This window comes from Erpetoichthys calabaricus, chromosome 3 (assembly GCF_900747795.2).
Source record: "Erpetoichthys calabaricus chromosome 3, fErpCal1.3, whole genome shotgun sequence".
In the NCBI taxonomy this organism is placed as follows: domain Eukaryota; kingdom Metazoa; phylum Chordata; class Cladistia; order Polypteriformes; family Polypteridae; genus Erpetoichthys; species Erpetoichthys calabaricus.
Window position 1 is genome coordinate 268,320,782 of NC_041396.2, and position 132,205 is coordinate 268,452,986.

General features: G+C 37.5%; 1 protein-coding gene across 1 annotated transcript; it reads left to right on the top strand.

The window, feature by feature from the left end:
• The first annotated feature begins 8,436 nt into the window (after positions 1-8,436).
• On the top strand, positions 8,437-88,731 carry LOC114648909 (polyunsaturated fatty acid lipoxygenase ALOX8-like). The gene is made up of 14 exons (XM_028798238.2): positions 8,437-8,658; positions 31,119-31,320; positions 39,022-39,103; positions 43,232-43,354; positions 43,546-43,649; positions 53,938-54,110; positions 60,122-60,265; positions 66,453-66,656; positions 67,373-67,459; positions 72,322-72,491; positions 78,690-78,811; positions 81,146-81,246; positions 85,454-85,624; positions 88,015-88,731. Exons 1-14 carry the CDS (start codon positions 8,512-8,514, stop codon positions 88,192-88,194), a joined length of 2,010 nt encoding a protein of 669 aa, XP_028654071.1. The 5' UTR covers positions 8,437-8,511; the 3' UTR covers positions 88,195-88,731.
• The last annotated feature ends 43,474 nt before the right edge of the window (positions 88,732-132,205 follow it).

Consider the following 132,205-nt stretch of genomic DNA (forward strand, 5'->3'; position numbering starts at 1 on the left):
GCTCCTGACCTTCAGAAGTGAAACAAATTGAGTCTGTCCATCAGGGCACTGGCTATAAACTTAGGAAATGGTATACGCGGCGTGTGCGCGTACAAAACGTTCTGCGGGCTAGAAACAGCTTGGGTGTGCCTGAAACCAATTAGTACACGGTAAATTAAATAGTACAATTTCAACCGACGAACCCGCTATTAAAAGAGACACGCCCGCCCGCACACACACAGTGGCAAGCGCTGCCCAGTGCTTCTTTAAACAAAAGTCAGTTGGCAATTCTGACTGTAAGGCGCTGTGAGGGCCTTAGTATCATATTGCGTGTTTATTTATAAAAACGGTTCATAAACAGCACTTAGTTGGTCAAAGCACTCCATCAAAGGATAAGAGAGAACGTTAAGTGCTATCTCTCGCCAAGAAAATAAAAAATCTTAGATCTTTTGAAAAGTCTATTCACTACTAAACGATACAGTATAACAGCTACTTCCGTATCATTTACATTGTATCTGGTATTTTAAATGATCTAGAGGTGATTTAAAGTATACGTGAGGAAGTGGGTAAGTAATCTACAAATACAATGCCATTTTAAAAATGTACTCTATACAGTCCAAAGACATGCAGGTGAGATGCATTGGCGATCCTAAATTGTGCCTAGTGTGTGTGTGTGCCTGCCCTGCCGTGTTCTGGAACCAATCACCCGCAAATATGGAGGTCTGACTGTATTAATTTTTGTTTTTGTTTTCATTTTTGTTGATGATTATTACTGTATCAGGTGCCCTCTTCTGGTTGTAGTGTGTATTTTCCTCAATATTCCACTTAACTTAGATTCTCAGAAGAAAAACACCAACAACAAAAAGCTGATATACTAAAATATTTGTTTTCTTTATAAAACACCATACTTATTTACATTTTATCTCATGCTCATGTCTATAAATTTTACACCTCTGTGGAACTAGTGTAAAAGGTTCATATCACGGTTTATTCACTCCTTTCCTTAACTGTTATGTACTTACCATGCATTATTAATACCCGAATGTTAGACGAGAATAAGGCCAAGTGTCTTTTAATCTTTTCTTTTTACATAAGACATAGAAAGTATTCAGTTCCCTTTCTGCACTCTTTATTATGTTGTAGATTTATTTTTAACATTTTTTAATACATTTATAAAACTTTCTGAAAACGTTTCAATTTTGTCATTATGGGTTTTAGAGTGTATGTTGATAGGCAAAAATGGAAAAAAAATTCTCCATTTAACATTAAATTTACAACACAATAAAGTGTTCAGAATGTAATGGGATCTGAATACTTTCTAAATCCACTGTACAAAAAAACAGACCTTGTTGTAATTAAGTTAATCAGTTAATCAGAGTTTTCCATAGTTTTGAATTTTCCATTTGATGAAATGTGACAACAACAACAAGATGACCAGGACAAACCCTACCAACTTTAGATGGCTGTGGTGCTTGCAGTTTTCATTGTAATTTATTTCTTAAGATGCTTTTGAAATTAATTTAACCCTGATTTCTCAGTCTTCCATTGACCTAATACTTTGCAGTTTCTTGTCAAAGGGCATTTAATCAACTCAAATGTAATCTCAAGAATATTAGCTCATAGAGCCGCATTATTACGCCTTTTTGATTTGCTGGTTAATGGCAGCGGTCTTTAAATGGAGTTGTACCATTCAAGCTCACAGGTATCTGTGCAGAGCCTAGTCAGTAGCCTTACTTAGGCCTGTTGAATGAAAACTGCATGTAGTTTAAAACATTACCAATAAAACACCTAACAAAGAAACAAGAGTGAATGAGCATTTGTGCACCAATGAGTCTAAAATAAAAATAAAACACTTGGCTTAATTCACATGAATAAAATGTATGATCAACTACATGAAGCAGGAAAATCATCTTAAAATGAGTTAATCCAAAGAAATTAGTTGCAATGAAAAACTGCTGCTTTTTTCATTAAAACAGAACAGTGATAAATAAAAATATTTTTAAAAAAAGCATTTTTCATCTCAACCCATGCTAATTTTCTTAAATTAAATAGTCATGAAAAAGATTCTTCTGGTAGGAACAAAATCTGTTTTGGACCAATGTGATAATATCTCATTGACTATTGATAATTCTCTAATCTCTTCTTCCCCCCAGGTTAAGAGCTTAGGTCTCATTTTTGATAGCACCATAAAATTTGAGGTGCATATTAATAATATTACTCAGACTTTTCCTTCTGCGTAATATCAGCCATTTACTCCCATCTCTTTCAGCTACCAGCACTGCTATTCTTGTTCATGCTCTGGTTACATCTCTTATCGATTATTGTAATTCTACCCTTTCTGGTCTTCCTCACAAACATCTTTACAAACTTCAGTTGGTTCAGAATATTGCTGCTCATATTATTACCAGAACCCCTTCCACTGAACACATTACTCCTGTCCTTCAGCAGCTTAACTGGCTCCCTGTTAAATATTACATTCATTTTAAGATTCTGCTTATTACTTACAGGACCCTTTGTAATATTGCACCTCCTTATCTTTCTGATCTTCTTCATATGTCCATTCCTTCCATTCTTAGATCTTTTTAAATACCTCAGCAATATCAGCTCAAGTGATAGGTGTGTCCTTCTCTGAATCTCCTGTCTCTGTTTCCTCAAAGAAAGGCATTTTGGTGGTATTTAGGATATCCTTAGAGTGCTCCATCCACCGCCCAAATATATCCCCAGGTGAGGTCATCAGCACTCTGTCGCATCTATAAACCACACAGGCGAAGCACTGCTTCTCCCTCCTGAGTCACCTGACAGTTTTCCAGAATTGATCCGAAGCCAACAAAAAATCATTTTCCATGGCCACACAAAACTCCTCTTATACCCATGTTTTTTCTTCTGTCACTGCTATTTCTGTGCTCTTCTTGACCTGTTAGTACCTGTCAACTTCCTCACAGGCTAACCAACCTTAAAAGACCTCCTTCTTTAGTCTGACAGTTCCCTTTACCACTGGTATCCACCATCAGATTTGGGGATTAATACCACAATATGCACTATTGATCTTACATCCACAGTTTTGTGCAGTTGCCACAGCAATGGAGTCAGATAACATAACTTATTCAGGTTCAATGTCCTGAGCCTAACTGGAAATGCAAGAGAAATTCATCTAGAGGTACAAGTTGAAGATCTCCCGGATGGAGATGTCTGCCCAATGTTCCCAGAACACCATCCTTATATGTTTATGGTTGACTGGTCTGTTTGACATCTTCCCCCAACATTTGATCCAGCTCACAACTAGACAGTGATCAGTTGATGACTCAACCCCTCTCTTCACCCAGGTATAAAAGACATACAAGTATGATCATAGATCTGATGACATGACTATGAAGTTGATTATTGACCTATGGCCTAAGACACTCTGGTTCCAAATGTACTTATGAACACCCTTTGGTTTAAACACGGAGTTCGTTATGGATGAACTGACAAGTACAGAAGTTCATCACATTAGGCAGGCTGGTCATCCCATTCAGACTTTTCAGGTTTCACTGTTGTTACCCATGTGAACATTAAAGTCCTCCAATAGAAATATAGAGTTCCTAGGGGAAACACCTTTCAGCACTACCCACAAGGTATCCAAGAAAGCCAAATACTCTGACCCAGTTGTCAGTGCATAAGCTCAGACAAGAGTCAGAGCCCTCCCCCCATCTCAAATTCACAGGGAGATGACCTTGTCACCCACTGGAGTAAACTCCAATTTACATGTACTGAGCTGATGCCTCTCACCCTGGGCAACATCAGAGTGGAATAGATTCCAGCCCCTCTCCAAGAGTTTGGTTCCAGAGTCCATGCTGTGCGTTGAGGAGAGCCCAACTTTAAAAAGTAGAAAACAGCCTTGGACAGAGTTTTAGCCCATCACAGTGCCCACCAATGCACACACAATCACATTGGTCTAAATTGGATTTATGGATTAAACCAACTAGCAGAGCTCTTGATTGTGGGCAGAAAACTGGAGTACCTGGAGAAGAGCTGATATTGACATGAGAAGAATGGGCTTAGCCACACAGACAATATCCAGGAAAGAAGATCTGAAAGGTGATACTGCCGCTCACTTTGTATAGTATCAGTTAAGTGAATTTATGCTTAAGAATGCAGCAATAGTCACTGTGCCAAGTGTTGCTTTTCACATTACAAGGAGGATAACACAAGAGAAAGAATTACATGATGTGGATGAAAGGAGAAATATTGTAGGAGTTTAATTTCTTGCAAACTGATTTTTTACAGTTATGAAAAAGAAAGCAGGGTAGACTCAAGGCAACACCTAAAAGGTTAATTCAAGAATACAAGTGGTATACAACTCATTAACTTTCACAGAAATGTTTATACATGTTTCTTCATAGAGAATTACAGATATTGTACATTGAATTCTATGCTGTTTGTGACAAAGACACATTTTTTCCTTAATTTAACTCTCTGCTCCACTGTCTAAATTTACAGATCAAACAATTCAGAGGACATTAATGTGCACATTGCATTCTTTCATTCAAGGGTATTTGCATACATTTCAGTCTCATCATGTAGGGCACAGTACATGGGACAAATTACCAAACAGCATAGAAGAAAACCACACATTATGGACCTTCAAATTTAGTCACCAAACATTTCCAGTATCTGAAATTGAGAGGTTGCATGCTGTTTGAGCTACGTAAATAGATTGCTCTCCTCAAAGAATTTGTGTCAGCTACTTTTTCTCCTGAGAGGTGAAGGCTAAACAGCAGAAAACATGTGGCTGTAGTATTTTTCCAGTGTAGAAATAAACATTACCTACTGTATCTTCTCTGGTATTAAACTATTACAATGCAAACAAAATACTTTCAGTTGTTAAGGAAGATGTCTTTTTTACTTGATGTGATATGATGTGACAGGAGACATTTATGTGGGGTGTGTCTAGTGCACTTTCACCCTTTAAAGGATGACAAGCTCCTATAAGGATCCCAAGGTAATCATGCCACTTTCTTGGCTGAGGTTTGCCTTTGCCAACTGACGTTTATGCAGAGGTCTTTGGACTTAAATCACTAGATTTGAAAAGTTTACATTCTTCAAGCTTGCAAGGCTGTGATTAGTGACGAGGGAAAAGATTTGCATGAAACTGAATTTGCAGTGAAACTCAGTGTTTTGCTTCAGCAAGTAAAAAATTGTAAAACAAATGTCATTTCACTTTCAAGAAAATGTGTGGCATTGACACAATAAGAAAACTGTCTACTTCCTCTCTGGAAGCATTTCATACAGTACATTAAATTCTTCATGCATCTGCCTGTCATTTAGTATTTAAATAAAGATATATAGTGAAAGAAAAGAAAAGAAAACTTACTCCTTTCCTTTTTGTGTAGGCAGTTTGTTGAGCCATCAGATGTGGGGTGTACTCAATGATGTAAGAACATTCCCATTTTTCCAGTTTTGATGATCGTGATCCTAAATATGCACCAAAGACAGAAACAAAACTTGAAACTACATAGTGCATAGATTGTGAGAACCTTCATCCGCAGGAATAAATAAAGAGAAAGAGCAATTGCTAGGCAATAGATGAGTACATGGAGAGGTATATACTATATCTTTCCATATAGTGAAATTTCCTGTAGAGAAAATACTGTAATGTGCACAATGGTACATTTTGGTGCGTCTTTGCATGAAAATGATATCACATTTTTAAAAAATGCACTGCTCTCTGCCACAACAATCTGAATGAGAGGCATAAATAAAATTTGATTTTACTGGTGTGTGGTAGATTACCTCATTCTTCTAGTCATATATGCTTAGCAACACTGTACCAATACCAAGAAAATAGTGGTGTCCATAACGGAACAGAATGGTGTTGAGAAAGATGCAAAAAGACTTCATCTAGGTGAATTTCAACATAAAAAATAGAATCTGTATATTTCAAACCTCCAAAGAATAAAGAAATACCAAAAATGATACAGTATAATGACAGAAAAAATTAAAAATGAAAGCAGTTCATAACACATAAACTCCCATCAACCTGCATGAACATGCAGCCAGCTCTGCTCCACACTACTGATCTGTGATCAGTGGCAATACCTTCTGCCAGACTCCTCCATTGTTGCGAGCTAATCCAACATCAGGATCCAACCCGATACTCACTCATACACTTGTGATGCTCAATCTTTTCCTTAATAATTACTTGCATTAACTTAGCTGTAATCCATATTAAGCTTACTACCCTGTAGTTACGTGAATCAGCCCTATCACTTTTTTATATAATGGGATAACATTTGCTATAGCTTGCAGTTCTTAAGGAATTTTCCCTGTAGCTGCTGGGAGACTATCACCTTTGTCACATGTGAAAGCTTCAGAAAGATGTGAATTTAGAGCTTTAGCTATTTCACTGTCAGCATATTTTAAATTGACCTTACTTCTTCCTAATACATTTCACTGCCTTCTTGAATGTCCTTTTAACAGTAAAATGCCAGTATCAATAAATGCTAACAATGATGCCTGTAGATTTTCTAATTTCCTATTGGTTGGTTGTCCTCTTTAAGCAGAACTTTCAGGCAATGATTGGTCTGCATTTACATTTTCATTGGTTGGCACGAGTATTGAACTGCCCCTATCTCATCCTCCACTCTTAAAAATATTTTTTTGTTAACAGCACTATAAGCTTTTTACAGGGTTTTGTGGTTCCTCATAGAACCATTTAATTCTAGGAAGGATTCTTTGCCTATGAAATTGGTTCTTTCTGCTTTGAAAAATCTTCTTAATTTGCAGGAAAAGGGTTCCATTGTCAAACAATGGTTCTATGGGGACCTGCACAACCCAATAAACTGTCCTTAAAGGGATTTACCAAACCATATCATTTTCTAAGTCTGTTCGGTCCAGAGCAGGGTCATGGGGAGCTGGAGTATATCTCAGCAAGCATAGAGGACGACCATTATTTTTAAAAGTGTAATTATCCAATGTGCTGTAACATGCAGTAAATAATACAATTAAATAATACAATGAATAACATCCAATTACTAGGAAAAGGCACCTAAGTGTATCCCCATATGGACTGCATATAAAAAATATTATAATAGAAATACTTTAAAAAGGGTGTGTGTGTGTCGGGCATCTACTTTTACATGTTAAGGGAATGTAAAAAACATGGACATTTATTTAATAGGATATCTTTAATATGAGGTTCAAGGACGGCAGAAATATCTTTTTTTGAAACGGTTTGTGTTTGCTATATTCTTCGTTATTCCTCTGCATTATTTCGTTCCCATGAACTGTATGGCTGCATTTATTTATGTGTTTGTTTGTTTGTTTGTGCTGTATAATAGGTTTGTCATTACCCAAACATTTTCCAATTAATTTCTGACAAAACATTGACCTGCATGCTATCTTTGACGATTTGCTTGTGCCTGCAGGAGAAGTCAGATTTTCCGCAAGCTTCTTCCTCCATCATTTAAGAAATGTTGCTTTATACATTTTATTGATTTATATATATTTGGTATTTCTAGATAGATAGATAGATAGATAGATAGATAGATAGATAGATAGATAGATAGATAGATAGATAGATAGATAGATAGATAGATAGATAGATAGATAGATAGATACTTTATTAATCCCTAGGGGAAATTCACATACTCCAGCAGCAGCATACTGATACAAAAACAATATTAAATTAAAGAGTTATAAAAATGCAGGTAGAAACAGACAATAACTTTGAATAATGTTAACGTCGCCAAACCCCCCATCCACCCCTGTCCCCAATCCCCCGAGTGGAATTGAAGAGTCGCATAGTTTGGGGGAGGAACGATCTCCTCAGTCTGTCAGTGGAGCAGGACATTGACAGCAGTCTGTCGCTGAAGCAGCTCTTCTGTCTGGAGATGTCACTGTTTAGTGGATGCAGTGGATTCTCCATAATTGATAGGAGCCTGCTGAGCGCCCGTTGCTCTGCCACGGATGTCAAACTATCCAGCTCCATGCCTACAATAGAGCCTGCCTTCCTCACCAGTTTGTCCAGACGTGAGGTGTCCTTCTTCTTAATGCTGCCTCCCCAGCACACCACCGCGTAGAAGAGGGCACTCGCCACAACCATCTGATAGAACATCTGCAGGATCTGAGAACCTACATTTTATTTATTTGTTTTATTTATTTATTTATTATTGGTTCTGCACAAGTCTCACCAGACCCATGCTTTTGTGCTGATAATGTACCGCTACGATCTTATGCACACAGCAACTTCATTATATTGCATGATTTTACAGTAAAGCAAATGAAAAAAAAAATTAATTGCGATTATACAATATATGCAGTTTTTATAATTCTCAAAACTCTTTCATTTTCGAACTCTAAAAATATCTTCGCCATCTTAAGAAGCCTAATACTGTAGACGTATAGGAAACCGAGAAGTGCATAACCACCCACATCCCGCCCCTTGCCCCTTTATGTAGCCCGACTAACATGAACCCTATAGTCACCGATCAACTGTTGTGTATCACGCTTGTTGATTTTGGTTGTCGCTTGTGTGGTACATTAACTAACGGAATGGGCACCTACCAAGTCTACTTCTCGACTGAACAGTCTACTGGAATCAGCTTTTTCGACACGATAACAATAAGCTTGATCGGCACTAATGGTACCAGCGCCAAATTCCTTATCAGTAAATGTGGGCAAGCCTTCGTCACTGGAAGTGTAAGTGCATCATGACACACTGACCAGTAACTGCAACAAAGTGTTTTTCATGCAATTTATTATTGGTGTTTATTTGCTTTTATGACGCGTTGCTTAAAATATATTCTGACAGAAAATGTTATATTGGTTTCATGACTAACTGTATCATAACTGAAATATGGACAGTTGTAGCATTCTTATTTGTAAATTTAATAATGCTCATGCAGAGGGACCCACGGTGTGTAGCGTTAAAGCGGGGAAAGTGTTCACCGTGTGTCTAAAAAAATCCTGTGGGTTTAACTTTAAATCTGAAATTAACTTTACATTTGTCAGTCTGAAATGCGCGTTAAACAAGTTAATAAGGAGAAAATAATCATAAGAAGAGTGTGCAGGGCTTTAGGTGACTAAAACCTGTAGTTTAGCTGAGGTGCAGCCTATAGCGAAGAGCCTACTGAACGGAATTATCTCTTATTTGTCATCCTATGTTTTATGTCCTTGCAAATCTAAAAGCATGAATCTGTGAAACAGCACAGCAAAACACTGCAATAGCAATTTTACAACAGCTGATTATTTTCATCAGTTAAATACTTAAATTAATATGCAACACAACAGCTTGGAGGTTGCACCTTTATCACCTTTATTTTTTCATGTTCATTCGTTATGATTTTCTTTGAATTTCGTCCTTCCTTCACTCTAAAACTTTGAAATGCAACATGCTGACTGGCGACATACACCGGCGCTGAATGAGAGCAGGTTGGTGGCTGAGATGGTCCAAACGGGTTCCATCCAGGAATTTTTCCAGCCTTGCGACGACTACAAGATTGGTTCCGGCGATCCTGTACACTCTTAAAAATAAATGTATCAATGCTGTACTTCAGAGTCATGCCATAGGAGAACCATTTTTTGGTTCCCAAAAGAACCATCTGCATGAGGGTTCCGGAAAGAACTGTTTATGTTGATACATAACGGCTCCAGAAATCATAATGATAACAGATCTATATCAAATACCAATAAGCTCATAATTTTAAAAGCTCTTGCTGCATACAGCAACTTGGACTTAGTTCAAGTTTAATAGATGTAGATGGCAGTATCCTGCTATAGGTAGCCGACTGTATATTAAAGATTTCTGTTTTTTCCACATATTAGGATTCTTTCCCTTTTCACAGCCGAAAGAATCAATGTCATATACAGAGTACAGAATGAAATCGTTCTTCTCCAAACAATTGTTCAGCCAGGCAACCAGTGTCATTACAAATCGGCATTTTTAATGTACCGGATTAAAAGACGGGTGAATGAAGCACATTTATTACCTAATTGTCTTTCCGAAGTCACTTTGAAATCATCTAAGAAAAAAAGTAAATGTTAATTATCAGCTATATATCCGTAGGCTATAGCCTTGAATGAAATTCTATTTTAAGTCTGAATATATTCTTTCCTCAACGGCCGCTAAGCCACTTATTTATGCTTTCAATCGAACTTTTTAAATCAAATGTACTTTTCCTGCTCATATTATTATTATTATTATTATTATTATTAATATTCACACAGATTTCTGTTTATCAGATATTTGAGGTTTAAAAATGTTTTGCCGTACGTTTTACTACTTGAGACATTCGATGACTGGATAAATTCTTGTCCAACGTGAACATTTATCTAATGCAGCATTTAAACATAGCTTTACAAGTTACTAGAAAAGGAACAACAAACAAGATTGGTGAGAATATTAATGAATCAGTAACAAAGAAAAATAAATCTATACTATCTTGTAATACAGAAGGGGTGTTGTGTTTTTGTGCGCTTAGGATTCTTTACTTTTTATTTTCTTGTTAAAGTTGCGGGATCACTCAGTCTTTTATATTCATTTTACAATCGTAAGACGTGCATTAAGCAGGCCAAGTGTTGGTTCGGGTTCAGGTCTGTTCCTTGGTGTCACACGCTTGTCAGCTTATCACAATCAAGTACTTTTTCCTGCGAAACATCAAACATAAATGTCGAAACTGCAGAAATGCAGTGTGGACCATTATTCTATTCCTGCAGTGCTGTAGTTTTTGTGTTATTTAAATATTCTTGTTACTGGTTATAATTTAACGGTATCAATATAAAAACAGCTATAATACACAATCCATTTAGCTGTATGAGATAACGTAATAATACCAAAATATAAAATAGGCAGCCGACAAATATTTTAGTCATTGGGTATGGTCTTTTTTTATTTTATTTATTTTATTGTAAGCATTCCATATAAATAGACCAATTTTTACAAAAATAGGATTGAAAACAAATCAACCCCCACCCCTGAGAAAGAGAGCATGGCTAACAGAGTAAAACTTAAAGCTAGTAAAAATAAGTAAATTGATTAGTAGCAGATAAAGATAAATGGAGAAGAAAAAGAAATGGAGAGAGAATCTGCTTCCTCAGTGCTTTAAGAGCTTATTCTAAAATGTTATTGATTAGATCCTGCCAGGTTTTGAAAAAGTTCTGCACAGAATTTGATTTTTTTCCAATTTCAAATAATATAAAACATCAGTTACCCACTGACTTAAAAGAAGAGAGTTAGGATTCTTCCAGATGAGCAAGATAAGTCTACGAGTCAATAGTGTAGGAAAGGCAATCGCAGTTTGTTTGACCTCCTCCATTTTAAGCCCATCTGAAAGAACACCAAACACAGCTGTTAATGGGTTAGGAGAGATTGTGACACCAAGGCTGTCTGAAAGGCATTTAAAGATTTTGGCCCAGTCCAGTGAGGCTGAAACTTGATTGCAGTGGGATCTTGCCGTGGAAACATTTCTAACAATTTTAAACGAGACAGATGTGCTCGATAGATGATTTTAAGTTGAATAATTGTATGCTTTGCACATATGGAGCTCGAGTGAATTCTCTGCATTGCCACCTTCCACTCCTTTTCTGATATGTTGAGTAAGAGATCTTTTTCCCATTGTCCTCTTGGATCTTTGAAAGGGAGGGATTGTAAAATGGTTTTATATATTGCAGAAATGCTATCTGAGTCTTCGAAACTAAGTCATTGCGTATGATCTAATGTTTAAATAGCACAATTCATGTTGTTCAATGGAGAAAGAAGTGTTGGTTTTCTAATTTGTGCTACAATTTGGCAAGTATATCGAGATAACTCAGTATAAATAAGATTCTATAATAAAACGAAATCAGAACACACTGAAAATGTATTTTGCTAACCATGAAAGCATTTTTGCTTCTCACAGTGCAAAATTATGGGTGTTAAAAGGAGGCGTTCCCGTATGCAAATATACATACCTTATGCAAATTTAGAATTCTGTGCCGTTATGAGTTTATGGCAAAGCAACAGTTATAAAAATCGTAAAAATGTGTTACATATTGGGATAAACAATTAAATGATACTTAGAGCTAGACACTGCTTAAATTTAAATGTACATGTTTTTAACTATTTAATCAGGTTTTTTACTACGAAAATTAACGGTTAATGTAATGCATTTTTACTGGATTTTTTTATAGTATGTGCTCAACTGTTTGAGCTCCTTACACTGTTCCAAAGAGATGCTTCTAGTGTTTGACCGACATGAGAGTACAGAGTCATGCTTTTTTATTGCCTGGACATGAGCCTGCATTGTGCAAATTAGAAAAATGCATGTATGGATGGAAGGATATTCCAGTTAGTGTATAGCTGTATGGATGGTTGGGTGAACGGATTTGGAACTTGGCCTGCAATTAATACCTACCCTCTGTCCAAGGTTAATTCTTACTACGCACAGAGTGCTGTCAGTGTATACATTCTGTCATTTCATTATCTTCTTACTGAAACTGGCTTAAAAAAGAATGAATGTTTTTACTTTGTGTGTGAATTTGGACAGTGCTGGATTGATTTCTGTAAGGAAAGTCTTCAGCTGACTGCAGCACTGACTGGGACAAAGCAGGTTTAGAAAATGGATGAGTAAAATATTAACACCCCATACAGTTAATACTGAAGATGCCCTACATTGCTCCATTATCTTTGGTGATACCATCACACTCAAAATAATCTTTGGATTTTTAGTTATTTTTTTATGTCAAGTTTTTACATTTAAATAAATTAAACTTAAACATAATTTGCTGTGTTTACTCAGTAAATTTACTTTGTTTTAATGTAATGAAATTAATTATACAACATACAGAAAATTTTGTTCAGATTACATTTAAGCCACATACATCATTACTTCATATTTAGACTATATTAGTATTGTGTGTAGTGGTTCATTTATAACCGCATAAGGTAAAAAGAAGTTTATAGAGCAGCCAAAAGAAGAAGAAGATTAAAATAAATTTTGTATACATATTACATTATACAATCCACCTTTTACCTGTTATAATCTCCTTCCAGTTACAGCATCACTCTCAAAAGAAATGGTTGCTTGCATTTTTCATGTAATCTTAACATTAATTACACTGTTGTATTGGAAACAAAGAAAACAATACTTTTCTGCTGTAAGATGGGCGACTTGTATCAAAAAAAAGTATCATAAACCCACAACTCCATAAAACCCATGGCATTTGGAAAAAAATGTTTTACTAAAAGCTCTTAACTTGCATTCCAAGTATACAGAAGTGTGCATATCCCTCAGAAGTGTTGACAACAAAAAGGGCATCTTTATGCAAAATATCATACTTTATGCAAACATGGGATAATCATGTACATAAATCTTGATTATTTTAAGTCAAATTTACTTAATTTAACTGTGTATAGGGAAAATGACAATAGCATGTTTTGAGGTTTAAAAAGGTGTTAATTTTAAGATATTCATAAAATAACTGAGTAATAACAACAGTTCCCCAAATGGATAACGCTTCTGTTGAAAGAAAATAATTGAACTGCTTTGTTAAAACATAAATTAATTGTGCTAATTTGACAACTGACAAACTGAAGTCAATTTAAATAGAAAAGCTAAGTAATGTGAGCAAACAGAATTAAGTTAAAGTAACCTAAATTACATACATAAAGTGAACAGCCCCAATAGTTCATTTTCTGAGTGAAGTTTATACATTCATTCATTTTAATGAGTCTCTTTTCCATTGCAAGGTTGCTTGTAAGGGATTTCTGTTCTTACAGCAAAATAAGTAGCAAGTAGCAAATCACATCTCAGACACTGATTCACACATAGGTCACATGGGATCACCAATCAACCTACAACAAATGCTTCAGGATGGCATGGAAACTCACACAGACAAGACAAGAACACACACCTACTTAACTCATGTTTCCTGAGCTGTGAGGAGGCTAGGTAAACCATTCAGGCACTAAGCCAGTGTTCTGACATCCATATCTTACTTAACTAGGTTGTCCTAACATTAGAAAATGTTAGATTTATTCTGAGAAACATGAGAAAAGCTAAGCAAAATGACACCTTTTATTGGCTAACTAGAAAGATTACAATATGCAAGCTTTCGAGGCAACTCAGGCCCCTTCTTCAGGCATTACATCTTGCCTGAAGAAGGGGCCTGAGTTGCCTCGAAAGCTTGCATATTGTAATCTTTCTAGTTAGCCAATAAAAGGTGTCATTTTGCTTGGCTTTTCTTTACATTCATAATGGCTAACACGGTACAACACCCTAGTACTTCTGAGAAACATGTTATTTATGTTAAAAATTAAGTTTTTGATTTGATATTTATATATAAAAAGCATGAAAAAGTATACTTTTATTGTGATATAAAGTTTTTCACCTTCAAGGTTTGCATATCAGTAGTTTTGTGCATGTGCAGAATTTGAGGTTGCACATTCGATGACAGCAGGTTGTTTCAAAGTAATTTGTGATGTTAGTACACCAAAAAAGCTACACCCCACTGGAATTTTAAATTCACTGAAGATAAAAGAATACAAGACGACTAAACTAAAAATATAATTTGTTCAATAAAAAGCAGTAAAAAAGATACAATGAACGTTGAAATGCATACGGTATTCTTTACATGATATTCACGCAGCTCAGAACACTAGAATTAATGCATAAATGTCTCTTAAATTTTAAATATTCAAACACCTTCGATTAAGATGATGTTGGAGAACTGAAAAAATTTCTGGTACCTTGTAGGTCAGATTTAATTTCTCATGTCCTACAACACATAGAAGCAGCTGAGCATCAGAAATAATATTTGTTTCAGTATACGCTGACCTTGTGTGTTATAATGTAGATGAGTTATCTTACAGTTCTCAGTTATTGTGTTTGGGAGAGTGTCCCTTAGCACAATGTCTTGCAAGGCCCAGGTGATTTGGGATCCATCTCTATATGACAGTGATGCTAGGAAAATAGGAAAAGAGTGCCATAAGACTAGGACAAGAAAGGGAAGTCTAACTGAAACAACCTATATTGTGATTCACTAAATGTAGGGCTAATGGCAGGAGGCATCAAGTCATATATTTACTGGAAGTGTCCCAGGTGCACAGAAGTGGCCAACTAGCAATGGGGAACTAATTGGAATTGAATTGGATTCTATCCAGACTGACAGGTGAAAACACAAGTAGTAGACAGATTATCTCAGGATTGTCTGCCATGTTGAATGTGTGCACAGGCTCAGGACTGCAGGGACACTTGGAGTTGGTATGAAGAATTCTAGGAGTTCAGTCCCAGGAAATTCAGAGGGTGTTCCTGACAATGGAAATCTCCTTAGCAAGTATCTAAAAGCTCTTTTTTGGTTACGCCTAAAGTTAGGAATGAGCTGGAAGGATTGTGCACAAGCTCTTGACTAGCAAAAGAAGGAAGAATTCTAAGGGTCTGTGAAAAAGGCATGCAAGGTAAGAGAGGTAATTTTCTATAAACACTGCCTAATTTCAGTGCCAGTGTAGTGGAACATGGGGATGCTCTGTTCAATCCGTAACAACAAAACCACACTTTTATAAATAATGTTTCTTTAACGACACTTTATGGTTCTTACCGGGTTGTGTGGTTCCTCATAGAACTATTGCTTGACAAAGACCTTTTTCATTCTGGAAGGGTTCTTTACATGTGAAGTCGGTTATTTGTGCTTTGAAAAACTCCCTAAAATGTAGGAAAAAGTGATTTTTTAATATGATAGGCTCCCTATAAACATTTAGAAAATCTGAATTTAGCCTATGTTATTGTAAGCAACAAGAGTCCTTTTAAAATCCTGACCCATTTGTATTTCACAAATCTGTTCATGGTTATTTACTGTATGAAGCCTATTGTGAATCAAAATAAATAAAAGTTGTTTCTGGAACCTTTATGTGGATGGGTCTTTCGGGAAATAAAAATTGTTTCCCTGTGACATCTCTTTGAAGAACCGATTGGGTAAATTTAATTTTAAGAGTGCAGCTGTGAAAAATATTGTGGCATAACCCTTCTATCTATAAAGTATAAGATTTTTTTCAAGATACTGACCAAAAGACTGACAGCACATGTACACTATATCTTAGGGGACTACCAGTGTGGCTTTGGTGCTAACTGATCCACCATATATCAGATTTTTACTGTGAGACACATCTTAGAAAACTGTTATGAATACAATGAAAATGTTCAGCAATTGTTTTATCAACTTCAAACTAGCATAATAGTGTGATAAAGGGACAAATGTAATAGGTCATGAAGGAGCTAGATTATCAGGGAAGGTCAAAAGACTGGCTCAATTAACCCTCAGGAAGACAATGTGAAAAATCAAAATTGATGTGCCAAGGGGTTTTAAAGTAAGTCACAAATTAATAAAAGACAATGGTCGGAAGACTAATTAATTCAAAACACAATACATATACTCCTCTAGAAGGCAATAGAATAAAAATAGCCAGTTTATGCATCTGAATTAAACCAGTTAAAAACAATGCCAAATGTTTAAGTTTTTTTGGATAAGTGATTACAGAAGATAATGAGAAAGGAGATCAAAGCTAGAACTGAAACAGGTAACAGAACCTACCCAGATCTGCATAAACATTTCAAAGCTGACCACATACTGAACAATTGTGAGATGAGTAGTGACCCATGGCACAGAAATATGAGCAATAAACCACTATCAATGAGGAACTCTTAAGCAGATGGAAGAGGAAGATATTTAAGATAGTTATTGGCCCCAAAAATGATGGAGGAAAATGGAGAACCAGCAAGAACAGTAAGTTTAGGACCTAGACAATCAACTAGATATGGTGGCTGGAAGAAGAAGTAACAGATTCAGATGGCTGAAGCAAAATATTAGAATTACTGAAGGCATGAGTGCATAATAAAATTTTTGCTGAGAATCCAGGAGTATTCTGCCAGAGGGGCAGATCAAGGAAAATATAAATAAATGATGTGGAGGGTTATGTAAGGAATTGTGGAATTAAAAGATAGAGAACCAGAGCAGCTGACAAGGAAGACTGGCCTGAAAATGTTCAGAAGGCTAGGCCCCTTCATTACCTATAGCATCAAGGAGTGTGTAAGTCAATAGCGAGGTAAGAGAAAGGAGTATGTTAGTGATAGTGAGATGGGAAGTGGACCAGGCACTCCATCCGAAATACAAAATGACTATCCTAGTCACCCCACCAGACAGAAAGAGACAAAATAAGGGTTAGATTATTCGGGCAGGACTCGAGGGTTTTGTTCTACACACTACCTTTTAAGATTAAGTTGTGTCCTCCATAAAGTAATCTTTCTGTTGTGCTAAAGCCAATGTCACATTATGTAACTTCTAGTCAATGTGTATGTCAGACTTAGTGACTACAAATGCTGATCTAGTTGCTGGACCATATCATTTTAAATAACTGAAAATTGATGGGCATGTGACACTTGGAAATCTCATGCTGATTTTTCAGCATAGTTGTGATCTTCCCTTTTTGTGACAGCTAACTACGTGCTGCCTGACAGAGCCAAAGGGTTAGCAGTTTTAATAGGTACAAAGAGCTCATCCTGAAATCTTGGCTTTTTTCTTTTTCTTTTTTCTATTCTGTTCTAGTACAAAAACAGGAGACATCAGACAGACGAGCTTGTCTTCTGTTTGTGAGATCAGAAATACTTGCGTTCATCATACCTCGTTGCTGCATTACTGCACAGTATATGCATTGCAGTTCCAGATGAGCATTCATTTGTTGATAGCTCTCATACATACAGAGCTCTCCCCTACAACTAAAGACAAAATAAAACCTGTTTGATTTTAAGACAGTAAGTCAAGGTCTAGTTGGACTGAATCTCTGGGCATGTCAAATTTTGCAAAATGCTTCATATGGGCACATTGCCAGCTGTCTCAGACTCTCTAAGATAATGTAAATGAAGTTTACAACTGAAAACTGCGGGAGAAGTTGTCTAATGCAACATGGCCTTAGGAAAGTAAACCCTTTATTTTAATATTTAATAAACCTTTTATATTTTATTCCATCTTAGAGTGACCCCTGATACATAATCATCCCATACAAGACAACACTTCTATTTTTTAAGTTAAAAAAGATCTGCTCATAAAAGAAGGATGAAATTGTAGATTAACAACACCAAGTTCTAATTTTTACAAAGGTAGATGAAAGGCTTTGTTGCCGACTCATTCACATTAAAAACCTTTTCAGTAAAGGCATAAAGTAATATCCATCAGAAGAACATGCAAACTTCCTGCAACAATTTTCTGAGTGCTTAGTTTTGAACACAAGACTTTGGAAATGGGAGACAGCAACTTGTACTACTGCACCACAATGACACCCCATATGACATTAAAGCTATGGTTCATTAAATGGCTTCAGTAAATGGAGTTGAAAACTTAAATTCTCCAGTGAGTACTCCTTTGATGAACTGGGAGACTACCACTCAAACCTTTGACTGGGGTCCCCACTGACTACTGATCTCTTTAACCAGACGTTCATTTCAGCCTTTCCATCAAACTATTCATATTGGGGGCCTCTGTATCTATAGTCAGCTCCTTTCTTCAACAAGTTTTGTAATCTGATGTTACTTCTTGCCTTCACGTAAATTCATTGCCCAACTACTTCTCTTTTTTGATTTATCATACTCCCCACATCTATAAACAAGCTCTGGTGTGTGTGTTACCCTTTTAATGAAATATATCAAATATGATTAGTTTTATTACTGTTTTTTGTTTTTATTTTATCATTTTACTTCCTAGAACCATATTCTGCCTTTTGGATATCACTTCCTGACTACCTGAGAAGAGCTTTTCTGTGATAGTGAGCAGGCACGCACAAATGTGCAGCTAGCACACAAAGAGGAGGGTGAAGGCCCAACTTCTCATACCTTAAACTGCGCACACTTTTTGCAATGAACACCTTCACCTCCCTTCAATTACTAGCAACAGATATGAGGCATGTCTCTTCTGGCTTGCTGGTGAAGTCCACCAATCTTTGCATCCTTCTGCTCAATCATTGGGAAGCTACATAGACATACACACTCGCATATTGTTAACAGATGCTACATATGATAAAGCAATGTGTTAAGTTGTGGCAAATAAGTGCTCCAGTCTTCCTCTCTGACATGGAGTTCACTTGGCACAAGGTTTGGTCCTGCCATATAACATCAGGTTGCTGTACCTAGCTGGACATGTTAGCATCTGGCTCCCCACTGATGTTGAAGTCTTTCTGCATTTTAGGGTGTTCACAAGCTGTCTTATATTAGGTATTTCATCAGTCAGATAGACAGCTACTTACCTGCATGGTCTCAGAACGCTGCCTGTAAATGGGAAAGGTTTACAATTGATGTGGCCTCAAAACTTTCATAGCACTACTCTTTTATGTCCTGTTAACCTAATAACTAAACTCATCAAAGTCATCTACATCTGTTCTATCTGGGTATAGCAGTCTGAGTATTAAATGTTGAGTCGTTCTGCAGTATGCATAACACTTTTGATGCCATGTGTCTTAACTCCCATTATAACTGTGGTTGATTGAGTAGCAGCTCTTCAAGAGCTCATGAGGCATGGAGGATTTAGGCTTTTAGGCCAATCACCACTCACTATTGCTGTTTGACTATTTTTGCCTTGTAGGTACCATCTTCTCACAGAGTTCTTCCTGGGTCAGGGTACCATCTGTTTCATTCTGTGAAAATTAGCTTAGACCCAGCTATCTCTAGCACTGCAGGCTGATCTGTACTAAAGCAAAGCAGGCTATTAATTTCTTTTTCTGTGAATGGCACCATCTGTTCCAGAAAGGATGGCAATTTGCTTATAGTTTCATGGCAGAACTGTCTTTCCTTTTTCAGAGCCTGGCTGCCTACAAAGATTAACATCTCAGTGAGCTTAACAGGTACCATATTCTTTCAGAGTATTACAGGTTCAGATGGTTACTCTTCACTGTTTCAGGAGTTCACTTCTGAGGTGCAGGAAATTACAAGAGGGTCCCAAACAATAGGTACTTCATGCTATAGGGACATGAACTGCAAAGTGTGCTAAAAGAAATAAGAGGAACATTTATGAAACACATGAACATTGCTTTAACGGTAGAAAATAACAAAAATATATCAATACAGACTTACGTAAAATACATATACAGTATAACAAATAGAAAGGTAGAGTCCTTATATATGGTATTGTATTCTAAGTCTTCAAGGATGAGTACGAGGCTAACGTCAGATGACCAAGAGGACAGAAAGAAATAAAGAAAAAGAAAACATTTCAGCTAACAAAGATAAGAAAGAGAGAGATTGGGAACATGCACTGATACAGTGCATTGCTGCACCCACCACACAATGAACCACCTCAGGATCCCAAATTAGGACCTGTGTAATGGGTGACACCTCAACACCACATTAGTTTGAATGGAACAGTGTGAGGTTTTTACAGTGGCTGGAGTGCCAATCATGCCACCAACTCCCACGTTTTCCCTGCAAGTTGGAGGACCTGTTTCTAGGGCTGGATGCAGGTTAACATCATTTCCAGGATGAAGTAATTGCAGGTTAAGGGCCTTGCTCAAGGGCCCAACAAAGCTAAGCTGGAGAAAAAAAAATCTTCAGGGGATCCATGATCATAAAACCATCCAGGCTCAACGGCATATTCTACCCAACATAAATATGCTTAAGTCATTCCTCATTGTTTCCAGGCTCTTGCCCCAGATGATTACAATACAATACAATACAGTTTATTTTTGTATAGCCCAAAATCACACAGGAAGTGCCGCAATGGGCTTTAACAGGCCCTGCCTCTTGACAGCCCCCCAGCCTTGACTCTCTAAGAAGACAAGGAAAAACTCCCAAAAAAACCTTGTAGGGAAAAAATGGAAGAAACCTTGGGAAAGGCAGTTCAAAGAGAGACCCCTTTCCAGGTAGGTTGGGCGTGCAGTGGGTGTCAAAAGAAGGGGGTCAATACAATGCAGTTCACAGAACAGAACAATTCCTCAATATACTAAAAAATAAAAAATATAAATTTTAGAATTACATAGCAGAATTTAACAGTAGATGATATATCCCATAATAAGATATGGATTTGTGTAGAGTCCTGGAGACCTCATCCTTCAAGCTGCCTCCCCCATTTGGCCATTCCACGGCTGAAACAGTGCTGGGCCAGCCAATCCGATGAAAGGACCCCTCTTTCCCACGATTCCTGCGATCCTCCATCTGGGATGACTTTTCCTTAGGCAGGCAAAACAACTTGGCAGGTGGGCCGTGGCACCAAGTGCCACATTTGAGTACCGAGAAGAAAAACAGAATAAGTGAGAGTTAGTATACAATTATAACTGTCATGTTACTTATGTTTAAGTGCTAATGACTAACAACAGAGATGCAGTATGTACCGTTAATCAGCAGCTCTAGTCAGGATATGCTAAACTGAAGTAGTGAGTCTCCAGCCGGGATTTAAAAGCTGAGACCGAAGGGGCATCTCTTATAGTAGCAGGCAGACCATTCCACAGTTTAGGGGCCCTGTAACTAAAAGCTCGACCTCCCACTGTTATTTTATTAATCCTTGGAATCATAAGCAGACCGGCATCTTGAGATCTTAATGTGCGCTCAGGTTTGTAAGTCATGATAAGTTCAGACAAGTAAGCCGGACCTCGACCATTTAATGCTTTATATGTTAAAAGAAGGATTTTGAAATCTGCCCTAAACTTAACTGGGAGCCAGTGTAAGGATTTAAGAACTGGAGTTATGTGTTCGTATTTTCTTGTTCTTGTAATAATTCTCGCAGCCGCATTTTGGATTAACTGGAGGCTGTATAAAGAACAGTTTGAACATCCAGTGAACACCGCATTGCAGCAGTCAATCCTACTAGAGATAAATGCATGAATTAGTTTCTCAGAATCCTGTTTATTTAAAAAGCGCCTTAATTTCCTAACATTTTTAAGATGGAAGAAACATGTTTTGGACAACTTTGTAATATGCGCTTTAAATGACATGCTAGAGTCAAAGATAACTCCTAGATTGCGGGCTGATTCAGTAAAATTGACTGGAATTCCCACTGAGTTAAATGACAAAATATTGTTGTGATCAGCATCATTCCCTCCAACAATTAACATCTCTGTTTTATCTGTATTTAAAGACAAGTAATTCTTATTCATCCACTCCTTTAATTCACTAACACAATTAATTAAAGACAGCATTGGAGAAACTTCATCTGATTTAAATGAAAGGTATAACTGGGTGTCATCTGCATACGAGTGAAAATTAACATTATGTTTCCTAATGAGAGATTCCAGTGGAAGCATGTACAGTGAAAACAGTAAAGGTCCCAGTACTGAGCCCTGCGGGACACCATATTGAACTTCTGTGTATAATGATGGAGTACTGTCAGCACATTTCTGTACATATTGGAATCGATTTGATAAGTAAGAACTAAACCAAGCGAGCATGGTGCCTGTAAGCCCAACATCATTTTCTAGCCTGTGCAGTAAAATAGAATGGTCGATGGTGTCAAATGCTGCACTTAAGTCCAACAACATAATTACAGTGGAGTTTCCTTCATCAGAGGATATCAGAATGTCATTTACAACCCGTGTTAGTGCCGTTTCTGTACTATGACCAGTGCAAAAACCAGACTGGAATTTCTCAAATAAATTGTAATGCGTAAGGTGTGTCTGAAGCTGACTGGCGACTACTTTTTCTAGTATTTTAGAGAGAAACGGTAAATTTGAAATAGGCCTATAATTATTTAGTATATGTGGGTCAAGGTCTGACTTTTTAAGTAATGGTTTAATGACTGACACTTTTAGTGTATCAGGTACTGTGTCATGCAATAATGAACTATTGATAATGTTTAAGATAGGTGCTGCAAGAACATCCATTGCACTTTTTACTAGTTTTGTTGGCACTGGATCTAGGGAACAAGTAGTGGGCTTCATTTTAGAAATTAAACTTAATACTTCCTGCTCAGTTACAGGATTAAAATTACTAAAGTGCTGAATGCAATGTGAGACAGGGTCTGCTAAGCTAGTATTTGGTTTGTACTGTGATGCAGAGATCTGGGATCTTATATTTTTAATTTTCTCATTGAAGAAGTTCATAAAGTCTGTACTGCTAATGTCTGTTGGTATTTTGCACTGTTGATCTGAATTTCCATTTGTTAATTTAGCCACTGTTCTAAACAGTGCCCGAGGATTTTTATTATTTCTATCTATTAATGTAGAATAATATTCTGACCGAGCTTTAAAGAGGGCTTTTTTATATTTATTAACACTCTCTGTCCATGCAATTTGAAAGACATGTAGCTTTGTTGTTCTCCATCTGTGCTCCAGTTTTCGACACTCTAATTTAAGAGCTCGAGTGTTTTCATTAAACCAGAGAGAGTTTCTATGTGCTTTGATCACTTTTGTTTTGATTATATATTATATATGATTAGATGCCGTGGGTCTTGTGGACAGCTGGGGCACCCAACTTCTATCAATTATCACAGTATATTGATCAGGTGGAGTTAGAACAAAACACCAATACAGAAAAAACAGAGAAGAAATCAGAAAAAGTAGAGATTAGTAATGATTGCAAATCCATGTAATATACAGTAATGAATAAAACTATCAATCATAATGGCAGACTCCACCCAAACATCAGCTCTATTGGAAAATTTGCCATCAAGTATATAATTTTAAAACATATTAACCTAAAAACTCAAAAAATCCATTCGCAAACAATGACTGCTGGGCCAATACAGAATTGGCAGTTAAGTGTATGATTCAAATACAAAAGCCTTCAGCTGCATGATTTTTGCAAACATGCTGCTAAGTCATTAGCTAGTAACAGCCAACTAACTTATTTAAGATAACATTTGCAGTTGTACAATTTAAAATCATCAGAAAGATCAAATGAGTCCAGTTTGTCTAACATAAGCCAACTTCCTCTTTACATGTATGACTGACCATGCAACACTGAGCATTGCATAGTGTAGATTGTTAACTTATGATAAAGGTCTGTAAACAGTCCCTTTAAATCAGCTATCTAATGGAAAGGATGTGTAACTCATATATGTGGCCAGAGGCCAGTTCTCTATTCATTCACTGTAATTCACTGTAATTTCTTTTTTTTTCTTTGGTGGAGTTTTTATGAGCTATTTTCAGGCATGGCCCGAGTTAAGACTTGATGTAGTAATAGCACTTATACTTACAAAAGTTGCAGAATTTTTCTCTTTTTTTCTCAGTGAGACTGATGCTTGTCAAGGTTAGAGAACTGTATCTGTTCAACATATTTAAAGCATGGGAAATATTTGGGCAAAAATATATAATAATGTAATGGCAATGTGTCATTGTTTTCTATAACATGTTTTTTTCTCTTCTCTCTCACACCACGGACACATTTTAACTGAAGCTGGAAGCTCAGTGCCTATGAGGCAGAGAGGAAAAGAAATAACATTCACTTAGTTCTCCAAGATATTTGCAAATTTGTTCCAGCACATCCAACATCATTATTGGCACATATTATCACACATTATATCATCTAGAGTTAAGTCGGTTATTGTATGTCATATTGACTGAAAAAAAAAACAAGTCACAGATGGTCCTCATTTATGACAAATACTGTAAATGAAATATGACTCAGCATGTGAAGTATTTCTTTTAGCTTTATCTATCTATCTATCTTCTCAACCCACTTATCCAGGGAAGGGTCACGGTGAAGGTGGAGCCTCCCAGCAAGCAATGGGCACAAGGCATGAACAAGTTAATTACAATGTGAATCCCCATAAACACTACGGTCAGCATAGCAATACCAATGGGAGGGAAATGGAACATCCCCACATAAATATGGAGAGAACATGCAAACTCCAGACAGGGAGCACCCAGGATGTGAACCCTAGTCTCCTTACTGCAAAGCAGCAACACTGCCACTGCCAGGTGCTTTAAGCTTTTTTTTAATTGTAATTAACTTTCATACATTTTCACTTTATGTTTACAGTACAAGCACGTCTGATTTTCAGTTAACAGGATGTCTGATGACCATGGAAAAGTCAGATCTATCCAAGACAACATAGAATTGTACACTCCTTGGTTTAGCATCTGGATTGATATAAAAAGAGGAGAGTAATACCATGTAGAAATGAAATGACTTGTTTCTAAATAAAGTTTGGTAGTGTGTGTGTGTGTGTGTAAAATATAAACATGCAGGGTATATTTAAATATGTTGAGGATTTTAAAACATAAAGAAATAGTGAAGAACAGGGGAAGGACCAAAGGTGGACATTTTGAGCAAATTGCTTACCTTGATGCAAGAGATCTAACAATCTGGAAAATTCTCAGGAGTTGATGAATAGGGCAATCATACAACAAGGCATACATTAGGTGAAAAACTCAAATGCTCAACTTCTAACAGTTCACCAACATGTTAATGTTATGTAAAAGAACAAATACTTTTTAGTTACAGTTGAAGCACGGTGAACATTGATGAGTTCATGACACCAGGTCATGAGTACTGAAAAAGCAATACGTTATAAGGTATCGAGTGTCATAAGGTGCTTAGTTCAACAAAATCTAAAGAAGGGGTCCATTTAGACATTGATGACCCAGTCCTGCAACAAGAATAACTGTAAAGTGAATAATAACTACCAGATAATAATGTAAATGTTATGATCACATTTTTTATTGTATTTGCTTCAGTTCCTAAAGCATTATTTTGGGGTTGTTTCTGGTCTATGTCTGCTTTTATGGTTAAGGAGAATATACTTTACATATTGCCATAAAGAGATTTGTTATACATGAATTAAAATCATCACTGAATATCATGCATGTCTTACAAGATAAATCATTTTTTCATTTTAGTTTTAAAAGGTCAGTGTCTTGAACATACTGGTATCCTAGTCTGTGATATTCAAACAAAGATCTATATGCATTGCTGCGTTTATTTTCATAAAATGACTTTTGTGTTTTGATCTCTGGCTTGTTTTCTTGACTTAGATTTAGAATTAGCACTTCAAACTCAGAAAAAAGTAGGACTGATTCTCTGGAAACAAACCATACCTTGTATCAACATTTATCTCCTGGTCACTATTATTCTTTACAATTATCCATCTCCCTGGTGGTATCATATCAGAAAATAGTAAAATGACATTTCAGAAAGACATATTATTAGAAAATAGTACATATGTTTCTAGTTCAAAGTAACAGTTATGGTGTTGTATTAGTTGTCAGGCAGGTGCTTGTAGGGAACCTCGTAAAGGCTCTGATCCTGTGCATAATACCACACACAATGACAGAAGGCACTGTTGCTAACTTCTTTTCACTTACCATCTGTAATTAAGATTCTCACAAGCTGGAGGACATATGACTCAGCTTCTGCTTCCTCCATGAAACCTGCCCCTCCCAGTACAATCAAATTAAAAGGCACGACCAACTAGAAGTCAGAGTTCAGATTCAAACCTGCACTAGAAGTGCAAGGATTTATTCCTTGCACTAGTTTTGTTTTTGGCAAAGCACCATAATTTATTCACCCTCAAATAATCTTTATTTTTCTCCTTTTTTCAACCTCAGTTAAATGGGATTCGCCTTCTGGTATCCCATTCTTTTGTATGACTAATTCACTTTTCTTACACAGTATGTATGATTAATTCACATAAAGATTTTAGGTTTATCTTTATTAAAATATTATTAGGGTAATGTATACATTTTTGAATTATATGAATCATGGAACTGTATAAATTGGCTCCATTTCTGTTCTCACACATAGACAGATGACCATTACATTTTTATAGCACTTGTCAACCTACATTAAGACTGATGTGGAATTACACTAACTTCACAATATTTCCCTTAAATAAACTGCTTAGAAAAATGTTACAATATTTTTAAATTAAGTGCAGATTTACAAATTGCTATTCTAGTACTTGGTCACTTATACTCATTCTTAACAATAGAGGAGTTAGGATTGGGTCATGGTTTCTAAATTAATGGGAAAGTTTAGATTTTGAAATTAATCAACACTTTTTTGCAGTCTGTGGCTTGCATGCTGTCTGATTGTTGCAGATACAGGTCAAAAGTGGTACTTAAAAATGAAACTCATGCAGGATTTCAGTTAAGGCTGTTTGATCTTAGGTTGCTGGGGGGTCCAGTTCTTGAACCACAGATTTTGGGATAGTAGGAGCAAGAGAGTCAGTTTTTGATTATCCACTGCAAACCATTTCAAATCAGTTTGTATAAACTTGTTTTTCCTGCCCTTTTCTTCCTTAACTATTTTTCTTCATCTTCACTAAAATGATATTCAGACTCTCAATCAAGTCCCACTTGATGATTCATGTAGTGTCATAGAGAAAATCCTTAGCTAGCGTCACTAATGATGTGGACTTGACTTTTCATAAAGTAGTTCATAAAGGTGTCTTTGATTCAGTTCTGTATGATATCTTATGTTGTATGACCTCAGCTGAAGTAGAGGATAGTGAGGTGTTCTGGTACAGTGAACCGCCTGGCAGAGTTGGTTCTGCAGAATCATGACTTCAGTGTTGGTCATCTTGGCAGTGATGCAGATGCTGTAATTGGTGTAGCAATCCCCCAATTTGATAAGAGGAATCTTCCAGAGACAAAGGTAATAGAATCTCTCAATAGCTTTTATGTGGCAACAGTGTATAAGTCAAGTTTCCTAGCAGGCACAAAAGTAGCCTTTTAGATCATTCTTGATAATGGATCTCAAAGGCCCAATAGTGCAGGTCCCTGAAGGAAATGCAGAATCAGTTAATATGGTGTTGGATTTCCTTCTTCATGGTTGCTTTTGGGACAATTGACACAGAGGTATGGAAATTGGTCAAGAACTTCCAGAGTTTCTTTCATAAATGGTGACTGCAAGAAACACAGTTATCTGACCAGAGAAATGACTTTCTGGTGTTGATGGATCATCCTAGGCTTTTCTGAATATGGCTACACCATTAGGTGTTAGCAGAACTGTAAACTAAGTCAAAAAACACCTTTTCACAGTTTTAAATCATCAGACAACTCTGTCAAGTTTGTCAAAAAAAGTAATGGCCTAACTGCAAAAGATCTAGTAGGTAAAGGGAAGCTGCTTTCTGTTCAAATACAGTACAACATGTCCAACATGTTTTCAATATTGGATCATGTGATATCAATGTGTGTAAAGGAATAGGACATTCAGGATGTAATTACAATCTGTTATGGCTATTATAATGGTCATATTTTTTGTGTGTAACACCTTCCCTTTGACGAATTGTCCAGACCACTAGACACTCAGTTTAACAATTAAAGAGTTTTTCACTAAACTATGACAAAATTTGAGAAGATCTTGTAATTTAAAGAAAGAATCTTACATCGGTGGTACTGACAAATTTGTGTGACATATTCTTTAATGTAGCAGCTGTACTGTACATTTTAGAATGTCATATCAACTCATGTTCTTTGGCTAATTGAATTTTTCTTACACATTTTAGTGCAGCATCCTTTAAGACATTTTAGAAAAGCAATCAGGCTGAATTTTAGTCCAGGTTACTGTCTGTCTGGAGCTTGCTCATTATCCACATATCTGTTTAGATTTTTTTTTATTTTATTTTATCTTTTTTTTTTCCTTCCACATCCAAAGCATAAGCAGGTTTAGATGAGTGGTGACCTGATCTGAATGAAATGGCATTGTTAATTTCTGCTTTGACCCCAGTACTGCAGCAGTAGGCTGAAGCTCATCATGGTCCAGAAACTGGATTTAGCAGATTAAGCGGAGAAGTGAAATTTTATTGATAATGATATTTGCCGATCACATGTATTTTGAAAACATACATATATTGTCTGATGTTTTATTTAAGATTATACTGATTGTCAGAATTGTTTTCATTGTCTGTTTTTTGCATTGTACTTTTATCGCTAGTCTGAAGGAGCAATGAAAGTAAGAATTTCATTGCACTATGTACACATGCTAATAAATATAAACTTTATTTCTTTATAATGACAGTACCAAATGGTGGTGCTCTAACACCTTAAAGTAAACAGACAAAACAGAATTTCTTAGACAAATAAATTGCCTGATGAAATGGAATTAAAATGTTTCTGTTAAATTGGTCATCTTTTGTTGGAAGATAATAAAAGAAATTAGTCGAAGTGCCCGTGTTCTAAATAACCATCTGCTGCAATTGTTTATGAGAGCTGAAGTCTTCCTTTTATCAAAGATTGCTCTGCTTATTTGGAATTCAATACATCCACGCATCCAAAGGGCGACCCTACAACAACCTAAAGCAGAAGGTGGTATGGCACTACCTAACTTTCAATTTTATTACTGGGCAGCAAATATACAATCTGGACATTGACACAAATTGATGAACACACACAAACTTGGTCGGCAATAGAAATAAAATCCTGCAGTACTTCTTTATAGTCCTTGCTTTGTTCCCCAGTAAATACAAGTCATCATCAAAATACTAACAACTCATTTGTCCTTCATTCCTGGAACCAATGTAGTGTGGGGAACAGCCCGGACACAGACAGGTAGACATGTTGGTTTCACCACACGCACGTTTATTATACATTACTATTTACAATAGTGAGCAGTAACCCAGTGCCGCAGCACCAATCACCCCTTAAGTCCTTGGCCACACAACACAATGCCTTCAGTCTCTGGTCCGCTTCCACTCCTCTCCTCTGAGCTCCGTTCTTCTTCCACCCGACTCTTGCCATTGACTGGAGGGATGCGGCCACTTTTATACACCCCGGATGGACTTCAGGTGCATCCTGAGGAGCTTCTGTAACCACACCCCTGTGTGGCAGAAGCTCTGGCGGTGTATCCGGAAGTCCTCCGGGTGTCCCCAATCCTCTTCCCCCCAGCATTTCCGGGTGTGGTGGAAGTGCTGAGGTCCAGGGCTCCCAAGGCATCGGGGCGCCCCCTGGTGGTGACCATGGGCCCCTACAGGGTTGAGCTTCCAAGCTCTGTACTCGTGGCCCCCAAAGCAACCAGGGCGGGCGCCCCCTAGTGTTCTGGAGGAGGCACAAGCCCTCCTCCGGTCCTCCTGGGCATCCCAGCCGGGCATGAACCCCAGCCGGGTACCACAGTAGGAAGCATTTCAAGTTAGAGAAGGTTACACCTCTACACAATAACCACCTTTTTCCACCCTTTCAAACTTGAACAGTTGTTAATGTTTAGAAAATGTACAGGATTAGATCATTTAGAAATGTGTATATAGATAATGTCTTTGCATCCTACAAACAATTATACTTCAAATTTAACTTCCCATCAACACAATTTTTCCACTACTTTCAAATTAGAAACTTTGCCAAATGGAATCTGCCCAATTTTCCTCACCTCCCACCTATTTCTATTCCAGAAGAAATACTGATCAGTTTTGAAGATTCAGACAGCATTTTTATAATATATAAAAACAGCTTAAACTGCATTTCTTTCAAAGATCCCAAAGTACAGTGGCAAAAGAATCTCTTACTCAATATTTCAGAAAAGGAGTTGAAGGCAGCCATGCATAGAATTCACTATAGCTACTTACTGTATGTGCAAAGTATACCATTTTTAAACTTAAACTCTTTTATTGAGCACATCTATTTCATTTAAAATTGTCCAAAATGTTTCGAGGGTGAGATCCAACCTGAGAATGTTGTAATCAAGTCCCAGCCTCAATGGGCCACATGTTTTGCGCATGCACCAATTTAACATCACTCTGGACCAAAATCTTTAAATGCCTATCAGACAGCCTTGGTGTCACAATCCCTCCTAATCCATTAATAGCTGTGTTTGGTGTACTTCCAGATGGGCTTAAAGTGGAGGACAAGCAAACTGTAATTGCTTTTACTTCACTATTGGCACATAGACATAGACTTATCTTGCTCAACTGAAAGAATCCTAACTCTCCTATTTTAAGTTAGTAGGTAACTGACTTTAAGTCAGTGGGATGTTATATACTATTTGAAATTGGAAAAATCAAATTCTCACCTAGAGGATCTATTCAAAACTTTTTAAAAACCTGGCAGGATCTAATCAATAACATTTAAGAATAAACATTTATATTGGGAAAAATGATTCTCAACCCTCTTCTCTACTTTTAAAGTTTCACTCTGGTTGTTGGCCTTCCTCTCTTTCTTTTGGCTGCGGGTTGAATTTAGTTTTGTTAAGCTTGACTTGACTGTATGGAATGTTACTTTCTTTTAATAAAATTAAAAACGAATGCTGTACTTGCTAATTGCACTTAATTTTTTTCCTTGTTTGCAGAAAGTAAGATATGAAATTAATTGTGAAACGGACCTAGGAGACATTTTACTGGTGCGGCTGGAAAAGCACCCCTGCCTCCTTTTTTCTAGTGGGTGGTTCTGCAAAGAAGTAGTTGTCGAAGCCCCTAGTGGCAGACAACACCATTTCCCATATCACAGATGGATGGTGAAACAAGATACTTATGAGCTGAGAATGGGATCAGGTTAGTATTTACAATGTTGGCTGTAGTTCTCTGAGCTCACTCTGAAAGTACCACATTTAGATGATTTTATGAATAAGACCACACATACTGTGTCAATATGGTATCATTCATGGTTTGTGTAAGATACACAGACATCCAGTATTGTTCCATATCATATCGTCTGACTAGCTAGACAGGTGACAAGTCAAACGAGTTCTTTTTAAGAAACATTCTGACTGAGCCCATTGTAAGGTTTTCAAAGAGACTAATAAGTGAGCTTTACAAAAGTTAAAAATCCTTGCCTTGAAATGCACGTCTATAGAATTTAACAAGTGTTGAGGTGGCATACCACAGCTACCACTTGAAATGAGCAACAGCTCCCACTTGTGTTTATCAATTATCTTCAGTTTTAAGTTAAACCTCCTACAATATTTAATAACATTCTTACTTTTCCTTTATGGGACTGTTGGCATTCATAACTGAGGGGAGTAAAACATTCTTATCTAGTGGAGAGGTACACTACGTAGCGGAGAGGTACATTACATTGAGTAGCATTGTTCCAGTTTGGGAAGGAGAGTCTGAGGATAGAAGGGTTGAGTGTTTGTCAGCAACATGTATAGTTAGTTTTCGGGTAGGAAATATTTATTTATTGTAAATATACATCCATTAAATTAATTTTCAGAATTAGCATTGTTTTCTCTTCAGTATATCACAGTTACAAACTGATTACTTTTTTATTTATAACAACTTCTTTTCCTCCATCAGACACTGCAGTGATGATGCCATTGTTAATTCTGATCATGCCTTAAATATTCTGAAACATGGAATATATAGCACTAAGGAATTAATTCACAGTTGCCAGTTTAGTTCTTTATTACTAGCAGATGAAAAATATATTCAGTTTAGTTCCTTGCAAATTGATATTTTATGTTTCCTCAGAGACATCAGATGGAACTGGAAAAAAACATAAATCATATTCAAGGGCAGAAATAATGTCCAGCTGCCTTGTCAGTCTTCAAATGGTTTTGCACTTCCTCTCTGTTTAATCTGTGTCTATCCTCTCCATTTCCCCACCTCCTGTTCTTCTTCTTGTACTTTGCATCTAACCCCAACCCTCCTGCTAGCATGTCTTTTTCACCTTCTTGTCCATGTGTTAAATCTATATTTTTGACAGTGGTAATTCAATTTGTTGCATTTCTGGAATTTGTTTATGCTTATATCAACTTGATTATTAATTTCGGAATTAATACAGCAGCACCATTTTGTGTTTTGGTTACCACCATTTTGTGACTCTCTCCTCATGGTCATACAGTCATATGAAAAATTTTGGGAACCCCTCTCAGCCTGCATAATAATTTACTCTACTTTCAACAAAAAAGATAACAGTGGTATGTCTTTCATTTCCTAGGAACATCTGAGTACTAGGGTGTTTTTTCCGAACAAAGATTTTTAGTGAAGCAGTATTTACAGTAGTTGTATGAAACTAAATCAAATGTGAAAAACTGGCTGTGCAAACATTTGGGTCCCCTTGTAATATTGCTGATTTGAATGCATGGAACTGCTCAATACTGATTACATGCAACACCAAATTGGGTGGATTAGCTTGTTTAGCCTTGAAGTTCATAGACAGGTGTGTCCAATCATGAGAAAGGGTATTTAAGGTGGTCAATTGCAAGTTGTGCTTCCCGTTGACTCTCCTCTGAAGAGTGACCGCATGGGATCCTCAAAACAACTCTCAAAAGATCTGAAAGCAAAGATTGTTCAGTATTATAGTTTAGGGGAAGGCTACAAAAAGCTATCTCAGAGGTTTAAACTGTCAGTTTTAACTGTAAGGAATGTAATCAGGAAATGGAAGGCCACAGGCACAGTTGCTGTTAAACCCAGGTCTGGCAGACCAAGAAAAAAACAAGAGCGGCATATGCACATGTGAGAATGGTTACAGACAACCCACAGATCACCTCCAAAGACCTGCAAGAACATCTTGCTGCAGATGGTGTATCTGTACATCATTCTACAATTCAGCACAATTTGCACAAAGAAAATATGTATGGCAGAGTGATGAGAAAGAAGCCCTTTCTGCACTCACGCCACAAACAGAGTCACTTTTTCTATGCAAATGCTCATTAGGACAAGCCAGATTCATTTTGGAACAAAGTGCTTTGGGCTGATGAGACAAAAATTGAGTTATTTGGTCACAACAAAAAGTGCTTTGCATGGCAGAAGAAGAACACCACATTCCAAGAAAAACACCTGCTACCTACTGTCAAATTTGGTGGAGGTTCCATCATGCTGTGGGGCTGTGTGGCTAGTTCAGGGACTGGGGCCCTTGTTAAAGTCGAGGGTCAGATGAATTCAAACCAATATCAACAAATTCTTCAGGATAATGTTCAAGCATCAGTCACAAAGTTGAAGTTACGCAGGGGTTGGATATTCCAACAAGACAATGACCCAAAACACAGTTTGAAATCTACAAAGGCATACATGCAGAGGGAGAAGTATAATGTTCTGGAATGGCCGTCACAGTCCCCTGACTTGAATATCATCGAAAATCTATGAGATGATTTGAAGCTTGCTGTCCATGCTCGGCAGCCATCAAATATAACTGAACTGGAGAGATTTTGTAATGAAGAATGGTCAACAATATTTCCATCCAGAATCCAGACACTCATCAAAGGCTATAGGAGGCATCTAGAGGCTTTTATATTTGCAAAAGGAGGCTCAACTAAGTATTGATGTAATATCTCTGTTGGGGTGTCCAAATTTATGCACCTGTCTAAATTTATGATGCATATTGCATATTTTCTGTTAATCCAATAAACTTGATGTCACTGCTGAACTACTACTGTTTCCATAAGGCATGCCATATATTAAAAGGAAGTTGCTACTTTGAAAGCTCAGCCAATGATAAACAAAAATCCAAAGAATTAAGAGGGGTTCCCAAAATTTTTCATATGACTGTAACTATGTTGTTTACAGCCTAGCTCTTCTTAGGCACCTGACAAAGGAATCATGTGACCTGTGACATCACCTGTGGCAGGCAGTGTGGTGTAGTGGTTAAGGCCAGAGGTTGTGGATTCAAATCCTGCTACTGATACTGTGTGACCATGAGCAAGTCACATGACCTGCCTGTGCTCCAATTGGAAAACCAAAATAAATGTAACCAATTGTATCATAAATGTTGTAAGTCACCTTGGATAAAGGCATCAGCCAAATAAGATAAGGTAAAGACATCATGGTGGCCATGATATAGAAGATGATGGCACACAGTGTGTTGTTATCTGCATAATGGTTCAATTAGATAAAAGCATTCAAGAATCTTTAGAGATTGTGATGGACTGAAGAATTTCCAATTGGTGTGAGGACTGACTGCAATGCTTATACTGATCATGGTTTTTAGATTAGCACTTTGATTTTGATGTACTGTCCTGACAGTTTCTTGGTTACTGTGATTCTTACTTAATATCTAGCCATGTTTTATTTATCTCCCTTTAACATACTTTCATCTCCTAGCCACTATTTCCATGGCCATCCAACAACTTGCATTCTTCTATAACAATCCATTCTTAAACTCTCTCTGCCTTTCTGCACTTTATTTTCCTGCTTTACTAGTCTGTATTAATCTTTATTAATCTTCACTTGCCTGCCAAACTTTCCTTTCAATTTCTTAACTACATTTCAAAACATCCTATAATTTGTGCCATATATGTTCTGTACATCTCTATTTAATTCCTTCTACATTGCCTGCCTTGTGAGTTTTTGTTTTCTAGAATGTATAGATTGGACTGTATCTTTGTCTCTTCTGCCAATGATGCACACCCTTCCACATTTGTTTTTTCTTTTTAACTGTTTCCTTCACCTCCTTAGTCCACCAACTTTCTCTGTTAACTTGGTGTTAATTATCTTGGTTAGCCACAAAGAGAAAAACCTGCCCTAACTCATAGATGTTTTCTTTGTTTAGAACACCAGTCACCATCAACTGAAGTCAACTAAGGAGAAATGTAATGGTTCATTGCTCACTTAGAACTTGGTATAAAGGCTGAGATACTACTATTAATTGCACTTCTTATACAGGATTCATGCATTTCCACCATCCAAAAAATCTAATATTTTTAAAACAATGAAGGTACTTGGTATTGGAACCTTTAGAGATATTTTTGCTGACAGTATGTTTGCATCCCTTGAACATGTATGCCTCAAATATAACCTTTCATCTATGTAATTTTATCACATTTAAGTTGTAGACTTTAGAAACCAGTTTGATGTCTGAACATTCCCCCAATATCCATTGTGGTGAGCATATTATTTAGCACTAGCAAAATACCCGCGCTTCGCAGCGGAGAAGTAGTGTGTTAAAGAGGTTATGAAAAAGTAAAGGAAACATTTTAAAAATAACGTAACATGATTGTCAATGTAATTGTGTTGTCATTGTTATGAGTGTTGCTGTCATATATATATACATATACACATATACACACAGATATACACACATATACAGATATATTATATATACATATACACATATATTTTTTATATATATATTTTTTATATATATATATATATATATACACATACATACATACATATACACACATAGATGCACTTACAATAACATAGAAATCAATATAAACAACATTAACATCATTATCATATGAGAATATGAAGTAATATATAAGAAGCACATTTCATATAAATATAAATTATTAAACAGTAAAATCTTCTTGTATAATTTGCTACCGTGGGTTTTCGTTGGTCTGTCCAGGATTTTAAATCACATGTAGGTTGCAAACCGTTTCACGTATTGACTTGAAATGTGGTACACATATAATACGTCACGTCTGCTATCCGCTTTATGGGTGATGAATGTATTAGTCTTTTTATGTTTATTTTATTTTAGAATCAACTCCTATCTGCGCACACCAGGGCGGCCGTGGGCAGATGCGTATGGTGTATTCACTCCATGTTATCGTGCATTGCGCTGTCACTGGTATTTTGATAAAAGAATTTGAACAATATATAAGAAGCGTATAAATTATTAAACAGTAAAACATTAACATTTAAGAAGTAAAGTTACATTGAGTACTACTGCAGTGCCTTCGGGTATACCTCATTTTTTCTTTGCCCATTACATGCTTAAATGTATACATTTTTTGGTGTACCTACCCGAGAACACGCGACATATAACCGACCGTAGGAGAAGCATGGATTTTAAACACGCGTTCAGTTCATCTGCTGGTCTCCCTCGTGGAATAACTGGTAATGTTTGACTAAAATCTACAGCGAGTAAAACGACATTACCTCCTTTTTTTTTTTTACGATCTCTGAGATCTTGCTTTTTTCGGTTCAAGGCTTCATAAGCTCTTTTATGTTCAATGTTGTACTTAATAAGTAGTAATTATCCCAAACCATCATCTTTGAATGTTGCAAGACTTTCGCCTTGTATGTAGATCGGGGTAATTACATTCATTGCATTCCTAGTCTGAATCACAATCTGATTGTATGGGTGGTTACCTGGCACTGTAGGGTTGCCACCCGTCCTTTAAAATCCGGAATTGTGCCGCGTTTGAGAATGAAATTGCGCGTCCCGTTTTGAATCAATACTGGACGGGATTTATCCCGTATTTTTTTTATCATTTTTTTTTTAAAGCAGCGTCTCATGCAAATCATCCCACACGCATTTTATGAAGATGCCTCCTTTCCTACTTTTGATTGGGTAATACTTGATGTCATCGTTAGTTTGATTGGTGTTTTTAACTGTCCAGTGAGGAGGGCGTGTCTTTTAAGTACAGTCTGCAAAGTGTTGGCACTGAGATGTTGCGTCAGCGCCATAGTTGAAGCCCCTAACGTTGCGGTCAGCAAGTCGGCTAACATCCGCCATGTGCCGTCTTTCAGTTGCGAGAAGCAGATCATAGAATGGTTGAAACTGTTGCCCCTAACGTTGCGCCACGGCGTGTGCTTCGTTTATACCTCGTGTCTTCTCATTAAACTTTTATCTCACGAATATGTTATTGCAATCCGCAGCGGGAGCGTTTCTATAAAGTTAATTTAAACTTACGTTTTACACCGTGCTTTGTTTCCCTTATGAACATGCTTGTATGCTTAACTCGCTCCGTTCTCAATTGTTTAATTAATTTTTTGCTCTTCGCTGTTTGCGGCTGTTCCTCCATTTCCCCCTACTTCGTTCTTTTATCTCGCGAATATGTTATTGCAATCCTTAACGGGAGCATTTCAATAAACTGATTGAAAATAGTTTTGCATTTACCTTTTTAGTAAAAGGCGAGCTTTTAAGCCTGAGAAATCACCCCGTAAATGCACACGTTTAATTGGACATGTGTTAATATGTATGGTTACACAGTATTAAAAGACAGTGAACAACGTCAGTTACCTTTCTTCCCGCGTTTGATAAAAGGTGAGCTTTTAAGCCTCAGAAATCACCCCGTAAATGTACACATTTAATTGCACATGTGTTAATATGTATGCTCACACAGTATTAAAAGACAGTCAAAAATTAACGTCATTTACCTTCGTTCCCGCGTGTGACTCGTGCTGTAAATGTCTTCCTTGTTTTTACTTCACGTGATTACGTAGGAGGCGTGATGACGCGATACGTGACTCCGCCTCCTCCATTACAGTGTATGGACAAAAAATATGTTCCAGTTATGACCATTACGCTTTGAATTTCGAAATGAAACCTGCCTACCTTTTGTAAGTAAGCTGTAAGGAATGAGCCTGCCAAATTTCAGCCTTCCACCTACACGGGAAGTTGGAGAATTAGTGATGAGTGAGTCAGTCAGTCAGTGAGTCAGTCAGTCAGTCAGTGAGGGCTTTGCCTTTTATTATTATAGATCAATGAAGTTACAGTAGTGTCATAAAACCAGTTTCTTAAAAACACTGTCCTTCAAATAGTATGTAAATGTGTTGGGAAATGAGAGTTTTCAATCACAACTTCAGGTAGGAAATAAAAGTCTGATACTGATAAAATACACTCATTGGTTTCTTTATTTAACATGGTCTAATTTAAGTTAAAATTATACATTGTTCATATTGTTGAATCAAGACTGTAATTGTGAATATTGTTGCCTGGAAAATTCTTCACTTGTCCAAAAGTTTTGGGAATTTCCCATGGTTAGATGTTGTTAGAATTCAATTTTCTGTTATTTCTCTAGCAGTTTTTACTACATAATAATCCTAACTTTTTAATAGCTCTGCTTTGGGTAACACTCAATGGAACATCACTGTTTAATGTACAATCCGTTGTGGTATCTTAAACATTACTAACATATCAATTTATCTTACTCAGCTGAAAGGATCCTAAACTGCATACCATAACACGATGAGGAACTGATGTCCTATTTTACTTAGAATTAAAAAAAGCAAACTCACGTACTGAGAAACCACCCATAAACTTTTTAGAATTTGATAGATATTTATTAAGGTTTTACTCAGTTAATTAAGCATGATGAATCTCTGCTTTCCTTTGCTATTTCTCTATATCTTTCAGGGATTATTTTTATTCAATCTTCTAATTGCTTGGTTTCTTGATTTGTATGAGTGAGGATTTCAGGCGTGATTTGAATAAGATATACTGTAGCATTTCATGTCCTATTTACAATTAATTAATTGTAATGTATAAAACCAATAAAACCCAAGCCTTTCACTTCCCTTCATTGGTGAAGCTATGAAAAGACACTCATGCATGAAAACTAACTTATTTTTCTCCTATAGCTAAGAAAATTTCAGAGGACTCTAATCCAGTCCTTGTCGAACACAGGAAACAGGAGCTGATTTACCTCCAGAGTCAACTGAAGTGAGTCAGAGACCAAAACAATGTCTTTTGTGTATGGCATCATAATATCTAAGTATAGTTTACACTAAAACCTTGGTGTGGAGATGTGCATGAACTTAACTGCAGGAGAATATTACAAATGGCAAAAATACAGTCATGAAAAAGTTTGGGAACTCCTCTCAGACTGCATAATAATTTACTCTACTTTCAACAAAAAAGATGACAGTGGTATGTCTTTAATTTCCTAGGAACATCTGAGTACTGGGGTGTTTTCCGAACAAAGATTTTTAGTGAAGCAGTATTTAGTGGTATGAAATTAAATCAAATGTGAAAAACTGGTTGTGCAAAAATTTGGGTACCCTTGTAATTTTGCTGATTTGAATGCATGTAACTGCTCAATACTGATTACTTGCACCACCATATTGGTTGGATTAGCTTGTTAAGCCTTGAAGTTCATAGACAGGTGAGTCCAGTCATGAGAAAAGGTATTTAAGGTGGTCAGTTACAAGTTGTGCTTCCCTTTGACTCTCCTCTGAAGAGTGACAGCATGGGATCCTCAAAGCAACTCTCAAAAGATCTGAAAACAAAGATTGTTCAGTATCATGGTTTAGGGGAAGGCTACAAAAAGCTATCTCAGAGGTTTAAACTGTCAGTTTCAACTGTAAGGAATGTAATCAGGAAATGGAAGGCCACAGGCACAGTTGCTGTTAAACCCAGGTCTGGCAGGCCAAGAAAAATACAGAGCGGCATATGCACAGGATTGTGAGAATGGTTACAGACAACCCACACATCACCTCCACAGACCTGCAAGAACATCTTGCTGCAGATGGTGTATCTGTACATCGTTCTACAGTTCAGCGCAATTTGCACAAAGATCATCTGTATGGCAGGGTGATAAGAAAGAAGCCCTTTCTGCACTCACGCCACAAATAAAGTCACTTGTTGTGTGCAAATGCTCATTTAGACAAGCCAGATTCATTTTGGAACAAAGTGTTTTGGACTGATGAGACAAAAATTGAGTTATCTGGTCATAACAAAAAGCACTTTGCATGGTAGAAGAAGAACACTGCATTCCAAGAAAAACACCTGCTACCTACTGTCAAGGGGCGGCACGGTGGCGCAGTGGGTAGCGCTGCTGCCTCGCAGTTTGGAGACCCAGGTTCGCTTCCCTGGTGCTCCCTGCGTGGAGCTTGCATGTTCTCCCCGTGTTTGCGTGGGTTTCCTCCGGGTACTCCGGTTTCCTCCCACAACCCAAAAGACATGCAGGTTAGGTGCATTGGCAATTCTAAATTGTCCCTAGTGTATGTGCTTGGTGTGTGTGTGTGTGTGTGTGTGTGCGCGCCCTGCGGTGGGCTGGCGCCCTGCCCGGGGTTTGTTTCCTGCCCTGCGCCCTGTGTTGGCTGGGATTGGCTCCAGCAGACCCCCGTGACCCTGTATTAGGCTATAGCGGGTTGGATAATGGATGGATGGATGGACCTACTGTCAAATGTGGTGGAGGTTCCATCATGCTGTGGGGCTGTGTGGCTAGTTCAGGGACTGGGGCCCTTGTTAAATTCGAGGGTCAGATGAATTCAACCCAATATCAACAAATTCTTCAGGATAATGTTCAAGCATCAGTCACAAAGTTGAAGTTACTGCTGCCTTATAAATCCAAAGCTCTGGACTCATAGCCTATCCTAGTTATACTGGTATTCTGTCATTCCCTAAAACATGTGGATTTATGTGTACCGGCAACTCTTAACTCATCCTTTGTTATTGGGAGTAGATTGTGTGCTATAGTGTATTCTGCCTTGGATCAATGCCTCATCTGGAGTTTGGTTCTTGCCATGCATCCAGTGTTCTTGTTACAGGCTCTGCTTCCCCAAAATTTTGTATGGTAAAATATGTTTTTCTATTAATTTAAAAAATACTTTGAATGAGAAATAACCAGAGTTAAAAATGCATAGTGATATGCTGTATACTAATGATGAGCAAAATGATTTGAGTAAAATTCAATTTGCATCTTAACCCAATGTTTCACTTAGCAAAAAGAAAATCTCAAAACAAATTGCATTTGCTTTCCATTAAATTTGTGCCATTGACACAAGAAGAAAGGTCTTTAGTTATTTATGGAAGTGTTTACATGCTTTAATACAACATTAGTCTGCCTGTCATTACGTATTTAGATAGAGATCTTTAGTGAAAAAAATCTCCAGACTCAATTCCCTTCATGTGAATACATATACAGTAGGTGAGCTGCCAGACATTCTGGTAGTACGATCCTCATTTTGCCAATTATGATGCCAATGTGTACTTGATAGTTCCCTGTTGTTCACTTGACCTTTATTTGGTTTCCCTGATATGCTTGAATAAGTTTCTGACATTTATTAACCCTTTTATACTACAGTACTTCTAAGATTGATGCTATATTTTAATGTGGAAAGCTTACCAAAACACTTCATACACAATAACTATATTACCTCTAAATGACTATGTGACCCCTAAGTCTAATTTTTCTTCCACATTACTCTCATAGTTTATTTCCTACTTTGGCATTTTTTCCTATTTACTACAATAGGACTATATTAGCTTACAGTAAACTGCTGAACAATGTTACATCAAATTAAAATTAAACTTGTCCCCTTGCCCATGTATGATAGAAAATAAATGAAACAGTTTACATTTTTGGCCTACTCATTACTTGAATTGTTTTGATTATCCTTCAGAAATAAATACCCCATGTCTACAAAAGATGTGTTGATGGGTAAATTGTCATATAGAAAGTCATACACTGGGCCCTCTGTGAAGATAGAAACCTTTTGATGTAACATCCACTATCTATTCTCCATTACTGTTGACGTTTACACCCTGGTTTATGTTTAAATTCCCTTTTTGTGTTCTTTTTTAATATTTGGTCCTTTGGTTATTATAATTTACTTTAACATTGTCTTTATGTCAGTTTTGTTTATTGTTTGGTTTCATTGTGTGGATGCTTGTTCTGCCATGACCTTTGTGTTTTGTGGGTTCTTCCACAAGAGGCTAGGCCACCAGTCAATGGCCATTGACGGTCAGCTCCCAGCCCCTTAAAGACTCATGGGAACTGCAGGGCTTCTACAATACATTGTGTGCACATAGTGGTGGGTGAGTTTTTGTTTTATCTTTTGGCTATTGTTGATTCTTTATACTTACTTGCTTTTCAACTGTTTTGCTTCTGTTTTTCGGATTCTGAATTCTGAATAGTGTTTTGGCATGTATTTGCTTAGGAATGCCTTGTTGGCAAATTATTTTTGTCTCTTGTTATGCTTTTTAAAATTTTTGTTTATGAATTCTTCTTTTTTAAGATTTATTGTTGTCTTGGTCTCTGCTAGCACTATTGAAACATTATGAACATATTTTGGGACAATTCAAAGTGAATTTTTGAATTTTGAGAGTTATGCACATTTTATCCCAGTTGGCCAAAGCCAACAGCTCATGTGCAAGGTAGGCTGCCATTTGGTGCATTTTATCTGGGCTGGCTGATTGAAGTCAGGCTGATGTCTGATGGCTTCACACCCACTTTGGATATTTTGGGCGAGTGAATTATTACTCACATTATGAAGATTCATGCATCTAAATTTAACACATGGTCGCATACCTAGGGTTTAAGAATCTCTCACTGTTCAAAGTAATACATGAAAAAATTTTCCAGCAGCCCTATGACGTGCGGTTTAGAAAAGGTCATCCACCTGATGCTAAGCATGTTCGTGCCTGGCCAAAACTTGGATGGGAGACCATCTAGGAAAAGCTTGGTTTGCTGCTGGAAGATGCTTTGATGAGGCTATCAGGTTGCACTTACTCTGGTGTTTGTTTGTGGACCCTAGTGTGAAGGGGGCACTGTGCTATAAAAATGGAGTCATCGTTTGGATGAGATGTAAAACTGAGGTCCTGACTCTCAATGATCATAAAAGATCTCTGGGCATCCTTCTTAAAGAGCAAGGTGTATCTCAATGTCCAGGCTAAATTGCCCTCCATGGCCTAGTCATTCTGGCCCATTAATTATCCCATGTCTCTAATTGGCTATATCTTTCACCTCTTTGGCACCTTATTATTATTATTATTATTATTATTATTATTATTATTATTATTATTTACTGTTGTGATAATTTAGTTTTCTGTTTATTTGCTTAAAAGGTGGAGCCATTCTACACCTGGCATACCTGGACATGTCGAAAGTGAAAACCCAATGGATCTTCCGTCAGAGTTGAGATTTTCTTTTAACAAATCAATGGCTTTTTTCTTCAATTCAAAGTCTGCGTAAGGCTAATTTTATCTTCTGGAGGCTTCATGCCAGCATATGCTGTAATTTTGTTTTAGACTTGGTTTAAACCTATATCTTTCCATTATTCACAATTCTAAATAACCATCCTTCAGTTTATTTTGTCCTGTAATGAATTTAGCTTCATATTCTTTTACTTCTTTGTTTATTTCTTGTACACACCCTCTAGTTTAGCAGAACTAAACCTGACACGTGTGAGTAAACGCAGTGCAGCCTGGAAAAACCTGGAGGATATTGGCCAAATATTCTCACATAGCAAGACCTCAGTGTCAGGTATGGGCTTGAATACTAGAAATCTGACATTTTATTTCAGAATTCAGAAACTGGGTTCTATATCAAGTAACAAAGCTTCTCTCAACAGTTGAATTATTTGCAAAACCAGTCAAAATGTATCAAAAGTGAAATTTACAGTGTTGTAAATCAAGTATACGCAATGAAGATGTCAGATGAGGGAGAACACAATGCATGAAATGAACACCCACAAAGAAACCCCATCTACCCTTCTTGGCCAGCCTTCACAGGTGAATTCCCAGTTTGACATCTAGAGTGACTTCCCCACTTTTCCACCGCTCTACACCAAAACATCTGAGTCATTCTCTTCCTCGTCTTCACCTTTAAACTCTTTTGAATCCCTTCCCTTTCCTTTTTCCACCAGTGATTTATTGTCCCAACTTTCCTTGTGACTATTGACTCAAAGTAGCTCTGATTTTCACATTATGGGGTCAAGGACCATCTAATAGGTATAGGAATGCCAGGGTGGGTTTCTCTCTCTCTCTCTCTCTCTCTCTCTCTCTCTCTCTCTCTCTCTCTCTCTCTCTCTCTCTCTCTCTCTCTCTCTCTCTCTCTCTCTCTCTCTCTCTCTCTCTCTCTCTCTCTCTCTCTCTCTCTCTCTCTCTCTCTCTCTCTCTCTCTCTCTCTCTCTCTCTCTCTCTAGTGGCCAAAGCATGCTCTATCATCCCTGAGCCCTTCAACCTGCATACCATATAAGGATCTCATCTATTGTCATCAAAATCAGTGTGCTACAACCTAATGGCGTGAAAGATTTTCATTAGAATCCTGTTTGCTGTCACACATAAAGGGGAAATATCTTATTTCACAAGGGGTGTTGGACTGGATTTGGTTAAAAATATCAGCCCTTTCAAAATTTTATAGGACTTTTGCAGTACAAAGGGACCACCATAACCTGGGAACCGATGAATAAATTAATGGGAGATTAACTTGTTGTTGATTCATTAAAGCTCAATGTATTTAAACTAAAACTGGCAAAAATTAATGACCAAGGGTAATACTCATTTAATAATACAGGGTGAGTCAAAATTATGTTAACACTAATGGTACTGCTATGTATATACTTATATACAATTTTTGTGGACAATTTATGAGCCACATATGGTACATGTGTTGAACATGATGGCGAATGGGTTGAGACATTCCTATACATCATCTTGCACATATGAAGTATGTTTTGTGAATAAATTGTTTCTGCCATTCAAATGTTAACTTAATTTTGACTCACCCTGTATTGCAGTATATGAAGCCTTTGAAAACTGCTTACATTTATAAAGCAATCAGCAAAATTACACCTCCAATTTTAACTAAAAAATGTTTTCCATGGCAATGGAAAAAAGAAATTAAAAAAGCATTATTTATTATTTTTTATTACTATTTTAATGTGGAGATCTGTGTCTGGTCATAATAAAATAGTACTAAAATATACATTAACAAAATTATTCTCAATTCCTTAGTTATACTACTGTGATACAGCTTTGCCTGTAAATTCAATTTACAAATAAACTGGTGAAAGTGCACACAAATTAACTTTCCTTTTCTGTTTTAGTAGGTTTGATATGTTTACTGTAATAAACAAAATAAACAGTTTATTCGTAAGGATAGCCAAAAATGAATAGAAACTTATCTATTAAATTTTCCAATCTTAATCTCACCTGAATGTTTCCCCAAAGTAACATTATTTATTTGGTGCTGGCTTTTAAATGCTTTTATATAATTTCTGGTCCTTAGTCCTGGGTATGACGGTAAAATGCATCCGGCGTGATGTAGCTCTGCTGCAGCCATTCACAGGAAGGCTTCTTGAATTATGAAGGGGATAAGGGAAAGCCCTTTGGAGCCTCATCCCTGGAAGGGTCGAAACTGCTGGAGAGTCAATAGGGTCAGGCCTGTTGGAGATCAAAACTGATGTGGTGCTGAGATATCGCTCACTGCACAGCAGCACATGGGTCCTAATTATCCATCCATGTAGGCGTGTGGAACATCTTGTCTCTCCGGCATGATGACCATCTTCCTCTGCTGTCAGAGGAGCTTCATAAACTCTGCATTTCAGTGACAGCACTCTCTGAGGTATGCAGACCTGGGACTGGAAAGAATCCTGTAGGCGGGTACACCTTTAATTGTTCTGGTTGCTCTGATGGCTGTCATACTTAGGGAGTAGCTGTTGCTGTGGTGAATCAGCTCCTTCTGATGGCATCCTATGTCACTTCTTTCAATAAGCGTATTATGAGACACAGGTTACGGCACTCTCTGGGTGCCTTGCGTGTTGTTCCAGTGTATGCTCTGACCGCGGTGAGTGAAGACTCGGTGAGGAAGACATTCCATTCATAACTTCACTTGCTGGTTGATGGGTGCTTGCGAGGTCACACTGCTCTGGTCATCGGTGTCTTTAATGTGACCAATGGCACTGAAAGGGCTGGCTATGAGGACTGTGTCATTTCCCATGGTTCTGCACACTGTCGTGAAAGTATCTCCTTGTTCCTTGACTTTGCAAAAGGTCAGAGGTTTCAGATCGCCGGATACTGGTTCCAGTGCCCTGTGCTGTATCATTGGACTAGTGGTGTGGTGAAGGAGATTGATCACATGCATGTAGGCAGATGCTAGAGGCTCCTACAGAACTGCAGGGTCTACAGAAGTGCAGTGTTTGTGAATTCTGACCACAGACTTGTTACCACTCTGAAGATCCAGCTTAGGTCCAGTAGGCTTCCACCTAGTAGGAGAATGAGGGAGGACTTGGCCAGACTCCTAGATCAGGTTGTTTCTAATGAATTTGAATGCAGTTTGTGTGTATAATTTGCAGACTTGGTTGTGATTGCCGATCCTAATATGATATTGGAGACCTTCTGTGGCAAGACCCTGAAGGGCTGTGTTGTGTTAGTGTTGCAGGTGTTCCTAGAAGGAGGTGTTTCATCTCCTGTATTTTATTCAGAGGAGTCTCAGTGCATGGCTTGATGGCAACTTCGATCTGTACCGGGAACTGAGAAGGACAGCTGTGAGGACTCAGAGGGTAGATAAGAAGGCATTTGTTAGAGGAATCTTTGAGCAAGTGCTACACCATCTATAGCATCTATAGTCTAGTAATCCACATCCTGCTTACAGAGGAATCAAAACATTAAGCACATCCGAATCTGTTCCTCAGAGAGTCAATGAGATTGCACAGGCTGCAGGGATCTGTGGTATCCGGGGTGAACTTCTCCAGACTGTTGGTAAGGCTGTCCTCCTGGCATTGCAAGCAATCTTTGCTTCCATTTCGGAGATGAGTGTCATCCCAACAAACTGCAAAATGGGACTTATCATCCCTATCTGGAAAGGGAAGGGTGATCATCTAGATTGTGGCAACTTGCTAGGGTCATCCTCAATAGAGTCTGTGATCACTTGCTCACCTAATAGTGACCAGAGCAGTCTGATTTTAAGCCCAAGAAGTCTACCATCGACCACATCCTGGAACTAAGGGTTCTCATTGAGCACAAATGCAAATATCAGCAGATTTTCTTTGCAGACTTTATTAATTTTCGTAAAGCATTCAACTCAGTTGATTGTATTGCCCTGTGGGACAGCCTGAGATTTTGCTGCATCCCTCCAAAGTTCCTGGATGTAATGGCCAACCTGTACACTGGTACTGTAAGTGCTGTGCAGATTGGCGGCAGAACCTTTGCGTTTTTCCCTTGATTCTGGGGTTCATCCAAGTGTGTTCTTGCTCCTACCCTGTTCAGTGCTTGCATGGAATGAGTGTTGGACAGGGTCGTGAAGTCTACCAGCTGTGGGGCATCTGTTGATGAAGAAAGATTCACTGATTTTGACTTTGCCAACAATGCTGGGATCTTTGCAGAGTCGATGGAGGCTCTGAGCGGGGCTTTCAAGAGACTGAGTGAGGAGTCTGAGTGTCTGGGCTTGTGAATGCCCCGGATAAAAACTCCAAGCCTTTAATTACCTGTTAGACATAGTCTTCAGCAGTGTGTCTCTTTGCAGATAGAGTGTCAACCATATCTAGAGGTTTACTTACCTGGGCAGTGAAATTCATGTCTCTGGTAACTCTTCCTATGACGTCAGAAGATGGTTTGGGAGAGCAAGGGGGGATCATGAGGCCACTGGAAAGGGGTGTATGGCACTCCCGTTATCTTTGCAAAAGAACAAGTGGTTGCTCATGGAATCCTGAATGAGGCACATTACCTGCATTATGAGGTAGCATTAGTGAGGTCACTATGGTCATGTAGCGCAATTCCCCGAGGGTGATCCAACTCGCAGGGTCTTCATTGTTGAGGACCCGAGCAACTAGACCTGGCCAAGGGGACACCCCACATAACACCTGGCTGCAGCAGATAGATGGTAATTTCCAGAGGGTGGGACTGGACCGTATGTCTGATTGAGGGGTTGCCAACTGGGATCCTGAGCTATTTTATTGTATGGTGGGTGCATCAATCTGACCTGACCAGACCTCCCTGGTTGAATTTATACATTTTTCTAGGTTGAAGTCTCCCTGTGTCAAGTATATTTTGATAAAATATTGATTTTCATCACAGCTCACTTGCATTCGCTTTTTCTCATCCTTCACCCCCCTCAAAGAGGGTGTGTGTATTCGTGTGTATCACACATGACGTCTGAAGCTTCTTCTTGACTGTTTCAGTAGCTGCTGTGAATCAAGCAGTGTTGTGCAGTAGGTAAAGCTTATAACTTTAAATTTCTGCCACATCCCACTATGGACACTGTATGGCGATAAGCAAATCAATTCACCTGCCTGTGCACCAATTGGAAAAACAAATGAAATGTAACAAATCGTATCTTAAATGTTTTTAGCCACCTTGGATAAAGGCATCAGCTAAATAAGTACATAGAAATTAATTAAAACAAAGTCAATAGCAGGTTTAGAATTTGTATAAAATTTTACAAAAGCTAAAGATTTACTAATTTTTCAAGTCTTCAAGGGCAAAGCTAAACATAGCAGCTGACTAAAAATGGGCATACAATGAAAAAAATAGCAAAGATCAAAAAATAATCATGGTAAAAAAGTAAGCTTGACTCAGGAAACCAAATGTCAAAGCCAAAAAACAAACCGGAGAGAACTTTGTATCCGGGGGAAATTTGGCTTTAAATAAGTAAATACATACATCTATGCATACATGCACACATCTATAGTCTGAACGCACATCATAATAATTGAAAATGAAGAAAATGTAAAAGGAAATCTTCTTATTTGGCAGTCTAAGTCCTATTGAAGCATTATGTAGGTATATTGCTGTTGGTTTAAAGCAGCACCAGTAACATTTCTTGACACACTTCTGCTGAATAATTCATTGGCTGAAAGTCCTCAGTGTTAGTGCGTCAGACAGGGGATATGCAGCATTTTTCATAATGGCACTCAGTTTTGTTTTAATTCTTTACTTTGCAACTACCTCCTATGGGTCCAGAGTGTATCTTATAACTGAGCTTGCCCTTTTAATTAACTTGTTGATTCAGTGGGCCTCTCTTGAAGTGATGTTACCAGCCCGGCACCCCACAGTGCAGAAAATTGCACTGGCCATCACAGAGTTATAGAAGATAACATTTTCTATAAAGTTCCCACATTAAAGGAACACATTATACTAAGAAAAATAGCTTTATCTGCCCTTTCTTATGTAGTTCCTCTGTGCTTCGAGACCATCCCAACCCGTCATTGATGTGGACCCCCAAGTACTTGCAGGAGTCCACCACCTCCACAACCATTCCCTAAATAGTGACTGGACATAGAGGATTGTTGGTGCAGTGAAAGTCAATAACCAGTTCCTCGGTTTTGCAAGTTGAAGACAGTTCTTGATGCACCAAGAAACAAAGTTCTCCACCTCACTCCTATAATCCTATACCTCCTACAGTATATCTCATCCCACTTATTGGTACACCCCATAAGTGTTGAATAATTTGAGAATTTCTGCAAGTGACATGATCTGATGTTATAGTATTTACAGGATTCTGACAAAATTGTGTCGCTTGACAAGCAACAACACTGTCAACAGTAAACAAGGCAGCTGTTCCCTTAATAACACCACAAAAACTGGCTTACCTGTAACTTGCAAACAAAATAGAAACTCAGAATGGTGAAATGGGGGCATGATTTTCACAATGATAAAAGTAACAATAAGAAAACCAAGTGTAATGTGTGTTAACCTGAATGGAAAAATTTTAAAGCTACAAAATTAAACTAAACATAAACTCAGAATCATAACACCCATCACACTGGGAATGTTTAAACTGATAATGTTCAACTCCTTTAACATTTCCTCATAGCTCATATCTCTCAGTCTCAAAATGAGTCTAGTAGCTTTTCTTTGGACTTTTTCTAGCACTGCTGTGTCTTTTTTGAAGTTTGGAGACCAAAACTGTACATAGTAGTAGTTTGAAGGCTCACCAATGTGTTATAAAATTTCACCATAATCTTCGTTATCTTGTTCTCTGCACATCATGCTATATAACTTTACATTCTGTTAGCCATCTTGATGGCTTCTGAACACTACCTAGAGGTTGATAGTAACAAGTCCACAATGACTCCTAGGCCTTCTCATGAGAGAAACATTCATGTTTCTGACCTACCATTGTGTATTGTAATCTAACATTTCTACTTCGTAGGTGTAAAACTTTACATTTATTTATCTTAAATTTCATCTACCACAAATCTCCCCAATTCAGTGTTCAATCCAAGTCCATCTGTAATGATTCAACAGATTCTTGATTATCTGCCATTCCATCAGTGTTGATATTATCTGCAAATTTAAGCAGTTTGCTGTTTATATTTCTATCCTGATCATTTATATACTGTATAAGACATCAGCAACAGATACACAAACCAGTGTGTTTCTTTGTGTTGGTCCCAAGCCCAGATAAATGGGGAGGGTTACGTCAGAAAGGGCATCCAGTGTAAAATTTTGCCAGATCTCTATGCGGACAACAATGCAGATTTCCATACCAGATTGGTCAAGGCCCAGGATAACAATGGTGCTGGTGGAAACTGAGTTGCTGTTGGTCGAAAAAGGAGAAGAAGTGGAGGAAAGGCATGTCCAGAAGCAGGAGGAGAGGAGGAAGATAAAGAGAGTGGAAGTGAGAGCAGGAATTTTAAATGTTGGCAGTGTAACTCGTAAGGGGAGAGAGTTAACTGATGGGAAGGAGAGGAAGAAGGTTGATATATTGTGTGTGCAAGAAACTAAATGGAAGGGGAGTAAGTTCAGGTGGATTGGAGATGGGTGCAAATTGTTCTCTCATGGTGTGGATGGGAGGAGAAATGATGTAGGGGTTATTCTAAAGGAACAGTATGTCAAGAGCATTCTGGAGGTGAAAAGAGTGTCAGACAGAGTGATGATTATTAAGATGGAAATTGAAGGTGTGAAGATGAATGTTGTTAGTGCATATGCCCTGCAATTTGGGTGTGCTATGGATGAGAAAGAAGATTACTGGACTGAGTTGGATGAAGTGATGGACAGTGTACCCAAACAACAGACAGTGGTGATCATGATTGGAGTAGATTTCAATGGACATGTTGGTAAAGGGAACAGAGAAGATGAGGAGGTGATGGGTAGGTATGGTGTCAAGGAGAGGAATGAAGGTCAGATGATTGTGGATTTTGCAAAAAGGATGGACATGGCTGTGGTGAATATGTATTTCAAGAAGAGGGAGGGACATAGGGGTGATGTACAAGAGTTGAGAAAGATGCATACAGGTAGATTATATCCTATGCAGGAGGGTCAATCTGAAGGAGTTTGAAGACTGCAAAGTGGTGGCAGGGGAAAGTGCAGTTAGGCAGCACAAGATAGTGGTCTGTAGGATGACGCTGGAGATCAAGAAGCAGAAGAGAATGAGGCCAGAGCCAAGGATCAAATGGTGGAAGTTGAAAAAGGAAGACTGCAAGGTTGAGTTCATGGAGGATGTAAGACAGGCACTGGGTGGCAATGAAGATTTACCAGACAGCAGGGAAACAGCAGAAGTAGTAAAAGTGACAGCAAGAAGGGTGCTTGGGGTGACATCTGGTGCCGATATTTAAGAATAAAGGGGATGTGCAGAGCTGTAGTACCTACATGGGGATAAAATTGATGAGACACAGCATGAAGTTCTCGGACAGAGTAGTGGAAGGAAGGTGATGATTAGTGAGCAGCAGTATGGTTTTATGCCAGGAAAGAGCACCACAGATGTGATGTTTGCTCTGAGGATGTTGATGGAGAAGTTTAGAAAAGGCCAGGAGGAGTTGTATTGCATCTTTGTGGTCCTGGAGAAGGCATATGACAGGATGCCTCGAGAGGAGCTGTGGTATTAAATGAAGAAGTCGGCAGTTGCAGAGAAGTATGTAAGAGTTGTACAGGATATGTACAAGGGAAATGTGACATTGGTAAGGTCTGTGGTAGGAGTGACGGTTGCATTCAATGTGGAGGTGGGATTATATCAGGGATCAGCTCTGAGCCCTTTCTTATTTGCAATGGTGATGGACAGGTTGACAGACAAGATTAGACAGGAGTTCCTGTTGACTATGATGTTTGATGATGACATTGTGATCCGCAGCGAGAGTAGGGAGCAGATTGAGGAGACCCTGGAGAGATGGAGATATGTTCTAGAGAGGAGAGGAATGAAGGTCAGTAGGAACAAGACAGAATACTTGTGTGTAAATGAGAGGGAGGTCAGTGGAATGGTGAGGATACAGGGAGTAGAGTTGGCATATTAGTAAAACACGACCTCCCCATCTTAATCTATGTTGACATTTCACTCCTGTTCTCACCATGTGATGCTCAACCTTTTCCTTAATAATTCCTTCCATTAATGTATCTGTGATGCACACTAAGCTTTCTGATTTATAGTTATTTGGTTCTGCCTGATGACACTTTTTATGTAACAGAAAAATATTTGCTGTTTTCCAGTCCTTGAAAATTTCCCCAGTGTACAGTGACTTTCTAAAAATATGTGTCAAGAGTTTATATATGCACTCTTTAACCTCCTTAAGCACTCAAGGTTAAATGTTATCTGGTCTTGATGATTTTGTTGGATTTCAAGCTATTTAATCTAAGCAGTATTTCTCCATTTACGATTTCCAAATCACTCGGTATCTCCTCAGTAGTTCCTGTTACAGCTTCCACTTCTCATGTGAAAATTTCAGAAAAATACAAGTTTAGAGTACTTCTGATACACTTCACCTCCTCGTTATACATTTTTTACTACTAAAATACTGAAAGAATCTTTTTGTTTCATCTTTTGCTTTTTCTTCTATTTTCATCTAACTGCCTTTTAGCTTCTCTAATATCATTTTTAAAGATTGCCCTTATGCCCTTATACACCCTATGGTTAGTGCTGGAGTTTTAAGTTGCTGCAATTTGTCTAAAAAATCCTGTTCTTGTACTCCACAATTCGTAAGATTAGGCATATTAACATTGGGTAATTAAAGTCCCCCATGGTTTTTACAGGTTCATTCTCATCTATACTTTCCTATTTAATATTACTGAATAGATGCAAAAACATGCGAACTTTTCACATATTTACATAGTTACACATACAGTATGTCCAGCTTTTGGATATAAATCAGGTCACCTAGATACAGGTTAAGAGTCAGGACTTGAGCAAAATCTTAAGCAGTAGTTCTGTTGTCCCAGAAACTCTTGTTTGATGATGTTGATGTGGGTTCATGTGCTGATTTCACAAATGTTTTTTCATTTCTTTTCAAAAACATATGTCAGTATTAAAATTCAATCTAAATGTTTTGTCTACCACCATTAAAGTGTTTATTCCTCTGCCTCCTGTTTTAAGGGAGTATTTTTGGATTAGCATTAGATTTAATGTAAAATAACCTATTTTAGGAAGTTCATGCCCCCTGCAAAATACAGAGGCAATGTGCTAGCTGATCAGTTAGTTGCAGTGGAATGATTAATGTGATGTGGTCTTCTCAACATAATTCTTTACATTTACTGTATATAGTGCTTTCTCACTACTCAAAGCACTCTCCTCACAGGGAGGACCCAGGAAGCGAACCCACAATCTCCTTATGCAAAGCAGCAGCACTACCACTGCGCCACCTGTGACGAGGAACATAGGAAGAACAGCAGTTCACTCATTTCCTGCATTACAGTTCATTCTGATACTGTTGTTTTTCCAGATCCAAAAGATGTACATCAATCCATTTGTATTCCAAATCCACTTTATTCTGAGCAGGGTCGGCAAGATGGTGTTGGCCTAGTGTTGGCCTAGTTTAGTTGTTACTGCTGTCACCTCATTTCGATTCAAGTTTTATTTTATACAAAGAGATTTTTTTCAACTGTTTTTTTCTCTTACCTCTCAGACTATGTACAAACTCACTGGAATGAGGATGACTTCTTCGGTGGCCAGTATCTCTTTGGATGTAACCCCACTATTATCAAGAAGTGTAATGCTTTGCCACCAAATTTTAGTGTCAGACATGAAATGGTGGAACCTTTCCTGGAGGAAGGCACATCACTGCATGATGAGATAAAGGTAAGTTGTATAAAATGAAATCCTGCTACTGACAAATAATTTCACTTGAAAAAAGTGTTTTGTGGTACAAAATGAAATTGGAGACATTATCCAGACTTGAAATAAATGCATTGGTTGATAACATTTACATATATATTGTAATTTAAATGTGAATGCTTGCATACTCCATATCCTTTAACTTTATAATAAGGCTGTCATTAAATAGTCTCAAAACCTTTGGGCAAGATATTCAAGAACATTGCAGAAATCATTAGATAGAACTAAAAGTGCATTTATTTTTGAAGTTATCCATTTTAAAAAGCTCTCAGCTTCAAATATTCAAAGACTTTCTCTTTGTCTAAGCTTTTCATGTAAAGAAATCGTGAGTGGTCTCCCCTAGACTTTCTCATATACTCAGATATGGGGAGGGATATTTGAGGAGTAAACCACAAGACAATGATTATATTTTTATATTATGTACATTAAATAACCATCTACAACAAAGCAAATTAATAATATAATGAACAATTATTATACAATGGTATTTTCAGACTCAGGGAGGTGTAAAATGTTGAGATTCATCAAAATCTCGAAATAAAATTTTCGGAGGATTCCAATACTGCCTTACCTTAACCTTTCTTATTTCTGTTTGTCTGTTTTATTTCATTCTGTCTGTTACCTGTTATTAGATGCAACTGAGAAGGCAAATTTCATGTTTTCTTGTGTAAACATGACTAAATAAAGAAACCTAAACCTAAACCTACTTTCCCTATACTTCATGTATGAGAAAGTCAGGAAGGTCTAAACCGTTGAGATTCATCAAAATCTCAACATCAAGTCTTTGGATGAATACAATACTTTCCCTATACTTTGTATACGAGAAAATAAAAATCTATATATATAATCAAAGGAGGAGCTGTAAATTCTATATCCAAAGAACACAAGATTAATACGTTAATGTATTGCGGACTTTTTATTATGATAGTGAAAAGTGAAAAGCTGCTGCCTATACCTGCAACATCAAGCACAAAATTAAACAAACCCTGAAAGGAACTCAAACCACTGCATTTCATGTTTACTTATGCAGGATTAATGCAGACTCTACAGTTGACTTGATATGATCATTTTAAGAATGTATAGGAAACTACAACAATATGCAAATTTAGGAAGAATGTGTAAACACAGCACAGGCAATGGTCCAAAAACACTGAATGGTGAAGATTTTGCTTCCTGAACACTTTTGGGTGTATCTTATGGATTTTGGTCTGCTTATCAAACAAATTTTAATTAAAGTATCATATCACATACTATTTTATTACAAACTCCTATTTATGTGATTTTCTTTCATATTTTAAGTATACATATACAGTACAACAAATACAATGCAAACATTTGTGGTTACTAAACAAGTAGTGGAATTGCTACTGGGAATGCAGCTTGTATACACTGTGGGACATGTCCCGGACACAGACAGGCAGACACGTTGAAATCACCCCACACACGTTTATTTACAAAGTGCATATTTACAGTTCAGTGCTCCTCAGTCCCCAAGTCCCCAAAGTCCTGGCCAACACACAATGCCTTCTCTCTCTCTTTCTTCAGGTCGCCTCCTTGCCTCCTCCCAGACCTCGTTCTTCTTCCACCTGACTCAAGTCCTGAATGAAGGGAGGCAGCCCCTTTTATAATCACCCGGATGTGCTCCAGGTGCTTCCCGGCAATCTTCCACCAGCACTCCCCAGTGTGGCGGAAGTGCTGGCTGCGTACCCGGAAGCACTCTGGGTGTCCCCGATCCTCTTCCCCCCAGCACTTCCGGGTGTAGAGGAAGTGCTGAGGTCCAGGGCTCCCAAGGCATTCGGGTGCCCCCTGGCGGTGACCACGGGCCCCTACAGGGATGAGCTTCCAAGTTCTGTACCTGTGGTCCCCATAGCCGCCAGGGCGGTCGCCCCCATGTGGTCTGGGGAAGGCGTAAGCCATCTTCCGGTCCTCTGGGGCGTCCCAGCCGGGTCACCCACCCAGCCACCTGCGACAACACCAAGTACTTGTTTCATTTGGGCTAGAGTCTAATTACAACAAATAGCAGTGGCCAATCCATTAGTATTTGGTTCCATGGCAGAAAAGCATAGCCTATAATCCATATTTTAAAAAGTAACAGAAACTTCCTGTATTCTTCAAAGACATATTAATATCTTGTGAGATGGTAAGACGAACACAGGCATGGTTCCCAAACCTCTCCTTAAATCACCCCAGCCATTCCATATTTGCTAAATTCCATCAACAGTACACCTGATTATTATTATTTTGGTACTGATTAACTAAACCAGGTGTGCCTGTGGTGCAAATTAGAAAACAATGGATTTCAAAAATGACTAAGATAATATCCTTTCACAGAAATGAAATCATAGCACACTAGTTCTGATTTTGGGTTTCGATAGAAAAAGGAGAAATCATGTGCTCCAAAAATGAATTGATTTTAATTTATAGAAATTCAAAAATCCAATATATCAAAAAGCCTAGACAGAAATGCAAAGGACTGCAAAATGCCAAAATACAAAGGACAAGGGTTGCAAAATGTCTCAATACAAAAATGCCAAATTGTGAAAAACATCTATATATATAAAATCCCTATGTGCGTCCAGGTGTCCATGTGTGGGTGTCTTCTGATGAAGTGCGCATGCGCAGGGCACGGCGCGATGCGCGATGTTACTGTCAGAGAAAGTTAGAGGCGTTTTACGGAAATACAAACCAGTATTACTGCGAGAGGAAATTAAAGGTACACAATACAGTGACGCATATTACAGCCACATACAAGCCAGTATTACTGTCAGAGGAGATTAAAGGCATATTACCGACGCGCACGCCTGTATTACCGCCAGAGAAAATTAAAGGTATATTACGGACGTACAAGCCGGTGGACGTACAAGACAGTATCCTTCAATAAGGGCGCGCACAAAAAGGCGAGCCTCAAAAGGGCGACCTCAATTGGGTGCAGCGAATAAAGGCGCGCTCAATTGAGGTCGCCTTTTTGAAGCTCGCCTTTTTGTGCGCGCCCTTATTGAATAGAGCCGTACAAGACAGCATTACTGTCACAGAAAATTAAAGGCACACAATACACGGCGGCAGCCCACGAAGAACGGTCAGCTCAGCAAGTAAACATCAACAACAGAAAGGCTGAAAGAAAGAAAAATACAACCAACAAAAAGAATGAGGTCAAAGTCCCTTGCCATTTAATATAGACTGTTCCTACTAATGTTTATACACTACTGTTCTAGCGCCCGTTATTGTAACAGGCTAAATGACTAGTAAGATTATAAAGTGTCTATATTCAAAATGCAAAACTAATCCCAGTAATGAACTCGGCTGAAGTCTAGGGGAGACAGAGCTTTTTCAGTTGTTGCTTCTAGGCTTTGGAATGGCTTGCCTCTGCACATCAGGTCTTCATCCTCTATCGAGGTTTTTAAAAGTCGACTTAAGACCTACTTGTTTTCTTCTGTCTTTCCTTGCATATGATGGGATTGTGTTGGATGTTATAATTGGTTGTTTTATTAATCTGCTTTTGTATGATTGTTTGTATTGTGTTTATTGTAATGCTTCTTTGTACAGCACTTTGGCACCACCTCTGTTGTTTTAAATGTGCTTTTATAAATAAATAGTCTAATCTGGTCTAATCTAATGAATGCAGAGAAATGGGAGCCAGTGGCACAGCCAATGACATCTCGCTTCTCACGGCTTCAAGAACCATACTTAAAGTTCCAGTAGATAGATTGTGGCTTGCACCTCACTTAAATAGGGGCTCAAATGACACTCCCTTTACCTGTGCACCTGCAGCATTGGGCGGCCCTGTAGCCTTTTGGCTTAATATCACAAGGTGAGATGTGAAATAACAGAACAATTTCAAACCAAACTAAAAAAATAAAAATGATTAAAGAAAGGTGCTAACAAAAACCATGTCATTGACAAAATTAAATAAAACAAACTTTAAAAGGCAATAAAATACGCAAGCTATAGTAACATAGAACTACCATCTGGAATTAAGCCCCTGCACATCTTTTATACCAAACCAGATTTCCAAAATATGGTGTTCTAGCTCTCGTTAAAAATCTTGTGCGAACGGGACAAGATAAAGACTCAAAGAACTGTCTGTATCTGTTGAGCAGTACTTCAGGGTAATTTTCATAAGGAACAGAGAGAAATTCAGTGAAGTGCTTTCTTAGCATCTAGCAGAGTCATCTGGCACCAAAGTATATGCTTCAACCATGTGAAGAAGTCAGTCTTATTGATGGTGTTGTAGCTCAAAAATATTTTTTTATGGTACAGCAACAACCAGAAGAGATTGCCCCAAATAATAGACCTTAATGGATGGGGCAACAATCAGTGGTTGAATGGTGTATAGAGCTTTGAGTCCAAAGTGAAATATTTTGTTTCCTATGTAGCCTGCTTCCCGTCAAAAGTGTAGGAAATCTTTTCAAAGTCATTGGAACGATAACCACTAAGAAATATAAGCAGATTTGAATTCATCATGTTTTACTTGCAAGAAAATGATTATGTCCTGCCACAGTTGTAACTGGCATGCCACAAAGGCAAATGAAAGAAATGGATGAGAAGATGAGATCTTTAATAAAAGGCCTAACAGGGATCAAAACCATGAATCAAATGATTGTGTAACAAAGACCAATATGCAAACCAAAGTCAATATCTAGAGAAAAATTGTGTTATAATCAGAGGCAACTAAGGGAAAGCAGTTGTGGACAAACAGAGTTACGCAGTACCAGCTTAAACAATAGTGGGCAGATGACATCACATGACTCGATCTTCAAGAACACGCCCCTTAAACATGAGTTATTATGTCATGGCAATTAATAGCCAGAATGACAGTGTCCCTAAATTATAATGGAATCGTTAGACTATCAGTAAAGGGCAAGGCAACTGATGGGCATGTTCAGTAGATCAGATCCTCATCTCCTATTAGCCCATAAAGCTAAAAGTAGGCTTTTCTGTTTTTTTGTGACCTGCAGCTCATAGCAAGTAAAAAAAGCTCAGAAGTGTTATATATTGTGATTGCCCAGTGTAGAAAAGCTGTACTGCCTCATTCTACATGAGCTGATTGCATAGTTTGGGAGTTCCTTTATAAGGCAAGAGAACACCAATTATATAGCAATTGTTTGAACTAGGTGATGCACACAGTATTTGTTCTGGTAGATACTCTGTATGTTTCAAAATAGGACTCTGCAAGAGTAGGTCATTGAGGGAGGCAATGTGTTTGGTCAAAATCTGTCATTAAAAATAACAGCTATTGTTCTCAGATCTCATCATTTCAGCTGTGCCCATGAAAACTGATACACCAACAAATAAGGATTTTTGTCTGGAATGTAAATATTATAAATGAAAGGTGATTAACCTTAGTGTTGACCATGGCTTCCTCCCCACATATGATCATATTCTGCTCTTTGAGTTCTGAGGATGGACATTAGCCCATGATTTCAAAATACAAATGCTAGCTAAATTATAAAATTGATTAAGTACATGTCACTAAGCCATGCAGTATGACCCCTCATTGTATTAGTTATGTTAATGACAGTGTATGGTTGAAGACAAACATGATATAACTACAAGTACTTTCAAGCTCCACTTGACATACTGTAATAATTTCTAATGTTTTCTTCATAAATGTAAAACATAAAAATGGTTAACATTAAATTGCATTTGAAACATACAGTATTTGTCCAGTACTGAATTCTACCAAGTTTCTCTTGAATTCATTTACGTTCCAGGTGTCTGGCAACCCAGCTGACATATGCAAATCTAACTTTCCTGTTGTATTTACAGTAAATAAATTAAGAATACAGCACACTCACCAACTTTAAACAGATATTAACAAATAAAATTAAAAAACTGTTAATGTTCCACAACTTCTATCAATGTGTATACTGTAATACTTTTCTTATGTTTTACTTGAATGTTATATGCTAATGTTGTATTCAATGCAGTTATCATGCATTTGTCAGAAAAGTCATTAGCTCTCATTTGTTTCACAGAAAGGTAATATTTTCTTGGTGGATTATAAACTGCTCGATGGCATAAAAGCAAACGTGATTAATAGAGTTCAGCAGTACTTACCAGCTCCAATCTGTTTGCTATATAAGAACACAAATAACCAGATGCTGCCCATTGCCATTCAGGTATGTGCTTCATTTCTACTTCTCAGTCTGACAAACTGCCGTTTGGAGGCATGCATTTGGAGACAGTGCCTCACTGTGTTTGTCTTCATAACAACACTAAGCTGCCTGCATTAAATATGTAAAGATGTTCATCTGAACTTGTTGTGAAGTTATCTTACTGCATCAAATTAATGACAATCAGAATAACAGGCTTTGAATGGTGGTTTGGAGTAATCTCTCACAGTCATATAGTAAGAGTAGGCAATGAAAAGAGAGAGAAAGGTGACAGCTTATGTCTTAAATGCTGGAGGCTTAAATAATAACACAAGAGAACAAATCTTATATTACTTTCCATTGTTTCTCTTATAAATATTTTATGTGAAGCTAATAACTACCTTATGCAAATAAGTACAGTAATTCTTAAGGTGATGCCAAGATTGAGCAATGTAAAAGCAATAATTTGACACATTTTTACTCCAGGATTTCTTTTACTGGCATTGAGCCAGTCAGTCACTACATAGTGCATTGTACAGATGAGTGGCTAAGGTACTGAACTATATTAACTTACAGTGAGACGATACATGTGTCCTTAAACATGCCAGTTCTCCATGTGTTACAAATATATAAGTGAACAAATATCCCATACCTGTAAACCATAAGGGGATGTTGTTTATTACAGAAAAGATCTACAGTATGTTAAACCAAATGTTTGCTTAATTTATATATACTACGTTCATTTTGTTTCTGTTATTATTACTTCCATTTGTTACTGGATCACATATGCTGCTGCTGGAGTATGTGAATCATCTTGCCTGAAGAAGGGGCCTGAGTTGCCTCGAAAGCTTGCATATTGTAATCTTTCTAGTTAGCCAATAAAAGGTGTCATTTTGCTTGGCTTTTCCCTTGGGATTAATAAAGTATCTATCTATCTATCTATCTATCTATCTATCTATCTATCTATCTATCTATCTATCTATCTATCTATCTATCTATCTATCTATCTATCTATCTATCTATCTATCTATTTATTTAAATATTAAGAATTGTTAATAATCCACCTGTATTGTTATGATTCTTGTTATCAAATAAAGGCTGTTATCATAGCAGAGCCTAGCACAAACGTTTATACTGTAGAGTTCCCAGAAAGAGGTAGAGGTCTCCAGGACTGTGGCTGTGTCTGATTTTCCCTATTATAACTGACTATGGATGCCACACACATTTGATTTTTCAAGGGATGCTGTTGATGAGAGTTTTGTTTTTGTCTTCTCCACTGTCAACTGGCTGTATTTCAGTGGTGAAGTGTGTGTGTACTGTATAGACAGACAGACAGACAGACTTCATAGTGAAAGTAGAAAAAAAAGAAGAAAAGAAAAAAAAACACCAGAAAGTTAAAAAAAAAAGGGCAGCAGGAACAAAAAGAGACCAAACCTAGAAAGAGCTCCATCTTTCAGGTTAGCTTGACTCGACGAGAAATACGCAGTTTTATAGGAATTGTCTCGAAAGGGGCAGAGTGAATTGGCCCCAGTGGGCATTTTCTGTGAGCTGAGGAAGCAGAAACCAGTGACAAGGTTAGCATCAGTATCCCCTGTCAGGTGGTACTACATATATCACAGAGCCTGCAAGGTGACCCACTGATGCGCATTTGTGACTATATATTTATATGCATTTTTTAGATATATTGTTTGGATTAATTTATGTTAAATCAGTTTTAAACTGTTTTGGTTTACTGTGTGTTTAAACTAATCTGTGCCATTATGTGTGTGCATTGTATAATTGATAATTTGTAAAGTTTGAAATTTTATTATGTTTGTGAATATATTCAATTCAGTGCAGATTGTTTTTTGTATAGCACTCTTCATTGAGTGTAGGCTCAGACTGTTATACAAAAACAATCTGAACTGAATTAAATTGAATAATCATTTCAGATTATTCGTGCATGCAACTAAGAATTTCACTGTACCCAGCATATGTGACAATAATGACCTGTAAAACTATCAATCTGTACTATCTTTAAATGCACTGGCTTATAATAGCAGTTACAATAAGTACCATCTATAAATTAAGCCAATACATGAGGACTGGCTGTTTTTGTCCTTGTAAAGCATAATTATTATCTAATTTTAAAAAATTACTGACACACTGGAGTGTGTTATGCATATTATTTACAAACCAAAGAGGTATTTTTCACTTTTGGGTGAAATGTTACCTTTTAAAAAGGCTTCCTCCTAAAACTGCTTTTGCCCTTTTGGCTTTCTTATACTTATGTTAAGTGATAACTTTTGATTTTTTATGGCAAAAAAATTAAAGATCAGTAAAATATAGGATCTGCAATCACAACATTCACCATCTATGCACTATATCTTTTTCAATAATCAAATTATAAAATAAACAGATCAATATTTGTGGTACTGCTGTATATCTGTCCATATGCCTATATTTGTGTGGTGGTTTTAGAGATTTCCAGGTATTTTATTCTACTTGTAATGTCATAGGAAGTCGCATTGCAAAGTCTGCTCACTAATTGCTTAAAGGTGTGATAACATATTGGGAACAGACATTAAGATTTCATGCTCTGTTCTTATAAAAAGTGCAAGGTAGACATGACTCCTTGGACAAACACAAACTCCTAACTGCGGGGCAGCAGCGCTACCCACTGCGCCACCATGCCGCCCCGTTAGAGATAATGAAAACAGTGGAATTCAAAAGACTCAAAACAAATGTAGGCGCGAAACACATGCAGAGCAAGATACAGAATATGAAAGCAGAAAAAAATGAAAGTACCAAAACAAAGAATGTAAACATTGCATTAGTGAAAACAAAGAGAAATTATTACTCTGAGAAATAACAAAAATGCGAATGGAGATCGACTATATGGACATAGGTGATATGTCAGAAGTATGTAAATATTGTAAGGCTTTGAAGTTTAAGTCAGAGAATTTCAAACACGTGGTTTACCTCACATGCATTTATTGGTTACTTTGCAAAAAAAATTATTAACTGCTGATGGTGTAGATCATTTTGTCAGTGCTGAAATTCTAAACAGAGAAACCTATCCTGAATTATGGTACAAAGCCATTAAACACATATCTCATGGACCTCATTTAAAAGATTCAGCATGTTGGGACTCCAAAGATTCCAAATATTGTTTTTAATGAAGTTCTGAAATAAAAGTGAAACTAATGAAATAGGAACAATTCAAAGAAAAAAAAAATCTTAAAAGTGTGTATCCGGAAAACCAAACATGGGGGTTGGCAAGCAAAGCGAGCAGGGGGCAAAGCCCCCCTAGTCTTCTTTAAAATTGTCCCCTTTAGTTAATCAACAAGTTTGCTACAGTCATATCCCCTACATAGGTTCATAAACTCAGCTCCCAACTTTAACATCTACTTTAAACTTAAATAGTAATTTTGGTTTTATATTATAGGTTTATTGCTATTTGTGTTTACTGCACATAATGAAGTGGTAAAAGTTGTTTATACTGTGCCATGTTCTCGTGTTGCTATTGCATTATGAAAGTTACAAAAAGACATATTCCTAAAAAAAGCTACAGAAAATATCAGTAGACTTTTGAGTTTAATTTTTATCCCACCTTTACTATATTGTTCACTCTAGTCATTCTAGTTCATTCTATATCCCTGATTGCTTAAGCACCTGTATAGGCCAGCCAAACGGGATTGAACTACTTCCTCTTGCTAATGCATATTAATATTCCATTGGCACATATGCCTAGAACATTAAAACTTCCCATTTCCCACTGTGTACCGCTGCTGAATAGTCCCCAGACTGGCCTCCGGCTACACAAAATGGCTGTATTTCACCCCACAATGTAGACCACTGTTTACTGGCCTGTGAAGCACCAAATCATGTATCCTCTGGCTGCGCTCATTGGTTCAGATCAATTACTGAGGAACTAGGTCTTTCTATCTATCTCTATCAACATATCAAAAACAGTGAAGCACTATATTATGTGGTTGAGGAAGCACTCTAGACCTTCTTGCATTATAAAGACATGCAATAGAAATCCTAAAAGAGCAGTCTGTCATCCTAGACTGGGATAGTTCCTTAAGATACCTTGATGAGGACAGAGATAATAATAGTCCTGCAGTTATTATCCATTGCATTTCCCTAAAGGGTTTAACTAGGAGTTAAATTTAATAATTGTCGCTCCTGACATGTTGTGTGGATACAGGTTACATTCATAAACTGAAATTTTATGAGGAAGTAATAAAATCAGTAGTGACATTCATCATCATCATCATCATCCTCAAGTCATGTGTGTTACCACACTGACTGCCATCACAATGAAACACCACCATTGTTCTCAGTTTTTGGCAGCTTGTTTTGCAGCTTCAAGTGATGATCTGAGGAATGCCAAATCTGCTTATATGACATCACTTTGTGATCTGCCTGGTTTCTTCCTCTTCTGTGTCAGCTTCCACTACATTAGTTGCATTGGTATTTTCTTGTTAACCATTCATAGTAAGTGGCCCAGCCACTTTAACCACTTGTCTGATTATGCCACTTGCTGCTGGTTGATCTGTTCTTGCTTGCACCTTGGTATTCATAATTTTCATTGAACAGTTAATACTGAGGATGCGCTGCAGACATTGCTAGTCAAATGCATCTATTTGGCATTCCATAACTTTGTGGGTGTTCATGATTCGCAATCATAGGTCAGTATTGAGATTACCAGTGCATTAGTGCAAAACAGGGACATTAGTGTGCATGATATGCTCTGTTTTTAATTCCAAAAGTACCACAAAGAAGATTAATAATTAAATCACTCACAAATGGGTGCAGTATTGTCTTAAACACAAAATAACATATTCTGGTGCAAGGTTCTTTTCAAAATTAGTTCATGTCAAGTCTAGAAAAACGGACTTATTAGAAGATGTCATATAAACTGAGTACAGTGAAATTCCTTCTTTGAAGTCGAAACAAAAAGCAACATGTCACCTCTCATGCAGAATGGAGCAACAAAGTTTATGCTTAAGTGAAAGCGGGTGGTGACCAATACTGGACGACATCAAACATAGTCAAAACATCCATGAAAAAAAATCTCAAGTTACTCATGCCACAAAATCCACCTCAGACCATCCAGTTGTATACTCAAAATGTGCAAAATGCATGAATTATTTAATAAAATATTTTAAAATCAATTCCTCTGGTAAAATGAAAGGAGCCCACAACCTTGTAATTCCTTTCACAATGGGTCGCACTTTTGAATTGTAGACCAACTGGCCAATATAACAAGAGTCACATTTTCAATTTAAGAACATGACTTTTATTTAAACAAAAATAAAGCTTTCTGCAGCTGTATTCCATTCCCACTTTACTGGTTAGTGGCTCTTAAAGAATAAGATACATTAATGGTCTGTTCTAATCTGTCCATCCTTAAGTTAGAGGAACTTCTTTAATATAATAATTTATACGTGATGAACCACATAGCTATACATTTGGATAAAATTAGCACATTGGAGATGCTGAAATGCACACTTAGTATAATTTAAAATCATTGAGTGAATTGGAATTGATTGCAAAACACATGACCAGAAACAAGGATTGTTATCAAAAATGTCATGGTTATGATCATGAAACAAAGATTAAAATGGCACCGGAATGATGGTACCAATTCAATAATAACAAATAATAACACTATAAAAATGTTTTTAAATAAACCATAATAAGGAAGAAATTATTCCTAATCCAAACGTAAAATTCATGACAACAGTGAGCTAAATTATGGGTCTGTTTTGTTAATAGACTAATTCTGCTTAGCCCAATTTTAAAAAGAGTTCTAAAATGCTGTGAGATTTTACAGATTCTTCACTTTAGAACATTCAAATCAGGTTGTTAAAGTTCACGCACCTTATGGTTCCACTCCATACAACATAGACATGTTTTTTTACAACTAGAAGCACATTTACTAGTAGCAGTAGTCATACTGTCATGTGTAAAGAGAACAACGACAGTTATTCAATATGTGGAGTTTACATCTACAACCTGATGATTTAAGTCCAGTTCCTTAGCAACCAAGCCAATTTGTCAGTTAGTAATACCTAATTCATTTTTTCTTTGACATGACCTGATTCGAAAGTGTGTTTGAAAATGCGTGACTTCATTTGGTTGCCATTCCGTACCCAGAAATCTAATGTTTTACACTGTTACTAGAACTGAAAATATTTTCTATTTTTTTTTCAACTCAACCCAGCTAATGCAGGTACCTGGTCCAGAGAACCCTGTGTTTCTGCCATCTGACCCAGAGCAAGACTGGATGCTTGCAAAATTGTACACTCGCTCTGCTGATTTCAGCTACCACCAGCTGGTCTCTCATCTGCTACAGACTCACCTACTGGCAGAGGTCTTCTGTATGGCAACGTATCGTCAGCTTCCCTCCGTTCACCCACTCTTCAAGGTATGCATTCAAGCAGAACATTCACATTTGTTATGGCATGTACAGAACTTGTCAGGTAAGCTCTAAGTCTCATATCAGCACAGCCTAGCACTTTTATAAATAAGTTAATCTTTCCTTAGGATCTTCCAAAGTAGCCCATACAATATAATGTTTAAGCCATGGATGAAAGCTTACTCTTTTCTATATACACTTTACATGTAACCTCTTAATATAATTATATTATAACAGTTCTAGTCTTTCACACCAGTGCCAACCCTGCTGCACTCTTTATGAATTTTAACTGTAAATTCAGCCCTTATGAACATTCAGTTCACTGATATATTTTTAGACTGAACACCATTGTGTTTGTAGTCTCTTCAGTTTTATCTGGGCGTATCTTGTTTTTCTTTTAAAATTATACTTTTCTGACATGTTACCCTGTATCTCTGTAGTTATTTCTCCAGATAATCTGATTTTCCTCACACAACCGAAAGATGTTATGTTATTTGTAGCTTTAGATGATCCCGGTATGAGTGGGTAAGTGTGAGCATGAGTTTTCCCTGTGATTTATTGGCATTCAGTCCTGGGTTGATTCTTGCCCTTTTCCTAGTGCTGCTAGGCAGGGTTCTGACCTCATAGCACAAAACTGCATTATGTTGGTTTCACTAATTGACAACTGTATATAATTGTGTTTAAAGAAAACAACACTTGTGTGTATTTTTCTTTATTTTTTCCAGCTCCTGATGCCGCATTTGAGGTACACTCTGCAGATTAACATCTTAGCAAGGAAACGTTTGTTGGGCAAGGGTGGAGTTTTTGATCAGGTCAGAATCCAAGACACAAGCACATTGCTATATTATTGTGCTGCAGCTATACCACCTAAATGAATGCATATATCTCTAACTACAATCTGATTAGTTTGGGGCAAATAAGAAATTAAGTGTAGGGTGATGGGTCACGATCCTTTAAAGTGCTGCTTGGTCAGACATTTTGTTGTTTAGACAGTTGTGAGATTCATCCTGGAAATGAATACATTGCTTGCTGCACTACTGCATTAGCTAGGCTTACATTGACTCAGTGAGCACTGCATTTAGCCAAAAGGTTTTAGGTTCAAAACCCATGGTTGCTTGGATTTCTCTTCTCTTACTTTGTCCTCAATCCAGTGAAGGTTGCTCTGCCTGAGTACCATCTCTACTAAACTCATTTTAGCTACTCGCTTGAAGTAGAAAAGTAACAAACTGCTGTGCACTTGGTTCAGAACTGGTTGGCGAGGGGTCCGTGTCATGCCACTAATCTTAATTCCTAATTTTCAGTTTATTTTATTCCCTTTCTCCCCAGAGTCGTATTGTATCTGTCTGGCCTCTCTTGCCAATCTGTATGGGCATCAATAGTTTTTAAACTGAAATGAAACCCTTTCAACATTGGGTGGACAGACAGTCAGGTGCCTTGGGCTGGGCTGATGTTGATAATCTGTCTTTGTCCCTCTTTTAATTCTTAGATGTGTTTTTTTGTGATTACTGAACTTGAAATCAAAACTTCTGAGCACAAAAAAATATTAAGCTGCTTCCCAATGTAAATATGAGCTCATTTTTTAATGTGTCATTAGCAAATATAAAAACAAAGAGTGAAGGCCTATTGTGTGAGGAAAGCTTTCTTAAGTTTTCCCTGTGTAATGTTTTATTTTTTTTTCTTTTATCTTTTTATTATTTCTATTGAATTTATTAAAAGTAAGTAACATTCCATACAAACAGTTAAACTTAACAAAACTAAATTAGTTTATTTATTTATTTATAAAGCACTTTAAAAACAACATAAGGGCTGACCAAAGTGCTGTACAATAAAACCCAACATAAAAGACACACAATAACCAAAATGGTAAAAGAAACAAAAACATTGAAGAGTTGAAGAAATTCATAATAAAAAAGTACACAGATAGTCAGCTACGGTCCCAGTCAACATCTCACACTGTGTCAAAGACCAGAGAGTATAACTGTGTTTTTAAAAACGATTTAAAGACAGCAAGTGAAGGAGCTGTCAAACGTGCAATGGCAAATCGTTTCAGAGTTTTGGAGCTGCAACTGAAAAAGCTCGATCACCTCTGAGTTTGCATCGTGTCTTAGGAACAAGTCAAAGTATCTGGTCTGCTGACCTAAGAGAGCAAGACGGTACATATGGGTGCAGCAGTTCTGACAGATAAAACGGGGCACAACCATTAAAGGATTTAAAAGCAAATACAAGAATCTTAAAATGGATTCGAAAACGAACGGGAAACCAGTGAAGGGAAGCCAAAACTGGGGTAATGTGCCCTAGCATACTTGTACCAGTTAAAAATCCCCACCCAAGAGAAAGAGAGGAAGACCAACAGCCAGAGGAAAACCTTTAAGAGTAGAAAAGAGGAAGGAGAATCCTATTCCCTGAATAATGTTTTAATAGATGCATCATTTGGGTTAGAAATAAATCACAAGTCCAGCTAGTGTCCAGATTGTTTGTCTCTCAGATTGTCTCATCAGAAGGTTCCAGAGGTTCACAAAAATCAAAATTTAGCATAATAAAGAGACATCTATTGAAAATCATTTTTTTCAATGATTTGACCAATCCTCAGGTTTCAAAGATATCACACTTTTCCTAAAAGCATACATTGTATCCAAACCAAAATCCATGAGGAGAGAACATCTTTGGTGTATTTCCTCTTGATACTGTCATACCCAAGGTCTTTCACTGCATAGCTTATTTTTCAGAAACACTTGTTCATTTAATCCAGGTTAGAAAATAATTAAAAACCAGACTGTCTATGACCAACAGCCACTTGTTAGTGCAATTTTGCATTATAGTTATGAAATTATTCAAACTAAAAGCATTTATTTGAAAAATGGGAAAATTCTGATGTTGCTGCATTTTCATTTCAAAACCCTGGATTTCAGTCAGTGATCCATAAAAACCCCTCAGACATGAAGATATTGTAACAGCTGGCAGTCTGACATCTCCGGCCACTTGGATTTAAAAGAGTGGGCCAGAGGTGGGCTCTCAAAGCTTAATCAATATAAATTTAAAAGAGAGCGACACCTGCACAGTGACTGATATCAGTAAAACTGATAACTATCATCTTGTGGACCTCTTGACTTGCACTTATAAGAGTTTCCAACCTGTTTTGGTAATGAAACATTTACGATAACATTAGCCAGCCTGTTAACATCCATGTTTCTTCAACTTCAAGTTGAAGAAACTTCAAGCACTTTATTGTCATTGTGTAACACAACGAAATTACTTTTTGTGACAGCCCCAAGGTGCATTTAAAGAAAAGTCAAAAAATTCCAAATATGTCGTATACAGTGTTAAGTGATCAAGTAACCAGAGCAAATTATTATTGCTCAAAGTACAGCAGCATAAATTGTTATTGCACCTGTTAATGAATAGTACATTACATATTATATATTGTATTACATTAGTATATTGCACATTACCAATATAGCTTACTGCACATGTTCAATTAAAATTATCTCAGACTGAGGAGATTTAGAGTTCAAAAAGTTTATGGCAGATGGGAAAAAGCTATTTTTTAGTCTGTTTGTGCGTACACGGATTGCCCTAAAGCGTCTTCCTGACGGGAGGAGTTCAAACAAAGAATTTCCGAGATGAGTTTTGTCCTTGAGAATGTTTTTGGCCCTTCTCACACAGCGAGTCTTATACAAGAGTTTGAGCGATGGCAGTTCAGTCCCAGTAATGGCCTCTGCTGTTTTTACGACCTGCTGCAGGGCTTCTTTAGCAGCCTTGGTGCAGCTGTTGTACCAGGCCATCATGCAGTTAGTGAAGATGCTCTCTAAAGTGCATCTATAGAAATTAACCAGCAGCTTCTGGGGGAGGTCAGTTCTCCTTAGCTTCCTGAGAAAACAGAAGCGTTGTTGTGCTTTGCCTATTATAGCCAAGTTGTTGTCAGCCCAGGACAGGTCCTCTGAGATGGTGACTCCTAGAAAGTTAAAGCTGGAAACTCTCTCCACAGCATCTGCATTGATTGTTATCGGACTGTGATTGGTCTTTTTAGTGGTCCTAAAGTCCAGAATAACTTCTTTGGTCTTTTTGGTATTTAAGACCAGGTTGTTGGTGTTGCACCATGCTGTCAGATTCTGAACCTCTTCTCTATATGCAGCTTCATTGTTGTCTGTTACAAGCCCAGTGACAGTCGTATCATCCACAAATTTAACAATTATGTTTAACAATAATGTTTGATTGGTGGATGGGTTGACAGTCATGGGTGAAGAGTGCATAGAGAAGGGGACTTAGTACACATCCTTACGGCACACCAGTGCTCAGGGTAAGGGTGGAGGATGTGTGTTTGCCCATCCTGATAGACTGGGGACAGTTGGTGAGAAAATCCAGTAACCAGTTTCATATGGAAGGAGCAATTCCTAATGCATAGAGTTTTTGGATCAGCTGGTTAGGTATGATGGTATTAAATGCAGAGCTGTAGTCAATGAAGAGCATCCTAACATAGGTGTTGGGCTTTTCCAGGTGCGAGAGGGCAGCATGTAGAGCCACACAGATCAGCTGGGATGCAGGCTTTAATGTGGGTGATTACCAGTCGTTCAAAGCACTTTGCGATAACAGGAATGAGAGCAACTGGTCGATAGTCATTAAGACAGGTTATCCTCGGTTTTTTGGGAACAGGTACAATGGTTGTGGATTTCAGCCACAAGGGGATTACACCTGAGGAGAGAGAGAGGTTGAATATGTGTGTAAATACCTCCGCTAATTGGTCAGCACAGGCCTGGAGCACACGTCCTTGCACATTATCAGGACCTGCTGCTTTCCTAATATTGATGTTTTCGAGTGCCCACCACACATCATGTATGTGTAGGACCACAGGCTGTGAGTCTCCGGTCAGCTCGAAGCTGACTGGAGGCTGGTTATTGTCCTTGTCAAACCGTGCAAAGAAACTGTTAAGTTCCTCTGCTAGGTTAGTATTGTTATTGGCCAGTGTGTATTGTACATCATGTTTCTTTTTGTAAACCGTGATTAATCGGATGCCTTGCCACATCCGCTGTGCGTTTGAGTTACTGTCAAAGTCCTCCTCAATCCGTTGTTTGTACATTAGTTTAGCAGACTTGATGCCCTTCTTGAGGTTAGCTCTGGCAGCTCTATAGGCTAAAGTGTCTCCTAATTTAAAGGCTTTGTCCCTTTCCCTGAGCAATAGCTGGTAGACTGCTTAATAGTTATGGACTGCTGTGTTGGTGGTAGTGGTAGCGTTTCAGTTTGCAGCTGGTTTAACAGCAGTTGGTGAGAACACAAAGTCATCCATTTCAGTGGTAAAAAAACCTAACATTAGCCAGAATCAGAATGACAAAGCAGAGTTCTACTATGATAGTGACATTATCCATCACTTTGGGGGAATTTTTGCCTCTGCCCTTTTGTGTTAAGGGGTACTATTTTTTTCTTTTACCCCTTAAAAATATAAATTATTCTGTAACATGTGCTCTTATATGTCTACTGATGCAATGAGAAAGGTTTTAGAAATCTGAATTGGCTGGTACTGTGAACAGTGATCACCGAACATTACTGGCATTTAATTGCTTGTATTTGTGGTGTGAAAGCAGCCTTAATGAAGTCAAACACATGATTATCATTCTATTGCAATTTGTTGGAATGGAAACCCCAAGATTGTGTCTTAGTTTTTCCATTTGTTTATATTTAGGCCATCAGCACCGGTGGTGGCGGAGCTTTCATTTTGCTACAGAAAGCCTTTACGTCCTTGACCTACACTGCCCTCTGTCTGCCAGATGACATAATGGATCGTGATATGGAAACTGTCCCCAACTATTACTACAGAGACGATGGACTTAGGCTGTGGGGAATCATTAACCGGTATAGTGTTTCATCTTTTAGTTTTATTTCTTAGCAAGATTATGTTTTTCAAAAAATATTTTCGCAATTTAAATTTTTATTCCAAAGCATATTTTGGAAATATAATGCCGTTGAATGTAAATAGTTCTGTGTGAAAGAAAGGATTGCAGGGTCACAAATCGAAAGACCTTTATGTAGTACTCTTTTCCATGAGGCATTCATTAGGTTGTTCACTAAATCCAATTTTAAATAAAGTTCTGCTAACAGAACAAAATGGCTTCTATGTCTTACCATTAACAACAAAGCTTAATGGCACTGAAGAAATATAAAAAATAGGCCAGTATTATCCCAGTTGTGTTTCATTATTAGCTAAAGGCCACATTTGTATAAATTTAGATTGGACCAAATTTTTGAAATTTAAGAATTTACATAGCATTGTGTATGTTTGTGGCCCCATACTATATACTTAATTAGTTTGTATACTGTATTCTTTTGTCAAAGAGAATATGAAATACAAAACAGTGTCACATATTATACAGTATATATTTTTTGTATACAAAACCTTCCATAAAATATGTAATTACAAATTGAAAAACATAGTTTTATCACAATTTGAAACAGTGTGTGGAGTCAGGATAATAGTTTTGAATAAAGCCTGGCTATAATAATAATATTTCAAAATACAACAAAAGGCAACTTTTACACATAACATACTGTACATAACATAATATTCTCAGACCTTATTAATTCAATTCAGAAACTTATCCTGACAGCGCTGCACTCTAAGCAAGGAACGGCCAGTCGATCACAGGACCTACTTACATACATCCTCAGTCTCCTAATCAGGCCACTTTGGATTTGCCATTTTTTCTTGCTAGAAAACCTTTATTAAAACTACACAACCACAGGAAGAACATGCAAGCCCTACAAGGACAATAACCCAGCATGGTATTTCAACCCAGCACACTGGATCCATAAGGTGGCAGTTTTAACCCGTGCTCCACCATGCTGCTTTGTGTCACATCTAATTTAAAAAAGGTGTTAAATATTGTAGTTTTGTATAAATTCAAATCAAATTCGATTGCCAAAAGAACCACTTAAGTATAGAGGAGGCCAAGTTTTATTATTTTTACAACCCCATAAAAAATTGCTAGTTGTAGACATCTGACCTTACCTTGTTTGGTTGTTATTTATCTCTTTTACATTATTGCTTAATCTTGATTGTTTTTACTTCTTGTAACTTTCTTTTAGTCATTTTGTAAAGCACTTTGAGCTTCATTGTTGTATGGAAACATCCTATATAAATAAATGTTGTTGTTACTAGCCATATTTTGCTGTTCTTCATAAACCTCAATGATATTCTTCTCCTGTTCCCTTCCCTTCTCCTGTTCCTGTTTTTGATTTCTCATTCCCTATTTCCACATTCAAAACCTGTCTTTTTTCCATATGCTGACTTGCAAAAAGCAGCGCACAGGCCATTGCCACAATATGAAAGAATGACCTAACTTACTCTTTCCCTTTATCTGGCATAAATACTTTTAAAAACATTTCTCTCTCCTCCAAAAATCAGAAACACCTACATATTCAATGTAAGTCTGTACATCATCTGTATCTTACACCCCCACAAGCATTATGCTAAGGGTCTGGCTACAGACCTCTACTACCATTTTTGCTGCTTCAATGTCTCTGAAATTTTTCTGTATATGTTTTGGCACTGCCCTCCTGTCTCCTTCTACTGGTCCTGCTAGGGAGAAGGGTTTCTTTGCCCAGAGGGGACTGGGCGGTCTCGTGGCCTGGAACCCCTACAGATTTTATTTTTTTCTCCAGCCTTCTGGAGTTTTTTTTTGTTTTTTCTGTCCACCCTGGCCATCGGACCTTACTCCTTTCTATGTTAACTAATGTTGTCTTATTTTAATTTCTTATTTTGTCTTTTATTTTTCTTCTCTTCATTATGTAAAGCACTTTGAGCTACTTTTTGTATGAAAATGTGCTATATAAATAAATGTTGTTGTTGTTTACCTTTAAATCCATGAATACTGAGGAATGGGCAAAATAGTCGGAAGGAAACAAAACAGACAGGAAAAGAAATTGGAAGGATTGCTCTCAGCCCTGTCAGAAACATCTGATTCAATGTATACAACATCATTCTTCTTCCACTTTCAGCTGCTCCCGTTAGGGGTTGCTACAGCAGATCATCTTCTTCTATATCTTTCTATCCTCTGCATCTTGTTCTGTTACACCCATCACCTGCATGTCCTCTCTTACCACATCCATAAACCTCCTCTTAGGCCTCCCTCTTTTCCTCTTCCCTGGCAGCTCTATCCTTAACATCCTTCTCCCAATATACTCAGCATCTCTCCTCTGCACATGTCCAAACTAACGCAATCTCGCCTCTCTGACTTTGTCTCCCAACAGTCCAACTTGAGCGGATCCTCTAATGTACTAATTTCTAATACTGTCCATCCTTGTCACACCCAATGCAAATCTTTTGCTCTGCTACCTCCAGCTCTGTCTCCTGCTTTCTGGTCAGTGCCACCGTCTCCAACCCATATAACATAGCTGGTCTCACTACCATCCTGTAGACATTTAACATGAAGTAGTACATCACACTACAAACATCAAACTAAATATGGAAAAACAGAACTAGAACACAGCAGCAAATAACACGTGGGCTACTAATCAGTTATCATAGAGAAAATACAGCATCTCATTAACAACAACAGTCCATTTACTCAACATGACCTACAGAGAATAAATTCTATATACTGACAATTCCATCTTATGAGGCACTGCTAGTTCCATGTACAGTGGACATCATGAACTAACAGCAGTGTGCCGCCTACTAAGGTCTATAGTTGTCCACAACAAAATTAAAGGTTTTTATAAGAAATTAACAACAAGAGGAGCTCCCCAGATAGTACAAAATCAAAAGATATGCTAAATTGCTAGCAAAGTAAGAAATAAAAATGTAAATAAAAGGTAAAAATGGAACATTTTTAACTTTTTGCAGTGAAAATGGGAATAAATCCCTTGTGTTTAGCCTTTATGTTTTAAAACAAATAGGCTAAACATTAAAGTTACAAGCCTGAACAGGAATCAAGATTTGAAAAGTATTCAACCCCTTAGCACTGGCAATTATTAAAAAGTACAACATAAATTGTGATAGTAGTCCTTGGAGATGGTTTGCAGTTTGTTTGATTATTGAAGTGTACACTCCTGAGACTCATTGGTGGTTAAGATTTAATAGCTACATTATTATTTTAATATCCTACGCTTTACATACAACACTAAATAATTAATTTTCTGGATTTAAACTCATGATAATTGCACACTCAATAATGATCTGTTAAGCACCCACTGTATATCATTAATTGAGGTGTTTCACCTCATATTTTAGGTTTATCTAAAAAAGTATCCATTCACACATTGAATTTCAGGAACATTTATCTTTTAAACCTTGCATTTTCTTCTTTCTTTCTTTCTTTCTTTCTTTCTTTCTTTCTTTCTTTCTTTCTTTCTTTCTTTCTTTCTTTCTTTCTTTCTTTCTTTCTTTCTTTCTTTATGTGTTTATGTATTTATTTATTTATTTACTTACTTATTGAGCTTCTGTGAAAAGCCAAATTTTCCCAAATTTGCCAATTAAAGTACTGTCTAGGTACCTATCTATCAATCTTAAAGGGAGATATCCTAAATTTTCTGAAATCGAACAAGGAGCACTGGCATGACCAAAACACCATCATAGTGCTAATAAATTATATACATAGAATTTTTAAATATTTCACTTTGCCATCATGAAGGGTTTTCAAAAACAGTGTCTGAAGGCTTTTCATTGGAAGAATAACAACAAAGAAACAAAGAGACCAATGCTATTTTATCCTTAATACTATCAGACAGAATAATGAACCTCAAAAAGTGCATTCATTCTGGCATGTTTTCTTATGTCTAAAATCATTTTACTATTCCCAATGGCTTTCTCGTGGGGAATTTTCAAATTTTCCTGCCGTCAAACCTCAGAATCCAATGTGGTTAATACTACACTGGTCAATTTATTTAAATGCTGTACCTTACCTATAATGTAAAGGTTTCATTGAATTATCTGCAATCATTCAAAATGTACCATGTTCTGAAATTGTTTTCAGTATTTTTCTTATAGGAAATGACATGCCAGCAGTTAAGCTCTGATTTATCTAAACTCAGGACAACAGTATAAACTACATGCCATCATCATGTAGAGAAAGAATCTGTCTACCACCTCAAAATGTTATGTGACTGTATATGAATTTTTTCATTCTTAATTCAATTTTAAAATTTTGCTATGATGCTTTTCTTATAAGAAAATGCACAACTTTATTAATTTTGAGAGTCTAACCCAGAATAAGTACATGTATATGGAAAGTGATGTTTCTGATAATATCAGCATAGTTTCTATATGACCTAATAAATTCAGCTGGATATTTATATGCTCATAGATAGAAAGAAACTGTATATTGTACATATATTTATTTCCAAGTATTTGGTAAAAAGTTGCACAAATAACACTCAGAAAAATCCTATATATCTGAAAAGGAGTGGAAGGTAGCAGAGCAGAGAATTCACTTGAGCTCCATATGCGCAAAGCATAGAATTATTCAACTAAAAATTATATATCGAGCTCATCTGTCTCGCTTAAAACTGTCCAAAATGTTTCCAGGGCAGAATCCAACCTGCGAACACTGCAACCAAGCTCCTGCCTCACTGGGTCACATGTTTTGGGCCTGCACCAAACTAACGTCATTTTGGACCAAACTTTTTAAGTGCCTTTCAGACAGCCTTGGGGTCACAATCCCTCCTAACCCACTAACAGCTGTGTTCAGTGTTCTTCCAGACGGACTTGAAGTGGAGAAGGACAAGCAAATGGCGATTGCATTCACTACACTTTTGGCACGCAGACTTATTTTGTTAAATTGGAAGAATCCTAACTCTCATCTGATAAGTCAGTGGGAAACTGATGTTTTATATTATTTGAAATTGGAAAAAATCAAATTCTCAGTTAGAGGATCTGTACAGAACTTTTTCAAAAGCTCTCCTTCTCAGGGGTGGGGTTTGATTTGTTTTCAATTTTTCTTTTTTTTTTTGTTATAAATTGATCTATTTGTATGGAATGATTACAATAAAATTAATAAAAACTAAAAAAAAAGAAAAATCCTTTAAAATAAACTTTATTATTGAACATGAAGGAACAATTTTGGGCTCTTTTAAAAGCACATGGCACACATTATAAACTGCAGTCCAAACGTGATAAGCTCCAGTCATCTGTTCCTGGAACGTAAAAGGATTCAAAAGTGTCTCCATCACCGCTATCGAGCTGTAAAGAGGTGGAGACCCAAGTTCACTGAAGAATCTGCAGGAAGAAAAACTCAGCCAGATAGTGATTTGTTTAGGTTGGCAATTAATTAGTTATTAAGGCTGTTTTTTGTGACTGGAGCAGAGTATAATAATTAGCTAGCCATGGGTAACTTAGAACGTTCAATCCATTATTTTAGACCAGCACACACTGATATTCAAAAAAAAATAAAACGTAACACCAACAGTCTTCCCCCAAGACTCATTTTCTATCCTTTCATCAGGTAATGTGCATTTTAACATTCCCCATAGCATTCTGGCAGAAACTACAACTGAACACAACACTGTTGTTATCGTGACACATGAGACTTGTGCAAAACTGCATCTGACTCCACATCTACAAAACCCATATCTGTCTGAAAGTGTGTGAAGAGTTAGTATTTGTGTGACAGAGTGGTGCAACTCACAGTGCCTTGTTTTACTTTTCATCTCCATTCTAAATTTAGTCAGACTATGGTAATTGGTGACTTCTAGTCATCTTCCCATGTGATCTTCCTTCAAAGTACCAAAGTACCGACTTTCCACTGTTCTCATTACTTTACAATGACTACTATATAGTCAGGATTGTGTAAGATTTGTGCCTGCTTTCTAATTCTTAAATTTAAGCTTTTCTCATGCAGGAAACAGCTGGGATTTATGTTTTTCATTGCACAAACTCAATTTATCTTAAAAACTAGGATGACTTTTATCTAATTCTTATTTCTAGATAGGAGAATGATCTCCATGAGTGAAGGTGTGTTGGTGATGTATTGGAAAATTGCCAAACTCCTGCCATGCTTCTTATTTTCTGAATGTTACCAAATGTTTTTGAGTGACTGCACTTTTTCTTCTTTTTAGGTTTGTTGAGAAGATGGTTAATTTTTACTATCCCCGTAACACTGACATTGTGCATGATGTGGAGCTGCAAGAATGGATTAAAGAGGTTTTCACAGAGGGATTTCTAAGCAGAAGTGAAACAGGTGACATACAATTGCTACTATCCATTATTGCTAACAGTATCCCTACATTTATCCTGGCAATCACCAATACTCTGCTTATTTAGGCATTTATTTAATAAGCTGATTTTCTATGTATTGACATAGGTCTTCTCAAGATACTCCAGTTTCTTCTCATATGCCAAATATATGCTTTCTAGCTTGATTAACAATTTTACTGTTTATGTGGTATGAATGAGAATGAATGTGTGAATGTCCTTCTCTGGACTGCACTCCCATCCATGACTGGTTCCTACTTTGTATTTAAGGCTGCTGATTGGATAGGTAGCCTGGCTTATATTTGGACATCTACATCTACCTTAGCATGAAATGTTACAATATCCAGACTTAAATGAGACTCTACACTTTGACCAATTCTGGACATCTGACACATATACAAGGGACATTCTAAATCCGCACTTTTATATTTTCGTTGGAGGAGTAGTAATTGGGCAATATAAAGTTGGTATAATGCTGGGAAAATTGCATCGCAAATGAAGGTGACTGTGTAGAAAAGTGATGTAATTTGTTTTTGAAATTATTAATAAATAGAGTTAAAAAAAAGTGCAGAAACTTTTTGAACATCCCTCGTATTAACTCAATCACAAAAAATAATCACAGCCGGAGTCCGGTTTTTTACTTAAGTGGACCAAATGCATATTTATTCCAGCTTAAGTCATTCCTGTCTACATTAGGCAATAACCTGGTGATGTCTTCTCACTTTGGACTCATTTTGCTTTTATCAATACAGTACATACTGTACAAATATATACACTTTTTTAAATGACAATCTCAGTATTTTTCAAATCAAATGTATTCTTCCACAAACATGGCATATATGCATTTGCCACACTAAATTGTGTTGTAAGATTAAGCAACTTTTATAAATTAAAAAAAAAAAACATTGTCATTCCAAGCATGTTATAATGTAACCTGTGGGCCTCAGAGTACCACTCAAAAGCCTAAACATTTACTGGTTACATCCTCTTTGAAGTGGCAAAAGAAAATATGCCCTCCATGTCTCTGCTGTATGTTTGTGACAACAAAAATGATCTAGAAATGACTTTATCAGACATTTTTGGTACTATTTTTATTGCAGTATGGATGTTTTCTGTTTAACTGTGTGATACCAGTAGCTATTGTAGAAGGAGTTTTCACCTGGAGCTTCCAAAGCACAAAGGTTTAAATACCATGCAAACACTAACTTTTCAGTTTTTCTTCTTATATATTTATAGAAAATGGTTTATGTTGACTTTGGAAATGTACTGTTACAACATAAGAGTTCACATTAAAAATACTGAATGGATAACTATGAGTAGCAATCTTTTGTCATGCAGAAAATCATTTTGACTTTCTAGGGAATTGAATACTTTTGCATGCCACTGTAAATACAGAAGTAAATCGACAGAATACTAAGAAGTGTCATGAACATTTTACTGTGATTTTGTCTTAAAAGATGAAACCACAAACCTAGGGGTGAAACGTTGTTGTAGAAAAAGACAAACACTGAGGTGGTGTGCACAGCTGGTCTTCTTTTAAAAATGGCTGTTCCAAAATTACATGCATAAGGTATTGTACAATGTGTTTGTAGTCTCAAGACTAGGATCAATGTTTGACAACTTTCTAGATAAGATTTTAGGCTTAATTTTCTAGGCAATCTGTGCCCCATTAGGTTCCATTATAAAATGCCAGGAAAAGCTATGTATTTTTTTTAAATTTATAGAAAAATGCTTAACTTAAGAACACAATTTCACCTGGCAAATGTATATATACCATTTTTGTGAAATATAACTTTGACTTGAAAAATTCCAAACTTATCCTTTAGGCTCCTTTCTGCCATACAGATTACAGGGTTCTATATGACATGACAGTCCATCCCAGGATGCATACAGTTTAAAGGTGCCAATTTACTTGATACATTTATCTTTAAGATGTGAGAAAAAAAACAGAGTGTACAGAAAAAGACAGATAGATAAATAAATAAACATAAAGAGAACATATAAACCCTACACAGACAGTGACTAGGTTTTGAATTGAATCAAGGTCTTTGGGTTATGAGGCTTTTTGCTGTTATATCACCCTAGTTGTTTAATAATATATTCAAGATGTCTTTGTAATTGTGTAAATCTTCACCATTCAAGGCTATATGCATATATATTTCCTCAGATCATAAACTTTGCTTACAGGTAATTTGTATTTACTACCTTCAATCTTCCCTCTGTGTTGTATTATTTAGTTTGGATGAAGTGCTCTTTTCACTCCATGTTTTGGTTTAATAATATCCTGCTATCATGACTGCATTCTTTTCCTACCTTTCAGGAATCCCAAAGAGATTTGACGCTAGTCAGCAGCTCATCAAGTTTCTTACTATGGTTATATTCACCTGCTCAGTCCGGCATGCAGCTGTTAACAGTGGACAGGTGGGAAAGGTTTGCCTTATATTTTATAATTTAATGTTTGAAATTCAACAGGAACAATAAACTAAGGCTATGCTTCTTTTTAGGAACACTTTCATTTAATTCAATACATATTATCTGTATATAGCGCCCTTCGTTGGCACCCTGCCCGGGATTGGTTCCTGCCTTGTGCCCTGTGTTGGCTGGGATTGGCTCCAGCAGACCCCCGTGACCCTGTGTTCAGATTCAGCGGGTTGGAAAATGGATGGATGGATGGATAGTGCCCTTCACTGAGGGCAGGTTTATAGTGTTGTAACATATTTACAAGCAAAATATTATTGCAAAGTTTAAAAATGCATAATTGCATAATGCATACACATAAAGATACAAATTCATTTGTAAATCAAAGCAATTTCACACTTAATAACATGAGTGGATTCTAACAACATATGTCCTTTCCTATTATTGTTAAGCTATGTCAAGAAGAAAACAAAAACTCCAGTCAGCATCAACCCTAGAAAAAATAAACCTGTAGAGGAATCGATGGTCGGTTATAATGTTAAGTCAAATGGCAAAGTCAGGAACAACAGTTCTGGAAGCCTACACCAACTAGCCACCCACTCCCTCCTCCTCAGTATTAAAGAAATGAATGCTGTGCAGCCTAATAAAAAGACAAAATTCTTTGATCCCAAAGCTCCTAGTAACACAGGACTCTTTCCTATGAGCAAGAAAACAGCCTGGAAGTAATGCAGTGGCACAAAGTGCCACAGCAAGATACCAAGAAGAGAAACAGAAAAGAGGATAGTCAGTAACAATTCTTAAATTTTGTTATACATATATTTTTGTACAAATAATTAACAATGGGAGAAATGCAATGCAGTATACACAGCTAATGTGCAGCTACAATCAGCATATTCTTGACTAAAGTAGTGAGCCTTCAGCCTAAGTTTAAAAGTTGAGACCAAAGGGACATCTCTTACACTAGCAAGCAGTTCATTTCACAGCTTTGGGAAACTATAACTAAAAGGTTGATCGGTTGAAAGGTTGAAGTGTTGTTTCATTAATTCATTAATTCTTAAAACCTTCAATAGAAAGGCATTTTGCATGTAATAATAGGTTCAGAAAGGTAAGTAGGGCCTAGGTCATTTAAAACTTTATAACTAAGATGGACATTGAAGTCAGACCTAAGCTTAACTGGAAGGTAGTGTAACAATTGAAGAACAGGGGTTATGCGGCCATACCTTCTAGTTTTAGTAATAATACTTGCAGTATAATTTTGAATTAACTAAAAGCTGCATAAAGAATCGTTTGAATGGCATGTGAATAATGCCTTGTAGTAGTCAGTCATACTTGAAAGAAATGCATGAATTAATTTTCAGTATGATCCATATTGAGGAACCATTTTAATTTTCCAATATTTTTAACCTGGATAAAAACATTTTAGTTTTGTAATGTGTGTTTTAAAAGATAAATTAGTATCAAAGATAACACCTAGGTTGCATGCTGATATAGTAAAAAATAATAGTTAGACTAAATGAATTTGAAAGTAGCAGAATATTGTTTTGAAGTCTACATCACCCCCCCCCCCCCCCCCCCAATAATATAAAGTTATCATCTCTATATTCTTTTAATTCACTAACACTAGTAATTAAGGACACAATAGGAAAAACACAATTTGCAATTATAGAATAGCTGAGTATCATCTGCATATGAATGAAAATGAATGTTGTGCTTTCTAATTATACAGTAGGTTCAATGTAAGTATATACTAAGCAATGTTTAACTTCTATATGTAATGATGGAGAACTGTCAGCACATTTCTGTATGTATTGCAATTGATTTGATAAATATGAACTAAACCATGTAAGAATTGTGCCTCGGAGCCCAGCATAATTTTTTAGGCTATTTAATGTCATTGAATGATCAAAGGGGTTAAAAATCAGTGCTAAAATCTAACAACATAATTACCATGGAATTTCCTTCATTTGAGGATATTTAAATTTTGTTTACAACACGTTAGTATCTTTTTTATACTGTAACCGGTGTGAAATCCAGCTTGGAATACTTCAAATACTCTGTGATGTGTAAGGTGAGACTGAAGCTGCATGATGACTACTTTTTCAAATGTTTCAGAAAGAAAGGGAAAATTTAATAAATGCCACTTTTGGTGCATTAGAAACTGTGCCGAGGAAGTAATGAACTATTGATAGATAGATAGATAGATAGATAGATAGATAGATAGATAGATAGATAGATAGATAGATAGATAGATAGATAGATAGATAGATAGATAGATAGATAGATAGATAGATAGATAGATAGATAGATAGATAGATAGATAGATACTTTATTAATCCCAAAGGGATATATGATAATAATGCTAAGAATGGGTGTTGATAGAACAGCAATTGACTTTTCTCTAGTTTTGCCAGGACTGGTAGCAAGTTTCATTTCAGAAATTAAAGTCATGATTTTCTGTTCTGTTGTCAAAGTTAAACTGGGATGTGCAAAGAGAGACAGGGTTTAACACTGCCATGTTTACTTTGCAAGGTAACACTGAAATCTGGGATCTAAAAATTTACTTTTATCACTAGAGAAGTTCTTAAACACTTCACTGCTGGTGTTTTAGGTATTATTCAGAATTCCCATCTGTTAAATTTCTAACTGTTATAAACAGCATATGTTCTCATCGTTTAATCTCATGCAGCAGTCAAAGCAGGCCACAAAAAGGGATTTTTAAACCTTTTAACACTACCTGATCATATACTTAGGGAGACCTGTAACTTTGTTGCTCTCCCCCTATGCTTTAGTTTTTGCCATTCTAATTTAAGAGGACAAGTGCTCTCAATAAACTAGAGTTCATTTCAATGTCTTTAATCAGTTTGTTTTGAGGGGAGTTACAGTATCTAAGGCCTCTTTCAGTTTGTTTCACATTCTAATTTTATTAGCTAATCTAAATTGTATTCAATAATAAAGTTTCTGTTTTTCAAATTATCCACACAATTCTTTCACATGAAGACTGAAAACCACTTAGATCATTCATGTTAGGTGGAATGCCCAGAGGAGGCTGGGTGGTCTCTTGGCCTTGGAACTCCTGCAGATTTTTTTTTTCTCCAGCCCATTGGAGTTTTTTTTTTTTTTCCCGGCCAACGGACCTTACTTTATTCTTTATTATTTAGTATTGCCTAATCTTTTTTTTTATTTTTATATTTTTATTTTTTAGAAAGCATTCATTCTTCATCTTGTTAAGCACTTTGAACTGCAGCATTAATATGAAAATGTGCTATATAAATAAATGTTGTTGTAGAGTTGCAACCCAGATGTCATACAGTCCTTGATTTGATCTGTGGTTGTATTGGGAAGGAGAAGAAATGATAAAAAAAATAAGTAGTGATCATAGGAAATTTCATTAGAGGAGCAAAACTTAAATGTTGTATCTCAATTCTGTAAGTAAAACATAAGTCCAGTGGTTGAGTATGACAATTAGTCAGGTCATTAACAACATGGCTAAACATTACTGTGTACAGCAGGTAAGTGAAACATTTGTTGAAAGTGTCAGTTTGCTATATGGATATTTGGACATTTTTGTTAGCTTGTACTAAAGATGGACTCATTAATACTGAGAGACTGGTGATTCAACCAACAGTCAGGCAAGGATCATTCAATTAATTGGGCACAATCCAACAACAGTAAAGTAATAAGAAGAAAGAAGGCTAATGTACATTAGATAACAGTAGAATTGAGCAGCACATGCAGCATCCTATACTTTGTCTTTCTCTTTTATTAAACTTGATGCTGGGGAAAAAACACAAAAACATAACACAACAGGAGGAGTTTGGGTTGCAGTGTGCTATTAACAAAAATTCCTGTTAGAATGGCACACATTGACAGTATAACAATCATGCAATCATTTTTCAATCCCATTCCTGAGTAAACTGAAACTAATCAATTAAGTAAACATCTTGTAGGAAACCTGAAACTGAAATAATTCTACAAGCCAAACATTTTTGATTTGTTGTATAAATCAGGCATGGAGGACGCAAAGACATTTTTCATTTTTTTGTAAGTTAATCTGCCACCTTTAGTTTTTCAATCTGAGAGTTGATTAGCTACCAATAACCTGCTACTTGGTGTGTGGATTGAAAAGTAAAAACATAAAACAGACACATACCTAGCCCTTCTCTCTTTTTATCATCACTTTAAGAATGTTTCACTTCTGTACTTCTTGCAGTTTGACTTCTTCAGCTGGATGCCTAATGCTCCTCCCACAATGTGTCAACCACCTCCCATTGCTAAGGGACAAATTGCCAAGAAGGATGTACTCAACAGCCTGGCCAACATGAAGAGTACCTGCAAGGCAATTTCTGTGCTCTGGCTGCTTACACGCAAATCCATGGATTATGTGAGTGCCTCAGATTGATTAACTGAGCTTTTAGCAATAGCTGTTCAATAAGTTTAAAGATGTTCCTGCAAGGTTTCATTCCAAATAATCACTCTATCAGAGACTAAGCTCTTACTGAAAGTAAGCTGTTCATGAGCGAATCCTCTCTTTGACTATTCTGTTCTAAATAGCCTCTAAACAGCAGTCAATTTGAAATTAACAAAATCAAATGGGAGTGGCCTTGCTACTAGTTTATAATGGTAAACTGGGATGCATCATATGTAAGTCACTTAAAATGCTTGGCCCATCTACATGTCAAAGACCAAAATTTTCACACCGAGTGAGTGCACCGTCAACTGTACTGGTGCAGACAAAGCTAATCAGCAATTTCCACTAAGAACAATAATCAAAAAGAATCAAAGCACACGAAAAAAGCTCCAGTTGATTTCTTTTTTTAATTTGATATGAATTTGGTGATGTTCTGTATGCTTTTTGCATACTTTTGACATTACCTATGTGATAGGTTCAGGTTTTCTTTACTGGTGTCTGTGGAGCATTTCTGAAATGTATGCATAAACTGCAACATCCCATGAATTTTTTTGTCTAATTTAAAAATTCACTATAATTATATGTCAGGGTGGAGCAGTATACATTTCTATTGACTAAAATTTTTCTTGATTTGAAAAAATGACTCAAGTTTATGTTGCAGATAGAAAATACAAGCAAATAGTTAGGGTCACCAGAAATCTACTTAAGCAAGAAGATCTGCAACAGATAAAACAACAGCAGGCTTCTGTGAACTGAGACAAGAAGCACTTTTTAAAATGAGAATATCTGTCCTTTTCTAACAACTACCTGTGGTGCAGACTATCCTAGTTGAGACTTCTTTTTCCTGACAATTTTCGACCGAAGTGAGTATGTCACCAACAGTGCAATGTGAGGGTTCTAAGGATGAGTGATTTTTAAAAGATACCATAGGTTCTTCTCATCCTTCTATGGAAGGTCATACATTGAGAAACTATGTACCTCAAAAGACATCCAAACAGACTGCAGGATATATGTTTACATATTGCAATGCAATTAATACTTGCCTACAAAAGTTGTGCGATACATGAGCTTAACATATTCACCTTAAAATCATTCAACATAACCTAATAAATATTATACTTAATAATTCTGTTTGTTGTTTATTGTTGTTCTTTGTGTGCTTTTGGAAAATAATGATTACTGTTGTACTTAACAGTATATAGTATGTTTAGTATTTTTTTTCAATGCGTCTTTCCAAATCAAAAACAATGCATCATTACTATATGCTTTATATTTAGAAATGTATTTAGCAAACACAATATGTTTTTTTGCAGCCACTCACCATTCAAGTTTTTGACTTTGGTCTCTTTAAACTAGGAAACTATTTTTCTAATGTATGCAATGTGTCCCCTAGGCTTTCTCTGCTACAGCTATGTGGCACATCATATGACTTTAACCCTTCCTCACCCAATTCCCACATAAGCCATGTTTGAGGAATACTGTTGAAACTGTTCAGCACTCCACAGTCTCCTCAATATCAGAAACAGACCTCTTCTGTAAATCTTTAAAAGCAATCTTAGGCTCCATAGAGACTGTATTACTGCTGGTAATGAATGATCTTGACTGAGGCAGATGTACAAAATTGTTTCCACCTGACAATGACAGTGAATGACAGTAGGTTTTTGAAAAGGAGTCCTCTGATGTAACAGGCAGCACCAACAAGGCCCGTAGTGTGTATCGACTTTGTACCAGATATGATATACAGTTGACACAGTGGGCATATCATATCCATTAAGTAATAACTGGAGGCCCTTGGGGATCGCCAGTGGGAGATGTTAGGCAACAGCACACAGAATCCAGTAGTAATCTCAGACTTGTGTATATAGCCATTCCTTTCCCAGACTTTAGGGTTAGATATTAAGGTTTGGCCAACACTTCATCACTGGATATGGTGTTCATTCCTTTTATTTTTTTAGTTCCTTGTTTTTGATATTTTGTGTTTTGATTTTTTAAATTACATTCTTTATGGTTCTATTGTGTCGTTTTTTATCTTGTATTTGTTCATCTCTGGATCTTGTCAATGTAACTTTGTATGTTGGACCTAAGTGGAGGAGCCTAATGACTATGCAGTTGTGAAGAACGTCAAGCCATTGTATTTTGAATTGTATTGTTAGGTAGAATAACAACATGGTAAAGTGTAAAGAATTTCACAAGGCAATAACACAGCAATGTGTAAATTCAAGAATTACAAGTTGCCTTAAAAAGGTGCTGTCTTCAAAGTTAAGCACTTGAAATGTTTGTATATTTCTCTGATAATTTTCAATTCTCTTTCCACTGCTTCTTCCCCACTATAATTATTTTCTCTGTTGCCAATTTCCCTTAAGGTAACACTTGGCCAGTATCCTGATCATTTTTTCATCGAGGAGACTCCCCAGACATTCTTCTCAGAATTCCAGAAAGAACTGAAGAATCTTACTTCAGAAATCATGACTAGAAATGAGGGCATGGAGCTGCCTTACACTTACCTGCTACCAGACCTCATCGAGAACAGTGTTACTATTTGAAATGAAGCCAAAATATGTGCTCTCTGTAACTGATTATCAAGAGACAGAAAACCTGCTTTTTACTGTCTTAATATGTAAAAGATAGATATGATTTAGTCATTGTTTTTTTGTTACAGCCATATTATATGGAATTAAATCAAACCAATACACAATTTATTAGTGGGTAGGACTACAATTATATTACATTTACATAAATAAATAAATGCTAAAAGTATAAGTCATAATTTCAAGTCATATGTTTCCCCTCACATTTTTCCAGGCTAGGCAGTTCTCTGCTGTCAAAATGCAACACTCTCCACTCAGAACACTGAGACGGGGATCTAAGCCAAGTTTTACAAGATGTCTTATGAATGATGAATCTGGGATGAAACGCTTCTCCCATCTACAAGTACCTGGAGAAGAACAAGCCTAAAATATTCCTTCATCAGCTTAGCTGTACAGTATGACAACTGTCAGAACTTGAAAATAAGCACTAAATGCTTTAAAATATGAAGAGATCAAAAACTTGGCAGCAGCTACAGAGAAAATTAAGGAAACAATAAAAATGAATAACACACAGGGCATTATAAAATGTAATTATATTGCAAAGTAAGTAAGTAAGTACATAGTATTTATGTCATATACTTAAGTTTGTAACTATGTACTAACTGTGTATCTGTAGTAGAAGTAGAAGTAACTACATAACTATATATTTCTATAGTAAGAATTCAAGCACTTATGCAATAAGGTACAAAATATTATAGAAACCTATACAATTATTCATGTTATAACCAGAATTATATAATAAGTAAACAATAACAGGCGCTTATTGTAAAATGTTGCTAAAATATTTATTCACAAAGAAAAATATTAAACTACAGAGCAACTTACCAGTCATGCTTTTGCAATCATCAGAGTGTCAGACAGGCCTGATCAGACATTATTGTATATTCAATACAATGATCAAAATCAAACGGTAAGCAGGATTTCTGAAGTCTTTAACAGGAAACCTTCAAAAACAAAAAAAATAAAACTAAATATGCTCTATCAACATTCAGTGTCACAAGCAACAAAATACTTACTGTAACTGTTAATAACAGAAAAATATCTAACGTTTAAATGAAAAATCGAGAGTGGTCTCCCATAGACTTTCTCGTATGCTCAGATACGGGAATGAATATTTGAGGAGTAAACCGCAAGACAATGATAATATTTTTATATTATACATTAAAGAACCATCAACAACAAATCAAATCAAATGAATAATATATTGAATAATTATTATAAAAGTAAAGTTGAATAAATCGGACTCTGCACCTGCATGAATAAAAGGTAAAGTACCACTTACGATTAGCGGAACTAGCCCAAAAGTTGTTCGAAATCTATTCATTTTTACCTATTTGTATGCATAATTTGGCTGACCTAAGTGAAAGCGTATTCAAGTTATCGTGTATACACAGAGAGAGACATACGCACAGATATAATTCCAAAAAATGGTATTTTCGAACTCAGTGAGGTCTAAATCGTCGAGATTCATCAAAATCTCGAAATGGGATTTTTGGAGGATTACAATATTTCTCTATACTTTGCATGCGCGAAAGTAAACAATGTTACTGCTTTTGTCCAGGTTAATCTGTGCATTAAACCCGATAACGTTCAGTTAATTAAATTACTCCAATTGGAAGGATGGATGGGTGGATGGAGGGATGTATGGATGCTGGATGGCATTTGTAATAAACAAACACAAACAGATCTGTTACCAGAGACTATTGTACAGGAACGTTGTGTAAAGAGAGAACTTTCGTTTTGGCGCATATCAATAAAGGATCGATCGTGACTCGCTGTTGTTCAAGCTCATACATTTTTAAGTTATCTAAAATGACGACACTTCACCCCCATCCGTTGTTCCACTTTACCATTTGACAATGTTTTACACTTTAAATTCAGAGTAATCTTCTTGTGTTAACAATCGTAAGCAGTAGGGGGAGCTGTTGGCACTGGCTCGTTGAAATATAGTACCTGTTGTGTTTTTAAGCAGCCAATTACTGATGTTTTACTGTTTTAAACGTATCTCATGTACAAATTTACAGATTGGATCTGTCTTCCCCTATGTATGCATGGTTCTATTCAATGCACTCTAAACAACAAATTTCCACGTGTGGGAAATAAAGACTATGGATCGATTTTTTTCCTCTTAACGATTTATCAGCAGGATTCTCAGGATATATACTGAACTTTGAACTTACTTTACAGAGGAAAGAAACAATAGTGTCAAATTATGTAAAGTGTAAGTAACATACCCTAGGGGTGCGGACACGAGCCGTTTTCTCGAGAAGTGTGAGGATGAGATCAAATGTTTAGGACATACGCGTGTGCAGAGGTGTCATGTCTCATTTACAATTCTTTATAGTGAGTGTAGTGTAAACGTAATTGCCACGAGTTTAAATCCAAACAACTAGAGGCAGGTGCGATGTGTGGCATTTAAAGCGCCATTAAAAGTTCGAAGCGTGGGAACTGAAAATCCGAAGACGGAGTTATAATAATGGGGGAGGTTATGCTGTGCAGTGCCCCATACAGTTGTACTCACACACCGTTATGTCATAAGGCCTAAGTGCAAAGCTTCCTCTGCCCTGAGTGTACTCAATTCATTGATATAGTGAAAATTTTCTCTGTTTCTTTGTCAGGTTGGTTTACAAGTCGGTAAGAGTCCGAATGAACCATTGAGATTTTAGAGCTGTAAGAGCTAAAGCTCATGAAGAAATGCATTTCTCTGCTGCATGGTCCACAATATTTCAACATGTGGACCTGTTGACATGATTTGCTTTGGGCTGTTCAGTCCAAGTAAATTTGACTTTCGTTCACTCAACAACCCACAGCAACAACCCCTCATGACAGAAACATTCTGAAAATTAAATGAATGTGAATTTACTTTTCCCAAGTGTTGGTAGATTCACTTTAATATATCCTAATATGAGCAGAACAGACACCCACGACTATTAATGCTTTTCTAAGATGCACGTCACGGTTGTTAATTGGGCACCTCTGCACTGGAATTCTTTGATTTGATTATCTTACATTCGCTTCTACGACTGCCATCAAAAGTCTCCATTTCAAAAGAATGGCTAAGAGAAGGTGAAGACAACAGGCGCAGGCACCCGCGATTGCGCCTTTTGTCGTTTATATTCACACGCGACTCTAAACAGGTAATAAAAGTGTGAGGTAAAGGTGTTAAAGTACCCACGGCGACCCGAATTTTTACGATGAGAAGTAAGTCAGGAAACTGTTCCCACAGTCTTGTCTCTTGAGGTATACCTGAAATGACAGTATAGCGCCCCCTATATCAACTATGTAATGATTGTATTAAAGCACCTTCAGACCCTGCAATTGGAAGATGTACTTATTAATTTTTTTCAAAGAAAAGATCCATTCAGCTCTTCTCCCGGGGTGCCCCGCTGATTGCAAATAGACACGTGAGTAAATAGCAATGTGTCATAAAGAGGACCTGTAAATTTAAAATCATTTTCTGTACTACTTTCTATCATCAAGAGTCTGAAAAGTTGTAAGAAAAGTATAATCTTAACCAATAAACTGACTTACTAGTTCAAGTGAATAAAATACTGATTTTTTAATACATTACAAGAAGAGAGTAAAATCAAGGTACACGATGAAACAACAAAATTAATATACACCCCGAATTCTAGTAAGAACTGATGTTTGATCAATTAATTAGTTGAAATAAAAATATAAACGTACCCCGGAACTATAAACTCGAGTTGGGAAAACATCGCTGTAAATGAAAACTAGGATGGAGAAACTGAACGAATAATTCGCATATGAAAAGGTACTGGAAAGTAAAAATTAAAATCAGAAATGAGACCCACTTTTTACAGTATAGGCTTAGGTTACCGCTTCTTAAAATGGACTGATTTTCTGAGCGCTTTTAGACTTTGGGGAAACTCACCACTGATCACATTAGTGATTTTAAAACGTTTATCGTTAAGAAATTGGTGAACTGATCCCTGGATTGCATTACACGAAATACGACAATAATAATCTACAATCCCTAGTACAAAAGTAAAAGTTGCCTAATTGGATTTTTTGCTTGGTGTCGACATTAGTTTTGGTTTTGAAGAAAATCTTCCAAACAAATTATTGTTGTTTTAGGAACTTTAGTTTGAGTCAGATCTTTTAGACGTTTCACATTAAGCAATAAATTAATATTAGGCCGACAAAGTAAGACTGCCGCCTGCAGTAAATATTACCCTGAAATATAAGGTCTGTGACTGCCTGTGACTGTTTCCTTCATATTATTTCAGTTTTCTGTATGTATGTTTGGATAACTTCCAATTTTTAATTGGTAGAGTAAGAGTGTGCGTTATAACATCTTATGGCTCTTTCTTTGTGCTCAAAGCTGCCACCCGCTCCTCGATACTGAACTGGATAAGCAGGTTAGAAAATGTAACTGAAGGTGTGAATTCATGGTTTGGTTTGTTTTTTTATGTGCGCTAATCTGGAATGTTTTACGAAAATATAGAACGCTTACGATGTCGTAAACTCCATTTTAAAGTCACTAGTTATTTTTACGAGGGTTTCCTTAAAGTAACACTTTTAATGGTTAATAATGTACGCGCTTGACCCACACACTTAAAAATAAAGGTGCTAAAAAAGCTCTTCAGAGCGATGTCCACATGAAAGTTCCAAAAAAGTCATCTTATTTATTTAGATCCCTAACAGGTTCCATAAATAACCATAGATAACATGTTTTAGGACGGAGTGGTGGCTCTGAGGCTAAGGATCTGTACTGGTATCCCGAAGGTTGCCGGTTCAAATCCCCATCACTGCCAAAAGAGATCCTACTCTGCTGGGCCCTTGAGCAAGGCCCTTAACCTGTAATTGCTCCAGGGGTGCTGTACAATGGCTGACCCTGCGCTCTGACCCCAAGGGGTATGCGAAAACTACCTAATACAAGAAATTGTATAAGGCGAAATAAAGAACAAAAAAAAAAATGTTTGTACAATTAGGCTCATGATTTTTAACGTGCTGCATACAGTAACGTGGGCTAAGTTCGGCTTTCCTTTTCCTATATCTTGGCCGCTCTATATCTCTGTCATACCGTACATTAAAGATTTCTGCTTAGTCCACAGGAACCTTTTCTAAGCTATGCCTTCTGACACATCAGAAAATATTAAGAGTAAAGAACCCGTTTCATATTGGAACGATTGTTTATCAAGCGAAGGTTCTACAAGGAACTAAACAGTCCAGTAAAATGTCATTACACGACCCTTTAAGAGGATACATGTTGACATCTGTGACAAACCTCAGATGGAGGCCGAAGAACACTACAATGCCGGACATGAGAAATCCTGCAGCACAGTTGAACGCAAGGTGGAGACACATAGCTATCTGGAAAATGCACTGCCGCTGCTTCACAAATCGTCTGGTGACTTCTGACCTTCACGTTACCTTTGAAGCAATGCTGCACAACAGTAAGCAGATGTACCTCAATCCAAAGAGCAGAAAAGTGATAGAAATGCGAAGTTTACCGATCTAAAGTTGTGTGCCGAGCTGGTGTGGATGCTGCGTAGGCCACCAACATCACCAATGTTACATTTTACATTACAATTATTTTGGCGTTGTTTACTAGTTGAAACGCTTTGGTTGAATTTCATTATATTTAAGTTATCCCCCATGCACTCGACAGAACGGACTAAAACGTCACCTTGTGAAAAAGGTATTGTGGGACTAGAAAGCAACTATACGTCACTCGTTTTAACAGATTCTGTTATTGTGAATTTCCCATTGGGATTAATAAAGTATCTATCTATCTATCTATCTATCTATCTATCTATCTATCTATCTATCTATCTATCTAGATTCAAGAAGTATAGGTAAACATGATATCCATCTATCCATCCATTTTCCAACCCGCTGAATCAGAACACAGGGTCACGGGGGTCTGCTGGAGCCAATCCCAGCCAACACAGGGCACAAGGCAGGAACCAATCCCGGGCAGGGTGCCAACCCACCGCAGGGTAAACATGATATTCCAGAGGAAAATAAATTTAAAAAAGAAAATTTTATTTGGAACATTATTGAGGGACACGTTTTAGGGTTTTAGGGAAACGTCAAAGAAAAAAAAACTAAATGTTGACGAGTTACATTTTCACGAATGTTTGTGTTGGTCAATACTTTCTCCGAGTTTCCTTCATTTTTTCTTTTACTCACAACGAAGGTGTTCCCTCTCATCCACTTCTCAACTTCTATAACCTGCTAGCCTCTGTCCCGAGACCTGTGGCATCTCTATATGCTCGTGTGTACCCTGCAGGCAGCGGGACCTCCTCTTAACACTCCCGTATTTTTGGAATCTAGAATTAGTAGCATTCCACTTTCGTCCAAAAACCCCAATCTTCAAAACATTCAGTTTAGGATTGTTCATCGCACATATTCTACTCCCCAAAATTGTTTCGCCAAGGGGTGACTCATTTTTCGACTTTAAAGGGTGTGACTGATTACATTGCGATTTTCATTAGTTAAATTAATCACAAAAACTGCAAAGAGACTTTTTTTGCTAATTTATAACCTACATTATAATATAAAATTTATATTGCAGCATCGACCAGTTATTATTGTTGTTGTTGCTGCTTTGCCCAAATAAGAGTGTAAGTGTGTTTTTTGTGATCTATAGGACAACCTCTGTCAAATGGTAGAATCGCAGGCACAAGACCATATAAAAAACGACGTTAAAAATAACGAGTTGGTCGATTCAATCGTTAATTTACTAACGACATTAAGTACGAATAGTTACGAAGGGCTTAGGTGCGTATGAGAAGTCAGGCAAAATGTCATCTTTTATTGCAATATGCAAGCTTTCGAACCAGGTTATGAATAGAATGTTTTTCAATCGGCTTTAGTGGGAGAGTTAACAAAGCAGTACTTGTAGAGTATCCAATAACCCGAGACAATATACACAAAAGTTATAAAATTGAAAGTTAATCTCTAAGATTCATCGTTTTCGAGTGATTCTGGTCTGCATGGTCAGATATCGTGATATTTTCAAGAAAGACAAATCCATCTTTCACTTGTCATAATTGTTTAAATACAAGAATAGGTCCAGAATAACATGTTTTGGAAAAGATAGGACGGTATGACTGCAGTATTGTCTTCCAAGCATAATTTTCTTTTCATGAAGCATTTAATCCCGATTGTTCCTTTTTCACATGTTCATCAGATATTCATGAATTAATTTCTTTTTCAGCTTCCTAGAAGCATCAAACACGAGGCAGGAGTCAACCCTTGAAGAGACATCGGTGTATTTCAACACACATGCATTCTGAACCAATTTATGGCGTCAGTATATGTAATCTTCTTAACTCTGAGATACAGGAGGAAATCGGAGCGATGAGGAAGTCATGTGGACAGGAGAACCACAGACAGAGACTTGACATGGAAATATGCAGCTGGATGTACAGCTGTGGGGTAACGGCACTACACAATACCAGGCATACCACCTTACGTTAGATCAACAACTACAATAAAGGATGGCTCCACATTAAGTGCTTTCTGGCGAAATATATTTAGTTTCTTTGATTTTCCTTGCTAATTGCACTACTTATATAAAAGTGCATGATCACATAATTCGCTTTAATGAGCAGATGTTGATGCAAATCGTTTGAGAAAGCAGGGAAATTTAAACAAATCACATAGCTTTTCTATATAGTCACCTTTATTAGCGATGCCATTTCCCAGTGTCGTGCCAACTTTTTAATGCCCAATTACTACTCCTCCCGGCTTCACCGTTTCCAACGAAAATGTAAAAGTGAGGAAACTTCTTAAACGTCACTCGTATCGCTGTGAAACTTTTGGTTTTGGAATACTAGCACCATGAGTGCAGGAAGAGCGACAATATAATCAAAGCAAGGAGTAAAATGTTGAATATTTTAGCTGTTTAAGAAACAATAACATGATATGATATCAGTGATACTCAAGCATGTCTTGACATTAATGCAACTTTGTCTAATACGCATTGATATTAAGAAGAAGAGGGTACACTGAAGAGGGTATTTAAATTTGAAAGTCACTGAAATTATGCACCACCTGCAGATCTGTGACATAAAAAGCGGTAACAAAAATGTCCCTATTCACAAGTGTTACCGTTAAGAAACTCATAATTTTACGCTTTACAGTTTCCCGGCCTTCGAATATTTGATCACTGCCATCCGTGCCCCTCTCGTTAAAGTTTCATTACATTGTCTAATACAACACATTGAATTAAATTAGTTTAAAATCCTGCATTGTCATTCATGTAGTGACCAGTCTGAAATCGTAAATTAATCTGAATTTGTTTGTGGACGTGGAAGGACACCCCATACAGACCTGCATTGCAAGAACTAGAAAACTCCACGTGAACAAGAAGCAGAAGCGAGATTTGAGCCAAGGGCGTTAGATCCTTGATACGCCACCACTGCAGCACCCTGCATAACCGAAATGCAATAAATTGCCCGTTCAAAAATAATTTTAAAATAAAGATGGCAAAGCTTTGGCTAGGACGTTTAATGAATTAACTGCTTGCTTTTGCAAGTTCGAACCTATGTTGAACGTTTCACGAACCATTTTTCAAATACCCTTATACAGCAAACACAGCGGTTTAAAAGCTTATGCTGCGGGTGTTTGAATAGTTGAGCTCGAATTTAATCGAATATTCAACAGCAAATGAAACTCACGCGTTGCTTTTTCATAAATTCAGCTGAACATTAACTGAAACATCTATGTCTGAAATTGATCGATATCGATAAATTATGCAGGTTTCCATCCAATCTTAATGAGGGTTTATTTTGTGCCAAGGTGTTAACAAATAAAGGAAAGCGTACATCAAACCTTTACGGTGCGGACACGAGCCATCACTTAAGTGTTTGAACAGTTCACTGCTGAGATCACAGACTAAGGAAACGCACGCGAGATACTGAGGTGACAGCACATTTACAAGTTTTTGTTGCAAGGGCGAGATCATGAATGAAACCATGTGTGCATCACAGACATGGGACTGGCAAAACTAAGTAACGATAAGCTGCACCAAATCACTGTGAACATCAAAAGTCCTCAGAACATTTTAGATTTTGTTCATGTAAACACTTTCCCTCCAGTTTTAACATAATTATAAGATCCATATCACGTACACTAAGATAATTTTACCTATCAACTTTACGGATTCTGATTTATTTAAAAAAATATATCTGTTCCTGATTTCTCTAAACCAGAAGGAGTTCAGAGATCTGACGTACATACAATTAGTTTCAATAGGTTATGTGAACTTTTCTTGTAATATTTAATGTGTTTAATATTTTAATATATTTAACACTTTGGAAAAGGGTATACTTTGATTTTTATATGCAGATGATTGTGAAATATTGAATAGAAGTTATGGTGAAAAACTGGGTGTTTTGAGTTCCAGTTATATAAAGATATGATTCTGTACTTACATAAAATGCTAATTGAAAATATATTACAAAGTAACATGTTTTGTGGACTGGTATTAAGTTATTCTAGGAAAATGCGTGATGAATGACGTTGTGAAAAATTTTAATACTATTAAAGGTATTGGAGAAAGTCGTATAAAAGTCAAATCTATTTTTAATAATTTATGGATCCAAACAGATCTTTTGATAATATGAATGTAAGCGTTGTCCCTAAGCAGGCAAAATAATTGCATTATCATTTAGCTCTAGTAGAAACAGTCTTTACCCATTTTTAAGGTTTTTTTCCGACTTTTCCATAACATCTTTAGAATTGGAATTGAAAGAATTGCTGGTTGGTCTTCAAAGGTAATTCGACTGACGCCTTTATCCGAGGCGATTTACCAACAGTTAGCAGATACACTTAAGTCATGTTTCTTTTGTTCTTCCAATTGGCGCACAGGCAGGAGAAGTGACTTGCTTACGGTCACACGGTGTCACCGGGATCTGAACTCATAACACAAGGGCTAAAAGTCCAAAACAACTACGTCATCCGTTTTAACAGACTCAGGAAGAAGGTAAAATGATATTCCGGAGGAAATTTAAAGGAAGTGATTGAATTACATAGCGAGTTTCATTAGTAAAACTAATCATCAAAACTATACAAAGAGACCCTTTTTTGCTCATTTATAACCTACATTACACTTGTATATTTGTATTACAAGAACAACCAATTCTTGTTGTTATTACTAAGAGTGTGTGTTTTGTGATCTACTTAGGAATACCTCTGTCAAATGGTAGAATCGCAGGAAAAAGACCACATAAAGAACGACGTTAAAAATAACGAGTTGGTCGGTTCAATTACGTTAATTTACTAACGAGATTAAGCACGACCTTAGTTACGCAGGGTTTAGGTGCAATGAGAACTCAGGTAAATGACACCTTTTATTGGCTGATTTAACAGATTACAATATGCCATCTTTCGGGGCAGTTTAGGCCCCTTCTTCAGGTAACTTGTAATCAACCCTCGTTAATTAACGAACGATCTTAAGATAACTTAGAGATATAAAGTTTTCAGGAGACGCACTCCCAAACCTTATTTTTCAAGGTCGTTTCGGGGTCTTGTGTAAAAGAAGATTGTATTAATTTTCGACATAAGGCAACAGTCATGGCCGGATTAAGGTGGGTGCTATTGATGCTGCAGCATTAGGCCCATTCCTGAAATAGGCCCAGATGAAAACAGACGAGAATTTTCCTGGAACTAAACAGTTTTCCTTTGCTATATTAACCTCAAAATAATTCCCAAAATGAAATTTGGAGTCCGACTTTCGGACGCCTAGACACAGCATTACTTATTATATAGTTACCATTGTTCTTTGCGCTGTGACGTAACTATAACGTCGTTGTGTTTATTAACCGAAGATTTCAAGTTAACGCTATCAATATACGTTAAACAGTTTACTTAGTAATTTAACTGCGTTTTTTGCAATATTTTGGGGATTCTTGCCACTTTATTATTGTTCGGTAAGTGCCACGTAGTAAATTTTTCACCTTGAAAGTTAGTTGTACAGTAAAAATCGATGGCTATTTACATGGTTATCTGTAAAGGTAAAACTAAAAGCCGGCCCGCGGGCCCAGCATGGATGTTTAGAATTTTTAAAATCCTCGACAGGATTGTGGTCTATTATGAAATTTAAATCGTGGACAAATTGTTACCCCCAAGAGCCTGAACTGGGTCACTTTGACCCAATGTCTCTGCAAATTCATTATTATTCATGTTCAATAAAGGCTGGCTGGTTGCATCGCAAGCAATTACGGCTCCTTGGTCGGTCTGAGTGCGCATGTACGGTGAGTGTCAAATGCACATGCACCAATGCCAAGAAAAAATAGGCCTTTTTTTTTGCGCTGCAGCATCAGGCCCAATTTCGTCTTAATTCGGCCCTGGCAACAGTTAATCCTGGACAAGTTTTTAACACAGGAAAAACTTACCGAAGGACCTATTAGAGTCATTAGTCAGCCTGACACCTGTATATTTGGAATGCGAGAGAAAAGAATATTCACGCAGACGGTGCGACCTTATAGAGGTGGGACAGCAGTGCGAACTGTCGCCCCATTATGCAACCCTATTTTTAAAGCTGTCTAAATACACTATTTAAAACGATGGCTCCTTATAACGACATGTAACTGGATTGGGTCCCTCGTACAACTTTTCTTGACAAAAAACATTCAGATCTTGGGAGGTCTCTTTGCATATGAGACTGGTTCCTTTGGCTTTGAAAGGTTTCTAATATGTGCGGCAAAACAGAAATATTTGATATATAGTAAAAAAAAAAAAACTTGAAATCAACTGGTGTTGTTGATTGCATTAAGTGTCCTTTTAAAATTATGAAACCTCTGGTATTTCACAAATCTGTTATCATCTATTCATTACTTTACCTGTTATGAATCTAAATAAATAAATGTACTTTCTGGAACCTTTATGTTGAAGGTTCCTTCAGAAACCAAAATCCCCATGGAATCACTTTGCCACCTTTATTTTTAAGATCTCGAGCAAATACCCTGAAATTTGAATTCGTTAATGTATGCTACCCAGATGTAAACGAGGTAATACTTGTTCTCAGTGATTCGTTTATACCGATGTGGCTTTGGTTCTCTTCATAATAAAGGTAAAAATCACCAAATGAAATGATTCCAGTTACTAAAAACTGTTATTAACGGTCAATTTGTTTCAGGTATAGAAGATAATTGTGAACTATGTTGTAGATGGGCATTGTAACAATAGTCACACTAAACAATAAATGACAGAAAACAAGTCATTCTTGTTAGTGGTACTTTAACATTAGACTTTTCGGTTAGGGTTGCCAACTCTGTTTCTCTGGAAATGAGAAAATTTGGGTCGAAATTTGAGGACTTTGGAGGACGCCTTTCCCTATGATGCCATAATACGCCTTTAAACTGCCTTATTTTTTTTTAAATGATATAAACTTTTAGTAGCAGTTTATCACTATAATTATGATATGATGGACACAATCACAGTCACTGACAAACTAATAATCCATTAAATATTTTGAATATGTCAAGCCTCTTAAATTAACAGACTTCATTCCTTCCATTATTATTTGGTTAGCTTAACTGTCGTAATCCTGTAAAAAATTATTCACATAGCAAATTCACTTCTAGTAAAATAAAAATAATTTTACTCTTTTCAATTTAGTTTATTTGCATTTATGTACATTCTTTAAAATTTTTTACACTGAATCTATTGTTCTCAGTAAATGTGGGTTCTTGGATAAATATGATTTGAAATTTTTTACATAGCATGCTACTGAAATTGAATCTTGTTATCATTAGCCCCTTAACTGATCTGTTCTGCCCTTTCGAAAACAAGGATATTTGTTGTTCAAGTAGTCTTTGAACTTGCACTTCCTTTTCGGCATAATGGGTATTCCTGAATTTATGTAAATGAAAGAATTATGAAGAAATTATTAAATTTCTTAAAGAAGGGACTTATTACTTGATCAACTGATAACTAAAAAGATATTGCATTTATATGACAGAATAATGTGCTTTTTTAATTAATACTAACTTTAATAGTTAACTTATTCATTTACAATTATAAATCCATTTTTGGAACAATGGGTGGTAATAATATTTTCCATTAAAATATTACAAAGCAGTACTTTATCGCACTTAAATACGATGGACTGTACCTGGATGTATGAAATTTCTTGTTTAACCTAACCTGCTGAAAGAAGAATCGAAAATAAGATCGCACATAGAAAACGTGAAAATGTAATTTCGATTTTGAATAAATTCACTTAGTTACGGTGAATTAGGATTACAAATAATTAAGGAAAGGAACAACATTTATAATGAACTGTCTACTCGCCAAGAAGATAAAGCTGAATTCAAAAGATGATGTGAAAAAGCCAATTTGGACAGATACCCACTTTTCTCGTCAATATCTGCATTGTTTATTACTGGAATGGAAATTAAGATTCTGGGAAAAAAGTGTGCTGCACTACTTCTGCAAAAGCTGAGTGGTGTACGGCTTTCAATTTTTACCAATGATAAGGATACTGAGATTTTCACATTTTAGGATCCAAAATTCCGGACATTTTCAAAATTGTATAAATTTCTCCCGGACAGTCCATGGCGCGTTAAAAAATAGGACATGTCCGGGAAAGTGAGGACGGTTGGCATCCCTCCTTTCGGTTTTCCCTGCACCACGTTCCAAATGTTCTAAAGAAAGGCAATGTGATGCCGGAAACAACCAAGCGAGCCCGCGTAGGACTGCGCGTTTTGTCACTTTGACACGTTCACTTCTCTCAGTTCTCGGGTAATTAACGTGGGGGTTGGGGATATCCTGGATAAAGGCGTTAAACACCCTACAGGATAGTCAGGTTTTTCCCATGAGAAAGCCAAGATCAAATTCTTCCCACATTCACAACACTTGAAGGCGTCCATGGTAAATGAATATACATGTGTTGTTACGAATCAACAACGTTTTCATGCTTTAAACGTGTAACACAAATTAGCATAACGCTATAGGCTCCAGTGGAGATACCTTATTGAATTTATCTTGTATTTTATATAAAAAAGATGTATCCTTGTAGAAGCGTAAATTATCCCATAACGAACGTTGAAGGTCAGCGGAAGAATCAGGACGAAGAAGCCTTTAGTATGCATAAGTCTTTACTTTGAATGTCATTTTTACCACGGCCGTGCCAGGGACTTTTCTTTTGTCAGTATCATAGAGCTGGTTTTATTCTGGGCAGTGTCGATAATATCTCATCAACAATGCCACAGCTCTTTAATCCACCATTTTTAGCTTTCAGGTGACCTTTACTATTCCCGCTTCCTGTGTATTCCTGACGGTTCTGGAGTAAAGAGATAGTTTATTGTCAGCGGAAAGGCAAATTTTATAATATGGAAATTTAAATACGTTATCGCTTTAGGCGTGGTACGTACTTTCGTATCAATCGCTTAGCAAAAAACTACTATACTGAGCAATTTGTTAGATTTAAAACAACCCAAGAATATATTAGCTGAGACAATAACATCGAGTTAACCCTTTCATTGAACATTTATTACCTTAATTCTTCTATCCATCCATCCAATTTCCAGCTCACTTATTCAGTTAAGAGCTCTGGGGAGCAGGTGGCTTTTCGGGCAAGTGTGCAGCAATAGACATCCTCAATAGACATCCTCATCGGCAAGGGGCTAATAAACATGTGGCTGCGTTAAGTAAATTAACCAAATAGCCTACCTTGGGACATATAGGCCTATGGTAGAGTAAAACTCAAGTACACACCCGGAGAATGCGCAAAATCCCACAGACGTGTCCAGTTTTGGTGAATCACTGTACAGTAGTTAAAAAGTTTCAAGTGGTGTCCTTTTTTCTTTCAAAACCGAGCTCAATTCAAGTTCAATGATTCGTTCTGTACACTACAACATGAAAACACTGAAATTAATATTAATAAAATTGTAAGAAATGAAATTGGTAGAATGATTGTTAGGTTGCAATATTCACGTGTTCGCTGGTAAATTAAGACTTTGCTTCGCTTTTGGAGTAGTTTATTATTATTGTAAATAAGCGATGAATATTCAAACATTTTTCACACATCAGGGTCGTGGTCACGAGTTATCACCTTAGTATTTGTTTGCAAAGTGCACAATTACGATCAATGATTTGGGTGAGACGTGTGCGAAGGTGAGGTGTCGCATCACATACAACCGTTTGAACTTAGCATGAGCCTGAGCTTTAGGAATTCACAGGGAAACAACTAGAGAGACAGACGGCGCGTGAGCGTTAAAGGGCGGGACATCGATCGTTTACAACGTGGGATCGTAAGTTCCTCAAGTAGAGATTCATGAGAAAAGAAAAAAGTAATGGAGAATAATATATTTTCTTCATACGAAAGAGAGTCATATATGTATCAACAGAACTATTACATACATCATATATATATATATATATATATATATATATATATATATATATATATATATATATATATATATATATAGTATATATATATATATTTTTTTTTGAGTACAGGTTATCACTTTTTTCTTACATGTCCACGAATAGCAAATAAAATGTACCAGCTGGCGTGGGACTTTTCCCATTTAAAGCATTGCACTTTAAGATATCAGGGACTATTTAGTTATTACGTATGACTGAAAATACACAACGATGCCTGACATTTTGTCCTGTGTTGGTTCTTGCCTTGGGCTTAAAAATATTGCAGGGTGGCTTCTAGCTCCCAGAAGAATTCAAAAGATTATTTTCAAAGAAACAGATATGCAGTTGGGATGTGATTTCTACCGAAGTAGTTGCAGTTCATTCAAAGGATACAAAGAAGGGAGACATGGCGTCTTTTTGTCACTTTAATTCATATGCTACTTTTAACGGGTGATAAGCGTGCGAAGTATATCCAGACTAAAGGTGTTAAAGACTCCACAAGAACAAGAGTGTTTTCCCTGAGAAAGATTTTTTTTCATATCACCCCTTAGGGGCTGCAAGAAAAATATAATCAGTACCTTGCGTTCATGTGTCCGCATTGATATGAAACGCATAATATACACCATAACTGACATGTCTCTGTTTTATTTAAATTGATTATCTAAATATTTCTTTCACATATTTTAAGTTATAAAAACCAAGGGTAGACCCTATTGACAAAGATCTTTCTGTAATTCAGAGTACTAATATGCTGTATACATTTATTTTATATGTATAACATTTTCATTAGTTTCTATGTGAAAAGTTTTGCAAAGAACATTTTGTTTATTGGTTTGACAGCATCCTTCCATTTAATTAAATTATGTAATTTTTAATTCAATAACTGCTAAAAATGAATATTCTCTATTCATGCATAAATACCAGTCAAATCAAGTTTATCCCTGTTTACACAGTACACTGAAATTCTTACTTGCACATCTCTTCAGAACAGTTGATAAATATAAAATGCCAGAAAATAATATATACTGTAAATTCAATGCATACACAGCAACAACAAATAAATATAAAGTGCAGAATATATAATATGTATAAGCATTCACACACACACACACACACACACACATTATATATATATATATATATATATATATATATATATATATATATATATATTGTAAAAAAGACACAAAGAATCGATAAAGGTTTGGGGTTTTCCGGCCCCGTATACTGTGGGAAAAGTGCACGTTGATAATATTTGGTTTACAATTATCATAACACCGTTCGCCATCATGGCGGACGGGGGGAACATTTATGAGGGAGGGACCGGAAATGGATGAAGCGCTGCTGGGAAGGAACCGAGATGGATGATGGGACTGCTGACGTCATTGGGCTGCGACAGAGGGAAGGCGGAAGTGGCGTGTTGAGAGTCCATGTTCAGACGTTCATGGCGGTGTTGTGTCTTTCTTTCTGTTTGGAAATAAATAGAGAAAGGTTAGTACTCCGCCATTCCCGTCTGGTATATGTCTTCGCGCAACAGTTTAGGTCGTTCCGCGGCTCCCTAATCGCGCGTGCGTGACAATATATATATATATATATATATACCAACAGAAGAAAAAATATGCAAAAATATAGGAGTTACAAAGTGCATACAAACAAATTACATTTAAGGCAAGAATTAAGAACAGTACGAAGTTCATCATTAAAGATACAGTACACTTGACTACCTGGACACTTTCATTGAGAATGATAACAGTTGTGATAGGTGTTACAATTTTCAGACTTGGCATAAAATCCTGGGACACTGTAATTATTATGATATTTCAAAACTACAAGATGTAGTGGAAGGGATGAAAATTAAAGGCAAGGTTGACAAATCTAACTGAAACTGCAAAATTTGTATTTAGGGAAAATTTTTCAAATCAGAAACAAAGAGCCTGATGCCCGAGTCATACCTACATTAGAGCTGGTACACAAAGATTTGGCAGGTCCCATAGAACCAGAAACTAAAGAAGGTTTCAGATTTGCTATGACATTAAACAATGGTTACTCTGGTGCAGTATTTGTGTATTTTCTGAAAAATGAGAGTGATGCAATGTCACCAACTGAAAGGCTTATTGCAGACACAGCTCTAAGTGTAATAAGATCTGACAATGGTACTGAGTTTATCTTCAGTCACTGCTTATCAAGAAAGGCGTTAGACATGAGAACTCAGCACCTTACTCACTCCATCAGAATTGGAGAGAAATTGGAGAATGCTATTTGAAATGGAAAGGTGCATGTTGATTGAAATTACCAAAAGAGTTATGGACACACACAGTAATGAATGCTGCTCAGATCCGAAACAGGTACTTTAACAATCATTTAGCACAGACTCCATACTACATAATGACAGGTAGAAAACCTGTTCTTACTAAGATGAGAGTTTTTGGGTCAGAATGTTTTGCATATAAGTTTGACCCAGAAAAAACTAGATTGAAAATATGAAAGAGGGATTTTTGTTGGATATAAGAAAAACAGCCCATTTTACCTGGTATTTTACTCCTTAAGATCCTTTAACACAGCAGGCTTGTGAAATTTGTATAAGAATGTTGTTGAAAAACAACCTCAGACTGATCTGTAAAAAGATGATGAGGATTTGCATAGGGAGAGGTGTGCACCCAAGTACCAAAAACCAATCAGACTGTAAATGAGTGTCAAGAGAAGGTCCAGATTCCTGAAGCAGAAACTTTGCAGGGTGAGAACAATGGTCAGATGGCAAGTATAGACATAGTCCACATTACCCCAAAAGAGACAGAAAAACTTCTTTCAGATTTTGAGTGTGGTGATCAAATACTAACAAACATCAATTATTGTTACAAATATATGATGTGCCGTAAACTTTTAAAGAAGCAGTAAGCTTACCCTAGTCACAGACTTGACTGAATGCTATGGAAGACAAAATGGATTCATTAAGAGAAAATGACACATTTAGTTTGACCACATTACCAGTAGGTAAAACTTCACTGGGGTGGTTGATGGGTCTATACAAAGAAAAACAATGTTGATGGGTCAGAAACATACAAGGCCAAATATGTTGCTAAATGTTACAGTCAGATGAAGTGGATTGATTACAAGGAAACTTTTTCTCCGACTGCAAACATTACATTAGTATGCATTTTGATGCAAATGACAGCACCCTATAATCTAATTTCTTCATCAGATGGATGTGAAAACAGCCTACTTACATGCTGCAATTGATTGTGAGGTTTACATGAAGCAACCAGAGGATTTTGAGGTCAAGTCCAAAACAAATGAGAAGTTAGTTTTTAAGTTGAACAAATCCTTGTGTGGTTGGAAACAATCAGGTAGAAATTGGAATAAGATGCTACATGGTCATCTGAATGAAAATAGGTTTGAACAAAATCCAGGAGACTATTGTGTGTATGTCAGACAATATGGAAGTGACAAAGTGATACTGATAATATTGGTTTATGATCTCATTATCAGTACCAGTGATGAAACACTACTCAATTTTGTGAATGAAATGCTCAATTTAAGATGAAAGATCTTGGGAGAATTAAACATTTCTCACGTACTGATTTTGAACAAAATGATGGTATGGTAAAGATGAGTCAAAACAGGTACATATTGAAGGTCCTGACAAGTTTGGAATGACAGATTGAAAACCAAGGTCAACACCATGTGAAATGAAACTGGAGTAGAGGTATTGGAAGGAAGTAGGTAGCTTGATTTATGTGGTGACCTGTACAAGAACAGATTTAAACTGGTTGATCAGTAAACTGACACAATTTTTATCAGTGCCAAATGAACAACATTTAACCATAGCTAAGCTTGTGATAAGGAACTTGAAGGATACTATTGATTACAAATTGTGTTAAAAGAAATGTGATGAAAACCTGAAACTTGAGATGCTGATTTGACCTCTGATGTGACCAATAGGAGTATGTCAAGGTACTGCTTTAGTCAAACTATAAATAGTCCGTTGATTTCATGGAAGTCAAAGAAACAATTCACAGTAGCTTTGTCTTCATGTGAGGCTGAATACATGGTACTGGCTGCAACTACACAAGAGAATCTGTACCTTGTGCAGTTACTGAAAGGAATGGACAATGAATGTCAATTTGACCCAGTAAAAATTTTTGGGGACAATCAAGGGGCAATAGCTGTCTTCAAGAATCCACTTTGCCATCAGAAATGTAAGCATGTTCATATCTGATGTCATTTCATTCGATCAATGAAGGTAAAATAATTCTTGACTATTGTCCAATAGACAAGATGGTAGTAGATGTTATGACTGAACCTGCATCGAGGTTTAAGCTGACAATGTTTGTGAGTTTTATGTTTTGAATGTAAAGAAGTGATATATGGATATGTTAAAGATGTAGTATAAAGATAAAGTATAAAAAAACATGAGGACAAGTGGGGGTGTTGAGATATTGGTTAAAATTGTTTGATAATATAGAACAAGGCTTTGTGTTCTCATGGTGTATTGGCTTCTAATGGCTCGGTCCAGGAAGTGATGTCAAGAGGACCAGGTGGAATCTCCCGTGAATGGTCTGCAGGCAAGGGAGAAAAAGAGTCAGTGCACTCTACCACATCCCGGTATGTCTTGGAACTGTCCTTACTCAAGCCCTTTAGCTGCCTCCCATGCACACGTGTGTGACAATATATATATATATATATTGGGGGACCCAAAAATAGTACTTGGTTGGGCCGCTAGGGCGATCTAGTTACACTCCTCACAAGTCAGTCTGCCAAGTGCCATCAGTCTGGAAGGTTGTGCTTGTGTTCAGTGAATTTTTTTGTAAAAGTAGGTTGAGCAACAGTGTGAGAAGGAAACGCCCTGATTTGTGGGAGTTGGGTGATTGGTTCTTTCATCATGACAACGCTCCATCTCACACTGCTCTCAGCATTCGCCAATTTTTGGCAAGAAGCGGTATGACAACCCTGAACCACCCACCCTACTCACCGGATTTAGCTCCATGTGATTTCTTTTTGTTCCCTCGGATGAAAAAAGACTTGAAAGGAAGGCGTTTTGCTGATGTCGAAGAGGTAAAACAAGAAACGACCAGAGCATTAATGGGCATTACTTCAGACGAATTTAAAAAATGTTTCGAACAATGGAACAAACGGTTAGATAAGAGTATTTCCGCCAATGGAGAGTACTTTGAAGGAGACTAATTGTAGTTTGTACAGAAAATTAAATTAAGCAGGTTTTAAAAATATTTCCGGTTATTTTTGGGTCCCCCCTCGTATATATATAATATAAAATGTTAAATTTATCTCAGCACCAGTCTCTCAAAGCACTTTATCACAGTTGGAGAAAAGTCATTCAGGCAGTCCATTTTTGTTTTCTTAGGCACAGAAATAATTACTGTGCTGCTGCAGCAGGCAGGGATAACAGATTTTCTCAGTGAAATAGTAAAAATGTCACTAAAGACATCAGTGAATTGGTTTTTTAAACACATCCTGAAGTTCCTTTCCAACCAGATGCAGTATGAATATTAATTCATGCAAAAGTCCTCCTTAATCACACGGAGAAACAAAGAAGGGTGACTCGTGTAGTGCAACAAGCAAATAAATGTTAGGCTGCTTGTTAGGTTTTGATTGATATAACTGAAGAAAACATTAGGTTGATCTGGAAGGGGAAATGCAGCTGGATTTGGTTTAGGTTTAACTTTGGAAAAACAGCATTGTTTCCTTAGCAAATAATTAATGTATTGCATATTTCCATCATTCATACATGCATGTTCATTTTAGTTTAATTTAAAACATCACTCTTCTGACGTCTTTGTCTTGACAGATATCATTGTTTAATCACCATTCTTTTATTTCATTCCATACCAAGAAGTAAAAATGGGAAAGGTTTAGTTCTGTAACATCACCCTCATGAAGAATGTTGAACTATTAGCTGAGGTCTTATCTTGTCCTTTTCACCTAACATTACCCAAATATTTTCCATACAGCTTTTGGAAGTTCCCAAATTACTACTATTTATCACACTATTTGGTAATTTACTCCATCTTTCTATGATTCTTCATGTGAAGAAAAACATTTTACATTTTTGTAAAATTTACCAGTTCCCATCCACATAATTTTATACATTTCTATCAAGTCACCTTTATGTATGATTAAACTGAAAGGATTCAATTCATTCAATCTTTCTTCATAGCACAGAGAATCAGTGTACTTCCTCTTATCTGCTTTTTTTCCTCCAGCCCTGTTAAATATTTAAGTAATATGTATGGCTGAAATGCACACAGTATTAGTGACAAGACCTCACAAGTGGATTTATGTAGTTTAAGAATTACCTCCTAGCCTGTCTGAATGTGGACAGTTACAAGTTCATTAAGACTCCTAAGTATTTCTCATATCATGTTTTCTAAAGCCCCCAATTGCCCCTTCCCTGTGTGCTCAAGTCTAATATTTTTATCCATCCATCCATCCATCCATTGTCTCCCGCTTATCCGAGGTCGGGTCGCGGGGGCTGCAGCTTGAGCAGAGATGCCCAGACTTCCCTCTCCCCGGCCACTTCTTCTAGCTCTTCCGGGAGAATCCCAAGGCGTTCCCAGGCCAGTCGAGAGACATAGTCCCTCCAACGTGTCCTGGGTCTTCCCTGGGGCCTCCTCCCGGTTGGACGTGCCCGGAACACCTCACCAGGGAGGCGTCCAGGAGGCATCCTGATCAGATGCCCAAGCCACCTCATCTGACTCCTCTCGATGCGGAGGAGCAGCGGCTCTACTCTGAGCCCCTCCCGGATGACTGAGCTTCTCACCCTATCTTTAAGGGAAAGCCCAGACACCCTGCGGAGGAAACTCATTTCAGCCGCTTGTATTCGCGATCTCGTTCTTTCGGTCACTACCCATAGTTCATGACCATAGGCGAGGATAGGAACATAGATTGACTGGTAAATTGAGAGCTTCGCCTTGCGGCTCAGCTCCTTTTTCACCACGACAGACCGATGCAGCGCCCGCATTACTGCGGATGCCGCACCGATCCGCCTGTCGATCTCACGCTCCATTCTTCCCTCACTCGTGAACAAGATCCCGAGATACTTGAACTCCTCCACTTGAGGCAGGATCTCGCTACCAACCCTGAGAGGGCACTCCACCCTTTTCTGGCTGAGGACCATGGTCTCGGATTTGGAGGTGCTGATTCTCATCCTAGCCGCTTCACACTCAGCTGCGAACCGATCCAGAGAGAGCTGAAGATCACGGCCTGATGAAGCAAACAGGACAACATCATCTGCAAAAAGCAGTGACCCAATCCTGAGCCCACCAAACCGGACCCCCTCAACGCCCTGGCTGCGCCTAGAAATTCTGTCCATAAAAGTTATGAACAGAATCGGTGACAAAGGGCAGCCCTGGCGGAGTCCAACTCTCACTGGAAACGGGTTCGACTTACTGCCGGCAATGCGGACCAAGCTCTGGCACCGATCGTACAGGGACCGAACAGCCCTTATCAGGGGGGGGCCGGTACCCCATACTCTCGGAGTACCCCCCACAGGATTCCCCGAGGGACACGGTCGAATGCCTTTTCCAAGTCCACAAAACACATGTAGACTGGTTGGGCAAACTCCCATGCACCCTCCAGGATCCTGCTAAGGGTATAGAGCTGGTCCACTGTTCCGCGACCAGGACGAAAACCACACTGTTCCTCCTGAATCCGAGGCTCGACTATCCGACGGACCCTCCTCTCCAGGACCCCTGAATAGACTTTTCCAGGGAGGCTGAGGAGTGTGATCCCTCTGTAGTTGGAACACACCCTCCGATCCCCCTTCTTAAAGAGGGGGATCACCACCCCGGTCTGCCAATCCAGAGGCACTGTCCCTGATGTCCATGCGATGTTGCAGAGGCGTGTCAACCAAGACAGTCCTACAACATCCAGAGCCTTGAGGAACTCCGGGCGTATCTCATCCACCCCCGGGGCCCTGCCACCAAGGAGTTTTTTGACCACCTCGGTGACCTCAGTCCCAGAGATGGGGGAGCCCACCTCTGAGTCCCCAGGCTCTGCTTCCTCATTGGAAGGCATGTTAATGGGATTGAGGAGGTCTTCGAAGTACTCCCCCCACCGACCCACAACGTCCCGAGTCGAGGTCAGCAGCGCACCATCCCCACCATATACAGTGTTGACACTGCACTGCTTCCCCTTCCTGAGACGCCGGATGGTGGACCAGAATCTCCTCGAAGCCGTCCGAAAGTCGTTCTCCATGGCCTCCCCAAACTCCTCCCACGCCCGAGTTTTTGCCTCAGCAACCACCAAAGCCGCATTCCGCTTGGCCTGCCGGTACCTATCAGCTGCCTCCAGGGTCCCACAGGACAAAAGGGTCCTGTAGGACTCCTTCTTCAGCTTGACGGCATCCTTCACCACCGGTGTCCACCAACGGGTTCGGGGATTGCCGCCACAACAGGCACCGACCACCTTACGGCCACAGCTCCGGTCAGCCGCCTCAACAATAGAGGCACAGAACATGGCCCATTCGGACTCAATGTCCCCCACCTCCCTCGGGACATGGTCGAAGTTCTGCCGGAGGTGGGAGTTGAAGCTACTTCTGACAGGGGGCTCTGCCAGACGTTCCCAGCAGACCCTCACAACACGTTTGGGCCTACCACGCCTGACCGGCATCCTCCCCCACCATCGAAGCCAACTCACCACCAGGTGGTGATCAGTTGACAGCTCCGCCCCTCTCTTCACCCGAGTGTCCAAGACATGTGGCCGCAAGTCCGACGACACGACCACAAAGTCGATCATCGAACTGAGGCCTAGGGTGTCCTGGTGCCAAGTGCACATATGAACACCCCTATGCTTGAACATGGTGTTCGTTATGGACAATCCGTGACGAGCACAGAAGTCCAATAACAAAACACCGCTCGGGTTCAGATCGGGGGGGCCATTCCTCCCAATCACGCCCTTCCAGGTCTCACTGTCATTGCCCACGTGAGCATTGAAGTCTCCCAGCAGAACGAGGGAGTCCCCAGAAGGTATGCCCTCTAGCACCCCCTCCAGGGACTCCAAAAAGGGTGGGTACTCCGAACTGCTGTTCGGTGCATACGCACAAACAACAGTTAGGACCCGTCCCCCCACCTGAAGGCGAAGGGAGGCTACCCTCTCGTCCACCGGGGTAAACCCCAATGTACAGGCTCCAAGTCGGGGGGAAATAAGTATACCCACACCCGCTCGGCGCCTCTCACCGGGGGCAACTCCAGAGTGGTACAGAGTCCAGCCCCTCTCAAGGAGATTGGTTCCAGAGTCCAAGCTGTGCGTCGAGGTGAGTCCGACTATATCTAGCCGGAACCTCTCAACTTCGCGCACTAGCTCAGGCTCCTTCCCCTTCAGAGAGGTGACATTCCACGTCCCAAGAGCCAGCTTCTGTAGCCGAGGATCGGACCGCCAAGGTCCCCGCCTTCGGCCACCACCCAACTCACACTGCACCCGACCTCCTTGGCCCCTCCCATAGGTGGTGAGCCCATGGGAAGGGGGACCCACGTTGTCTCTTCGGGCTGTGCCCGGCCGAGCCCCATGGGTGCAGGCCCGGCCACCAGGCGCTCGCCATCGAGCCCCACCTCCAGGCCTGGCTCCAGAGTGGGGCCCCGGTGACCCGCGTCCGGGCAAGGGAAAACGGCGTCCAAAGTTTTCATTCATCATAGAAGGTTTGAACCGCTCTTTGTCTCATCCCTCACCTAGGACCAGTTTGCCTTGGGTGGCCCTACCAGGGGCATAAAGCCCCGGACAACAGAGCTCCTAGGATCATTGGGACACGCAAACCCCTCCACCACGATAAGGTGGCGGTTAAAGGAGGGGTAATATTTTTATATTCTACTTTAACAATTACTAGCATATCCAGGACCTTACGTATAGACTATGCTGACTCTGAGCAGTATTCCATCTTGCTTAGTTTCATCAGTAGTTTCATCAGTAGATATCTTACATTATAAACTTTCATTCTAGGAGCTCTAATAAATGTAAAGTATGTTAAGTCTTGAGTCAGTATGTACATTTTGAGACCTATGAAACATGTGTTATACTAGATGCAATATTATTTCAAGGTTCAGGGCCACAGTAGTCTTATATGAAATTGATGAGGAATTATATTTTGCAATTACGAAGTATATTCTGGAATATCGACATGAATATATTCTGTAGTCTAAAATCCAATGAAATCAGTGATGGTTACATACAACAGGATTATAAATCATTTCGATACTTAATTAGGACTTAGTGTACAGTATTAACTACTGTAGATATATTGTAATTCCTAGTACTTCTTTTTTTTTTTTTGAATTTTATTGATTTTATTAAAATCAAATAACATTCCATACAAACAGGTTAACAAAACTAGGTCGAAACAAACCAACCCCCACCCATGAGAAACAAAGCTAGCAGAGTAAAACTTTAAACTAGTACAAATAAGTAAATAGATAAATTAATAAATTAATAAAAATAAATAGAATAAAAAAAATGGGAGAGAATCCACTTCCTCAATTTAAATGCTTATTCTAAAATGTTATTGATTAGATCCTGTCAGGTTTTGGAAATTGTTTTGCACAGATCCTCTTAGTGAGAATTTGATTTTTTCCAGTTTCAAACAGTATATAACACCAGTTACCCACTGACTTAAATAGGAGAGTTAGGATTCTTCCAGTTGAGCAAGATAAGTCTACATGCCAATAGTGAAGCAAAGGTAAGCACAGTTTGTTTGTCCTTGTCCTCTTTAAGCCCATCTGGAAGTACACCAAACACAACTGTTAGTGGATTAGGAGGGATTGTGACACCAAGGCTGTCTGAAAGGCATTTAAAGATTTTGGTCCAGAATGATGTTAATTTGGTGCTGGCCCAAAACATGTGACCTAGTGAGGCTGAAACTTGATTACAGTGTTCGCAGGTTGGATCTTGCCCTGGAAACATTTATAACAATTTTAAATGAGACAGATGTGCTTGATATATCATTTTGAGTTGAATGAATGCATGCTTTGCGCATATGGAACTTGAGTGAACTCTGTGCACTGCTACTTTCCACTCCTTTTCTGAGATGTTGTGAGAAAGATCCTTTTCCCACTGTACTCCTGGATCTTTGAAAGGGAGGGACTGTAAAATGTTTTTATATATTACGAAGATGCTGTCTGAGTCCTCAAGACTGATCAATATTTTTTCCAGCATAGGTGGGAGGTGAGGAAAATTGGGCAGGTTTTGTTTAATTTCTAATTTGAAAGTAGTGAAAGAAATGTGTTGCTGGAAACTTAAATCTGGAATACAATTGTTCGTAGGATGTGAAGACGTTGTCTATGTACAGACCTCTAAGTGATTTAATCCTGAATGTTTTCCAGACATTAAAAACTGCACGTTTGAGTAGGTGGAAAAAAGGTGGTTCTCATGCAGAGGTGCCACAGATAAATGCTTCTCTATCTTGAAGTGCCTCCTAATTTGGTTCCATATTCTGAGCGAGTGAAGCATAATTGGGTTGCTGGTATATTGGCGATGACTTATACTTATTGGGGTACAGAGCAAGGAATGTAAAGAAGTACTGCAGGATTTTATTTCTACTGCGGACCAAGCCTGTGTAAGTTCATCTTTCTGTATCAATGTCCAGGTTTTTATAGCTTTTATATTCGCCACCCAGTAACAAAATTGAAAGTTAGTTAGAGCCATGCCACCTTCTGCCTTAGGTCTTTGTAGGGTCACCCTTTGGATACATGGATGTTTTGAATCTATACTAATAAAAGGCAAAGCCCTCACTGACTCATCACTAGTTCTCCAACTTCCCGTGTAGGTAGAAGGCTGAAATCTGGCAGGTTAATTCCTTACAGCTTACTTACAAAAGTTAAGCAGGTTTCGTTTTGAAATTCTACACGTAACAGTCATAATGGTTGACAAAGTTCGCCATGTTAAACTTTCTTATTTATGGCCCCATCTTCACGAAATTTGGTAGGCGGCTTCCCTGCGCTAACCGAAACCGATGTACATACTTATTTCAGAGGTATGACGCCACTGTCAGCCGCCATATTGAACTTTCCAATGGTCTTTGTTACTTATGGGACAATCTTCAAGAAATTTGGTACGCGGGTTCCCAACACTAACTGAATCCTACTTACGTACATAGCCTGCAGCTCGGTTGCCGTGTGAGGCGGCATTAGGTCTCCCATCCCCACGCCTCCCACGTAGTTGGCTGCCTGCCTATATAAGGCCGTCCGTCACTCCCGTCTCTTCATTCCCTTCCTTGCTTCGCCACAGTATTCACGTCTCACTGCTGATAACTGCAGCCTTTTTATTTAATCCACGGCTTCACTGCTGTTTTATTGTTCATTTATTATGATTATAGTTATTGTGTAGGTATTTTAGACTTAGTTTACATTGTTCAGGTACCCATGTCCTTTATCGTTCCAACCATACCCCCATTAACATGTCTATCGAGGTGATCAACATCGATCAAAGAACTGTCACTTACTGAGTGGTTTCCATGCCCGGAGATGGTGACTGCCTTTTCCATTCTCTGTGTTACATATTGCACGGCCATATCAGGCTCACTCTTGATATCCGGAGGAACATTGTGTCTTATGTATTGAATGACTGGGACAGGTTCAAGGTGTGGACTGATGACGGTACAGGAGATAATTATACTACACAGGAGCACTATAAGAGTGAAATGCTTAAGCCCTTCACCTATGGTTCTGCATGTGAGTTGATGGCTGCGGCTGATTTGTTCGGTTGTCGCTTTCAAGTGTACCAAAATGGCCAAATATTTTACACTTTTGGACAACCGCCAATGCCTCTTAAACATCTTAGATTCACAGGTGACGATTTGAGTAGTGGACACTTTGATGTTTATGAATGTTTAAACTCTCAAAAGCTGGATGCGAAGTTATCGATGAAACCCATTTCAATTCAAATGCCTCCAATTTCCAGTAAGGCTCTGCTTCGCAATAACAATTAATAAGTCTCAGGGACAGACCCTACAAAAGGTTGGCATTGATTTGAGGCAAGATTGCTTTTCACATGCCCAACTATGCGTTGCATGCTCAAGAGTAAGCTCAGCGCACAGCTTGGTCATATTACAACCGAAGGGCCAAACTGACAACGTAGTATACAAAGAGATCCTTAACAAATAATTATTGGTATATATTCCCTCAGTTTAAAAAGGTTTACTTTTCTTCTTAATAAAAATTTTAAAGCAGTACTTTGAAGCTGCGAAGCGCAGGTATTTTGCTAGTTCCAAATAAATGAGGTTATGGTTGAATCTGATTTCTTAAAATAATGATTTATTGATGTATATTGGAATGTTTTGAAATAGAAAAAGAATTAACAATGTTAATTCTTCCAGCTACAGTGAGATGAAGGGTAGAAGTTCCTAGTACCTCTAATTATAATCCTTGTGCTAGCATTTTAAATTAATTCCAGAGCTGATGTAAAACAATTTGAATAGTAAAGTAAGATTTACATGCTGCTAGCCCTGTATACAAAAACATTGTAAATTTAGTTGCAGCACAATCAGGTAATACAGCAGACACTGACCACTGGCCAATGTAATGGCAAAAAAACAATACCAATAAATTTATAATTAAAAATGTCAGATATAAATATGCTAAAGGCACAATTGGAGGAATGCAACAATGAGCCACCCTTCCATTCTATTTATTTTCCAAACTCAGGGAAGATGGAGCCTATCCCAGCAAGCATAGGACATAAAGCAGGAAAAATCACAGGGCAGGGTGCCAGACTGTCACAGGCTGAACACACATACACTTCAAAAGTAGGGACAGAGTATTCTTACTAATCCATTTTAAATTGAATGTCATCGGATTGTGGGAGGAAAACAGAGCACCCAGAGGAAACACACATGGACATGGGGAGAGTGTGAAAACTCCACACAGGGGGTACCCAGGACTTAAATCCTGGTCTCCTTGTTGTGGGGTAACAGCAGGACCACTGCACCATCCAACTTGAGTAAATTAGATGTAAAATGGGAAGAAATATTTTTTATAGAATGATTTAATAGGCTTTACATTTCGTGCATGTCCCCTCAGTTTTGACTTTTGTCGTTGCTAATTGGGCTTTGTTATTTTTGGAAAATTTTATATTTAAGACCCAGATCTGTACTTTGAGTGCAATTTTTGTCTTTCCATCTCACAATCCACTTAATCATGAAAAGAAAATCTGTCCTTCTAATCTTGAAGCAGAATAGCTCTGCTATTCCACTTCTCTTTTCAGATTGATGGCCACCATATTTACATAAGAAGATAATGTGATCAATGGTACATGTAATCTGCACAACATTCTGAAATGATACACTGCAGAGATAATGGGTGTATAGTGTCCAAGACCATTGCCTGTGGGAGCTAAAAGTCTCCCCTAAATCTTAGGGGGATTATGACAAAGTGAAGATAGGTCAAGATGATTCTATTATTCTGTCATGTGACTTTTTGTGGTAGGGTTGCTTTGTGCTACGTTTCAATTTAACAATATCTAATCACTCACAGTTGTCATCTCCCAGAAAATATGTAGTGTTGTCTTCTTTCTCCAGAAGCACACATGTGCGATGTTCTGAGATGTCAATTGCACTCTATCCTTCTACCTCATTGGAGGTGCAGAAGCACAACTGTTGTTTGAACAAGATTAAGGGATAGTTTATGTCCACTGTTTGTAAGACTGCTCATACAGATAACTGCAACTTTGCTCTTTAGTGTAGATATGATATGTATTGTGTTTGATTTTGTATCATTTGTATTGAATATTGAATCCATTTATATTATACAAAATATAAATTTATAATAATTGTGTTGATTTTTTGTGTCTGTTGTTGGTATTGTACTACTCTCTCGAGTCTACAAGAGACAGGCAAGCAAGAATTTCAATTACCATCAACTAAAATTTGGATGTACCACATGACACCATTTGGCAGTTGTGTGTCTTCATGTAAACATGCATAGCTACTGTATTACCTGCTATGAGGATTGTATTTACTACTGTTCACTTACATCTCATTTGAAGATATTCCTTATTCAGATCATTTGTATTCTACAATCTCTTATTTATGGAACTTAGACCAAATCATTTATGTGTAATGATTTAAAGTCTTAATGTCTGGACATCACAACTATAACTATTGAGTTTAACATACTGAATTAATCTACACAGAGATTCCCTGATTCATGATAACAATATGAAATATAATTCTGGATTACATGGCAGTGTTGGAATATGGACAGCATTACAGGATGTTAAAAAATCTATGATCTGCATTGTCTAGATGTTAGGACAGCATATGAAGGAGTACCAGGCTCACCTCAGCTACTCTCCCCGTCATTCTATCTAGTCTATTTACTGGGTTACTGTATGTGTAGTTGATTGATATTTGCAAACACTTCTTCCAACATTTACTCAGAGTGGATTTTTCTTTTAGACTAAAAGCCATTAATATAGAGTATTCAGCATAAGCTAATTAGAAACTGAAGTGATACCAGACATCTTCCAAATAGAAGATGCAAAAGTAGAAGTAAAAAAAATAAAATTTCCAAAGAGAACATCTCCTAATTGCACAATCCTTAACATGCTATGTTGCAATAGGTCAGTATTATTTTTAGTGTGGTTGTATTGCACCACAGTTTCATATATTTCCAGGAAATATTTTTCAGAAAACTGCAGCTACAGATGTCCTGACCATTCTCTGTTCTACCTGGTTGAAAATAAAATATGTTTACATGTAAAATATAAAATATTGACAGATTAATTTCATTGCTTTCAAATATTCATTCTTAAAATCTTGAAAACCATCTTCTAAGGACGAATTGTTATAAAATATATATTCATCCATTTAGGTAGATATTCTGAGATGAGGTTGTAATTCAGCCAAATCCAATTTAGAATAACACATAGAACTGCAACTCAAAAAGGCATTAACCATGAGAAGAATTTTTTTATTAAATTTACATTTTTTTATTTAATTTATTTATTTGAAAATGTATCTAAAAATGGGTTTGAAGTGACTGTGACCTAATGCACAATAGTAGGCCCTAAGCACTTTATCATTGGTGAGACTTTGCTCAATGGACAACTTGTTTAACAGGGGGAAAACAACATAAAGTTAATAATGTTAAAAATGGTTATTACCGAAGACAGTAATAGCCCTTGGTCAAGCCCCAATGTACTTGCACTCCAATGAGAGTTGAAACGTCTGTAATTATTTCCGGTGACTCAACCAACTTTTTCATTTTGACACCTATCCAATGCCTTGAGTGGGTGATCTAATTGAAAAACTTCGAAACAGATGTTTCCTCACAACATTGGATACGACCAAGGGGAATTAACAGGTTCCAATACCTCAGTTAGCACCCTTAGTGGTTTCTGGCAATTTGCTTTGGGCTGCATGGGGATCCAATGACTTTGCAAAGTCTGGTAGACAAATTGCTACAACCCCATCAAGCCATTAGATAGATAGATAGATAGATAGATAGATAGATAGATAGATAGATAGATAGATAGATAGATAGATAGATAGATAGATAGATAGATAGATAGATAGATAGATAGATAGATAGATAGATAGATAGATAGATAGATAGATAGATAGATAGATAGATAGATAGATAGATAGATAGATAGAGTACATCTGGAAAGTATTCACAGCGCATCACTTTTCCACCTTTTGTTATGTTACAGCCTTATTCCAAAATGGATTAAATTCATTTTTTTCCTCAGAATTCTACACACAACACCCCATAATGACAATGTGAAAAAAGTTTACTTGAGGTTTTTGCAAATTTATTAAAAATAAATAATGTAGATAGATACTTTATTAATCCCAAGGGTTAGTGCTATCTACATTAGGCAATGTACAGTGGTGTGAAAAACTATTTGCCCCCTTCCTGATTTCTTATTCTTTTGCATGTTTGTCACACAAAATGTTTCTGATCATCAAACACATTTAACCATTAGTCAAATATAACACAAGTAAACACAAAATGCAGTTTTTAAATGATGGTGTTTATTATTTAGGGAGAAAAAAAATCCAAACCTACATGGCCCTGTGTGAAAAAGTAATTGCCCCCTTGTTAAAAAATAACCTAACTGTGGTGTATCACACCTGAGTTCAATTTCCGTAGCCACCCCCAGGCCTGATTACTGCCACACCTGTTTCAATCAAGAAATCACTTAAATAGGAGCTGCCTGACACAGAGAAGTAGACCAAAAGCACCTCAAAAGCTAGACATCATGCCAAGATCCAAAGAAATTCAGGAACAAATGAGAACAGAAGTAATTGAGATCTATCAGTCTGGTAAAGGTTATAAAGCCATTTCTAAAGCTTTGGGACTCCAGCGAACCACAGTGAGAGCCATTATCCACAAATGGCAAAAACATGGAACAGTGGTGAACCTTCCCAGGAGTGGCCGGCCGACCAAAATTACCCCAAGAGCGCAGAGACGACTCATCCGAGAGGTCACAAAAGACCCCAGGACAACGTCTAAAGAACTGCAGGCCTCACTTGCCTCAATTAAGGTCAGTGTTCACGACTCCACCATAAGAAAGAGACTGGGCAAAAACGGCCTGCATGGCAGATTTCCAAGACGCACACCACTGTTAAGCAAAAAGAGCATTAGGGCTCGTCTCAATTTTGCTAAGAAACATCTCAATGATTGCCAAGACTTTTGGGAAAATACCTTGTGGACTGATGAGTCAAAAGTTGAACTTTTTGGAAGGCAAATGTCCCGTTACATCTGGCGTAAAAGGAACACAGCATTTCAGAAAAAGAACATCATACCAACAGTAAAATATGGTGGTGGTAGTGTGATGGTCTGGGGTTGTTTTGCTGCTTCAGGACCTGGAAGGCTTGCTGTGATAGATGGAACCATGAATTCTACTGTCTACCAAAAAATCCTGAAGGAGAATGTCCGGCCATCTGTTCGTCAACTCAAGCTGAAGCGATCTTGGGTGCTGCAACAGGACAATGACCCAAAACACACCAGCAAATCCACCTCTGAATGGCTGAAGAAAAACAAAATGAAGACTTTGGAGTGGCCTAGTCAAAGTCCTGACCTGAATCCAATTGAGATGCTAAGGCATGACCTTAAAAAGGCGGTTCATGCTAGAAAACCCTCAAATAAAGCTGAATTACAACAATTTTGCAAAGATGAGTGGGCCAAAATTCCTCCAGAGCGCTGTAAAAGACTCATTGCAAGTTATCGCAAACGCTTGATTGCAGTTATTGCTGCTAAGGGTGGCCCAACCAGTTATTAGGTTCAGGGGGCAATTACTTTTTCACACAGGGCCATGTAGGTTTGGATTTTTTTTCTCCCTAAATAATAAAAACCACCATTTACAAACTGCATTTTGTGTTTACTTGTGTTATATTTGACTAATGGTTAAATGTGTTTGATGATCAGAAACATTTTGTGTGACAAACATGCAAGAGAATAAGAAATCAGGAAGGGGGCAAATAGTTTTTCACACCACTGTATTTTTCCCAGGACCTGGAAGGAACACCTACAGCACATCTTGGCCTTACTCCACACTTTTCTTTTAGCAGGTCTTTACATCAACCCAAAGAAATGCTACTTTGGCCTGACAGAAGCCAAATATTTAGGTTATATTATGGGGCAACATCAATTCATGCCTAAGTGGACCAAAACAACATCCATACAAACCTGGCCTTGGCCAAAAACCAAAAGACAAATGCAAACTTTTTTAGGACTAATCAGGTATTACTGCAGGTTTCTTCGTAGCCTTTCTGAACAGGCTGCGCCTTTGACAAATCTGACTCATAAATCAGTACATCAAGACGTGGTCTGGAAACCTTCTGCAGAAACATCTCATATTGTACTTAAGCCAGAAACTGTTGGAGTGGGAAACCAGGGATACTGCGGTTGAACCAGAAACCCTCACAATTAAGTGGACTATAACAAAACTGAGGTACTACCTCTTAGGTCAGGATTTCAGTATCGTAATGGATCATGCAGTATTCAATGGATAGCTACTCATAAAAAGAGTAATAATCCAGTGAACTGTTGGTTCCTAGAAATACAGGGGTATTATTTCAAGGTAGCCCACTTTGCTCGATGCCAATGCAGATGTCAGCTTCTCGGTCAGGTCCAGTCATCCCACTGGTAGCAAACTAAATGGGGGTCATGTCAAGCACATTAGTGTAGGCAGTGTATTACAGATGTCATGTGGCTATTATTATTATGAGGAAGGATTTGGATGTGACACCATAACTAACCCATCTTCCATTTGCCTTGGTATGGATTACAGTCATACAGAGGACTAGAGACAGCACATCTGCCTGGAACTACAACCACTCCTATACATTAATTTCCACCTAATACATATGTTACCTACTCCAGGAAGTTGGCATCACTTTAGACCCAGTCTTCAACAAGAGTACAACCCTACAAAGAGCTAAAAGCATTGACACACTGATGTGCACTGTATTTTTGTTTCTTTATGGTGCAACACCAACAGACACTGAATAATTCATTGAATTTCAGCAGTTTCCAACAATAGTGCAATCCTGCAAAGGGACGTCCATATTCATTTGACCTTGGCTTCAACTAGACTAACAGCAGAGCACTGCACTGTATGTGTTTGAACTACCCATATGCCATTGTGAAGATGTTGTGTTGCATCAGCTTCTATCTGTTGCGGTTACCGCAGAATTTTCAGATTACACTTACTATTTCAATTAATAATTTTTTTATTGTTATTTCATGCTACATCATTAGAGTATGTAAGTCAATATTACTGTTTTAGGGAAAAGCTGACAAAAGCTAGAAGACAGTGGGATTAGTGAAAAAGAAAGCTAAAAGAAGCGCACTTTAGGGAGTGTAGCAAGACATCTATATATAGGCAAATATTCATTTTTTTGGCTGTTTTGGCATATTTTGCACTAGAAATAATTTTTTATCTGAACAGCCCTGAAGTGATTTTGATGGTGTAATGGTTATCTACTGAACAAACACTGAAGTGATTTTGTTGTCATGTTTGAAGAGTGAATAACTATGCTGCCTCATGAAACCAGTGTCCTGGATTAAAATCCAGTGCCTAGTCATTGTTTGTTTGGAGTTTGCTTTTTCTCCCAATGTCTGCACATGAGCATGTCCTGCAAGGACTGGCTAGTAGTCAAAGATTAGCTTATGTCATGGTTCTGCTACTGGGATTGACTCTAGCTTCCTGATACTTTAAATCAGATTAAGTGGGTTTGAGAATGCCATGCATAAAGTGTTCTTTAATTTAAAGGACATTTAACAATAAGTTAAGAAAATTATCAAGACAGAGTTGTATATACCTGCCTTTCAGTGTAGGGCACAATAATGCAAATGTATGTAAGAGTTTGTTATTTAAAGAAATTGTTTAAGAATTAGATGTTTTAAGGATTAAAAATATAATTTCCAGTGAATAAATGACACAATTTAGTAGTATGTATTAGATGCTATTCTGTAAAATGTACACAAAACTCCAACAAAGAAAGGTATGCAAAGAAATATTATGTGATATCTTATAATTTGTTTTAAAATTGAAAGTAACTGAATTTTGTAATACCTGATAGAATTTTTCTAATTATGCTTTTTTTTGTTTTGTTTTTTTGTTAGTTTCAGAAGAATCAGAAGAATGCACTGTATTCCTATTTAATGATTTTGTTACATTTAAAGGCAATTGTTCTTTCAGTTTTTACGATAACATTTACAACTGCTTTGATCTTATTCATAAATGAACTGTTGCCTAACAAATGTACCAGTGTTCCTTTTTTCATTTTTTCTTGTTTCAGAGGTAGGGGAAACAGTGAAATACATGAGTCAAGCCTAGTTAAAGTTTGGTTTATGAGAAGCAGTTTGCATCACTGGTTTTTATTAAGGAAGTACAAGAATATGGAATTCAAAGAATTAATTAGTTAAGAAAATGTCTTCCTTTCAGCTTTTCTGACCTTTAAATCAAAGGTTGTGAAACTTTATTTATTTCAGACATTAGAATATCTGAATAAAATAAGGATGCAAATGAGTCCTCCATTCTTACTAATTTGTCATAATTTGAATTGGATTATGTAGGTTATTTCATAAGTATTAATCAGTTCTTTGCATTATTACTGGGAATAGTGTTAGAAGCATTCTGTTTCAATTTCTTTACAATTATCATATTGTAAATCCATCTGTTACTACCATCAACCTGACCACAGTAGCCATGCATATCACTAATGGCTCTCAATTTTTATCCCCTGGCAAACCTACTTCAAACCTCTACCATCAATTGAAATTAGAAAATATTTGGCATTTTTTTGTGTCCCATTATAGTGGAACCATATTTGCTAAAACATTTTTTAAAAACTTCCCAAACATTAAGCAATTCACAAATGCTTACAGTAACTTTTTTAAAGGTAGTACATTGATAATGCATGACTCCTATTTTACTTGATTCTATATTTCACTACAAAAATTTTTTTTTTAATTATTGTTTGTTAAATACAAGAGGATCATTAATGTACCATCATTGCTTTCAAAAACATCCTTAGAGTTAAGAAAATTATTTAGTTTAAAGAAGCCTGCCAAATCTCTGAGCTCATTCAAACAGTTGTGCACTTTCTTATAGTTACATCAGTATTAGTAATATGACTTTTAAAAATGAGGTTTATGTCAAACACATGCACACTTCTCTTCTATTTTCTCATTTGTTGCAAGCCAAAAATCAACCTAACCAACTGATCATTTAATATCAATATTTATCATGAATAGTTACCTTGTTGGTCTGGTGCTGGTCCAGTTTAAGGGAAAACACAACAGCCATACAGTGACAGAGAACAGTGTCCTCAAATCAGCAGGTAAAATCTCTGCAGTGTTCTTCTATAAATATACAACCTTTGATTTATATAGCAACATTCAACAGCACGCAGCACCCCCAGGCACTTTACAAGTACAGATGTATAGGAAAACTGTTAACATGTTATTTGAGATATCAGGCATTGTTAAATGGGCTGTTCAATGTCATACATGGAGTCAGATGTAATGACTCAACCACCAACCTTGTGGGTTAGAAGCCAGTTCCTGATCTACTATACCAAACCACCTGCCACAAGAACCTTTAAGATGCAGAGCCCCTCAAAAGCTAACAAGAGTCCAGAAAAAGTAAAGTAAAGCTTTCATGTGAGTTTGTTGTTCTGACTCATTTTCCTTGACTTTAACCTCTTAAGGTTGATCTGGTTCACTTTACAGCTTCCCTGTCAATGCTGCAGTCATCATATTTTACTACATTTGCAGTTTTATTTATATACAGACTTTTTTATTTTATTCTCTGTTTTAATGTAAATGATTAATGAAAGTAAAATATCCATCCATCCATTTTCCAACACGCTGAATCCGAACACAGGGTCACGGGGGTCTGCTGGATCCAATCCCAGCCAACAGAGGGCACAAGGCAGGAACCAATCCCGGGCAGGGTGCCAACCCACTGCAGGACTGAAAGTAAAATAGCATTTAAGTATTTACAGACAAGTTGAAATTAAACGTTCTCTAATATTAAAGCCAGTGAAATCAGTCCAGAATGGATTCTCACAATAGTAACTTTGTGTTTTGACTCTAGCCTAAAGTCGCTGTAGTGTAAGACAAAGTCATTGTTGTGTAAACAAGTATGCCATTATGACAAAAGCTTTTTCAAGACTGAAATTTTAAAAACGTGATTAAAAAAAAGTTTTATTATGCTGAAAGCTTAACCATCATTTTATTAGCAATATTTAGAACAATAATTCTTTATTTTATTAATGTAGTTTTGTATTAAAGCAGCCAGCACAGCCTAGTGACTAGTGGGACTGACAGCACAAGGCTTCACGTACACTTCTTATTACAACAAAACACTGCATAATTCTGAGAAGACAGCCACTCCAACTGAAGTAATGCTTCTTTCTATTTATGATGTTTTTGTATAAAATAAGATGCCCACCATGTTCCCATACTTATTCGGCTGAAGCTGATACACAGTAAGTGACTTATCTTGGGTTGAAATCAGACAGCAGAGATACTGAAGTATCATCCTTACAGTTCAGCCGCTTTTTGGGCTGCGCTATGAGTGTGAATATTTGTAAATAAAAATGTTGCTATAGAGTACATTGTCACTCTATCAGTTTAAATGTCTTCTGCATTTTTTATGAAACTAGAGTATGTGCTCACTAATTAGTAAAAACAAAAGACAAAAAACCACTGAAAATAAAACAAATGGCATGAAATTATCAATAAGGACATAAGGCAAAAAAGCACTCGCCAGGATATTATAGAAAAGAAGGACAAACCCACACAAATATCAGAAGATGTATCTAAAACAGAAAAGCTAGGAAGAACTATTTTTCTTGTGGATAAAAAATACAATATAAGCCATTTAAAAAAAGAAAACTTAGTGGAAAATAAACTAAATAAATACTCCACATTGTACAATAAAAGAAATAAAACAAAAACGCATCTGGTTGGGCACAAAGAACTTTTTAAGCACCAGTCTTAATGTTCATGTGTCCTCATTGCACTAGTCCATCTTACTACATGATGATCTTATTTAAGGAGATGATGCGATCTTCAGGAGCCTGGGCATCACACGTAGAAAAAGTTATATGGGATCAAAATCCAGATATTAAAAACTCTGAAAGGTATCAGACATAGCTGATCTAGTTTATTCTAATGGAAGAAAAAAAAACAATTCAAGTATAATGGAAATTAAAGAGAAGTTAATTTAAATCAGAAGCCAAGAAGCATACAGTTAATGTTTATCTTGTGAATCTGAAACAAGCTACTGACTTGTGCTGTTGACGCTGAGACCCAACGAGCTTTCAAAAAAATATTAAAGCGAATTATTGACACAACTTACGTATTAACTAAAACAAAATAGCATAATGTGGTGAATGCTTTCTTTTTTGCAAAATATATTAGCTTCTGACTTTGTAGAAAAAACAACTTTCGAAATGTGATGGATGTAATTAAATGTTTCAGAGAGCAAGAGTCTAGCCTGGTAGCATTAGACACAAGGACAGAAACAACCCTGGACAGGAACATCTAAGGGCACTCTCTAATTCTTGCTATTTCAAGGCCAGCTTAAAATCGTCATTTACTCTAACATGAACCTTTTTAAAAACACAGAGAAAATGTTTAAACTCCATGGTGAGTAGATGAGGATTCAGGATTATGGCTAGATAGCAGCAATAATAACTACATCATCACATATACTAACAAAAAAGTGAACATACCTGAAAGACCTCCTACAAATGTCTGGTACAAGGATAAATGAGCGTTTATGGAGAGGACAGGGTGAGTCTTAAAAGCAGAGTCTCATTTAGTGTGCAAGCTGAAATGGAGGTGGTTAAGGAGGGTGCATTATTGATTCAGAAATAGAGTGCTTGGCCACAATGTGTATTTGAGGGTTGTTGATTAATTTTGTTTCAAATTTCTTTGGGAATGTTTTGTCACCCATGAGCCTTGGCATAATTTAAACCAGACTGGGTTTAGCTTACATAATAAAAAGAAAGAAAGGAAAACCTTTTATCTACTATATAATAAAACACTAAGGTCTGTGTCTCCAAGACCTCAGAGCAATCTTATCGGTCAGTTTGACTTCAGTGATGCAATAAAAGAGGACATGCATGTGAGAGACACTCAAGCAGGACTAAAAGCATACTGCATGAGCCAAGGCAAACTGAAAGAGCTGCTATCAAAAATGGCAAGTATACAACCAGACAGCAGGCAAGAAAGGCACCTCAAAAGTAATGACTTAGCCTGAGAAGCAGGCTTTGCTGGAACAGCCACAGAAATGCGAGCCATTCACACACAAGCCAATGCAGAAAAAAGGCACTGAAGGTACATATAGGGCAAGAGATAGCAAATATTTTTTAATGATTCCATTAGCTGTCTATTAGTACTGTGGCTAGTATTTAAATAAAATATGTTATTATGCAGGGGCGCCCACACTTTTTCGGCTTGCGAGCTACTTTTAAAATGACCAGGGGCCTCATGTATAACGCCGTGCGTAGAACTCACACTATAACATGGCGTAAGCACAAAAGCGGGATTGGGCGTACGCACAGAAAAATTCAGATGCCGGAATCTGTACGTATGCAAACTTCCACGTTCTTCCACTACATAAATCCCGATCAGCGTAAAAAGTAACGCATGTGCACGCGTCTTCTGTCCCGCCCCAACTCCTCCCAGAATTACGCCTCTTTGAATATGCAAATCAATATAAATAGCCCTTAAGCTCAGCCTTCTGTGAAAAGACAATGGGAAAAGCACGGGGGAAAATATAAGAATTTCAGCGAATACCAAATGGAGGCAAAGGAAAAAAGTACTGTTTGTTGGTTTAAACAGTGGTATAATCAACAAAATGAAGTTGATCAAGTGACAGAGTGTCAGGGAAACTTGAAAGCTCAAGTTCACAAAGTCGCACAGTGCCCGAAATAAAACAGAAATCACATATCAAAGTCGTCGTGAAAAGGCAAGTCGTAGCCCACCGTCTGAGTGTCATATGAAAGCTTATTAGGGTACAGACAAAACAAAATAGGCACACAGTGGGAAAAAAGCACGAAATGTCAACTTTAATCTCGAAATTTCCACTTTAATCACATAGTTTATTTTGCCATTAAAGTAGAACATCATAAACTTCATCTTAAAATCGTTTAATTTACTAGTTTCTAAAATCCCATTTTAACTAAAGTAGCACATTAAATGCTTTGTTCTGTATTTGATCTTCTATGTGCTCTGTGTGTGAATCACTACCTGCTTCTTAAACGGGCTTTCTTTTTCTCCGACAGCACACATAATCCATTACATTCGTGATATTACAGCTCTCTGAATAATTAAAATACTGAGATGTACACGTGATATCTTTTTCATGATAATAGGAGTTAAAGCATGTTATTAAACATGGGAACACGGTGGCGCAGTGCTTGTTCATGTCTCACGCAAGAGGCTTGCTGCGCCATGCGCGACCTCGATGAAATAATTTATTTCAGAAGTACTGTCTCTTTCAAACGTACTAACCTCCAATTCCTGTCCTTACTTTTCTTTCTCCAAATACCCAATCGCCACACAATCAGCTCTGTAATAGACGTGAAGCCATTTGTAAGCTTAGAACGCCGATTCTTCAAAACTTTTAAGGAACATTGAAATATCTTCGTAGTACATGTTTAATTATTCTGTCCGTCTATCCTTCCAGTGTCGCGTCAGCACCAGCAATAACACAGCGCAAGGCAGGAGCTATCAGTGAACTAGCTAGCGCTGTGGCACCGTGTCCTCACATGTTAAATTATTAACAATACAGATTATTTAAATGAAGTTAAAGTTTTATCTGTATACTATAAGCAACATATTTTGCTGCATTTCATCTTAAAAATGATATTGTCATCATACGCGCTTTATAAAGTGGCGCAGGTTGTGCAATATTATAACTGTAGTGTAAGTTTACAGTGGGGTAATTGTACTTATAAGTACAAGCAGCTCTACAAGGAGCACTTGATGGTCTGATTGAGTGCGTTTATAGTTCTTGGGATGAAACTGTTTCTGAAACGCGAGGTCCGTACAGGAAAAGCTTTGACGCTTTTTGCCGTGGTTGAGGTGGTGTGTACTTGAAACTGTATACCGATAATTCTCTTTCCGATCAGCTGCTGCTGTGATTCCCCACTCAGATACAGTGATATAAATACTCCGAGTGGTGCAGTGAGAGTAATATGGAAAAAGATGATCTGCAGTGGCAACCCTTAACGGGAGCAGCTGAAAGAAGAAGAAGATGCAGTGAGCGTAACAACGCTAAAGCAGTTATGGTATTTGGAATACTATGGCTATTCCCTGGACCATTATATTGCTACAGGTTAATTACAATCAGATGCATTACACTAATAAACAATATGCAGTTAATTTCAGTGTATTTATAAAGTCGCGTCAGGAACGTGGGTCTAAGAAAGAAAGGATGACCACACAGGAACAGTAGCACTGCTTTGACGCTGGGTGCCGCCAGTCTGCAAAACCGAGCGGAGAAATTGCATACGCCAAGGTATGAGGTACCGTGGAAATGTGCATGGCTTTACGCCAAGTTTAGGTTTTATACATCGCGATTTGAGCATGGAAACGTTTGTACACAACATTTCTGTGCATACGCACCGTTTATACATGAGGCCCCAGGTCTTTTTGCGTTGCTGAGTTCACCAGTGCTTGCTTTCTTTCCCAGGATGTACCAAACTGTAGATTTTGCCACTCGTAATATTGTAGCAATTTCTCGGATGGGTTTTTTCTGTTTTCACAGCTTAAGGATGGCTTCTTTCACCTGCATGGAGAGCTCCTTTGACCGCATGTTGACTGTTCATAGCAAAATCTTCCACATGCAAGCACCACACCTCAAATCAACTCCAGGGCCTTTTCTCTGCTTAATTGATAATGACATAATGACGGACTTGCCCACACCTGCCCATGAAATAACCTTTGAGTCAATTGTCCAATTATTTTGAGCCCCTGAAATGAAGAGATTGTGTTAAAAAAATGCTTTAGTTGCCTCACATTTTTATGCAATCGTTTTGTTCACCCCACTGAATTAAAGCTGAAAGTCTGCACTTCAACTGCATTTGAGTTGTTTCATTTAAAATTAATTGTAGTGATGTACAGAACCAAAATTAGGAAAAAGTTGTCTCTGTCCAAATATTTATGGACCTAACTGTACATAGAATAGAAATGCCAAGTGGTGTAGTAAAGTGTAGGACTTCAAAATTCACCTTGATGTTATTTTGGAGAAATTAGGTGCATAAGCTTTGTTAGGCTGAATGATCTGTTCTCATCAAAATGTCTCTAATGTTCTAATATTCAGGGACCCTAGTACTATAATTGTTCTTGATTTTCTTTTAAGTTGAAGGTTTCCCAAGTTCAGAGAACATAAACTGTACAGTTTCAGACTAAATGACATGAATGTTAAGTCTCTCTTTAACATTTGGTCCAAAGTGGGTTACCTAAACTTTGTGTTTAAACATTGTTCTGAACAATCCATTCACAACACAGAAATTGATTATGAAAAAATAGAATTAAACAAGCTAATCCGACTAATCACATACCACCAGATATTATCATCATTCCCTATGTGAGAGCTGAGAAACTGAAGTTTCTAAAATAGTTTTGGTTTCTTTGAAAAGGTTGACTAGCCGCATTTCAGTTTTTTGTGGCTATGGAATGACTAATTTCAGGAAGAGAAAGGCAACCGCATGATTAAAGAAGGAAGAGGAAGAGCTCTACTTCTGTTTTATATTGGAAGAGATATACAGAATGTATTTGCTATACTCAAGGTCACTTGAAGTATGAGAATTTCATTGGCTGGTAGAAATTAGCACTTTTTTTCCTAAATCCACACTAATGAAACATGTATAATTTTAGCTCACATAGAAAGAATAAATGAATGTTTATGAGGCTGAATAGAACATTTGCATAGTATTGTAAATACACACGTACTGTGTATATGTATATATACAAAATTAGAAACATCCATCCATTTTCCAACCCGCTGAATCCGAACACAGGGTCACGGGGGTCCGCCGGAGCCAATCCCAGCCAACACAGGGCAGGAACCAATCCTGGGCAGGGTGCCAACCCACCGCAGGACACACACAAACGGGCCAATTTAGAATCGCCAATCCACC

Coding starts and splice junctions, on each gene's coding strand:
- LOC114648909 (XM_028798238.2), top strand. CDS start 8,512: ATGGGCACCTACCAAGTCTACTTCTCGACTGAACAGTCTACTGGAATC. Junction 54,111..60,121: donor CACTGCATGATGAGATAAAG/GTAAGTTGTATA, acceptor TTTGTTTCACAG/AAAGGTAATATTTTCTTGGT. Junction 67,460..72,321: donor AGGGTGGAGTTTTTGATCAG/GTCAGAATCCAA, acceptor GTTTATATTTAG/GCCATCAGCACCGGTGGTGG.